The sequence below is a fragment of the Meles meles genome, chromosome 18, assembly GCF_922984935.1.
Source record: "Meles meles chromosome 18, mMelMel3.1 paternal haplotype, whole genome shotgun sequence".
Taxonomy (NCBI): Eukaryota; Metazoa; Chordata; class Mammalia; order Carnivora; family Mustelidae; genus Meles; species Meles meles.
The window spans coordinates 41158181-41280076 of NC_060083.1; the positions used below are offsets into that span (position 1 = coordinate 41158181).

The following is a 121896-nucleotide window of genomic DNA, read 5'->3' on the forward strand; positions in this document are numbered from 1 at the left end:
CTTGCCCTGCCTTTGAAAGAGCTTGGGGTGCCTGGGTGGCTCAGTCATTAAGCATCTGCCTTCAGTTCAGGTCATGATCCCAGTGTCTTGTCAAACCCTGGGTTGGGCTCCCTGCTCAGCAGGAAGCCTGCTTCTCCCTCTCCTTCTCCCTCTGCTTGTGTTCCCTCTCAGGCTGTCTCTCTGTCAAATAAATAAATAAATAAAGATAAACAAGCAAACAAATAAATAAAATAAAGAGCTTGGATGTGTTGCCCTCTGCCTCTGCGTGCTCTGGTGTTGGGGTGGTACCCGAGATGGTGGGGACTCACCAGGTGTGGACAGGGCTTCCCTCCCAGGCCAAGAAAGTAGCTGGACAGCAGAGGGCGCTGCAGAGCTACAGACCTTGCATTCACAGGCTAAATTAATCTGTTCTGGGGCCAAGGAGGTTTTCCAGAGACAGCCAGGGATCTTGAGCGGTGGTCTTAAGCCTCTGGTGTTCTGTGATCCTGTAGCAATTTCTCTTTTTCTCTCCAGAAATCTGAGTGACACCTGCCAGGGAGCTGAAGGAGAGTGGGTGGTTTTGAATTCCACTGTACCTTCTGGAATTGTGTGACCTTAGGTAAACAGCTCTCTGAGCTTCAGTTTCTTCATGGACAAGGAAAATGGTTTGTTGTGCAGAATTCAACATGAATTTGTATCAGGAGCCCCTTGTAAAGCATGAGGTTGAACAATCATCCCACGCTTCTAATTCAGTGGTCCACTCTGTGGCAGGAAGCGTCTGTGGCACAGGAAGGGTCGATAATGGGTGAAAAACAGATCTGGCTCCTTCCCTTGTGGAGTTTACAGCCCAGTAGGGAAGACAAGATTTTCATCAAATAACCCCATGGAGAGACGAAATATCACAGCTATGTCGGAAGTGTGACAAAGGAACGGTCTGGGAGCTGGGTGGGGAGGAAGTAAGGACCCAGGCAGGGAGAGTTCCCTGAGGTAGTGAAGGGTGAGTTCAACCTGGAGGTTTATAGGAGTTTACTAGGCTAAAAGAGAAGGGGAAAAAAACTTTCAAGAAAAGGGAATAGCTTATGTAATGGCCATATGTGTACAAGTCTCACACAGGGCTAGTGGAACTGCAGGGGAGAGAGAACAAACTGAAGGCTGGTGGGAGATGAGGCCAGACAGAAGCAGGGGTCAGATCACACAGGACTCCATAGGCCTCCTTAAGGAGTTTTCTCTTCAGCCAAAGAACAATGGGAAACTACGGAGGGATATAACCACGGGTTACAGACAAATTTCCATTTTATTTTTTAATGTTAATTTTAGTCTTAAGTAATCTCCACACACAAGGAAGGGCTTGAACTCATGACCCTGTGATCAAGAGTCACATGCTTTTTGGACTGAGCCAGACATGCGCCCTGAAAAATTTCTGTTTTAAAAAGCTCTGTCTGGGGGTGCCTGGGTGGCTCAGTCAGTTACGCTGCTGTTTTAGGCTCAGGTCATGATCCCAGGATCCTCGGATCGAGCCCCACATTAGGCTCCCTGCTCAGCAGAGCTCACTTCTCCCTCTCCCTCTGTCTGCTGCTCTGCCTACTTGTGCTCTCTTTCTCTGTCAAATAAATAAATAAAATCTTAAAACACACACACACAGGGCGCCTGGGTGGCTCAGTGGATTAAGCCGCTGCCTTCGGCTCAGGTCATGATCTCAGGGTCCTGGGATCGAGTCCCGCATCGGGCTCTCCGCTCCGCGGGGAGCCTGCTTCCTCCTCTCTCTCTGCCTGCCTCTCTGCCTGCCTCTCTGCCTACTTGTGATCTCTCTCTGTGTCAAATAAATAAATAAAATCTTTAAAAAAAAAAAAAAAACACACACACACACACACACACAAACTCTCTCTGGCTCCAGGATGCTTACCCTTTTCACTCCAATGCACCCTCAGGTACAAAGTTGCTAAGTTCTGCTGGCTTTTCCTTCCTCCTATCTGTTGCATCCCTTGACGTCTCTCAGGGGATAATTTCAATGGTTTCCTAACTGATCTCCCTGCCTGCTATCTCCAGTCCAGTCGTCTCCCTCCCCTCCAGTCTATGATCCTCTACACAGCAAGCTTTCTCTAATTTGAGCTTTACATCATGTCTGCAAGTAAGTGAAGAAGCCATCCTGATTCCTATTTTGCAGATGAGAAAACTGAGGTATGAAGGTGCCATGGAGCTGGTTCATACAGGACTGTGAAATCCAACTGTTAAAATTTCAGGAATTCTGCAAGCCAGTTGTGAAACAGCCACTATTCAAAATTAAATTATGTACACTTCTAATTAAATGATGTTTAAAACAAAGGTAATAAAATTTTCAAAACTCATCACTTTCTAATAATTTTACTATTACTATTTACCTATGTTCCTGGGGTTGTTATTCTATCTCCACGATGAAACTATTACATAAGGGAACCCTACTGTTCATCTCTTTCTAACTCTGTGTTCAGTAACTCTGTGTTCTGAAGATTGAAATCAGCCATGGTGGGAGTATTTACATGATGGATATCAGCAAATGCTACAAATCAGGGCCTTGATTTATTGTTTTGTTGATTATCTATATTTTAAAAAGTGATGAAGGAAAAATTAGTAATTCAGATTTAAATTTAATGTGTTATGCCTGTAGCCATTACAACATGAATAGTACAAAAATTAAGGAAACATTTTTTTTTTTTTAAGATTTTATTCATTTACTTGAGAGAGAGAGAGGGAGGGAGGGAGACAGAGCACAAAAGCAGGGCAGGGGGCAGGAGAGGGATAGGGAGAAACAGACTACCTGCCCAGCAAAGAGCCCCAAAGTGGGCTCCATCCCAGGACCTGGGGATCATGACCTGAGCCAAAGGCAGACGCTTAACCGACTGAGCCATCCAGGCGCCCCCCAAATTAAGGAAAATTTCTTTCAGCATTTGAAAACCGTTTTGATTCAGCAAGCAGGTCACTCCCATAATTGACAGTTAAGACTATTTTTTTCACTTTCCTCTTACACGGACATTGAGGAAAACATCAACCAACATTCAGGCTGCAATTCCTCGATTAATTGAAACCTTAGGTTGGCTACCCACACAAGATTTTGACCAAAACCAATGAAAGGATTCTTGAGAACCAATTGGTTATATAGAATTTGCAACTGTATACTATTGTTATCATTTGTAAATTGTGTGCTATACATCCTTTACATCAGTAAAATTCATGATAAACTTATGTACCCATATATATATGCATACAATGCCCCCTGCCCCCAGAGAGCCAGCTGTCCAACATTCATCAGCACACCGCTGCCTCTAGAACACACATTATTCATGTGTCATTCCACAGACATTTACTGGATGCCAGAGGGGATACGGTTAGTCGATGAAGAAATGACTTGGCCAAGGTCACACATCGAAGGCGGCACAGGCGGGACAACATCACAGATAACTCCCCCAAAGCCAGGTGCTCTCGGCCAGGACCAAACCAGGTTTTTCAGGGCCGCTCCCCACCACACCGGGGAGGGGCGGCTTCGGCCTCAGCGCCCGGGAAGTGAAAAGCGAGGGTCGGGGCAGGGGACCAACTGCCAGGCGAGAAGCAACCCACCGCCAATAGCCGCCCAGGCTGCAGTAGACGTCACGCTCCGCGGAGGACAGCGCGAGCACGCCTTGGGGAGGGGGCGTGGTTACGGCCTCCCGGAAGTGACGCAATCCGGGGGCGGTCCTCGGCGGCGGCGGCGGCGGCGGCGGCGGCGCGCGGCTTGGGCTCGCGCTGGGCTCCGCGCGCCCCCCGCCCCCCTCTATGAGGCAGAGGCCGCGGCGGCCGTTAGCGCTGTCGCTCCGGGGGCCGCGGCGGGCGGGGCTCCGGCGGGGCCCGGCCTAGTCCCCACCCCAGCCCGGCTCCCAGCCGCCCGCCCTCCCTCCCTCTCCCCGATGCAGGGGGCCGAGCTCCGGGACGGCGAGGCGGCGGCCGCCGCCGCTTCATACCGCGTCCTGAGCCGCCTGCTCGGCTATGGAGAGGCGGTCCCCGAGCCAGGCCCGCCGCCGCCGCCCCCGGGCCATGGTCCCCCGCCGCCACCCTTCCTCGCGCGGCCCGGCCCGCGGGGCTCCCGGCCGCCGCAGCTGATGGTGTTCCGCAACGTGGGTCGGCCGCCGGAGGAGGAGGACGCGGAGGCGGCCCCGGAGCCGGGACCCTCGGAACTGCTGTGTCCCCGGCACCGCTGTGCCCTGGACCCCAAGGCCCTGCCGCCGGGGTTGGCGCTCGAGCGGACCTGGGGCCCGGCGGCTGGACTGGAGGCGCAGTTGGCGGCTCTGGGGCTCGGGCAGCCGGCGGGGCCGGGGGTCAAGACGGTCGGTGGGGGTTGCTGCCCGTGCCCGTGCCCCCCGCAGCCGCCCCCTCCGCAGCCCCAGCCGCCTGCTGCCGCCCCGCAGGCCGGGGAGGACCCCACGGAAACGAGCGACGCGCTGTTGGTCCTGGAGGGCTTGGAGTCGGAGGCCGAGAGCCTGGAGACGAACAGCTGCTCGGAAGAGGAGCTCAGCAGCCCGGGCCGCGGAGGAGGAGGGGGCGGCCGGCTTCTGCTGCAGCCCCCGGGTCCCGAATTACCCCCGGTGCCCTTCCCGATGCAGGACTTGGTCCCCCCAGGGCGCTTGGGTAGGGGGGAGCCGCAGCAACCGCCCCCGCCCCCGCCTCCTCCCGGGCCCCTCCGGCCACTGGCGGGCCCTTCTCGGAAGGGCTCCCTCAAAATCCGCCTCAGTCGCCTCTTTCGCACGAAGAGCTGCAACGGCGGCTCTGGCGGCGGGGATGGGGCCGGCAAGAGGCCTTCTGGAGAGCTGGCTGCTTCTGCTGCGAGCCTGACAGACATGGGAGGCTCTGCGGGCCGGGAGCTGGACGCGGGGAGGTGAGACTGGCCGGGGGGCTGACTGACAAAACTTCCTTTTCTTCTTTCATGTCCCTTTTATTCTGCTGCGAACATGATTCTGACTGTTCTTAGGATGTGCTTTTCATAAGGATGCATGGAGACCTAGGCCTAAAGGTGGTGACTTCGCCCATTAGGTCAGAGCTATTTGGGGGAACAGTTTTCACTCTTAGTTGAGTCCCGTGACATTTCTCAGCTGGTTAGCAGCCCCCCAGTTGGGAGAGGATTTGAAACCATCCTCCCAACCCCACCCTGGTCTGGCTTTTATAAAGTTTTCACAGGTGTTGGTCTACCATTACTTCTGGTAAGGAGGTTGCTGGAAATGTTTGGTCTTAGGGGCAAAAAGTTGGTCCTGTAACCATTTTGCTTATTATTCTCTCCATGTTCCCCACCCCTTTCATGCTCATGCCTACAAATTATGTGACACACTTGTGCGGCTGTAGGCCAGCAATTGTTTGGGCATCTCTATTCAAAATGTTGATGTTTTCCTGGTTGGTTTCTTAGATAAACTTGGTACCTCAAGCCTGTGCTGACCACCGACTCTGAGAATAGAAAATAGTTCGCTCTCAAGCCGGTGTGAGTGTTCTAAGTGTGAGATATAGACATGGGTGCGTGGGTTCTAGGCCAGTTGATGAAAATTTCAAACTTAGAGGTCATTTTTTTTTCTCTGCGTTTCTGAAGGGTGGACGGCACTCTGGCATGCAGTGTTAGGTCTGTATACTAGTTTAAAAGCTGTCAAACTTTTGTGTCAAGAAGTGAGACTTCCCTTGTGGTAACTGCCTTGGTGGTTTGCACTGCCGAATGGGTTCTGGACAAAAATTGGAACTGGTTTTGGTGCAGCTCATACAGTGGATTCTTGAGACACACTGGCAACCACAACCCAAGGCTGAAGAATGGGTAGACCAATATATTTGAGAACTTTACTGTATACCAGAAGCACGTGGGGAGCTTCGGGAAGAGATCAGTGTGTCTGAGGGCCCAAGAGTTTGAATTTCTACAAAGCTTCCCACATGACCCTGAAGTGTGACCTCCACTGGGAACCACTCATCCTTGGACTTCTCCTTTCAGGGGGGTTTGTGTGCTCCCAAGAGGAAAGTATGGGGTCAGTTTTGACTTTGCTGCCCTTTCTGAACAGTTGGGCCAGAGCATCATCTTGGGGATCAGACCCAACCTAAATTCCCTGAAGAAATCACTAGGTTGCTGTGTGTTGCCCCCTCAGGTAGACCTGTGTTTCTGCCTTTGCTTCCCAAGTGAGCTTATGCTGGGAGCTCAGGTCTTAAAAACTGTGTGGCTTCCTTTTGTTGTAGGCTCTGTGTTCGATGCTCCACTTCCCAGCATAGAGGAAATGTTCATCAGAGGAGGGGGAGGGCAGGATTGAAGCTGTGGGTAATGACATAGGATAGACTGCTAATTTTCTTGTGGTCCGTCGTGCCTTTGTTCCATATTGACCAGGACTTGGTCTAAGATTCCAGAGACTCCAAATACGAGGTGTGGCGTGAAATTAGCTGCTATGTCTAATAGATTAGGAAGAGGAAAAGGCATATAACATTATACGGTTTTTTGCCTTTGGAAGCAGAATTTAATGGTCATTGGCGGCTCTGTTACCAACCCTCACACTAAGCACAATACAGATTTCTGCTGCAGAGCAAATTGGGATGTAGCTCTGCAAAGAAGCTTAGTTCAGGGCACTGGAGAATTACATTTTTTGGTCCAAGGGCTTTCTCTGATGAATTGGAGAAGAGCTAGGTATTTGTGTATGAACGTTTGGTTGACTGCTATTAGGAGGCAGCATGTTGCACAGAGAACGTGAACATCTAGGTTCTGCTTACAACTCCAGCGTCTGTGGAATGTAGGCCAATTTTGTCTTCATGCTTCCTCTTTTTTTTTCCATCTGTAAAATGGGAGTGATTCTCGTCTTGTTCCTGTCCTTGTAGAAATAGAGTGAAGACAAGAGAAATTGAGATGGAATATTTTGTGTTCTTGGAGAAGTAATAAGATTGAACTGGTATTTCTTTTTTAATGCTTAGGATTTGGTGCTGCTAGATTCGCTTGTTAGCTTTTCCACAGCTTACGATGTGCCAGTCTTGTTGGCAGCCTTGCAGCTGTGAGAAACTTGGTAAGTCTGGCCAGGGTAGTTGTGATTTCTATGGATCTGCACCTCCTAAGTGCACCCCGTTGGGAGGAAGGATGAGTTTGGAATTTTAGGTTGTCCTCTTGTTTTGATTGGTAGGGGCCTGGAAGCTGTGAGAAATGTCAGTCTTTTGCCAGAAGGTATATGGCCTCCCACTTTATTGTTGTTTGGAATTAATTACGGGTCTCTGCAGTCTTCGCTGTATAATTTGGGGCTTTTCAGTAACCTCTGGGTATGGTTCTCTCTGCCCTTCTCCACATCTACCTTTCCCACAGCTATCACTGGAAAGTACCTCCTGCCATCTTATAATAAGGCTTAATAGTTTCCATGTTTTAGCATGAAGCAAACCTTTACTTCCTTTCAGATGCTTTAGAGTCTGGGAAATGGACCTGCCTGGATATACCAAGTCTTAAGTCTTGTGTGTGATAGCTTAGAGAACCCTTTCCAAGTGATGGAGGAAGTGGGCCACCGACTAATCAGGTTTCTCTTCTGGAGAACTGGGCTAGGCCTTGTAACACACATATGTTGGAATTCAAAGAGCTGGGCTTGATGCCTGTGGGCCTCGGTGTGATATAGAATTGCTATTTCAGGAAAACCAGTGAAGTTCCCTTGTCTTTTTCACATATGTTGAGCTGATTGTCTTCCTTTGTATTTGCTGAGAAATGGCATTTGATCTAACCTTTTAAAATCATCGCATAATACACACATGGTCGGAAATGGGTACCTCGTTCATTTCTCAAGGTTTGTTTTTTCGGAGTTAACAGTTGAGATTATTCCTGGCAGTCTTCGTAATTGTGAGATGGGAAAATGGAGAATAATTCTGTAGTGGTTTCCTATCTATTTGTTTGAAAAAAAAAGATAGAATTCTGGAAAGAGAGGCAGGCTGCCTTGGCATTAGTCTGGGGCCCTGCTGTCATGGACAGACCCGGCAGACATGAGAGAGCCTTTTCTGTTTCCTCGGGTCTTTAGGTCTAAGGGAGTGTTTTTGAGAATAGTCTGACGTGGTGAGAGCAAGATGATTCTATGGTGTGTGTTGAGGAAGTTCTGACTTTGGGCTTGGGTTTTAGGTCCATACTCCATGGATCTTTTTAACTCTTAACAGCCACAAAGTGGTTGTGGTTGGCATCTTTTGGAGTGAGCAACCTAAGTTCAGAAATCTTTGTCCATTGAGCCTGTGTCTTTCACTCCTCCACATTTTTCCTGCTAAAATCATTCCAAGGTTTTAGACCTTGGACCACGTCTCTTGGCTTTTCCCCGGAAGTTCCCACCATAGGTTCTTCAGTTGATGTATGATGGAGTTTTGGATCTGACCTTGCTGCACAGATGTCTGTGTATTGGAACTACAAATGAACACATGGTTTTTGTGCCTGCAGCACATGAACAGACACTGGCTTATGACGTGTTGAAATGGCACGGGCTGGCTGACTTGGCACTGTGTGCTGTAGCAGGCGCAGAGGTGAATTGTGGCCATCAAACCTGGCATTTGGACATCCGAGTTTGGGAGTTACTGTAGAAAAGGACATGTTTAAGTCTTAGGACATCAGTAGATGGGGATTATGGACAAGGGAGAATGAGGACATCATTATTTCATGGTTTGTATTTTAGGTTTCAAGGAATTTGAAAAGTGGCCAATGATTTTATCAATGTGTTGACGGCCCGTCTAGTCTAATGCTTGTAACCCATTTTCTCCCACGGATCTGTTGCCGTCCAGTCGGTAATTTGCAGAGTGGAAGTGGACAGAGGCATTCTCTTTGTCATCGGTAGCACAAGCAGTGTGCAGCTGGCACAAAGGACTGCTAGCCCCAAAGAAGACCTTTGCCTCAGGTCTTCTGCTGCTCCTGTCCTTTTCTGCCACGTGAGATACAGCCCACCAGATCCTCCCCCATCCTCCACCACCCTCAAATCTTTCCACTACTAAGATGCAAGTGGCCTACTGGCAGAGTTAAAATGACTTAACTCTACACCCTAATGCTTGTCAGAGTGATGAGGGTGATCTGGGGAGGAATAAAATAACATGGGAATGTAGTATGGAAGGGTTAGTTAAAGATGTTACTGGAGCTGAATCATTCATGTTTCTTTCCCAAAATGGCACATCCAGCTTAGATGGGCTTTTATCATTTTAAATGCCTCAGATCTACAAAAGGAGATACATAAAATGTACGTACTGTAATAATAATGAATTGCATACTTGGGTACCCACCACTAAGCTTAGCAAATAGAATGTTATCAGTATCTTTGAAGACCCCTGTGTGTTGCTTCCTGATTACATCTCTTCCCTCCCCCATGTAACCACCATCCTCAATTTTATGTTAATCGTTCCCTTGCTTTGTTTTTTATAGTTGTCTGGATTGGTCTTTTCATGAATGACTGCCATTAGAATGCGCTCAGGATCCTTGAGACAGAAACTGCTTAGGATTTTTAGTTAGTGTCTACCCGAAGAGGGAAGGAAGTGCTTGTTTTTATTATTAGCCTATCAGCCCCCTAGACCTTCTACCTCTTCAGGCTTCCTGCCCCAAGGCCCCCTTATTTGCCAGGAAAAGCCATCCCAGGGCTCTCAAATGGCTCTGCCCATGTTCGGATTCTGATGTATTTCTTTCTCTAGATCCTAGAAACTATGATTTTCTTCTGCAAAATGCCGGGGGTGGGGGAGAAGATGAGCCACAGTGAGAAGGCCCCCGCAAGATGTGTGCATTTGGGTACTGCCGTTCTTCAGTGCTTGGCACTGAAGAGACTCGTCCCCAGCATGGGCAGATGGCAGAGTAATGCAGCTTCCTTTGAAAAGAGGCAAACGGCCAAGTGGCTGAGGTGTGAACCCTTTGAGAGGCCAGTGCTTTGGGTTTCTGCTTGCTGGGTTTCATGTTGTACCCACAAGCTATCAAATAAAAATCAGCTTGGAAGCCCTTCAGTCTTAAAGTTCATGTCCAGCAGAATTAACTTTCCATCCCAGCCCTCTGGAGCGTTGGAACTAAGCTGCAGACTGTCACGGGCAACTTACATAAACAGAGGACTCTGTGGTTGTGTCTTGTTTTGACACGGCCATGTCTCTCCTGTGCCCCTCGGGTGGGGCAGGCATAGGCGGCGCCATCGTTAGATAAGTCTGAGCGTGGAAGAAGTTGCCGAGGGAGCGTGAGGTAGGAATCCAGCACCTTGGCTGTTTCTGAGTAAGGTCTTCGCAATATGGTTTTGAAATTTTGTTTGAAGGGAGTCTTGAGAAGCGTAGACATCTGTGTTAAAACAAATGTGTAAAGATCTTCCAAAGTCAAATAATTTAAATAGGGTTTTATTTAGGATTTTCTATGCGGCTTCTCTGTCGGTGCATTTGAAGTTTTATTTGGTCCTTGGGTGAGAGTAATTTTGGAAGCTGAGCTGGGTGTAAGACCTAGAGTCAGGCACTCAATTCGTGTTTTGTTTTGTTTTTTTTTTTTTCTTTTTTGTAAGTCTGGTTTGTTGAGGCATAATTTATGACCATCTAAAATTCCCCCCCCCTTTTTTTTTAGGTGTCTAGCTCTATTAATTTTGGCAAGCCTATACAGTCATATAAGCTCTGCCATAGTCCAGATATAGCATATTTTTATCACTTCTGCAAATTCTTTACCTTGTAATCAATTCAGTCATCCAGAGGTAAGGTTTTTGAACTTAGCACATTTCTGGCCAGCAAGTCTTTGTCAGAGTCTTTGGGATTTCTTTCATTTCTCACTGAAAAGCCAGTTGCATTTGGTATAAAGTGAAGTTACCTGTGGTGTATCTTTTCACGGGAGATCTGGGTTTTCCAGCTGGCTCCCTGGCAGCATCAAGAAGGCATGAGGAGAGCTGTGTGACTGGCTGCTCACAGAGGGGAAGGGCCATTTTCTTTGGGAGCCAGGCAGAGCCCTTAACCTGAGGGAGTCCCCCATGTAAGCTGATAGCTTTGCCCTATGGCTCGGGGGCATTTGTATAGAAATCGGGGATCTTAGTGGTTTCACATTGCCTGTGCTTCTTGGGCCATTCTCAAGTGCAAATCTATTCCCTGGCTCCCTTTGGGGCCTTCTGCACCTTGGGGCAGGGCCGTAGGGAAAGTGTTTGCTCCAAAATGGCACCTGCTCAGGTCAAGAGCCATTGTCTTGGCTCCCTTATGAAAATCAGCCTTGCATCTGTCTACCTTCTTCTAGAAATGGACTTTCTGATTACCACTCAAGGTGTTTTACTCTTCTATTATGCTGGGTGTGGAGAGACCTAAAGGGATTTCTCATTGCTTTGTAGGCTGAACTTCAGAGCAAAATTTAAGAAATTGCCTGAATTATTTCATTCTCCCCTTTTATATTTTAGGCTTTATTACAGAAGTGTTGTTGACAGTGACTGGGATTTGTTTGGTTTTTCAGTGCATCTAGATTTGAGTGTCGTAGTGACTTAAACGCGAATGTGCTCATCCCCCCATCCTCCCTTACATTCTCTGTGTGCTCTCTCACCCCTTAGGAAACCCAGGTTGACAAGAACTCAAAGTGCCTTTTCTCCGGTCTCCTTCAGCCCCCTGTTCACAGGTAAGGGTGACAGCTCTCTTTTTCTTCTGACCTCTGAAAGCAGGAGTGTTCTAAGACCTGTCAGGGGGCGCTTACAGATGCCCCACAGAGCAAGCTTCCTGCGGGCCTGCAGTCACTTCCTTCATTCCATGTCCGCTGGGGTTGGGGAGAGGCTATTTTTATGGTGTGGAATGTGTTCTTGACTTTGGAGGCTTTATAGTTGGAGGTAGAGACTGCTTGCTGGTAATTAGGTGGCACTGGCAGGTGTGCGGTGCTCCGTTCAGGGTTTTCAATTTAAATTGAAATTTATTTCAAAGTAGGAAAAAGTAGGAATTACAAATTTATAGGCTAACAGTGCATAAAGAACTCTCTAGAAGTCATGTAGCTCCTGTTCCTGCTTCCAGGGGAGTTCGTGGATGATCTAATCAACATGATCCGCAATCATCTGGTCTATTTTTAAAGAGTCTGGGCAAAGGGTATTACGTGAACTCTTGGCTTACCCATTTGGGGGCCAGGAGTTCTTGCAGCTGTTGGAGTTCTTCGTTGTGTCTAATTTAAGTCTTTCCTCTTGCAGGAGGGAACACAGTTGCTCAAGTAGGGAAAGCGGTCGAATGTACTTTGGGTGACTGCCTTCTCCTTAATGGGGAGCTTGTTCAGATAGGGAGCCTTTTCCTTATGTCAGTCCTATATGGAGCTCCTGCTTGAGTAAGCGGCAGAGGAGGTCTTTAGCACACTGCCTCTGGTCTCAGGAACGGAGTACTCCTCATTGTTTGTGGCCCAGCCAAAAAATCCGAACTTCAAACTCCTTTGGAGATTGTGTCCCTCGAAAAGATGACTGGAAGGATTATGAGTTAGGAATGGACATGTCCAGAAGATGTTCAGTGGGCTTGTGGGACCCCCATTACCACATGGACTGCCATGAGGTGTCCGAACAACCGAGTTGGTGTCTGTCATAGGCACAGGTGGAGAGGGAGGCCTCTGTTCTTACCCAAAGTCCAGAATTAAAGAATCCTGTCCTGTGGCAGCATGTCTTTCTCGTTAATCATTGTTTCCTCTAAAGTAAGGAATGCTCACCCACATTTGTACTTTCGGGTTTGATGTTCCTGTTTCAGACAGCCTTAGCTCTTTTGAATTACATCTTTTTTTTTTTTTTTTGTAATTACATATTTTATTTGAGTGCTATACCTAGGGGTGCCTGGCTGGCTTAGTCGGTTAAGCTTCTGCCTTCAGTTCATGTCATGATCTCAGGGTCCTGAGTTCAAGCCCTACATTGAGCTCCCTGTGCAGCTGGGAGTCTGCTTCTCCTTCTCCCTCTGCCCCTACTCCCATTCATGCTTTCTCTTGCGAATAAATAAATAAAATCTTAAAAAATAAGTGCTATACCTATTGTCCAGACCTCTGACCCTTCAGGAAACGCACTTGTCTGGACTCATGGTGTAGCTCTGGGCTACTAGTCTCTCAGTTACTAAGCTATGTGATGGTCTGGGTCCAGCTTCCCAGAGCTGCTGATGAGTTTTAGCAGAGCTTTTTTTTTTTTTCCTTTTACTCTTTTGCTCCCTTCTTCCCTGCCTCCCTCTCCCCCTCTCTCTCTCTTTTGTTGTTTGTTTGTTTGTTTCTTTTTCTTTCAGTAGGCTCTATGCCCTATGGGGCTCGCATTCATGACCGTGAGATCAAGAGCCACATGCTCTACTGACTATGCCAGCCAGGGTGCCCCTTGCAGAACTTTAATGCTTACCTTAATTAGTGCTCCAGACCTTTGTAAAAAACTGTGTATTAGATTCTGAAAGCCCAACTCTTGGCCTTTTAGAGATATTGTTTACCTCATTTTCTTAACTGGGAAGTAATAAAATTCTAGCCGAGGGGCTAATTCAGCCTCCTGAATGAGAAAAAGTTGATGGAAATAACACCTTAAGGGCCAAATTAGAGAAATCTTGAGAGTCCTCTCCTTGTGGGTCAGACCTACCAAAACTTGTCTATCAACCTTTGTTATAAAATACCCTTTGTTATATTTTATAACAAAGGTAGATGGGCTTGGATGGCAAGATGGAGGGTATAAGGCAGAGAACAGAACTGCATGATAGGCCGTAAGTAGAAGAAATCATGTACCATCCCCCATCCGGCTCCTCTGGAACTTACCTGATTTGGCTGACTGTGGAAGTGGTTCATTAGTAGGATTATAAATGCACTTTTGGCCTTTGTAGCCTCAGCTCTTAGGAATTCGTTGATAGGTGAAATGGTTGCTTCTCTTGTGAGCAAATATTCTGGAAAATCTTAGATGTAGAAAGCCACTTGGGAAGAAGTTGAGGCTCACCTTGAGACCTTTATTTGCATTCGGGTTACTGTGCAGTTCTTAAATTTTTCTGGCAATTAACTTTCCATGTCCATTTGGACTTGCAAGCTGCTTACCTTCCTCCCTAAGGCAGAAATTGGTACACCCGTCTATAAACATAAATGGTGTGGGTTCCATTTGAATGAAGACCTCTTGTGAAGGTGACGTCGTGAGTGGCACAACCACAATTAGTTGGCCTTTCCCCTGTCAATCCTGTGTTTCTATCCTAAAGAATCTTTGACCTTTAGCAGGACCACGAAATGATAGAATTTAAAACTGACTTTCCCAGGTGTTTGGGGGTGACCCCAGCTCTGGGAAGCATTAGGTTTTGAGATTTTTGAGAGTCGGGGGACCTCTAGCCTCCCTTGCTTGCCCTTTGCTTTCCTTTGCTTTTGGCCTCCGCTGCGGGCAAGGTGCTTCTGTAACATGCTTGGTCCGTGAATCCCTCAGGTGAAACTGTGTCGCTTGTGGACGTGGACATCTCTCAGCGGGGCCTGACCTCTCCTCACCCTCCAACTCCCCCTCCTCCTCCGAGAAGAAGCCTCAGCCTCCTAGGTATAGTCTCTGCCCCTCTCTGCTGCCTTGCCCTAGTGGGAGGGGGTGAGCTATAGGGACCTGTTCTTCTTTTCCAGGAGCCAACAAGCTCCTGGGTTTCTAATAATGACCCAATTATTCCCTGTCCCTTTCTCAGCACCCTTGTCATCTCCCTAAGCAGTTAAATGGGTCTCTTACCTGCATGCTGTAACATTTACTGTCCATCTATTGATCAGCCCTGAATCCACAGCTAGTAGACTGCTTTCGGAACATCCTTACATTTCTGCTTTCAACAAAGGACACCAGATTAAGATGCTTGTTGCCCTCTGTGCAGAAAGACAGGGGGAAGGTCAGGCCATCTCGCTCCAGAGGGCAGCCTGATGATCCTTCTCCCTCGCCTCTGCTTCATTCACCTCACTCACCTGTGTTCATATTTCTGAACCTCTTGCTTCTGTTCTCTCTTCTAGATGATATCAGTGGGACGCTGCCTACATCTGTCCTTGTGGCTCCGATGGGGTCTTCCCTGCAGTCTTTCCCCCTACCTCCGCCTCCTCCACCCCATGCCCCAGGTTAGCTTAGTATAGAGGCAAGCCTTGTAAAAGTTGGGAGTACAAAGTGATAGACTGTTGATGGATGGGAGAGGTCTATTTATGGAAATAATCGGACTTATGAGAACACTTAACTCTTATCCCCTTGGCTGGGCCAGAACTCCTTGGAATTGAGGCCAAGAACTGGTTTTTCTAACCCATTTTCCCTGTGGAGGTGAATCTGACTTTTGTTAGGGATAAAAGACTATTGAACTTTTCACCTCTTTGCTGCTGAGACTGCTTTGCAATCTCTGAGTAGATACCATTTAGGAGACAGCCTTAATTTCCAAATGGTGAGAACGTTTAAAGTTTTCAAAGTTCTCTGGTGTTTCTTAGCTTTCCGTATTTACTGCAGCCTTGTAAATAAGTACCCAGCATTTAGTAGCCCACACCTGCTTTGCCAGCCTCCAGTACCCAAGGAGTAAAATGAATGAAATCGGCATTCTTTCCTACTTGCCTGGCAAAATCATTCCCCTTCCTGGGCAAGTAAGCGAGTCACTATTTCCAAGGCTGCTTTACCGGCGCTTCACCTCGAGGTGGGAGAAGCTGGAATCGCTCTAGGCTGGTGAAGCCCCTGAAGTAGTCACCTTAGTCAGGTTAGTGAGCAGCTCCCCCACCCCGCTCTTGGGGTCAGACGCCCCCACCCATCCTTCACAGCTTACACGAGCCCACACAGCTTTTTGTTACAGTCCATCCAGCTCCTTCCCACTGCTTTGGCTTCCACCCTTTCCAGCTTAGCTTCTGATGCCTTGCCCCTCTTCAGTTAGCATCTCTGTTTGGGGGGTAGGGAGGGTCTGCTCGTGGTTGGGAGCTGGGAGGGTGAAAAAGTGACTGCCCCCTCTCGCCCGGCAGATGCGTTTCCCCGGATGGCTCCCATCCGAGCAGCTGAATCCCTGCACAGCCAGCCCCCCCAGCATCTCCAATGTCCCCTCTACCGGCCCGACTCAAGCAGCTTTGCCGCCAGCCTTCGAGAGTTGGAGAAGGTAGGCGGTGCCTGGAGACTGGCGACTGGCCTCCTCTCCCACTCTCCTTCTTCTGTCCTGGGCTCTCCTTTTCTTATTTTTAGAGGAAGAGTAGTTCTCTTGCCTCTATATTTACAGTGCCAAAGCAGTATGCTGCGATGATCAGTTCCATAAGGACTCTGGAAAATCGAATCACGGAGAAAAACATTTGAATGTGGTGAAGAACGGTCGTGGAGAATTGTTTACATAGTGAAAGCTGACTTTGAAGGATTAACTGACCCAGTTCCCTCTTCTTTTCCTTGTAGGCCTTGGTAATGGGATTGTAGGCTTATTCTTCCGTTACTTTGGAGGGCTAAAAGGATGAGCCTGCTATTGGTGGCTAATGGTTAAGACACTGTTAGCAGCCCTTACCAAGTGAAATGTTTTGGAAGTGGTGGGAGGGTGGGGATTCTCCTGCAGTAAAATGGATTGTGCTGAAAACGTACCCGTTTCCCCCATGCTGTGAAGTACTTGACCACTTCTTGTCTTTGATAGTGTGGTTGGTACTGGGGACCAATGAATTGGGAAGATGCAGAGATGAAGCTGAAAGGGAAGCCAGACGGCTCTTTCCTGGTACGAGACAGCTCTGACCCTCGCTACATCCTGAGCCTCAGTTTCCGGTCACAGGGTATCACCCACCACACAAGAATGGAGCACTACAGAGGTGAGAGGTGCTGCTATTTGGGGAGAGCCTTCTTCTCCCTTTGCTGGTCACTACTCCTGCTGTCTGGCCTCTGTGTGGGAAGGTTTTATGGAAGTGGAACTACGGATTGGGAGGAAAATCTCATCATGCTCCATTGAATGCTATGGGTGCTGGTTTCAGCCCTGGAGGGAATGTTGGCAGGGGTAGGGAGGAAGGTGAGGGTTCTCTTGAAAAATACTCTCAGCATTTCTCTCCAAAAGAGGAGAGCCTGAACAAGATTGTCAAACAGAGCAAAACCCGTAGAACTCTCTTGATAGAAGGAAGAAATAACCTAGGACCATTCCACAAATTCTTCCAGCCTCTCTTCATAGTTAAACTTAACGAATGATGTCGCTTCAACTTTCACCTCTATGTAGGTAATTGCTGTAGCTGTAGCTAATAAAGAAAACATAATTAGACTTAACGTCGAGAGAGACTTCTGTTATAATCCTATACACAAAGAAGAGAATTTAATGTTTACCCTGTTTCCGTCCTGTAGTGAATTTCTTTGCCTGAGAGTCACATCAGCTCCTCCTCCCAGACGGCATGGTGATAATTTCTTCAGGTCACCTGTGTGGTCTCTTAGGAAATAGCCATCAAAACTCAGAGACTTTGTGGGATCAACATGCTTTAGACTATCTGCCTTCCTCCCTAGGGGTCTCTCCTCTGTGCTCAGCTGGTGCTGAATGTTGCGGTCACATCTAGAAGCTGATTTGTTCAACCCCGCTGTCTGGATTGACTTTACATCGTGGCATTCTGTGTTTGATGTGGGCCAGAAACTCATGCGGTCAGCAGTGGCCGGGCTGGTTCCTACATCCTTTGTCCGAATAACTCCCTGTGTCACAAACTTGAAAAGTGGAGAAAACTTAGGGGAGTTTCAGGAATCAGCCTCAAACGTCTTAGCCACTCCTGCAGGCTCTTCTCGGCCCCACTGTGTCTTTTCTGCTCTCGGCCGTGTTGTGCTGTATTTATTTGGTTTGCTTCTCATGTGAGGCAGGAAGTGGCGTGTTAGGCCAGCATAGCTCTGTCCATGGTTTCCTCCGTCCCCACCCCTGCCTTAAAGGTGCACGAAGAAAGAGGCCCTTCAGTCCACAGACCTGAGAATTAGTTAGATGGCTGTTGCCTGCTCTCCTGCTATTTCCAAAGGCCAAAATCACACCAGCAGAAAACACCCTCAAACTAAAGCATTTCAGAATGAAGTATTTTTATAAGTCTATGAAAATGACGAACGGCTTGGCCATGAGACAGGAAATGCCTGACCTCTAAGGTCCCCAATAGGCGAGAGGCCAGTAAGGAGAGAACCTTCACATGGTGCTCCAGTTACTTTTTGTTCAAAGGGGCTTTTCTTCCTTGAGTAAATGGAATTTTTAATGGAAGCCTTGTGGGTCTTTAAGTTGCCAGTTTGCAATGGAGCATTTATCTTCATCTTTTTAAGTGATACTGTAAGAGTAGCTAGAGAGACTCAGAACTGTAGTTCTCTTGGATTCTCTCCCTTTTGTGGATGATTCCTTTGCACTTAGTGCTTGAGTTTTTGGTTTGTTTTTAGGCACGGGAGTTCATATTCCCTTTTGCTTTTGGGTTTGGGGTGGGATCTTTGCAACATACCAGGGGCGGGGGTGGCTTTGGAAGTTGAAGAAAAGACTAGAATTTGGTGTTTTGTGCCTAACACATGAATGAGTGAGATTTGCAAAACTACTTACTCTTCCTTTCTTGGTTGACTATTCTATGAATGCTTGAGCACAGACCTTCCTGAGGGGATGGCATTTCAATCGGCTTTTTCTGTGGCAGTCTTTTTTAACGGTCTCTGATTTAAGGATTAGTGTTTATACTAATGTCTTATTAAAGAGGATTTCTTTCTTTCCATTCATTGTGGAGCAGAGGGGAACAGGCAGCTTCAGGGACCTCTGTCTGACTGCTTGCCCACAAATGACCCTTCCAGAATTGCAAATTGTTAAAATGTTCAAGTAAGCTTCCCAGATGCTTTAAAAGTAAGTTTTACATCTTTATCTCTCCCTGATTTTCTATGCAGGAACTTTCAGCCTGTGGTGTCACCCCAAGTTTGAGGATCGTTGTCAGTCGGTGGTGGAGTTCATCAAGAGAGCTATCATGCACTCCAAGAATGGGAAGTTCCTCTATTTCTTGAGATCCAGGGTTCCAGGTAAGGCTAGAGTTACATTACATAGCTTCCTTGGGTATGATGCAGTATAGTATCAACATGTGTCCCCCTGCCTCCCGGAAAGAGCCACACTTCCTCGAAGTCTTTTTTCCTGGCTCTTATGGCAGCCGCTCTTCCTGGGGTCCAGGAAGACTAGTCCCTGCTCCTGAGCATTAATCCTTCGACATACTGAGAAGGAATCTGCCTCTCAGACCACACGGATGAGAATATTTAACGTTGTGAATATTTAACATTCAGAGGTGTCCCCTGTCCCTGATTTAGGCATCTCACGCTTCCATGTGAAGCAGAGAGGCGAGAACTTGCTCGGGCTGTTTCTACGGGAACAGGGCAGGTAAAAGTATTCACTAGAAAGGCCACGATGAGTGGCAGGGAGGCTGAATTCAGTGGCCATCTGCTGGGGATTTTGTCTGTTCGTACGAAACTTGTTATTAAAGACTAGGTAGTTCTTGTATCTTTTATCTCTGCTAGCGGCAAATATAAAGACATCTCTCCATTTGGGAGCATTGGGCAGTTCTCATCCCCTGTCCCTACTGGTGTGGTTATATAGCCTTTCTGCCCACGAAGTAGGGAGCTGTCTGTATCATCTCTACAGAGGGGAAAGAAGGGGTGCTTTGGAGGAGTCTGTCTGCTTTTCTAAGGTTGGAGAAAAGCAAAATGACAAGCATATTAATTGAGGGATTTGTAAGATACAAACAGAACTTAAAATGAGAACTTCATGCATTCCCAGTGAATCAAATTAAGATTCTTAAAGAAACTGTGTGCCAAGAAATTGCTCTAAAAAGAAGTTCCAGGGGAGCCCCAGGCAGAACATCAGTAACAGAATTGAGCCAGGTTACAGGAATGCATTTTATAATCTTAGTGATTTAAATAAAGCATGACAGGGTGAGAACTGTATTAATTCTCACTTCATTTCGTATTTGCCTCAGCGCCATCAACATAGTTGGATCTCGTGCAGTTGACTTGGTTAAAGGGAAAAATTAGAATCCTTTCTTACAGGAACTGACTAGTAATTTTTAAATTTTTAAAATTTTTAAAATGTGTGGCTTTTGGAAGTTATTTATTTAACAAACATTTATTCTGTAACTCAGTGTCAAAAATAAGCCACATTGCTACCTTTGGAGATCTCATAGCCTCAAAGAGAGGACAGGTGGTGGTTGGTGGTGGATGATTGACAAGGGCTAGGGAAGCAGCTCTGTTTATGGGTGAACCAGGGAGATCATCTCAGAGGATTCTGGAATCTGGAGCATGTAACTACTGTAGAGTATTTAAGAGACTGCAGAGTCCTGGACTCTGCTGTAGCTCATTTCATTCTACAGATGTGCCCTGTTTGCAGAAATTTGAACCAAGATTCTTAACATTGGTAAGGGCTCGAAATTGTAGCGGTTGCTACTATTATTTGACTGTGTGTCCTGTGCCAGTTACTTTGTCAGTACTAACAGCTCGCATTTCTTACAACAACTCAAAGTTAGCTGATAGATTGGTCTGTTGATAGATAAGACCATTTTCATTTGCCAGTGAAGAAACTGAGACTGAGAGGCTCCAATGGGAGGTCACTTAGCCGATCAGGGCTCAAGTCAGAGTTCAAACCCAGGCTCAACTGACTCCAAAGCCTTTGCTTTATCTGCTGCCAGTCTCTTACTGGGGAAAACTAACAGCAAGCAAATTGAAACCTGAGTTCGCAGAGATTTGTGGAGACTGCATAAGGAAGTCAGCAGTGTGTTTATTAGTGGAGGATGTCTTTTGAGGACCTGTGAGGAATGCTCCAGAGAGGATATCTGTTTGCACTTAAAACTGTAATTAAGCTGAGAAGGCAAATCAGAGTTCGTATTTGCTCCCAGACCGTGAGTGACCTCTCTTTGAAGGACTGAGGCAAAAGCAAAGCCAGTATTCTCCTTTACCATTGTTTGCTGTCCTCCTTTGCTTGTCGTAAAAGTCTAGGCATTCTGGGAGGTTGATTCTGTGAGGGACTTGGCGTGAAGAAGAGATAGTGATTAGCATTTGGGTTGAGCGTTCTCAGCCTGCACCAGTCAGTAGATTCTAAAAGGAGCCTGTTTGTTGAGACTTTGGGATGATGATAACCAAATGCCTACAAGAGCAGGTGTTATTTCATTTAACCCTTACAAAATCCTTTAAAGGGATACTATAGTCTCTCTTCTTTTCTTTTCTTTCTTTCTTTCTTTTTTTTGATACAGATTAAGAAACTGAGGTACAGTGGGGCACCGGGGTGGCTTAGTCGGTTAAATGTCCTTCTCTTGATCTCAGCTCAGATCTTGATCTCAGGGTTGTGAGTTCAAGTCTCACATTGGGCTCCATGCTGGGCCTGAAATCTGCTTAAAACACACACACACCAACAATAGCAACAGCAACAACTGAGGTACAGTGAGTTGCAGAGCCAGGGTTCAAAGTCAGGTTTTCTTTCCAGCTCAGCACTAGGGCAGGGTGCACTAACAGGGCCTGCAGGCTGGTGTTAAAGAGATGCCAGGGATCATGGGAATCATAAAACTAGGACTAACAGAAAAGTTCTGGATGGTGGCAAATCAGAAGCAGAAGGAAGGAAATGAATTGAAATAAATGGAGGAAGTGGCATCAAGGGAGGGACCCTTAGTAAAAATAAAAATGATGGCACCTAATCTTGGTTTCCACTTTATCTCTCTCTTTTTTTTTTAACATTTTATTTATTTATTTGACGGAGAGAGCACAAGTAGGCAGAGAGGCAGGCAGAGAGAGAGAGGAGGAAGCAGGCTCCCTGCTGAGCAGAGAGCCAGATTTGGGGCTTGATCCCGGGACCCTGGGATCATGACCTGAGCCGAAGGCAGAGGCTTTAATCCACTGAGCCACCCAGGCGCCCTAAGATTTTATTTTTAAGTAAGCTCTACACCCAACATGGGGCTCAAACTCACAACCCTGAGATTAGGAGTTGCATGCTCTATCGACTGAGCCAGCCAGGCACCCTAATACCTTTTGTTTTTTTCATCGCACTTTGAATTGCACAACATTAAGGAAATTGGTCTCTCTCGTAACCATAATTAATCTTATAATTTTTTTTTCATTAATCTTATAATTATTTGTTCAGTAACAGGTTTTCCCTGTGTCCCAGGGTTTCTTAATTCTGCACTATTGACATTTTGGCCTGGAAAATTCTGGTCTTTAGGGAACAGTTTGGTTTGGCAGAATGACCTGAGGGTGGGAGTGCTCAGACTTGGGAAGAGATTAGTCACCCCTCACCTGGTGTTTGTACGGGGGAGAAAAAAACAGTGAAGTGGCCAGAAACTGGATTGGTGCCCAGGAACCCTGGTATGATGGACCAGAGGAAGGTTCCTGGTGGTCATGGTCCACCTCACCCTTTCCCTTTCTGCTGTCCTGGTGTGCGTCTCACATTTATTTTCATTTCTACCCTCTTCCGCCAACATGCTCTGGATGTGAGAGCTCCAGCTGTTTGCTGCGTTTGGGGCAAACAGTAAGTGGTCAGGCTGACCCCAGGGAATATCAGAGAATTAACAGGTTTCAAACTGCAATTTGTGAACCCAAGGCTAAAAATAACACAATTAAATAGGCAAGTATATATGGTCATTAAAATTCAAGTAGGCAAACTATCAGATAATTTTACGCTACTTATTATCCTGGTCTCTTTAAGCACAGGTCTGATAATACTGTGTCTTTGCGAAGAAATAATTAGATACATAAATTACCTTTGTTTTTGAAACATCGTGTTGAATTTAGCATTATTACAACCCGCTCCCCAAAAGCTTTCTGTTTGCCATAGTTTAATAACTCAAGTTTAATTTACTAAAGAATATTTTTTAAACATAGGAGAGAGAGTGTAAATTCAGAGGCCTTTGAACCCAATACCATTTTAAAACCACTTGAGTTTAAATATATTCAAGAGAGAAATCCATGTGTGATGTGTATGTGTGTGTGTGTATGTGAGCAGAGAGGACCATTCATGCGGGTGGAAGAGGGCTACAGTGCTTCAAAGGATAAGCCCCAGAATGGAAGGGATAGGAGCAAGGAGAGGCCTGAGAGAGGCTGGTCATGAATCAAAGTGCTGGGGCTGTCCTGGACAGCGCCCTCGTCAGGCAGCAGAGGGGCAGATGCTCTGGGGAGACGCCTGAAGAACCCTCCTTTGAGGTTCTGTGGGCCCAGCTCTTCCTCAGACAGAGCGGTTGCTCATGGCAGGCCGGCTTTGTGGGTTCTGGGCTGCGATCAAGTTCTTTGAGCCCAGTAGGCTTCAGTTTCTTCATATGTGAAATGGGAATAATTGTGATACCTGCCTCAAAGTATAATTCTGAAGACTGAATGACTTAAATGTGTTAAAGTCAATCCTACTTGCTTGCTTAGTAACAGTGTAATATGTATTTTGACTTTTTTCTTTTTTAGAAAGTCTGTTATCAGTGACCATGCAAAGGCTCTGGGAGACAGTCTGCAAGCTTTAATTTTCTTTCTTCTCACCCCTTCAAACAAAATTTTAAAATGTTTGAAATTAAACTCCTGAAACAGTAGATATGTTATTTTCCAACAAGTTGTGTCCACAGAATTTCTTTCGATAGGACAGCGGCCGAGAAGAGAATTCTTTCAGAGATTTTGCAGCTCAGATTCTTTCTGAGAGCAGTTTGCTTATTTACCTTCTGTAGCCCCTTTGTTTATTGAAACCAGAATATTCTTTGTTCCCCTGGACCAGTTTCAGTGTCCCTGCCATTGTGGATGTCTCCATTCTGTGGCGCTGACCCCTGGGTGGGGCTGGACTTTCGCAGCACCGAGCCTACTGATGCTGATGAAAGCAGGGGGTGGGGCTCCCGTCAGGCCTGGTTGGCATCAGGCAGCGGGCACTTTGGCACTGAGTGGTACTAATTCCAGCTTCCCCAAGCTACCATCATTGGTTTTCTTTTAAAAGCATCATCCTTTTTTTTTTTTTCCCCCTGTTCCTGGACCCAGCCTAAAATTTCAGGAGCACAAGGGGTGGGAGGAAGCGAATGGGGGGTTGAAGTAAATGGCAGGAGTGACGGGCTTGTATTGTAGCCTTGATCCCAGCCATTGGCTTCTGCTTACCAGCCTCTTAGTTGGAATTGGCTGGGGACCCCTCTGAGAAGCCTTTCTGAGTTCTCCCCTTCAGACTGCTGTTAGATGTGCCATCCAAGTATTCCCCCCTTCCTAGCAGGGGTGTGTTGATTCCTGCTCTTCACAGAGAGCCTCAGGCCTGGGATTGGCCACGTGGCTCCAAGTAAAGTCTTTAGCTTGGCGGTTTTCACTGGGCTGTTCTGAAGAGCGAGACTCTTCAGCTGTGAAGAGTGATGCTAGGGAGGCCCTTGGCAGAGGAGGATTGAGTCCCTTGAGTGAAATACAGTGGTAATGCTTCAGCAAATGGAAATCAGCTCTTTGTGGAAGAGAGCTTTTGCACCCTACAGAACGCACATGAGAACGATAAAGAAGCCCTATTTCCCTTCCCTGGATTCGCTTTAGAAGCGAATTGTAGTTAGCAGCATTGTTCCTTCTGAATATGTCTTGGTTTTCATTCTTGAAGGCCTGCCACCAACTCCAGTCCAGCTGCTCTACCCTGTGTCTAGATTCAGCAATGTCAAATCCCTCCAGCACCTTTGCAGATTCCGAATCCGACAGCTCGTCCGGATAGATCACATCCCGGATCTCCCACTGCCTAAGTACAGCGGGGTCTTGCGGGTCGGGGCAGGGATGGAGGTGTCGTTAGAAATGTGAGGGAGGCCTGCACGCTGATGGCATAGGCAGAGCCTGGTGCCCTTCACAGGCATCCTCCTTTCATTTCTCGCGTGTCTTAGCACCTAACTCTAGAAGCGTCACATGGCAGCTAGAAGGGAGGAAGGTGTGTGTGTGTGAGACTCCCTTCTGCAGTCTCTACGAAGAGTGGAATGGAGGTGGTAAGAGGGAGGGAGACAGAACTCTAACAACTGAGAAGGTGGCAAGTTTCTTAGGTCGGCCGAGGTTTTTTTTGTGTATTCCCAGCCATAAAAGGTTTGAAGAAGGAGGAGGGCTTGAACAAAGGGGGTCTTTTGCTTATGGTCTTTGCAAATGACACTTTATGTGTATTCCTCTTTTGTTTTTCATAGACCTCTGATCTCTTATATCCGAAAGTTCTACTACTATGATCCTCAGGAAGAGGTGTACCTGTCTCTAAAGGAAGCGCAGCTCATTTCCAAACAGAAGCAAGAGGTCGAACCCTCCACGTAGCGAGGGGCCCCCTGCTGATCGCCACCAAGGGTATGAGCTCACTGCCTCACTGTCCAGCCGAGTCTCTTCCCGGACACTTCCTGTCATGCGCTGGGCCTCACCTCCCTCCCCCACACCGCACGTGTATACTCCTGATCCAGGCATCTGCCCAGAGAGTCACGAAGTCTGATAATGAGGGTCCCGCAGGAGGCACATACGCCAAATGGGAGAAGAGCAGATACACACGAGGGGCTTAAAAAGTATTTGCCAAGCAACGTGCAAGCTAACCAGCAAATATAAACAAGGAGGAGGACACAGAAATGTAGCTAAGTGTGCAGCCCTCTCTCATAGTTTATCTGCCTGATGTTGCACAAATGACATGGAAAACAGGAAACCAAAGGGAAGGATAATGTCATCAAAGAGAACGCAAACGTGCCTTTCATCGCAACAGGCGTGCACTTCAGTGAGAACTCCCAGGTCCAGTGGTTTGGAATGTGAGGGTGAGGAAAACAGGCTCGCTCTTCTAGTGAGGGTTCCACCTGGACCACTGAAGAGTAAGCGATCAAAAAGAATAAGGGAATTAGCTACGGGATCTATTTATCTAAGAGGCTCTTCTCCCGTCACTACTTTAACTGAATTCTACTCATTAATTTCCCCATAAAATATCTTGGAATACTGGTTTGTGCAGATTGATTCTAATTAGTCTTTTAAACTGCCTTCGTGGAGGCATTGAAAGGTAGAGGTGAGTAGGGAACAAAATTGCCAGAGAGTCGTGAGTTTGATGCTGTGGGTTACCTGCGAGATCTCACATTCTCCTGACCCGCCAGGGGCGGTGACCCCATCTGCTCTCCGTGTAGGCCGTCCTCCTTGCGCACTGACTACGTATACTTCCTCTCCGACCTTCTCTGTTCCCCAGTGCTGTCTCCCACACGAGACAACCTAGGGGAGAAACCCACAGTGAGACAGTCTGAGGATGAACGGAGTCTTCATATCCCTACTCTCTCTGCCCTCTTCGTAACTGGAGAGCGTGATAACTGGCGTTTATGCCCCCACAGGTTTTCTTGGGCCGTGGCTAAGGCACACACCCAGCTGTGTGCCTCCCCTCTTAGCTCTGGAAGTCCCTGATCCTATTCTGTGGGGGGGGAGGCGCTCGAGCTGGGCTAACAAAGATTAACAAGGCAAGAAGGAATGAAAGAAGAGAGATCAAGAAATCCTAACTCTGGGACACTGCAGAGCTTTAACTTAAAGCATCCTGGACTGGGTGTATGTCTTGTCATATCTTCGATTACATGCACGTTGTATCCCCTCGGAAGCAACTCCTAAAACATCCAAATGTTCTGATGGCTGGGGGTTTTCTCTGTTTGGCAGCTTGGCTGCAGTTAGGATGGGAAGGTAGGAAGGAGCCAGGGAGGCATGCTGACACAAACACACCGTTGTGGAGGAATCAGGACCCACTAGTTAGAGCCCCTCTGTGGGTGCTGTACCTTAAGAGGACCCCTCCCCAGCAGCATAGTCAGAGGTGAGCTCGGCACGGGGGTTGGGGAACGGCACTCCCAGCTTCAGCAGGTGAGGAGTAAATGACTAACACGGAGCCGAGACGTTTCAGGGTGAGAGGGGCTTGCTAGCTGAAAGAAGTGTGAAGCGGGGGCGGTTAGACTTACTCTGTGTGTCTCCGGGGGTAGGACAAGGGCCATGATGGAGGTAAGGTGTAAGGAGTTCGACTTCAATCCCACTTCAGAAGAACTGTTTTACCAGACAGGTCCAAAAGTGGAGTGGGTTTCCACAGGCCTTAGTGAGCTCCCTACGGGGCTCTGCCTTCAGGTCTGTGTACTTGTTAAGTCCCCAGTGTGGACCGGGAAGAGCGTGCTGGGCGAGGTGGTCTGTGACCCTGACCTCGAGGAGCTGCCGTTCTCATGAGGAGAGACAGACAGGGAGCATGTGAAGAAGTGAATAGGCTAATTGCAGTTGACCATCTGTGTTACGAGGAATAAAACCTGGTGGAGTTTAGTGATTGGGGTGGAATAGTGGTACTCAAGTTTGGGTGATCAGGGTAGGCCCCTGTGAGGAGATGTCATTTCAGCTGAGATCTGAATATCAAGGCAGAGCGTTCTGGGCAAGGGGGTCCAGTGAGTATAAAGGCCCTGAGATGGGAAGGGACTTGATTCGATGAGGTATAGGCCAGGGGTAGCCAACCTCCATGAGTGTGGGGGAGGGGCGGTCATGTATTGGCAAAGGGTTGAATTGAATGAACTCCCAGGGTGTCTTTGGTGTGTGTGACACCAGGATTGTTGTCTATGGCAAAGAATAAGCATCTTGCTTGTCCTCACTCCTGGTTTAGACCTTAGGGCCCCTTGAAAAAAAGGGAAGTGACGCTCGTGAAGGGAGAATCTTTATGTTGTAGAATTTGGCCCTTATGACTTCCTGTCGGTCAGGCTGATGTTAATTTGGGAATTCTGAGTGGGCCACTTGGTCTGTGCGTGCTGTTACCTGGGAGTTTCATGCTGGAGTGCTTGGAGTCAGCAGACAGAGTGACAGGTGGGATGATGCCCTTCTTAAATCGGAAACCACATTGGCCTTTTTGACTATGTGTCAGTCCTCTTCAATAACCAGAAGCTGCAGAGACCTGTGGCTGTTCCCAGCTGGGCTCACCAGGGTTTACTCCAGTTTCGTTCAAGATTTTATTTAGGGGCGGCTTGGGGCCTCAGACAATTACGTATCTGCCTTCAGCTCAGGTCACAATCCCAGAGTCCTAGGATCAAGCCCTATCCCACATCAGGCTCCGTACTCAGCAGGAAGTCTGCTTCTCTCTTTCCTTCTACCCACCCCCCACTTGTGCTTCCTTTCTCTCAAATAAATAAAATCTTTTAAAAAAAGAAAAAGATTTTATTTAGAGTGAGAGTGAGCAGGGAGAAGGGGGGAGAGAGAGAGAGAATCTTAAGCTGCTCAGTTCAGTCTCTCGACCCTCAGACTATGATCTGAGCTCAAGTCAAGTCAGACGCTCGGGGCACCTGGGTGACTCAGCTGATTGGGTGTCTCCCTTCAGCTCAGTCATGATCCTGGAGTCCCAGGATCGAGCCCGTGTCTGGCTCCCTGCTCAGTGGGGAGGCTGCTGCCCTCCCACCCACTCCTTACCTCACTCACATGCTCTCTTTCTCTCTCGCTCTTGCTCTCTCTCAAATAAAACCTTTAAAAACAAAAAAAGAAAAGAAAAGAGATGCTCAACCAATTGAGCCCCTTTTTTTTTTCTTTCTTTTTTAGTCCCTGGAGCAGGTGAGCCTCAGGAAAAGAGTGAGGGGAGAAAGTGGGTGGAAAATTAAGGGGCAAGAGCAAGGGAAATAGAAGTGAGGCAATAGGACAGAATACATTATTTATTGTATTTATTATCAGTTATTTTAGGACCTTTTTTTGGCGTCCAAGTCATGGGCTGTCCAGGTCCCCCAGCAAGTGCTGTTGTTACATCCTGAGCCCTCCCCACGGTTTATGGAAGCCTTTGGCTATCCAGAGTTCTCCTTTGGGGCTGTACTTTTCCACTGCCAGAGGCTGGGCTCTTCTCCATTTGCTTCCACTCCATTGAGCCGCTCTCATTTTTTTCCTTTTTTCACCTAGGCATTTGGTTGCCAAGCTCCAGTTTTGAAGAACCAAATGAAGCTACTGTGGAAGGGGGAGTGAGGAGAAACGAGGGAGTTGGAAGGGCTGAGATCCTCCGTGCGAAGACTTTGGTCCCCCTCACAGCCCTGGGGCTTAGAAGAAGCACACGACCACACTCTGTGCGCGGGGCTCCACCTCGTCACGCCCAGCCCCTGCGCTACCCTGGAGCTGGACGAGCTCCTTGGAAAACTGGAAGAAGTCTGAACACTGTTCCTTTTTTTAGACGTTTTGTTTTGGATATTTGCATTTCTCGGTATGGAAAACTTCCTTTAAAGGCAGCTGGGGTCTGTGCGCATTGGACTGGAAGTGGTGCCAAGGGTGAGCCAGGTCCGAGGGAGGGGAGAGGGAGGGAGGGGATTGCCAGTGACGGTCATTCAGCTGGGGCCAAAGGCGGAGTGTGAGTGTTCACCGTTGACCTTGAAGAAGGGAAGAGAAGGAGTCAGAAGTGCAGATCGAGTTGGGAGTTTCTGAGGGATGAGGAGCCTCTTCTGTTTGAGCATGGGTAGCTTCAGTGGGAGCAGGGAAGAAGCGAGGGTGGGTAGTCTCGAATAGAAGATTGCTGAGCAAGGACTGGCAGAGGGCCTCTGGCGGGGAAAGCAGGGATGCCTCACATCCTTTTCCTTTAAAGTTTAGGAACCTGGTTTCAGAATCACCTCTCATAGAAGCTGTGTTCGTTTTGTCATACTGAATTCCTCAGTTTTGTGACCTCAAGTCAGTCCTGTTCTTCCTCCACCCTCCATCCCTCCCCTTGAGATAACTACATTTCACTCTGATCATGGTAGCATCATTCCTGTTGCTTCTGCCAGCTGCCAAGGCAATCGAGCAATCGACTTTCTCATCACCTGAGCGTTTGAGAGCCCTAATTGTGAGCTGCTACAGTTAATGGAGCATGCTTCCAGGTTCTTAATGGCAGACTGTACCCATGACTTAGGAGTCGGTGTTACTTACCTCCATATGTCTGGCAGCTAGTGAGAGGGAATACGGAGAACGGAGAGAAACGAAGCTCTCGTGCTAGCACTCTTCCGAGAAGCTCTCCAGTGTCTCAGCCTTAATGGAGTGTCTTTGGATCAGAGAGGAGGAGAGCACTGGATCTCATGTTTTTACATTTATCCCGGTTGTCCCACTTCTGGGATGGGAGGTAGCAAGGGCTTTTTTATTTTCCTGTGTTTTTCTAGCAACCCAAACGTTTTCCTGAGTCTGATCCTGTTTGTCCCCCACTTCATTGGGAAGTCTGTCTGGTGCTGATTTGGGAGTTGTCCACCTTCCAGACAGAAGTGGAAGAGTGGAGTGGGGGGGTGAAGCTCCGGTGTGTTTCAGTGGTCGTTGAGTTTTTCTGAAGTGGGCCGTTGTCAAATCATATGATATGAGTTTGCTTTTCTGTAGAGTTACTCTGGGGAGAGGTTTGCTGTTAAGATGTGAAGATAGAGCTGTTTGCGTGTTTATTGCTCTTTTTCGTAAATGTTCCATTAGCCTGCCTGGTTCCCCTGGGTTTATATCTGCTTCATCTCATGAGATAAATAATATCTTCAGGTTTGTGGTTTCCTGATGGTTTGGGGTAAGGCCCCAGTGTCTTGGTAATTTATAGGACTGCCTCATCTGGAAGCTCTGGCCTTCTGCCTTATGTCTTGCATGGAATGACCAGTCTTCCTCCTTATATGGAATAGGGAGGAAGCATGCATTGTTATCTGTCTGGAAAGAGGGGGTCACAAAATGAGCTTCGTGACATAAACATAGCCCATCTCTGATTTGTCATGAGGCACTTCTTTTCTCCTTGGATCCCGTGGGAGTGCTACCAACCAGTGAAGACAGTGGTCCCAGAAATTGGCTGAACCTGTGAGTCTTGCCTCTTGAGGGTGCAGGTGAACTTGCCGTCTTGCAGAAGGTGCCCCCCAGCTCGAGAGTCCGCAGTCTGCAATCCATCGGGATCCTTGAGTAGCTGACGTGCAGCTCTTTGGGTTTTTTGGACCTTTTTTCTTTTATACATTTCAGACACCCATACTTTTTAAAAAATTCTTTTTTTATAGTGTGTTTTAATGCATTTGCCTGGCTTGGGTAGATACTGTGGGAAACGCAAGAGGGAAAAGACACCATATCTGTCCTAAAGGAGCTTTTAAGTGACTGCCCCACGTGCAGCAGCTGCAGAATGACTCTGTGTGGCAGCAAGAACCAAGGGCTATCTTTAAAGAAATTCAGCTGGGTAAGATCAGGACAGACCAGATGGTCTGGGAGAGCTCTGTGGCAGTGAGGCCTTCGGGTCCTAGGCAAGGGTAAGACAGACAGGAAACACACAACAGAAACATGGAAACAGCAATCTGCAGGGTGTTCTGAACAGGACATGGCCCAAGGTTAGGCGACGGTGTCAGTCACTCCTTTTTCAGGGCCTGTGGTTTAGATGGAAACTTCTAGTCATCAGGCAAGTTTCAGTGCTGAGGGCTTGTGATGATGAAGTAGAATCCAAAGCCAGAAGTTGGCTGGTTCCTGCCCGTGGCCAGGGGCCTCACTGCTCTCAGCACAGTCCAGGGAGGGAGGCAGAGCCCTTGTACCCCTTGTGGTACCAGGGGTTTCCACTGGACAATTCCTGCAGTCAGGTCCAGAACCAAACCATCTGAGGAGGCATGATCCAAGCTCACCACCATCCTCCTTTCTCCTTCTGGGAGAGCGTAGTATGCACACATGTCCATGATCTGTCTGTGTGCTAGTCATGGCCCAGGCTATAGTGTAGACCTTCCTCAGTAGAGCGAGACAGTTACACAGGGAGAGACAGGCTCCATCGGGAGAGGAGGGGAGGAAGAGGCAGGAGCGGGGCAGCTGGCTGAGCGGCCTGCCTGGTCAGAGCAGGAACAGGAGTGGCTGGCCTGTTGCCAGCACTCACCTTCATCTTTCCAGGCTGGGCCCACTCCACCTTTGCCGGTTCTGTGTCGTGCTAATCGAAATGCAGCCCACAACTCGTTCCTTTTTGCTCGTTGTATTTTAAAGTCACAAACTGGAAAAGGTTCTCACCTCCCGGGACCCATCATCGATTTCACAACCCACAATTATGGGTCCTTGCCTGTGTGACGCTTACTTGTTCGTGATTGATCTACTGTAACCTTCCTCAGGACAGGTGTGAACCACTGTGAGCTAAGTGACAACTACTGCTACAATTTGCTGTTGCTTGAAATTCACGTGTTGTGGCAGGAGCGCAGAATAAGGAGGGTGGGGCTTTGCTCTGAGGACTAGGTAAGTGGGTAACGGCTGGGAGTTTGGGACCGTTGGCAAAGGCCTTGGCCCGGTGGCCAGTCTGTGCCTAGATTAGTGAATGTGAGCCACGACCTGCAGTGTGCAGGCTTCTGAGAGGAGAGGCTCGGTGGGGAGCTCGCCATTAGGGTTTCTACTCCTCCTCTCCTCCCTCTCCCTGGGGGCTGATGGTATCAGCTTTCCTAAGGTGGGGAGTGCCACGGAGAGCAGAGAGCGACTGCAAACCGCCTACAGTGCACTTCCAGGAAGAACTGGGGAGCGGGAGGGGGCTGAGTGCTCACACGTCCCGGTATGAGAGCCAAAAGTAGAGCTGGATGCCCCGAGGTGCCCGCCTTTTTGGCCCTCACCCTAGGCCCCCCAAAGGGCAAGACTGCTTGAAGCCCTCAGGTCCCAGCAGGAAACGGGGCTAGGCGAGACTTTTTCCTTAGGTTAGACCCTTTCCCTGCCCTGCTCCCTTTGCCTTGGCTTTGAGCCCTGGAGATGGAGGGCGAGGTACTGGGATCTGGCTCTCTGGCTGCAGGAAGGAGATCTGAAAGTCAGTGTGCGTGCATGTGTGCGTGCGTGTGTGTGTCCACATGCGTGTCTTCATTTGCAGGAGTCCTGCTACCAGTTGGGGTGTTGAAAGCATCTCCATTGTGGGGAGACCTGCCATTTGTTTTCCACTTTAAAGAGAATGACATGCCCCCTGTCCCTAAGGGAGGAGCTTTTGAGTTAGACATTTTCCCTATGGGAATCCTTGGTTTGGTTTGTTGTTGGGGGGTGGGGGGTGGATAACTGATTTTTAGCTCTAATTGTCAACACAGCTGTTCTTACACTGAATTTGTGCTATTGCATACATGTAGCCATCTTTCTTTTCACTGCAGCAGTGTTTATCAGTAGTTCAAAATGATTTATTTGCTCCTGGGGAGTAAAATCTTTTTTATTAAAAAAGAAAAAGAAAAAAAAAAAAGGGAGAAAGAAAGCAAAGTGTGGCTTCCTCCCCCCATGATAACTGGAGGATTAGTGAGCCTCAAAGCTCAAGAAGGCAAAGTTGAGTCTGCCAGTCCCTGTGACTTATCCTGTTTTGACATCGGAGCCTTCGTGCTCAGCACAAAAGGACAGGAGGCCTCGAGAAGATGGAGAGCAAAGCCTTGGAAGGAGTGAGGTGGGATTCGGACCCTAGAGATGGAGGCACTGGGGGACTCAGGTGCTGCAGTTAGAAAAACAGAGTAAAGAATCGTATTTAAAATACTGATTCTCTAATCTGCCAGGGAAAGACCTTTCTTTACATACAGATTCCATACTGTCATTGTCGTTTTCATCGCTTCTTGACCTTCCTGGTAGGTGCCAGCCCAGTTTCTTCCTGCTTCCCGTGCTGTCCTCTGTGCCCCTCTCCCATCCTTTCCCACTCCCATCTACCTCTCGGAAGCCAGTCCTGCACACTGAGTCTGTGACTTGCCTTCACGCTCATTTCATCTCAGTTAGAGGGTCCCTGGAACTGCTCCCCACCTCCCCCACTGCCGCCCGCCCCCGAAGTGCTAAAAGGTGCAAAGGGACAGGTAAAAAGCAGCCAGCCGTGGTGGGAGGAAGTGAGTGTCTGGTTGCAGCCGGACTGCAATCTTTGCTCCTGGAGAGAGGGTGTGAAGAGAACCGAGGACTCTGTTGATCAGAACCCAGGAGCTCGGACACTGCTCCGCCTGGCTCAGTGGGGCGGGCAGGCTGATCTCGCTCCTCTATCCCTGGTGCTCCCTTGAACGGGAACCTGCCCCCTCACCGTTCCACCCAGCACCTTTTCCAAGGGACAAGCATGATCCCGGCACCGCTCCGTGGGCAGGCCGGTCATTGGGGTGCCCAGACTGGTACTGCCGTGGCACGGGCACTGCTGTACATTTCTTGGTTGTTTTTAAGAAACTCTGTGAAGAGGGGTGTCGTTCTGGGCTCAGGGTGGCTGCCAGCCCTTCACCAGAAGGGGAGCCGCACCCCTGCAACCACTTCTGTCCTCATGTCGCCCCACCCCGCCCTCCTCCAAGCCAAAGTGTGGCCTGGCTTTTGTCTTCCCATTTCGTTTTCCTCCTCTCGTCCCCCTTTTTGTGCTTAATTTATTAAAATAGTTGCTGTATAATTTATTTTCATAAACTATAAAAAATTACTAAATGGTTAAAATAGACTTGCAGGCCAATCTTAAATGGGGTGGGAGGGTCTGCGGGTGGGGTGGGAGAAGGGAAAGATGTTTTGATATAAACAAAACAAATGCACTTTGGGTGTGTTTTGGTATTTTTCTGGGGATAGATGGGTGGGTGTTGGGCTGTCCCTGTAGATTAGTTCCAGAACCGGGCGTTTGTATATACTGTATTAATAGGCATGTGTGACTCTTACAAAGGGACATTAGTAGCTGCTGCAGGTCCTGTTTGGAAACCCCTTGTACAACTCCCAGTTTTTTGTAAGTGTCAGTGCGGGAGACATTGGACTCTTGTGTTTGTATCTCCTTTTTATGATTGCTGTACTGACCCATGTCTTTTTGGGGAGGGGTGAAAAGAGATTTGAAATAAAAATGTTTAGAAATTACTTCAGGTGGTTTGGGTTCGTGTTTGTCAGTCCTTCTCTCGTCTCCTGGACTCCTCACATCACCACCAGCCCCGTAGAGTCAGAGAACCCACCCCTGGTGACTGGGGCATCTCTGTGATGGGAGCCAAGCCGGATGCCTCCAGAACTGGTCTTGTCAGAGTTAGAGATGTTGGAAAGTTCCCTAGGCCCATGGCCTTTGCTCAATGCTGCTTTCTCTTTCCCCGGGAAGTGCAGGAGAATTCCAGTGCCCGTGGCATTTTTTGGGTTGGTGAGCCGTGGGGTGGGGCTGTGGCTAGGCAGAGTGCACTTGGCCCTGCAGCAGTCAGTCCCCACGTTTCCCCGGACTGGCAGGCGAGGTTTCTCATGAGTTTAACCTGCATCTCTCCTGTCTTGCTAAGCCCAGTCCCTCTTGAATCATGCTCTATGGAGAGAAAAGGAACAGAGTGTTTCTCTGACAACCGTGTGTACTCGGAGCCACTGGAAAGTCCCTTCTTCACTTCCCCACCTAACCCTTTCCAAGTCCCCTACTTAGGGGGCCACTGTACCACCTTGGCACATTGAGGGGCATTTCCTGCAATTTCTCTGCATCCTCAGAGCAACAAGCATGCTCCGTGAGCTAAAACCCAGTTTGGGGGAGTTGTATTTTCACAGGACTGGTGGAAGGAGCTGTCCCAGGGGAGTCTGGGAAGCCCCATTGCCTGAGTCACGAGTCCCCAGCCTGCGTTAGGGTGAGATGGTATGTCAGTTCTGTGACAGGGTGAATTTCTTTTTTTTTTAAAGATTTTGTTTATTTGACAGACAGAGATCACATGGAGGCAGAGAGGTAGACAGAGAGAGAGGAAGGGAAGCAGGCTTCCCGCTGAGCAGAGGGTCCGATGCGAGGCTCGATCCCAGAACCCTGGGATCATGACCTGAGCCGAAAGCAGAGGTTTTAACCCACGGGGCTACCCATGCGCCCCGACAGGGTGAATTTCTGATGGAAGCTTTCCTTCCCTTTTTGAAGGGAAGGTGCGCCAAGCTATGGAGGGTGAACGACACTACGAGGGAAAATGCTTAACCCAGAACCAGCAGTTCAAATGCCCTCATGGCCACTGTCTACACAGAGTTGTCAGTAAGGACCCTCGGCTCACACCATTATCGGTCAGGAGTGTTAGCGCGCATTCCTTCAAAGCAGAGGCGCAGATTTTCATAATTTCAGATGAGCATCGAGCATCATTCACAGTCAAGATGACTTAACTCGTTAGGAAAGACAGCTACGGGAGCCTCTGACTTGGGTGATCGAGCTCAGAGAAGGAGAGGCATTCTTTTGGTAACAGTAAACCACAAATAAGTAAATCAAACGGGCCCCTGCCCTCCTCTTCGGCCCCAACACCTGACACCACCTACGTCACCCCCTGTGTTCCTCGGCCATTCTCTTCAGCCAGTACTTTGATTCTGTTCCCAAGCCTGGTCCGTGTCACACAGCAGGTGGTGCCCCTCCCCCTTCCGTCCTGGCGTGTGTCCCCAAGGGTGAGGATAAGCGTGAGGGTGAGCAGGGAGAAGGGAGCTTTCAGTCTGTTTGGGTTCCCTCCCGCCTCGCCTCTACCGTGAGCGTCCTGTGTCTCATGGTTCGAGGGCCTGTTGGTGCCACTTGGATTCTTGAGAACAACACTTTCATCTGGCGCTCAGCCAAAGGCTCCGGCTTTGACTCCAGCGCTGAAGAGGCATGAGCTGAGTCACCGCTGGCCTCTCATGGAGCCCCGTACGAGAAATTTTTTCAGGAGGAATTTTGACCAGGCTAGTCCTATGCACTGATCCCTGTTCACGCTGCGACTTCATCTGGCCTCCGTTGCCATGTCCTAATTAAGACGTCCCCCTTTTCGCACCTGGGCAATTCCAGCAACTTCCCAGCTGGTCTTTCTGCATCTGGCCTCCTCTCTCCAGTCCTTCTAAAAAGTCCTTCCCGAGAAAAGACGTGCTCAAGTCCCTTCCTTAGTTGAAAACCCTTCCTTGGTTGATGACTCATCCTAGAGCAGAAAATCTTCCCTCCTCAACTTGGCACCCAACTGTTTCTCCTTCGCCTGCCACACAGACTGCACTCTGGTCGTGACACACGCAGTGTCCCCCGAGGACAGCATCCCTTCTCCTGCCCCTCCACCTTCCCTCATGCTGGGGGACCCTTACTTGTCCCTCTCTCCACTTGGAAACTCCCCCTTCAAGGGTTTGCTCCGGGACCACCTCTGGAATTGTCACCAGCCACTTGTGGCCCAAACCAATCCTCCTTCCTCTGCCATCTGTTCATGCATCTTCCGGCTTGCTCATCCCGACTTCTGGTCTGGGAGGGACGGAGCCCAGGTCCTGCTCAGTTCTCTCCCTGCCCCTGGGGCTGGCCCAGTTGAGTACACACACCAAGGTGGTGGTGGCTGAGGAACGGGGACATCAGCCACCTTCCCGGGAGTGCTGCTTGCTCTCCCAGCCCAGCCAGCCTTGAGCCTGGATTTTCACCTTTCACACAAGGCAGCTTCCGTACGGGGTTCTTAACTACTAAACGTCAGTTCTCTTCAGAATTTCTCAAGGAATTGGAGTTTGGGTGGTTGAAGTAAGAGTGTGAATGATATAACATGACTGTCACGCAAGGTAGCCCAAAGGTGGGGTGTAGACCGCTTCCCCCTGCAACTAACATGTCACAGCACCAGGGCTGTCCTCTGGTGGAACGTGTGCTCCCCACGTAGGGTCAGCAGGCTTCGTCCAGCCACCCGGAGTTACACGGAACCGCCTACCATCCCTGGTGAATTCTCCCCCAACAGAAAGTCTGCATTTAAAAAGCTCAGCTCCAGGGGCGCCTGGGTGGCTCCGTTGGTTAAGCCTCTGCCTTCAGCTCGGATCATGATCCCAGCGTCCTGGGATTGCCTACTTCTCCCTCTTACTCTGCCTCCTGCTCCCCCTGCTTGTGTTCTCTCTCTCTGTGTGGCAAATAAATAAAATCTTTAAAAAAGAAAGATAAAGACCTCAGCTCAGGCCCCCTTCTTCCCATCCTGGGCTTCGGGTCTCATCCCGTGTGGTGTCACAGCCTGGCTTCCCCCACCCACCCCGCCCACTTCTGAGAACTTGGTTTTGTTTCTGGGCCTTTATTCTGCAAATCCAGGGGTGATGAGACAGGTGGAGAACAGGCGAGCGAGGCTACCTAGCTTTATACGGGGAGGGAAAACTAAGTGTGGGCAGGTCACCGCTGAGCCTGGGTGCAGTTCGGAAGGTTTGAAATGGGACGGGACAGTCTGGCTGCAGCCATCCTGTGTGGGAGATTGGTAGTTAAAATTTCCTGAAGTTTCTCTGCACGTTGGGTGTCATCCCCTGGGGCTCCTTCCCTGCAGCGGCCACCCTCCCCCATGCCCTCGTGTCAGTGAAGAATAGCGCCATAAGGATCCATCTCCTTTTCTTCTGGATCGCGGGCTCTTTCCCTGAATGGACACCATATGCAGAAGGCAGTACAAGCCCAGCTTTAGACATGAGCTCTTATTGCTTGCGGACAGGGGGTTCTGTGTCTTGTTCATCTGCTCTGTCCCCCGCCCCCAACCCCCAGGACTGTGCCAGCCCACTGACAGGTGCCCCCTGGATGTTGGCAAAGGCAGCCAGGCCAGCCCTGGAGGCAGCCCTGGGGTTAGGTCCTCTGAGCTGGAATCACCTTCGCTGCTGAATGGGGGTGACCGGGGCTGGGGGGCGGACGCGACACCGGAATGGGGATTCACACGGGAAGCAATGTGGGCAGGGAGCGAACCCAGAATGCCTTGTTCAGTCTGTGGAAGAGGCGTCAGGGGAGCGTGCGGGGGCTCTCAGCCAGAGCAAGGGTTGGTGAGCCTGACTCACTCAAAGTGTTGGTGTTTTGTTTTTTTTTTTAAAGATTTATTTATTCATTTTAGAGGGAGGGAGAGAGAGCAGGAAGGAGGAGCAGAAGGAGAGGGAGAGAGAGACCCAAGCTAACTCCAAGCTAAGCTAAGCGCTCGATCTGATGACCCTGAGATCACAACTTGAGCAGAAACTAAAAGTAGGTCGCTTCACAGCCGGAGCCACCAGGGGTCCCAGGCAAACTTTTTTAAACTTCACACTCACCGTGAGACTAGAATCTCAAGGGGCTGGGTATGGGGGGTGGGGGGTGGTAAGAAGCGGGGATGGAAGGTCTCAAATACATCTGATGGGTCCTTTGTCCCCTCTCCATGCCGACACCCCCTCATTCCCATGCTCTGGGAGGATCCCGCCCAGCCTGTCGGAACACCGGCTCCACTTGCCAGTCGTGTGATCTTGGACCGTCTATTTATGCTTTCTTAGTCTGTCTCCTCTTGTGAAGAGGGAGAGTATTTTTACTTACCCCATGAGTGAGTAAATGAGGTAATGCATGTAAAATGCCTGGTACTTCTTCAGCACTCAATAAATAGCCACAGGCACTAATTATTATCATTATTAGTGGCATTTTGAAGAGAGGGACTGAGAGCTTTTTGCCTTCTCTAAAGCAGAAGGAAAAATGGAAAGATTTCAGGGCTGTCACCAGAGGCTGCAGCGAGGAGTGGGCTGGAGGGAGGAGGGGGGAAGGTTTCGGGAGGATAAGTCTGGGCAGGCAGGTCGGGGGGCGGTGGGTGATGGGAACAGGTGGCACCGGGTGAGTTCTTAGGCTTTTCCTGCCACCTAGCGGCGCCTCTGGGCTATGCCACCCAGCTGTCCCTTCGAGTCTGGCTGGGCGGCAGTGGGGCGAGGCTGGATTTAACATCCCAGAGCACAGAACCTCCAGTCCTCTTCTGCTGCCCCCATTTAGTGCCCTGTCCCCTCAGAGACCCTGGCCTGGGCACATCCTCCACATAGTCCTAGCATGTGGAACAAGACTCCTTTCTCCAAGTGCAGGGATGGGGGAAGGCTTTGTTCTCTTAGATCCCGGGCAGAATGAGGAGCTGGGGCAGACACCCCAGGAGCTGGCAGAGACCTCCCCCCAGGCCCCACCCTGTCCCCCGCTGGCTTGGTGGCCACCCCAGGGGAATGCCAGGCCTCCCCCAGGCACTGGGGCCCCAGACCCATCTTGGTGTCTGCGTTGGGTTTTATTGAATTCTCTAAAGATGTGCAACACTGAGCAGAGCCTGGGTCAGGGTTCTCCTGAGCTTTCCCATCCTGCCTTCTCCAGAGAATTTTGCCTTTGTCTCCGGGATGAGAGGAGGGGGACAGAGAGCGCAGCCTGAGCACCCCTTCACCCCCACGTGAAGGACGGGGGGGGGGGGGGGGCTCTGAGCCAGCTCCGCCTCTGGGGTTCGTCATCTCCCTCCCCTAGGGGAGGCGCCAGCCCCTCCAAGGAGGCTGCCTGGAGTGATATCCTCCTTGCATCATGTCTAGCTCCTGCTTCAAAGGCAGCTGTGCCTGTCTGGTGAGGGGTCTGACCTTGGGTGAGGGGTTTCAGGAGGAGCCTGGGAGCTACATGCTGGGCTGGGGATCTGGAGCCGCGCTTCCACAGCCCACCCCCCCGCATCATCTCCCCCCACACACACACCCTCGATGCCCACTTTTCCTCTCAGGTCCTGGTTAGAGCCTCAGCTGCAACAGGGCCAGAATTGCATCATTCTTGGCTTTGTTCACAGAGCAGCAGGTGGAGTAGTGGGCCCGCAGTCCATGCCCCCCCCGCCCCCCCCGCCCCCCCCCCCCCCCCCCCCCCGCTTCCTGCTCATCTCCTTCCACTCCCTCCTGGGTAACCCTCCTCCTCCCTCCCTCCTCAGACTCACGGCACCCCCACCCTAGGAGTAGCCTGCCTTAACCGTGGCTCTCAGATCCCTTCCCCCCCCCCCCCCCCCCCCCCCCCGCTTCTCCTGCTCCCCAGGGAGCCCTTGAGGCTCGAAGGGGAAGGGAAGAAGGCTGGGGAGGGGTGGCTGGGGGGGTAGGGGGAGGAGCAGAAATCAGCATCGCGGGGAAACTGCCCTCCTCATTTCTGTTCCCCACCCAGTGGGAGGCAGATGCCACCCCCAAAGAAACATCTGGTTGTAGCCAGGGTACAGTCTCCCAGAATTTGGGAACAAGGTTAAAATCTGTCACCTGATACATGAAAGGTAATAAATAATCAACATAAGGTGAATGAACTCAGCTCTTTGTAGAAAGCCCTCAACTTTCATTGATGGTTTATGTGTCTGTCAGCGGGCCCGAATGTTATACTCCCACTCCAACTTCCCACCAACCCTGTGAGGTGGTGCTGTTATCACTCTTGGCTTATGGATGAGGCAGCTCGGAGCTCAGACGTGAGTGCGACACACAGCTACGGAATGGCAGACACGGGACTTGAATCTTGGTCAGTCTCCCCCACAGTGGGGCTCAACGCTTCTCAAAGAGATGGTTGGAAAGTTTGGTGCTGACCAGGTTGGGACTTCCCCCCCTCCCCCACCCAAAAGGAGATTTTGCCCAAGACACTTTTTTTTTTTTAAGATTTTATTTATTTATTTGATAGAGACACAGAGAGGGAATACAAGCAGGGGGAGTGGGGGAGGGAGAAGCAGGCTTCCCACTGAGCAGGGAGCCCCATGCGGGCCTTGATCCCAGGACCCTCGGGTCATGACCTGAGCCAAAGGCAGATGCTTAACGAATGAGCCACCTGGACACCCCTGCCCAAGATACTTATTAAGAGACAGGACAAATGTCCTTTTAATCTTATGAAGGAGATTCAATAAGATATATTTCAAGTGACCTGGGCTGGGCCCTGCCCCCCCTCTACTGCTGCCCCTCTATGGTAAGGCTGTGGCTGAAGGTTCTGGGCCACGTGGGGAGGAGCAGTAAGAAATAAAGAGCCAGAGCCCGTCGAGGTTCTGGGCTGTCAGGGAGGAGGGAGGACTGGGAGGCGGCACACATGGATCTTGCAGTCCTCCCAGGGACCCTCTGCTTATGGGGCTTTCTGAATAGCTTCTGGGTTTAGCATTCTAGCCACTGTGACTTTGGCTAGTAGGAGTCTATTTGTTAGGGCCCGCTCAGCATCTTTGGGGACAGACAGTTCTCAGCCTTGCAAAGCCCAAGCCCAGACTTTAGGTCTAGCCAAGCAGCAGCTGTTCTAGAAGCCCATCGTGGGTGGCTGCTGCCGCCACAGCCACCTCCTCCTCCTTGTTTTCACTTCCCAGTGGCTGCTTCATTCCTGAAAGAGAATCAGTGGGAAACAACGAGGAAGAATGGAGCCTGCCTTCACAGCCCAGGACCCAGCTCCACCAGGACCTGGGAGAGGCAGGGTCAGGGTCTGGGGTACATGCGTGCTGGCCATTAGCACTCTTCCCAGTCTCCTGTCTCTTTGCCCAGGACAGGCTCCCTCTGAAGAGACAAAGGGCCCCATTGACCCCCTAGCCTTGTGACCCCACCCAACTCTGTCCCTCCCCTCCCCAGGCAGCCAGCAGGACACTCACTCACTTGGGTAGCAGACAGCGGCCACAAGGCCGCTGAGAGGGCATGGCAGGGAAGCCGAGAGAGGGGGCAGCCAGGAGGGTGGGGAGTCCCCGCCAGACCCCTGAAGAGATGGGCGGCCCAGGATGAGGGGTAGCCAGGACTCCTGGCTGTAGTTCCAGGAGCAAACAGTAAATACCCTACAGGGCCAAAGCATGGGAGGACCGGGGGAGTCCAACCTCAGCCCAAGCCAGGCTGCCCCTGAGCTCAGGGCCTCCCCGGCCTGCATTCCTGCCTCCCTCCCCCCAGTATGTCCCCCACACCCAGCCTATAAAGCCCCCTTTGTCTGGGCCTACTGAGGATCTTAACTCGCCCCATCTGAGCTTCCCGCCCTCTGCCCCCTCACCCTCTGGTGCCCAACAAAGAGTCGAGGGTGCAGTGGGAGGGGGTAAACCCCCCTTCATGCCAGCCTGGGCACTGGCCTTGGGGGGAGGGAGTTGAGGCAGCCAGCCCCTGCCCACCAACGCTCCCACCCTGCTTCCAGCCTCAGGGCAGGTTAGTTCCCAGCCCTGTCTGCTCTGGACTCCTCACTCCAGGGCAGCACGCCGGCCTCTCACATGCCTGCTCATGTGACATCACCCTCAGTACGGCCCTATCCAGTCAGGGGCAGGACAGAGGAGCAGTGGGCCATCAGAAGCCACCTCTGATGGCGAAGGTGTCAGTGGGGGAAGTGGTCTCTTCCGCACCTCTTTGGTCTTTCCCAGAGTGGGTGGCTGTCCTGCCACCAGTCAGGTGCCTGGCTGGCATTGGGGGCTTCAGATGACCCTTCTGTGGCAGTGGGCCCAAGTTCAGCCCCTCCTCCCGCTTGGCATATGCCTGGGGCAGGGCACCCGGTAGGCTACAGGAATCTCTGTCTCTACTCCCCACACCCAGTCAAGGACCTCAGAACACATTTGAATAGAGGCTGGATCCTGACAGGAGGGATGGCGCCTCCCCACCATCTCCTGTCCTCATAAGGTCACAGGATCCAGGCCCCTGCTCACGGGCAGTGGGGGGTGGGGGGAGTGGAGGGGACAGTGCCGTGTCTCCCTGTGTCCCAGGCTCTGTGGGTGTCTCTGACCTGCTCTCGGGCAATCCCGGAGGAGGGGCATCAGCCTGGGAGACAGTGGTCTGGGCCACCGGGTCAGCTCTGTCACCAGGCTGCCGGGTGACCTCCGGCAAACCCTTCTGTGGCCCCTGTAACATGAGGGGTGGGGCCCTTCTAAGTCCTGAATCTCGGAAGTGAAGCGAGGGGCTTCCCTGGGAGAGTGTCCTCTCTGGAAGAACGACGTCCCCAGGACAGAGAGAACCAAGTGTACTGGCGGGGATGAGCCCCTGAATGTGAGCGGGTGTACGTTCTGTGTGTGTGTGACCGAATGCGCGCGGGCGCGCGCGCGGGTGTGACCGCGGCGCCTCCACCCGCGGGTGGGAGGGGGCGGGGCGGGGCGGGGGCGGGGCCTGCGGAGCGGGGCGGGGGTCCGGGCGGCTGACAACCGGCGCTCCTCGCGCTGGGCGGTCGCTCGGCTGCAGCACAGACTGGGCGCATGGAGGGGCCGCCGCCCCCGGCGCCCCCCGGGGCTGACGCGGCGAGGACGGCGTAGCGGGCAGTAGCATGGAGCAGGTCGGCCGGCGCGGAGCGCGGGGGCGCGTCTGGGAGGGCCGGGCGGGGGCCGTAAGCACCGGGTGAGGGTCGGCGCGCCGCGAGGGAGGGGGGCTGGGGCACTAAGGCTCCGAGTCCGGCGGGAGCTTGGGGCGAGGGATGAGGCTGGTGTGACGCTGAGCTGGTGGGTACACACACACACACACACACACACACACACACGCACACACAGAGGGAGCCGCGCACAGAGGGCGCGCACGCTGCTTCTCTCCCCACCCAGGAGAGCACCCGCATTTAGAAGCCCCCCTCCGCACGCGGGAAGGTCTCAGCCCTTGCTAGGATCCTAGGCCTGAGGAATGAAGGAGTGACAGGAGATGGAGGGAGCTCTCCCACGCCAACTACCGCCGACCCCCTAGGGAGACCTCACAGCGACAGGACACAACCGTCTCCCTCCCCCACCTACACATGGAGGGTCTTCTCCCAGCCAGCCCTCCCCCCCCCCCGCCCCCGCCCACCCGGTTACAGCAGCTGCAACAGCTGCTGCCACCATTTCATGGCAGTGAAAAGATGGGGTGGGCTGGGCGGCTTCTCCATATGCCCCCCAAAGGCAGACCTGCAGCCCCAGCCAGGCCCTGGAGTCTTTCATTTAGACAATCGCCATCAGAAAGGGGCAGGGGTGAAGCCTCCCTAAGGCTAAAGCGCCTCACCCCCTCCAGGGTGTGCAGCAAATGGAGAAGGGGGGTCAGTCCCCTTAGGTGAGTGAGGGGGGCCTCTGTTTGGACTGGCAGTCAGTCTCCTGCTCTAACAGAGGCAGCGGCCTGGGCGGGAGTGAGGGCGCTGCTCTTGAGATTGTCTTACTCCCTTCATAATCCTGACTTGGTAGGAGGTCTTGGGGTGGGGTCTGGAGTGGTGGGATTTTCTGTTCTTGGGTGTGCCTTCAAGTGCTGGGCTTATCCGCACTCCTGGGCTCTTTGGGGCTGCTCCGCCTGAAGCAGTGGCCTGGGGCCCTGGGCTCTGAGACCTCTCTTCTTCAGACTGAGCGCAGACCCCTACCTTTGGCAGAGGGGTTCTTGGGTTCTCTGTGGTGGTGATGAGGAGGGGCGGGAGGCTGGGTAGGGGTAAGGAGTCAGGCGTGGGGGTGAGCCTAAGTTCTGGGGAGGCGAGAATGCTCTGGACATCTTCCCCTGGGGGCTGCGTGTGCTATGTGGGGAGGATCTGTGGGCTGGTCTAGTCTCTAGGCCTGTTTGGGATCTTCATTGTTAATTTAAATGGCCAGTGGCAGGACCAGGCCTGGCAGGGAGAAGGGACTCCATTCGTCATTATCGTCATTATCGGCTGTTGCTGTCCTCCACTCTGAGTACCAACAAGTGGGGGCTGGGGGAACAGTCCTAAATGCCACTGAATTGCTTACATTAAAATAGTGCATTTTATGTTATGTGAATTTCACCTCAATAAACAAAAAAAGGGGGGTTAGGGCTAGGGACCATTGCTACTTTCTGCCTAGAAAGTAGGTCACTGGGAGTGCAGCTCAGCCTGAATTGCTCCTAAAAGCTCTCAGTTGCCCCCCCCCATCAGCCTTCTAGACCTCTTCTGGGGGTCAGCTGTTCCCCCTTTCCCAGAGGACAGACTCTGACTCCCCTGTGCCCTGGCATTGCAGAGGGGAGGAGAGTAGGACATTGGGCTCCTGCCTGCCCCCATCAAAGGAACACTGGGAGGTCTTGGATATCTGTCCTCTCTCTGGGCTGCTACGAAATCCCTGCTAGTGGTGTTGAACGGTGGCTGTCGCGGTCCTTTCTAGGTGTCCCAGGACATCTCTGCCAAGCAGCACAGCAGTCAGCCTGTCCGCTGGGCTGTGAGTCACGCCCCCCACCCCCAGATGGGGATGCTGATGTTCCGCACAACCAGGGACGTGCCCAGGCCAATGTTATTGTCTGAAGGCAACCCCAGCCCTGCCGGCCCCGTGGGTGTCACCGGCTTTCTGGAGGAGCCGGAAGCATGGTGTGTACGGGGCGCTTCTGAAACCGGAGCTTCTTTCACCACACTAGGAGAAGCTCCTATTTTAAGTTTCCCATGTGCCGAGCCCTCTTGTAAAGCGAAGGAGCCTTTTATAGTGCGAGAACCGCCCCAATGTGTCTGTGTGGTATGCGTGGATTTTGGCATGTAGGGTCTCTTAAAAGGGAGCATGCCTGGAATCTCACAGGGGGGAGTGCCCAGATGGAGGGGCTTGCCCCCTGTGGTCAGTGCCCTGCCCCTCTTTTCTTCCCATCTAACTCCCCTCTCCCTCCCTGGCCTGGCTCAGAGCCAGACAGAGGAGAGGGAGCAGCTGCTGGGGATTTCCAGAGCTTCCAGGGGGAGGTGGGACCTACTCCTCCCCTTTCCCTCCCCTCTCCTCCCCTTCTCTTCCTTCCCTCCATGTTTCCCTCCTCTCTCTTTTCCTCCTCTCCCCTGCCCCTCCACCTCTCCTTGAAGGACACAATGGAGACAGGGAGGAGAGTGGGTCGTGGCCCCCCTGTGTGCAAGGCTTCCGTAGAGCTGGGCGGGCTCTGGGGGCCTGTGGCAAAAGCAGGACTGCAGGCCAGCTGCTGGAAGAATTTAAATGCCCTCGCATAGAACCTCAGAATTTAGCCTTCTGGATCTGGGAAGACACTACCGGGCCTAGCTACTCCTAGGGATCCTGCTTTATAGAGTGGAGGCTTGGCATCAGACTTGACCAAGTTACTGAAATTTTGGACCTTGTTTCCTCGTTTATACAGTGGGGCTAATAATAACACCTACCCTACAGGGTAGTCATTGGGTGTAGACAAAATCGTGTCTGTAAAAAGCCTGGCACACAGTAGGCACTCAGCTCATTTGAACACATCTTGGCGATGGGTCAGGTGACATCACGGTCCTTGGAAGTCATCTGCTAGCCTTGTACATACAGTCCAGGCCACGGGACTGGTGTCGCGCTGCAGTGTCACACAGCTGGGAGCCTGCAAGGGCGGGGACCCCAGCCCAAGGCCTCTTCCTTGTACCCGTATCACGACAAACACGGTTCCTCTGAGGGGTCGCTGGTGGAGAATGGCAGGACTGGGCATCTCTTACCCATTCCCTGCCCTGACACCAGGGTTTTACTGGGTGTGGCTTGTTTGCCCAGCTGCTAGCCGGGAGAACCACAGCCCCTTGCTCCCACCCCTGAACCAGCTGTCCAGAGGTTGCTGGCCTGGGTTCCCAGCTGTTTGGCCGGTTACCAATGGCCCTTAGTCCCAGCCAGGCTAGAGGCTCTGTAGCTTCCCTCCCTGAGCGGTGTTTGGGTGGGATTCCTGAGGGACCTGGTGGCAGGGAGGAGGGTGGGGACTGGCGTCTTCTTGAGTGGCCTGTTGCCCTACCCTTGTACCATTAAAGATGCTCAGCGAGTTCTGCTCTGTGGGATGCCCGGGGCTTCTGCCAGAACCTGGGCACCCCCCCACACCCCCTACCCCCCAGCTCTCAGCTTTGGGCCTCCCTCCTCTGCCACTTGCCCTGTGATGGCCTTCAAGGTCTTGGCCACACACCTAGCCTCCCAGGGCCCCTGGCTTCTGCCCTCATTATGGGAGGCCCCTCTTGTTTTCCTCAATGCGCTGCTTGTACCACACTGCAGCCCCGACCTAGCCATCCTCTGCTGTTTCTTGCTCTGCCTGGAATCTGAGCCCAAAGAGGGCAGGCACATTGACGGTCCCCACCACCGCATAGGGCAGTTTGCATGTAATCAGGGCTTAATAAATATCTTTTGCCTTGAATGAACTGGGCCCGCACTTGCTTTAGAGGTGAGCATTTAGGTGGGGGTTGGTTGCTTTCAGGGGACAAGCAGAGGACAAGCTGGGGGCCGGAAAGCCAGAGTCACGGGAACAAGCCTCTCCTCTGCGATCCCCTCTAGTCCTGCCCTCCCGCCCTTCTCCACCAGGGGATGCTCTTCCCCCTTCGGAGGAAGGACGGACGCTGTTGTCCAGGGTCACCACCCAGCCCGAAGTTCCAATAACCCCCTTTCACCCACTGTTTCTCCTTTTCAGCTCCCACGGTGCTTTGAATCCATGATCAAGTGTGAGCCCCCAGTGGGGAAGCAGGCAGAGAGGGTCATACTGTTCTCATATTACAGAGGATGAAACAGGAGCAGAGCATGTCCTTTTCTTCAAAGACATATAACGACTAGGTGGACAGGAGGAGAAACTGACCCCAGGCCTTTGGACTCTGGGGTCAGTGCTCCTTGAAGACACCATGCAACTCCTAGCTGGGTCCTGTGCCAGGCCTGATCCTGGCTGTGGACGGCTCTGGTCGGAGGACCCCCTCCCTGACTGCCCCCCCACTCTTGCCCTAGCTGGAGTTGGGGAACACAGAGCCTAGAGCTTTACCGCTTCTTCCTTCGCTCCACTCATCACCCCTCTGTCTCTCTCCTGCCCAAGTCTCTCCCAGGGCTCCCCTGTGCTGCTGACTTTCTTAACAGGCCTGCCTCCACTTCCTCATCCCCAACGATGCTCTTCCTCACTGTGAAATCTGGCCTCTGCCTCCACCGGTTCCCTCTTTGCCCAAGGTGCCCTCTCTGCCCAACACAGTGCCACTTCCTCGGTTCAGGAACGCACCTGGTCTACCTATGACTTCCAAAGCCGTGTCTCCAGTTTAGGCCTCTCTTCCGAGAGACGGACCCAGAGTTTAAGGTGCTGGTCACTCTTCCACTTGGCAACACATCCTGTGGGTTAAGTGTGTGGACTCCGGACCCAGATGCCCAGATTCAAATTCTGGGTGGACTTGGGTGAGGTACTCAAGTTCTCTGGGCCTCAGTTTCCTTATCCATAAAATGAGGATTATAATATCTATTTCAAAGCTCCTTTGTGAGACTGAATTGGAATAACACATACAAAGGACACACAGTGCCTGGCATGCCCCCTCTCCCTGAGAACACTCCAGATTTTTCCATCTCCTTCCCACAACACCCAGCTGGTCACCGAGTCGTGGGGGCCTCTGATGTTTCTTGCCCCTGTCCTCATTCAGGGTCTCCCCCCATCATCTCCCTGACAGCCGCATCTCCTTGCTGCCCCCACCCCCCGTCTCTCCTGCTATGTGGCCCATCTCCTCTTAAATCCCTGCCCCACCAGCCAGGCTGGAATCTAAGTGCCTCAGGCCCAGTCACTCCATCGGCATATCCCCCGCCCACGTTTCCTTCCTCATCCCTCCATGCTTCCTGCCCACATATGTACCCTCCTTACCCTCTTCTTGGCTCCAGCCACATCACTAGAATCTGTTTTCTCCTGCCTTTGCCTATGATAGTCCTTTTCCCTGGAGTGCTTTTAACCCACTGAGCATCCCAGGCACTCCCTCCCTGGAGTGCTTTTAATCCCCTTTCCTCACCCCACCCCTCACTCATGAAGCCCCCAAAAAGCTCAAGGCCCCCTCATCCTGGAAGCTTTCCTCTGCTCCTTTTCGGAGATCTCACCACAGAGTCAGGATTGGTAAGACTAGGACCCCCACAAAGGAAGGAGCTAGGTCTTATCTCCGTATCCCCAGGGGCAACCTCCAGTCCCCCACCCACTCATATATATTAAGATTCCCAATAAGCATTTGTGAACCGAGAGGAAGGTGACTGGGCTGGGGGAGGAGCTTAGAAAGAGGAGAAGTGGGGCACCTGGGTGGCTCAGTGGATTAAAGCCTCTGCCTTCGGCTCAGGTCGTGATCCCAGGGTTCTGGAATCGAGTTCCGCATTGGGCTCTCTGCTCAGCAGGGAGCCTGCTTCCTCCTCTCTCTGCCTGCCTCTCTGCCTACCTGTAATCTCTGTTAAATAAGTAAATAAAATATTAAAAAAAAAAAAGAAAGAGGAGAAGTATAAGGAGGGTCCTCAGTGAGGGACCCCCCCCTCTACCCATGCTGGGCTCTACTTCCAGGAACCCCAGAGAAAGTGTGTGCCAGGCATGGAGTGGATTTGGGGGTGGGTGGTGGGACCTGGGAGTGAGACCCAGTGAACCTGAGGGAAAGGACAGGAGGAAGGGGGGCTGGAGGAGATTGATGGGAGAGGGCCAGGACAGAATGGGGGTGCAGGTCAAGGTGCAGGAAGAGGTGGGAAGGGCAGCTGGGTGGGGGAAGAGCGCACTTTCTGGGAAGTGGGAGAGGGTGGGGGAGGTGAGCCCGGTGCATTGTGGAGGGAGGAATTCATCTGCTGGCGGGTGTGAGCTCATTTCCTCTCACTGCCTCCCGCTGTGTCTGAGGGCATCAGGCTCTGGAAAAAGTGAGCCAGGGGCACCCCAGCGGTCACCACCCTCCTCCCCTCCCCCCACAGCCGCAGTTCAGTCTGGACCCCAGGTGCCACTGCTTCCCCCTTACAGAGATAGCCCATTTGTTCTGAGAGGAGAGGACCCCTGAGCCAGCGTGGCAGCATCGGACCCCTGGAGCTACAGGACAGAGGGAGGGAGAAACAGGAACCCTCTTGAAAACCAAGCAAGACACTACAGGCAGTATGATGCGTTACAGTTAGATAGCAGGAAGGACTTCTCAGAAAGGCTGGGGGGGGGTGTGTGGGGTGGGGTGGACAATTCCACTTGCATGCGACCTTGATGAGGAGAGGTGGGGAAGGAAGAGGAGTCATGAAGGGCCCTTCCATCATTATGAGAGCATCCCCTTTCCAAGGACTGTGAGGGAACTGAGAAGAAATGAAATAAAACATAAGATTTAAAAACAAGTGGTATGTTCTTCCTCCGGCTCACAGGATTAGGGACGGCCTAGTGGGTGTCTGGGTCCCTCTTACCCGCTCCAAGACCTGAGTCCTGGCCCTGGGGAGACTTGGAGCCGGTGAGGTAGGCAGACTTTATGAGGTCTCCTTGCCCAGAGGATGTGGGTGATTCCGGTGGGCAGAATCAGCCTTCCACTTTTGTTGCCTGCTTTATCTCAATCCCATTTGTATCTATCCGTGGCCTCTGCCTTCTTTTCTTTATAATCTGAGTGAAGGAATATGGAAGACCTTTAAACCTGCAAGAAGGCATGGGAAAGAAGTAAGCCGAGGCTGTAGGAAATACAGGAAGTAAGAAGGATGTCAGTTAGACAGCAGAAGGGACTTTTCGGCAGAAATGAGGGACTGAGGGAACAACTCTTCCTGGAACATCAGGAAATGGCCTGGAGGGGTCCTGCTTAGGGGCAAGGAAATAAAGAACTGGCTCAGAACCCCAGGGGCTCTTGGGGCTCATCTTGGAATGAAGCCCCAAAGGAAGGTTGGGGGAGCTTGTGACTGGGCGGCCTGGGGCCATCTCTGCCCTCACTGTTGTCCACAGCAGAGCAGATCTATGGGCTGGTCCAGAGGCCTGAACCCCAGGCTGGCTGGCTGGGTGTCTGAAGGGCTGGGGGACTCACCAGCCTCTTTCTTCCAGTCTCCATTTCTCTGCCTCCTTGGGGTCCTGGACTGAGACTCTTGCCTGGGAAGAAGGCCCTAGATAGAGGGATTAGAGCCCCTGAAGCTCCCACCTGCCCCCACCCTTGTCTGTCCTTGTCTCCATGAGTCTCTGGACGGAAGTCTCCCTAAGCCTTTTTTCCATCTTTCCCTCTCTTCAATCCTGGGTCTCTATCTTTGTCTCTGACTTTCTTCTCCTGCACTCTGCACTGTCTCTATCTTATCTCTGTGTCTGTGATGCTTTCTGTGTCTCTCAGCCTTTGTTTCTGACCACTTCTGTCTGATTGTGTTTCTCTCTGCTTCCCTCTCCCTTCCTTCCTTCATCCCTCTCTCTCCCTGTGCTAGCTCTGGGTTGGGTGCCCTTGTCCTCTTTCCTCTCCCAGCCAGGATCACCATCCATTTGGACCGGTTCCCCGGAGGCCAGCCCAAATTGTCTCCCTGAGACCACCTTTCTTCCCCAGGCTGCACTGTCTTCTAGCTCCGCTGCCAGCGCAAAGCCCTGCCTGAGCCCCCTTTATCTGTCAGCTGCTCTGGGTAGAGGCGGCGGGTTCGCCCCGTCGGGAGCGCACGGGGCGGAGCGAAGGGGCTGGCCCCCAGGGCGGGGGGGGAACACTCCGCGCTCGGCCCCGCCCCCTCCGGCCCCGCCCCTCCCGGGTCCCGGCCCGCGCCCCCAGCAGTGCCCCGGCCGCAGAGCCGCAGCTGCCGCCCGATGAATGGAGTCGCCTTCTGCCTGGTCGGGATCCCGCCCCGCCCGGAGCCCCGGCCCCCTCAGGTGAGGTCGCTGGGCCAGGGGAAGGGGGAGGATCCAGGCGCTGCCGGGGAGCTGGCGCCGCAGGGCAGGGGTCGCGGCGCCCCCGCTCGGCGGGCACGGCCTGGGGCGCACGCCGCGGGCACCACGGGCACTGCTGCAGGGAACCTGGGCTGGTGGCGGGCCGTGGGAGGGGGCCGGAGCGAGAAGTGCCCTGGGCAGGGGTCGGGAAGGCGGAAGGCAGGCAGAGGACCGGGACGCGTACGGGGCTGCCAGGGCAGAGGGCACCGACCAGGGCGGCGGTGCCAGGCTCCCCGCGGCCGTGCAGCGGGGGTGGGAGGCCCGCGCCTTTTGTCCGGGTTTTTCAGGCGGGGCGTCTGCCGCCGTTTCCTCTGCCCGAGTTTTCGTTTTCCGTTGGCGAGGCCCCGGCACAGCTGGAGGGAGAGGGAGTGGGGGAGGGGGTTCCCGGAGCGGGATGTCCTTGGCCACTGCGGCCGGACACCCCCCTCCCCGCGCCACACTCGCCCCCTGCCGGGCCTGACGGCACGACGAGCTTCAGGGAGCGGGTCTGCCGCTCCACTGGCTCCTGGGAGAAGACAAACGGGCCCCGGGACCCCATGGTCCCGAAGGCTCAGCTGCGCTCCTCTCCGCCCCCTCGGACTGGCTGTGGGTGGGTCTGGGTGCGGGGTGCCAGGGGCATTACTCAGCGCTGGGCTGCTTTGCTTGGGTTCTTTCATCTGCCAGCTGTTGAAGCTGGGGAGGGGCCAGTAAGGACCTCAGGGCCCCTTTGGAGCCAGCCCCCTACCTCCAAGCCTGGTTGACCTGTGCTGGAGTACCCCAACACTGCACACCCTCCTTCCAAGTTCAAGGGTTGGACGCTGTCTGGCCAGTCCTTTCCCAGGTTGGAAAAGAAGTTGCCTCGGGGTCCAGGTTGTGGTCAAGGTCTGGGCTGAGGCCTCTACCTCTTCTGACAAGGCTGGAGGACTTAGTGATGCTCTTCCTCAGCTGCCTCCCCCTCTCCCCCATCCCATGCTGGAGCTGGGGTCTGGTGCTCTGCAAAGTCTTTGAGACTGGTGTGTTTCTCAGAAGCTGGACGTATGCTCAGTTCTCCCTCAGCCTGGAACATTCTCTCTTCCCAGACTCTCCCTGCGCCTTTCAGCCAAAGTGTTTCCTAATTACAAACTTGAAATTCAGGATGGACAGGGGGTGGGGGTGGAGGTCATTAAGCCTGAGTCCCATGGATTCATAACACCCCCTCAACCACACATACTTCATCTCCACCCCCCCACACCTTGTCCACCCCCACCCCAGGCCCAGCTGGGGGTGGATGGGGTTTGATTCCATGGGGTTCAACCGCCTCTGCCAGGTCAACAGCCTTATTCCCAAAAGTGGCTGCTCTCACGGAGATGTGCTCATTGGCCTGCGATTTGAATCTCCATTACATAACCAGTCATTTTGCCTCCAAACACAACCCAAAGGCCCCCAGCCCCAGCCTCGCCTACTTGCTCCCAAGGTGGTTGGGTCCACCCCTACATAGTTGGGAACTCCTGTTCCAGCATCTGAGGCCTTGCCTTCCCCTTGGGAATGATAAGAGCAATAAATCTCTTTTACCTTCAGTGCTGGATTTCAGGACCTCAAAAGCCCTGCGGGTGGGCAGGGAGGGTATTTGGGTCTGAGACCACACAGCAATAGTGCCAGGGATGGAACCTGGGTACCCTGATGAGATCTGGGCATAAGGCGAAGCTTTGGGGAAGGGGGTGCTGTTAGGAAGGTGGCTTTGGGACACCATGGGCAGTGGGGCAGGCTTTCAAGGATCCCAGCCCAAGCAGAGAAGGACTGGACCCAGGGAGCAGGCCTTGTGCTGGGCTGCCTGCATGGGGACCTCTCTGCCCTCTCATCAGACTTGCCCTGAGCCCGTGGGGAAGGGATGCAGGAGGCCCCTCTGGTCGCCCAGGGTGCAGCGGTTTGCTGGGGATGGGAGTGGGATGAAGGATGGTGCTGGTTGCAGAACAGGGCAGGAGTGGGCAGACGCACGTGTCCTTCATCCGTCATTGCAGGGATACTTAGAGGGGCTGCCTGGTATATAAGGTTAAAAGAGACTACAAAGCAGGAGAATGGACTATGTGATAGTAGGAGGGACTGTAGTTATCAGCAGGGAGAGGCTTTCAAGGGGCAGCATCCCAGCCTGGCCGGGAACATTCCACAAGGAAGTTTCCTCCAGGATAGTAGGGTAAGTAGATCCCTGTGACACTGGATTCCAAGCAGAGGAATCTGGAGAGATTCATAAGGGATGCAAATATATTCAAATAGACATATACATTAGTGCCTGGAAAAAAAAATATATGTGTTTTTAAGGAGGCGGGAATTGCTTTACTAATACACCTGATAGTTAAGATGTAGGTAGCAATGACTCTGGGCCAGGATTTATAAAAAATTACTTCCTTTAATCCTTACACCACCACTGTGATGTGGTACTGTTACTGTCCCCATGTAACAGTTGAGACCACCAAGGTGCAGAGAGCTAGTAGCTTGGCTGGAGTCATATCAGTAACAAGTGGCAGAATCTAGAAAGGAATGTGGCACGGGAGATTCCATGCTCTTATCCTACCATCCTGTTTTCTTGAGCTTTCCCTGGTCCCACTGTCACTCCCGTCTTGATCAGGGTCCATCTAGCAGCTACTGCTCAAGAGCAAGGTGAATCTCTTGCTGGTTTGGAGCCTGGTTGCTTGTCTGGAGCCTGTCTGCTTGTAGTCAGGCTGGGGCAGGGCCGAGGACTGGAGATCTCAGGCGGCCACAGTGTTGGTGGACCCAGCTCATTGACTCCCCCAGCATGCCCACCCCACCCCACCCCACCCCACCCCACCCCACCCCACCCCAGGCCAACCCATAGCCCTTGGACTGTGGCTCAGTTCATTGGTGTTTCCCTCCCAAAGGGGCATCAGCCCTGCTCTGTTGGCTGCAGGGGTTCAAAGGTGAGATATTGGCTTGGTCAGGGATTTGGACAAAGCCCGGTTTTAATGATCCTGCTCTCCCTCCCTCCCCAGAGACAACCATGAATAGGGCCTGTGGGAGCTGGCTCTGCCTTTCCCCAGCACCCCCACCCCCTTCAAACAACCCGCCTTTAGATCCAGGCCCCCCTATTTCATGCGATGTGCCAGCTCTTCAGCTGGGCTGTGCCGGTCAGTACCAGGAGAGTTATCTCTTCCCCCCTGCCTCAATGGGATAGCAGGCTGATATGCCCTAAGGACCGCACTTGGGGTGAGTTGGAAGCTTGGTGAGAGTGGGATTGTTACCCGTCAGAATGCGTCAGGACTGGAGGGGTCATCATGTTTAACTCCTTCATGCTATAATGGGGAAACTGAGGCCAGGCAGTACTTAAGGTCAGGTGGCCCATGAATGGAGGACATGAACCCAGGTGTCCTGATTTCCAGTCTCCCAGGTCTTGCTTTTCTCCACACGGTTCTGTGCATGGTGCGCCCCGCCCCCTGCAGCCACCACCACCCCGCCCCCCGACCAGTGCCGGGTTCTGGGACTGGGCCTTGGGACAGAGGGGAGGAGCAGGGATGAGAGGACAATGTGCCCCGTTCTTCTCTGTGTCCCCAGCGGCCAGCACAGCGCCTGGCACAGGGCGGTTCTCCATAAATGTTTGTGGAGGCCGGGGAGCAGCCCTGCCCCTGGCCTTCCAGGGTGCCCTGTGCCCGGCTCTCCCCCTGGCATTGTGACAGTTTGTCTGCACATTAGTCCCCTCCATCATTTTGGAGTTATTTGAGGATAAGGAAAGTAATAAAAGGAGCTACTTCCGTAGTGCTTCCCACTAGGTAGGAAACTACCATATCACGGACCCATTTCACTGATGAAGAAACTGACACAAAGAGATTCTGTGGCTTCCTAAGGTCACATAGCTAGTTGTAAGTGGCAGAGCTGAGGGGTGGGCTGGGCCCTTCACCTCATTCCCAGCAGTCCCAAAGGTGTGCTGTTTGTCTTGGTATCCACAAGGCCAGCCATACAGCTGGTACTCAGAGAACGTTTGTTGACTGACTGGTTGACAGACTATGGAGAAACCAGACTCCTGTAATCTAACCCTTTGGAAGTAGCTGGAGTCGGAGTCTTGGGAAGGCAGCCTAGAGGCACAGCATTTTGTTATCTGTTGTGGGAGTGCCTGATCTAAACCCAGACAGGAAAGGAAAGCTCACACACTCCTTCTTCCCCCAGAATTTTAAGGACATGGTGCTGAGCTATGGGCACATGGGAAAAAAACGACAGGCAGGATTAACGAGTCTTGTTACTTTTTCATCCCTCTGCCCCTGAGATCTTCAGCCCAGTGCATCACCTTGGTGGAAGAATCTGCCACCTTCAGCGGGAGGGTAGACAGTGTCTGGTTCAAGGCAGAGCTTGTCATGGCCACCCAGGCACCTTTCCTCCATGGGATGTTGTTGAATTTCCGGCCACCTCCAGACCTAAACCTTGGGCCCAGGGTCCTCTCCTCCACCCTCCTCCAACCCATGTGCCCCTGGGCAGGGGACCTGTTTCCCTCTGACTACCCCCTCTGCTCCCCACTTGCTGGTCTGAAATCACATCAGTTACCTGCCATAGCTAGACCACACGTCAGCTGCAGACAAAGGCTGGCGGGGAGCTCTCTAAGGAGAAAGAAGACTCAGTGTGGAGGAGTCCTTCTAAAATTCTTTTTTTTTTTTATATATATTTTATTTATTTCACAGACAGAGATCACAAGTAGGCAGAGAGGCAGGCAGAGAGAGAGGAGGAAGCAGGCTCCCTGTGGAGCAGAGAGCCCGATGCGGGACTCGATCCCAGGACCTGGGATCATGACCTGAGCTGAAGGCAGAGGCTTTAACCCACTGAGCCACCCAGGCGCCCCTGGAGGAGTCCTTCTAATACACAGGCGGGCGTCACGGGTGAGAGGCATGGGCCTGGCGTGGCCCGTTGGCAAGTTGGGGGGCAGGTTGGTTGGGCCCTTGCCTTTAGCCTGCTGCAGTCCACATTTCAGCTCCATGCCTTTCTCACCGTGTGATGTGGCCCTCCCGACCAAGTTCTTTGTTTTTAGCCTCCGTTTTCTTACCCCTGAAATAATCTCGTTGGGAGGATGAGACAAGGTAATAGAGGAAAAGTGGCTGACATCTGGTAATCTCCACTGTTAGCAACAATTGTTAAACAGATGAGAGTCAACGGATGGAAAAGAGAATGACCTTCTTAGGGCACAATAAGGAAAAGTCAGAGCCAATGAGCTGCTCCTGGAGATAATGAGGCTCCCATCAGTGGAGGTGAGCAGGCACCTCCACTGGGCTAGAAAGAATTCAGGCCTTGGGTGAAGGGTTGAAACAGAAACTTTAAGCGCCCTGCTTTGGGATCAGTACCCTATGGTAGGAAGTTAGGGGAGCAGGTGAGAGCTGGTTCTTGTTGCAGGGTACTGGGGAGTTGGGGGGCAGAGCCCCAGCCTCCTGGGAACGTGAGAGGTAGACTGCTGTGACTGGGGGCGCTGGGAGTCTCCTCTAAGGAGAGGGAGTCCAGGGAGGCTGCCTGGAGGAGGTGTGGAAGGGTAGCTGTGGTTCTGAAGGATGGGAGAAGAAGAAGGCCATTGTAGGCCTGGGCAGGCTTGGTGTTTGAGGGGAGGGAGGCCCCTGGGCCGCCAGTCCTGAAGTCAGCTCCAAAGCTCCTGGCTACCCAAAGGGGTATGGTGGTGGCGGAGGGGGACCTGCTGGCTCCCTGTCCTCCCACGCCTTAGCCTCTTCTTGAGGGGCCGGGCCTGCTCCCAGTGGCAAAGAGCTGTGGCTTGTAAAGAGCGGAACTGGGGAAAGAAAGACTTCTTATGTCCAGTGCCTTTGGGGGCGTCTGGGGGTCGAGGGAACAGTGGGGCCTTTGTGCCCAGCCTCCGGGAATCTGGCCGAGGAGGAGCCGTCCCTGGGTCTGGCTGGGCCCTCGGCAGGCAGGTCCTCTTTGAAGTGACCCTTTCAAAGCTCAGCCTGAATCCCTGGGAGGGGAGACCGCTCAGGGCGGGGCTTAGGGATGACCAAGACTGGCAAGCCAAGCATGGAAAGGACCCAATGCCAGCCTCTTTGCAAAGGCCGGCTGGCAGGAGGGGTGTGGGCTGGAGGAATGTGGCCAGGCTGCGGAGGGGCAGGGGGCATGTGGGAGCCATTTAGGAGGACAGCACTCCAGGGGTCTTGGCCCCCAAGTGTGGGTTAATATAGGGAAGGACAGAGTTCACGTTGGCCTTGTGCCTGGTTTCTATCAGTCCCCAGATTGATTACTGTGTGATTCTGGGCTCCTAAGTCCACAGCTGTGTCTTCCTTTTTAACTTCCTCAGGGAGCATGAGAGCACCCCTTGGAAAGAATCTGGTGCCAGCATGGGACTTAGAGCCCCTGGGAGGAGGGACAGGGGCAGTCTGGCCTATTGGAGATTTTCCTGCTCCTGAGAACCCCCCAGAAGGCTGGAGTGGAGACCCCCACCTTCTACCATAGTTTCCTTCATTCTCAGTGTGGAGGAAACTCTGTATTGTTCTCTAAGAGAAAGGGAGGGAGGGAGAGCGAAGCCAACCAGAGAGGAGACATCTTGGAAAATTTCAACTGGAGGTATCTTAAAGGCACCCCCTCCCCAACCTGGCCACCTGGCCCCCGCCTCCACATTTGACTCATGGCAGAGCTGAGGCCTAGAGAAAGGCCAAGGCCAAAGTGCGGAGGCAGAGGGGGAGGGAAAGTCTGAAGTGGGAGGAAGATGGAGGATGGAAGCCAGGTGGGAACAGGGTTCAGGCGTCTGAGTTGTATGTAATCCCAGGGTAGTGGAGAAGTTCCCAGAGTCTCTTCAGCTCGGCTCTGCTCTGATTCCATGAAAGAAGGCTATTGGTGAGATTTTGGGGGCTGAGCAGTGGACAGTGGCACCTTGACAGCCCAAAGTGAGAGCCCTACCCCACCCTGCAGCTCTTTTCTAGTTCATGGCCCCACGCCCTGCTCTCTGGGCATCATGGCACTCTCTGTACTCGGGAAGATTCTTCTAAATCTCCCTTTCCTCTTCTGAGGGTGTGGCCCCTGGTTCCTCCCCAAGAAAAGGGGGAGGAGGGAGCTGAGCACCCCAGGCCCTGATGGGGCGCTGTGGGCGGTTCTGGTGCTCTCCTGTATCTTGCACCGGCATCTGCAGAGCTGAGCCTTCATTAACTCTAATGAATCCTTGGCACCATGCCCTCCCTCTGGCCTGAAGCTTCTGGTAGGGGTGAGGGGACAGCTGGATTGAACCTAGAGCCCAGGAAGTGGAGGGGTGTCTGCGAGAGGGGACTGGGAGGCAGGAAATGGGAGCCAAGCAGCAAGGCTGAAACTGCTGTGGGGAAGAAAAACAGCCCCCTTCCTTCTCCACTGGGACCTTTTCCTCCCAGATGCTTAGGCCCCCACCGTGCTGGCTGAAGGGTTAGCTTCGGGACTGGGTGCCGCCTGGGACAGTGAGGATATTCCCAGGCTTGGCCTATACATAGAGTGTCTCTCCGCTCCCTAATGTCATGGGGGTGAGGGCAGGAGAAGGACCTGACTCCAGGAATTGGAAAATCAGGCAGTGGCCAGATCTTAATGCAAACCGACCTTCGTTCATCTGGTGACCATTTCCTATGTAGGGTCTGCGTTCGCAGCTCTCTCTGTGGGTCTTGGGATCTGGATGAGTATATGACACAGCCTTGCCCTCAAGGGGTTCATTGTCTGCTTTTCCTGCCACCCAAAAGTTTCACAAAGATTTCATAACCACGGATTCTGAGATTTGTCTCTATACTGTCTGCTAGTCCAGAACATTCTTTGCTGCCCCTCGCCCAAATTATTAACATAAACATGGCCTGGCCTAACTGGGGAGTCAGACAGAAGCAGGCACAGGGGAATGTCTTCACTGCGACATCATCTGAGTGTGAATGTGGTCACAAAGGTAGGAAGACGGGTTTCAGGATGAAAAGAGTGTTGGAGGGTAGAACTCCCACAGGGGTTTGTAAAAAAACAGTTGGTGATAAGATTAATCGCCTTTCTCTCGTCTCCTGTTTCCAAACCTATCGTTAAGTCGAAGATTCTTTAGGAAATTCCTTTTGATCGTTTTCAAGGGCCATCGCGCGGAGGTTGTATATTTACAGATCCTGGAGCTGAGACTCCAAGAAGGGTAGACAACTTCGATCTGCGTCTTTCTGAATCCTAAGCCCGGCTTGCGGCTTGAGATCCCTGCTACATTCCTCCACAAGAAAAAGCCTGGAGGACACCCATCCCACTCTGGGAAGGTGGACCCTTCCCCTTGCCCCGTCCTGAGACTTGAAATCCAAGGAGGGGTTGATAGGTATGGGTAAATCCCGCTGCCTCTTCTAAAGATGCTCCAGCTCTGAGGGAAGAAGGCTCCACTGAGGCTTGCCAAGTCTTGAAAGATGTCTGGGGGGTGCGGGTTGTGGAGGAGAGAGAGTGGCATTCCAGACAGAAAGATCCAGCATGAGTAAAGGCAAGAAGGTGTGAAATAGCCTAGCCTTTTTTGGCATCGATGAGTGCAAGACCAAGAGTAGAGATGAGATTATCAAGGCCAAGGAAGGGCAAATCCTACCCCTCCCTGCCACCATCATGGCAGACACCCTCATGCCATACGAAGGAGCTTGACGTGCTCCCATAAATACTTTGGAGTCGTGGAAGGGTGTCAGGCAGTGGAGGCAGCAGACCAAGTGAGAGATGATGAGGGCTGAAACTGAAGGCAGGGGGAGAGGACAAGGTAGGAGTGGGACTTATCACCTTCTTCCCCTTTCTAGAAACTTGACATACCATCTCTTCCCCTTGTCTGATAAACACTTCCTTGCCTTCTCTGTTTTTTAAACTCCTATTCATCCTTCAATGCCCAGTTCAGATATTCTTCTCTGTAAGCCCCCAGCCCTAACCCCATTTCCTCAAATATATGAGAACTTCCTCCTCTGGGCAGTGGATCTTAAGCCTCATGAGGGTGGAGACTTAGTGTTGTTCACTGCTTTATCTGCAGCTTCTAGACCAGGACTTGCTGATTGGATGTGCTGACTGATGAGCAAACATTCCCGTAGCCCTTGGTATGCATTGTGAGAACAACAACATAATAATAGGAAAATTGGTGACAACTAACAGTTATTTTTTTAAAGATTTTATTTGTTTATTTGAGAGAGAGAGAAAGAGAGAGCACGAGCAGGGGGAGGGAGAGGGAGAAGCAGACTTCCCACTGAGCAGGGAGCCCAACTCAGGGCTCCATCCCACGATGCCAGGATCATGACCTGAGCTGAAGACAGACACTTAACTTACTGAGCCACCCGGGGGTCCCACAACTAACATTTATTGAGCATTTTGGTGCCAGATATTGCTGTGCCAAGCATTTTGCATACACGATCTCTTTAATTTAGCACAACCCCATAGGAATAGATTATTTCTGTTTTATAACTGTAGAAACCTCAGGTTAGTAACTAGTCCAAGGACACACAGCTAAGAGACGGACAAGTTGGGGGTTCAAACCCAGATTCCTGGGGCTCCTGGATGGCTCAGTGGATTGAGCCACTGCCTTCAGCTCAGGTCGTGATCTCAGGGTCCTGGGATCAAGCCCCGCATTGGGTTCTCTGCTCAGTGGAGAGCCTGCTTCCCACCCCCTCTCTCTGCCTGCCTCTCTGGCTACTTGTGATCTGTCAAATAAATAAAAATTTTTAAATATTAAAAAAAAAATAAAAATCCAACCCAGATTCCTGTGAATCCTATTTGGGAATGTTTATTTATTTATTTTTAAAGATTTTATTTATTTATTTGAGAGAGAGCACAGAGCGGGAGTGCGAAGCTGATTCCCTGCTGAGCAGAGAGCCCATGGAGGGCTCTATCCCAGGACCCTGAGACCATAACCCGAGCAGAAGGCAGACGTCCAACCGCCTGAGCCACCCAGGTGCCCCTGTTTAGGAAGGTTTAGACACTACGCTTTACAGCCTCTTTGTTGCATGACTGTCTCTTCATAAAATCAGGGATTGATTCATTAATTTAAAACAATCCTTTGTGGACTACTGAGCTCAGATTTGCTCAGCAATTCAGACGTGTCAAGCACTCAACAAGTCCTCTCAGGGGCCCCACTGACAACTGAGAAGGCAGAGGCTTGGAGAGGGAAGCCACTTGACTGGGGTCACAGAGCTGGGAGCTGATCTGAGTTCTCTTTGACTTCTCACCCTCATGACACCTACTCAGTAGTCCCAGAATGGGACTGGGGGCTGGGCTCTGAGGTTGACTATCTCTTTCTGGGACACACAAGGGGCAGGACTAGGCCAGGGACCTAGTCTCCTGCCCGAAGGCCAGTGTGCTCCCTCACTGATGAGCAGAGGGAGTCCGGAGGCAGGCCTGAGGGCCCTCGTAGTAATTTCCCAAGTGCCAGCCATCTGTCAGACAGGTGAGCTCCAAGGGGGCGGAGCTGGCCTGGCGCTGGGGTGGGAGGGTCGGTATCTTAAGATGGCAGAGCCTTATAGGGCCTTGACGGAAGAGGATGAGAGGCCTCCACTGGGGGCACGGCGTCAGCGGGATATCAGTCATGGGGTGACCCTAAAGACCTGAGCCGCCGGGGAGGGAGTGGGTGTGAGCCGGTGCCGGGCTTCGGCGCTGGTTCCTAGACCTGCTGAGACCAGCCAATTGGATAAACGCGCTGCTCTCTGTTTGCATTGCTATTTGCATGACCACGCCCCCACGCCCCCGCCGCTCGGCTTTGACTCCCCTGCGCGCCTCCCAGGCTCGGGAGGTGTTTCTGGCCCCTGATGCAGGGCTAGCGTGGGCGGGCTGGGGTTGGGGCTGGGGGCTGCGGGGCTGGCTGGGCCGACCTGGGCTGTCAGCCTGGCCGCACTATTCATAGCTCCGGCTGGCGTAGTTCGCATACTTGGCGTTTCTCACGTCTGGCTGGCCTGAGGCTGCCGCCGCTCGGCGCTCCTCCCTCCCTGCTCTCCTCTCCTTACCTCCTCACCCCCTCCTTTCCCGGTCTCTTGCCCCGATCCTGCCCCTTCGACCTCTCTGCCAGTCTTCAGAAATCTAGAGGTGGCCAAGCCCACAGGAGGAAACTGAGGCCCAGAGAGTGGGCGTGTCTTTCGACCTGGCCTCCAGGGAGAAACTGGTAGTAATGAGGCGTGTAATGAGGTGGCTAAGAGCCTGGGCTCTGCCCGCAGACGGACCTGGGCTTGAGTCAGAGCTGCCACTAGCTGCAGGACCCTGGCAAGTTCTTGAGCTTATGGTCGGGGGAAGTTTTTCAGAAACAGTCAAGCTGAGATCTGGAGAAGGGACCTTGGGTTAAGAGACGATAGGGGTGGGGGAGAGGGATCTGTGGATGTGGAGGGCCAGCCCTGCCTGGGTGGACAAGGGCCTGGCCAGCTGGGCTGGAGGGACAGAGGACACTGAAAGAGGATTGGAGCAGCTTCCCTCTTCTCCCCACCTCTTACTCCCTTATTCCAGTGCCCCCACTTTCAGGATTCCGTTCCCACTGAGGAAGGTGTGGGGTACAAAAAGATGGCCAAAGATCTGAAGCAGCCCCTGCCCCAGATAGTATCCTCCTGGAGGCAGGGTTCTGGCCAATGTGGACTCTCTCTGAAGAGAGGCTCATTTATTCCTTCCCACTCAGAAATATTGCCACGCACAGTCATAAATATATACACACTAACTCAAGAGTGATACAGGGATCTGACCCAGTCTGGGGGTCCAGGGGAGGTGTCTCTGGAGAAGTGGCTTTTTTGCTGAGAACTACAAGGTGGATAGGGATTAATTAGGGTGTGGTTTGGTGAGGCAGGGAGGGAGCTGGGCAAGAGAGAACAGCATTCCTGAAAGAGCATGTGCAAAGGGCCTGAGGCTGGAACCTAAAGGCACTGGAAGTAGACCAGGGTAGCAGAATACAGAGGGAGGGGGTGTAGTGTACATGGAACCTGGAGGCCTGTCCCACAGGGCCTGGTGGTCACAACTTTAAAACAATGAGTCTGGACCAGAGGAATGGTGGCAGCTTGGAAGAGAGTGGTGAACATGGTTAACTGGTGAAGGAGGCATTTGAGAAGCAGGGTCCTGTGATGGGTTGGATGTGGGGCTTTCTAGGCCATAAAACCTCCCATTTGTTGATTCCCAGAATGCTTTCCCAGTAACTTTGTCAGGCCGGTATCCCTCCCTTCATTTTGTAGCTGAAGAAGTAAGAAAGCCTGAGGGACCTAGAGGCAGAAAAGGGCTAGGACCAGTACCAATGGCAAGTGCGATGTTCTCTCCATAGCATCCTTCATGCTGGGACAGTGATCTCTCTCTCACTAGCCCCATGTCTCCCATCGCTCAGTGCCCTGGCTCCAATCATTCCCTACCTATTACCAGATAGGACGGGGGCTCTGAGGGGCTGGGGTGGCAAGTGGGTGTGTGTCACACTTGTCCCAAGAGGCTGCTCTGCTGTTCAGTGAGGGAAGGCATGCGTAGAGTGCCTGGCCTATAGTAAGGGTTCGATCTTAATTACTGCTGTGACATTTACCATGTCCCAGATTCAGGGCCAGGCAAACTGGGGAGGGGTAGGATCTGGGGTTGGGGGACCAAAGCGATGCCATCTGTCTTCTGACCGTAGAGTCCAGCCCCAAAACCATCACGGCTGCCTCGTGGACAGGAGCCAAGCGAGGTGGTTTGTCCCTGCAGAGCCACCATCGTCTGCACCCTTCCAGCTGCCTCTGAGGCATCCTGGGCTGGATTAGGGAGAGGTTCAGCTCGAAGGCTGGGTGAAGGGATGACCTGGACGGGTTAGGCAGGGCCTGGGGTGAGGGGGTGGGTGGTTTCAGGGGTGGGGCTGAGAGCCTCTCCCTGCCAGGGAGCCCCAAGTACCCTGGGGGAGACTTTCGGAATCTGCCGAGACCTGCCGTGGGAGGGGATGTGGTCTCAGCTTGACTAGGACGAGCTCTCCCCTGAAAGAAACCAGTGGGTGCACCTGCTGTCTCTGCCTAGGTGCTCGGACAACGGGAAGAACTTCCGGAGAGGATTGTGTGGGGCCACAGGGAGAGTCAGTCCCAGGGCCCTCCTCCAGTGTGGTCCAGTGTGGAGGAGCGGAACGGATAGCATTTTGGACCCGAGTCTTTGCAAGTATTCTTCTGCCTTCAGGAATGACTGCCCTGAATATGACCTAGTCTGCAAAGGGGCTCTGGCCTCTCTCCAGTATCCCTTGACCAAAGGAAACCCTCCCTAAAGTCTCACGGTCACTCTGTCCTTCTGCAGGGAACCCTGCTCTTCTGTAGGAGGCGGGGAGGGGTGATCCTGGGGCGTGATAGGGGGCTGCGGGGCTTGGAGAAGGCAGTGGGGAGAGGTGGGTGGAGGGATGAGGGCACCCCGCACACTCGGGGCTGTGAAGGAAGATAAGCGTGCCGGACCTGGGCCAGCAGGGGGCTCTGCTGCACACGGGGGAACGGCTTGCATCGCTGACAAGAAGGCGCACCCTTCAGTGGGTAGGGATGTTTTTCTTGGAGTGTTTGCATGAGAAAGCATTTGAGAATTAGGGACTTGCTTTGGCGTTAGGCCCTTGCGCGCATGTGTTTGTGTGTGTATGTGTTACAGGTGGTGTGTAAGCATGTGTAAGCTGGGAACAGACGTGTGTGCTGAGGCGGGGAGGCCTCAGGGGGCGGGAACCCCACAGTCCCCACGGCTTTTGCTAGGGAAACTCTTCCAAGGTTGTGACGCCTTAGGATGGTGTGACATCCTGAGAGTTGGGGTATCCATGGGTCCATCCATGCCAAGGACTTACTGGGTGCAAGGGTAAGACTCCCCTGGCACCCCAAGAGCTCCTATTCGGGAACTACTAGGGCCCCAAAGGTGACAATAGGGACTCTGAGAAGGCCTAACGGAGAGGGGTGGGAGGGCAAGATCGTCCAGACAGGAGGTTGCCCAGCTATCCTGGGCAAACTCTGCGGGCAGGGCCTGCTCTTGGGCCCCCCGGGGAGACCGGTTCATTTGTCCCACCTTCTTTCAACAACGTCCTTCATTTGGGAGTTTCAATAGGACTTCGTCCTTTCTTTTTATTGTGGTAAAACACACGTACTATGCAATTGACCGTTTCCAATGGACGGTTCAGGGGCATTAAGCACATTCCCGTTGTTGCGCAACCCTCACCCTCACCGCCGTCCATCTCTCAGACTTTGCCATCCTCCGAAACCGAAACTCTGTGCCCGTTAAACAGTCCCTGACTTCTTCCCCCTTTCCCTTGGCAGCCACCATTCTGTCTTCTGTCTCCTGGCATCCAGGTAGCTCCTCTAAGCAGAATCATGTAACGTGTCTGTCCTCCTGTTCCCGCCTTATTTCACTAAGCATAACGTCTTCCAGGTTCCTCCATGTTGTGATTTCCTTCCTTTTTAGGACCAAATAAATTGTCTCGTATGGATTTACCGTGTCCTGTTTACCCGTTCACGCACCAGTGGGTGTTTGGATTGTTTCCACCTTTTGGCTGTTGCAAATATTGCCGTCATGGATGTGGGTGTACGCATACTGCTTTGAGTCCCTGTTCCCACTTCTTTTGGAGACATAGCCAGAATTGCTACGTCTATGGTAATTCTGTGTAATTTTAGGAGGACCAAGCCATACTGTTTTTCCACAGCAATGGCACCATTTTGCATTCCACCAGCAAAGCATATGCAGGTTCCAATTTCTCCACATCCTCCCCAGGAACAACTCATTTTTGAGAGCCTGCAGTGTACAAAGCATTCTAGTAGTACGAATCCACTTCTGAAAAGTTGTCCTTAGGAAGCTCTCAGGCTAATGAGGGAGACTCGGGACATACCCTTGAGCAGCCTCCAATCCGAGGGGAAAGACCCAGGCTGTGACCTCTGGGAGACCCTGGACAGATATGGGATGAAAACACAAAACACAACAATGAAACCCTATCTGTTCTCAGGGAGCTCCCAGTCTGATGGAGGAGGCATAGCTTCTTCCCTCTTGGGAGTCCCACGTGGGTCCAGACACTAGAATGGATACATGGAGGGCAAGCACTGAGACAGTCAAGGGCCGCTGAGTGGAGTAAATCAGGGGGTGGAGAGGGCTTGCGGTGGGCCCTGTCCCACGCCAGCCTGTGGTTGCCTAGGCAATGGCCCTCCTGTTTACTTTGTGGCTGGTTCCAGACTCAGCCTTTTCTGCAAGTGCTCATTTCCCACCAGAAGGAAAGATGCTCTTTAGTCTCCCCTCTCTCTGCTGTCCCTGAGGAGGGGACTGGCTCTCCTGCTGGGTGGAGGCCCTGCCAGCCTGGCACCTTGGCCGTGTCCCTTGCCTGCTGGGGTCTCACGTTGCCTCCTTCCCCACTCCCAAAGGGCCTTCTGCTGATGCCTCCCTGCCCAGGGGGCGCTAGAGCATGTGGGAGACTGTAGGGGGCTGGCAGTGGGAGGGAGAGGTGAAGCCCAGGTGAAGGGGTTCACCTGGGTCTGTGCAGACCTCCCTGAGTGTCTGCACATGTCGCTGGGCCCTTGTGTACACGTGGCTGGGTTGTCTGCCTGTCTGACTGTGAGTGTGGCTGGGTGCGAGAGAGTGTGAATATCCAAAAGGCAATCAAAACAGTTTGCGTTGGGGCGCCTGGGTGGCTCAGTGGGTTAAAGCCTCTGCCTTCGGCTCAGGTCATGATCCCAGGGTCCTAGGATTGGGTTCCACGATGGGATCCCTGCTCAGCGGGGAGTCTGCTTCTCCCTCTGCCCCTCTGCCTCCCGCCTTGCTCATGCTGCTGTCTCTCTCTCGAAAAAAAACAAATAAATAAAAATCTTAAAAAAAAAAGTACAAACTTCCAGTTATAAAATAAATAAGTCACGGGGATATAATATAGGGCACGATGACTCTAGTTAATAATGTGGAATTGCATATTTGAAAGTTGCTAAGAGAGTGAGATCTTAAAAGTTCTTAATCAACTGACCCACCAGGCGCCCCAAGATCTTAAAAGTTCTTATCACAAGAAAGAAACTTCTATTACTACGTGCGGTGATGGGTGTTAAGTAGACTTATTGTGGTGATCATTTCGCAATATATACAAATAGTGAATCGTTAGTTCGCACACCTGAAACTAATGTGTGTCTCAATTATACCTCAATAAAGAAAATGTTTAAGAGGAAAAAAAAAAAAACAGCCCAAACCAGCTTGCATTTCTTGAACTCCTACCATGTGCTCAGGACCCGTGCTAAGGACTTTCTTTACATTACTTTGTTTTCCCAACAGCCTATGAGGTTGGCAAGGAGTGTCATTCACATTGTACAGGTGAGGATCAGAGGCTCGAAGAAGTGAAATAACTTGCCCAAGGTCTCACAGCCAGGGAGCAGTAGAGATCGGACTCAGACCCAGAGGTCGAGGACTCCAGAAGACTCCAGAGCCTGTATGCTGGGCCCTGAGCCTCTGGAATAACTGGGGATTCTGGCTGCTGGGGTCGTGTCCATCCCTCCTTGAGATGGCAGTGGGACTCCTGGGAGGGCAAGTGCTTCCTCCTCTCTTTCCTCCTCCAGCCTTCCTCCACTCTGGCCGGGTTTGAGGGTAGGAGAGGAGCGTGTAACAAACACCCCAACTCAGGGCAAGCCTGGTTCTGGATGGGGAGAGCATGGGGTCTGGAGAGACCCTTTGGACCACCCTTTGCTCCACAGGCTGGACCGAGTGAGGTCCCCAGGCTCCCAGTGACGAAGGGTTATGGCACACCGAGCTTGCTGAAGACGCAGGCTTGCTGGGCCGGCTCATCAGCTTGGCCTGTTAGGGCATGCCAGGACTGTTCACAAGCTGTGCTGGGAACCAGGCCTCTGAATGGGGCAAAGGGGTGGAGGAGGACCGGGGGAGGCCGCCCTTGAGCAGGGAGACTGGGGCAGGGGTCAGAGGCCCAGGCGTGGGCTGGGCTGGCATGCCTTGGGTATCACATTGCCGGCATGCCTGGGATGGACGGGGACTGGCGATGGATTTGCTCTGTCTGTGTGTGAGATCGTGGGGTGGTTATAGAGGTGAATATATGGGACCTGTTAGAGAATCATAAATGGGGGAAATTCTCTCCAGGTAGGGGCACTGTTTGTCATGCATTTTGGGGATCTACATCCGAGAGGAGGCACTAATTAGGAGGCACTAATTAGGCGAGAAAGAAAAGCAGGCAAAGTGACCCTGAGCCCCTCTCTCACTTCCTGAACCACAGGCCTTCAGTGCTATGCTTCTCTCGCTTTTCTTTCTTTCTTTTTTTTTTTCACACCCAACGTAAAGCCTAACAAACCTACAACCTACAACCCTGAGATCAAGACCCGAGCTGAGATCAAGAGTCAGACACCTAACCAACTGAGCCACACAGGCACCCCTGTTTCTCCTTCTTACATGCCTTGACCCTTGGGCCCCAGAATGCTCTCCTCTTTCCCAGTTCCCGCTTGTCAGGCTGGCCCTACAGTCTTCTTTTGTAGCTCAGGCCACCCTCTTCTTGGTGGTCTAACCTGGAAGGTCCCTGACCTTGCCCTCAAGCAAACCGCCCCCTCATAGAGAGATGCAGCTCTGACACAGGGACTCCCTTGGTATGTGGGGGTCTCCCTTGGTGGGCTTGACGACAGCTGGCTTGGGCCCGGATCTGGAACTTGGAGACTCCTAAAGGTTTTAGGGGCTGGGATGCTAGTAGAACTATGAGCACCCTGTGGTCAAGGTGTGTCCCATCCCTTGGCCTGGCTCCTGGCCCACAGCAGGCACTCAAGACATGGTTGTTGAATGGATAAACAAGAGGGGGAATAGAAAGAGATTTTAGTAAAAGTGACATCTTGAGCCAGGCACTTGCCGTCTTTGAGCCTCAGTTTCTGCATCTGAAGAATGATGGGACACAATCCCTGAATAGCCAATTTAGGCTAAATGCTGCATGAAATCCAGTGAAAGTGACTTCAAACAGTAAAGAATGATGATCTCATTTGGAGAGAAGACTGGATGCCCTCCCCTTGGAGGCGCAGCCCCCAGCCCTATCCCAGGGACCCTCAGCAAGATGAAGTTGAATGGATTTTGCAAGCTGGTCAAACTAGAGGATGATGGGAGGGACTGCTCAGCGGGGTAATTCCTGATTTGGGGGGAGGAAGCTGGGGAGGGTGCAGGGGAGGAGGACTCACACCAGGCAGGAAGGCTTGGAATAGAATCTCAGCACCGCCTGGTATTTCCCAGCCCTGGGCCCCATCCCCCCTCTCTGGGACCCACCCCACATTCCTTTCCCAGAGGAAATGGGGGAGGGGGCTGAGAGGCTCCCCAGACCTGTAGAATCATCTATTCAAATGCTGTACAACCTTCCAGGCCCTACTGTGTGCCTGGAGGCAGCTGGGCAGAGGGCGTAGGGTGGGGAAAGGGCACGTTTGGGTTGGAAGAGACGGGGACACCCTTGCTGCCCAGCCAGGTGGGAGGGCAGGAAGTGGACATCATATATGGTTTATCATTTCCTAGGTCTCTGAACACAGGAACCCCGTGCTGCTTCTCTGCCTCGCCCCTCCCTGTAGCCCTCAGAAACCTCAGCAGTTTTGAGGGAAGTGGATTCCTGATAGACCCAAAGCAGCACCTGTTGGCCATGAGAGCCTCCATGCGGCACGAGGGGGGAGAGTAACCCCATTTCCTCAGAATCAGGGACTGGGCTTGCAGCAAGAAGAGAGGAAGTCAGGCAGCTGGAAGGACCTACTGGCTGCTTACTGGGAGAGCAGGCCGGACTCTGAAGGAGGACATCTCTGAGGCTCTTGCCCTCCATTGGGGCCACAGAGTGTGACAGGCTAAGGACAGTGTGTGGTGGGGCTCCCAGCTGGTCTCTGAAGGCCTGACCTTGGTGGGGGAGCAGACAGGGAGGCACAGGACTGGCAAGGGCAGGAGTGGTCCTGACCCAGAATCCTTGGTTTTCCAGTGATTGGGGGGGCGGGGAGGCTGCTAATGGAGATGCCAGGTCAATCCTCCCCCTGACTGCGGTTCTTTCCCACTCTGCCCCTAAGCCCTCCTGACTCAGCGCCTGCGGCAGCCTTGCTCTTCCTGTCCGGCTTCCGCCAGGGTGGGGGTGGGGGTCCAGCTCCTGCACTAGGGGGCCCAGCAAGCGGCAAACAGGAAACAGGAGAACAAAACCCACTCCCTGGCCCCCACTCGCCTGCCTCACCCTCACCCTTCCTCCTCCCTTCCTCCTCCCTCCCTCGCTCCTGCCCAGCCCAGTAGTCCTCTAGTTTGCCTCCCTCTGTCTGGCCCCGTTCCTCCCCTGCCTCTCCATCTCCCTCCCCTACCGCCTCCCACCCCATCCACCGTGATCCACCACCACCGTGACTGTTCTGCAGAGGACACAGGTGTTGGGATGGGGACCGGTAGGGGGAGGTACCCCTTCTGCAGGGCCCTCCCTTTGGTGGTTGCCGCTCAAGGGCCCAGCCCTATGGCTCTTCCTCCCAGAACTCCTAGATAAGGGAGGAGGGTTGGGCTGGAGGTGCTCCCCCACCACCACTGCCCTTCCAGGGCTGCCGGCTAGAATTTGGGTGTAGGATCCAAAGTTGGAGTGAAGGGCCCTGGGTTTGGAGTTCCTCGCTTGCCATAGCAAGCTAAGCGCTCTTGGGCCTCCATCGCTTTCCCAGAATACGGGGTCAGAGCCCAGGGCCTGGGCCACAGTGAGTGGCTATGGTGAAAAGCACCCTGGGAACCGTCCAATGAGACAGACATGGTGGCGAATATGCACCCACTAGCCAAGGCCTCTGCCGGCCCCACCCGGGAAGGGGCCTGGGGAGAGAGAGCCAGGAAGGGGAGGCAAGCAGGGTCTGCCATCAACATGGGCTTCCTGTCTGACTCACAAGCTGGGTGGAACTAGAGGGCAGGGGGTCCTGGGGAAGAGGGTTGCTCGCAATCCCCTACCAGCAGTGATGGGGAACCCACCCGCAGCTTTAGGGGCTATCCTAAGTCTGGAGTGGGGTGTTAGGAGAGTCTGTCTGCTCTCAGTGCTGGGCTGTGTGTGAGTGTGTGTGTGTGTGTGTGTGTGTACAGAGGGGTACAGCTTCTATGCATGGAATGTGTGTCTGGGTGATGTGTGCATGTCATCTAGCTGCTTCGTGGGGGTCTTGTGGGGTGTGTGGCGGGTGTATTCGTGGGTACGGGGGTGGGGCGGGGAAGCCTCCGGTGTGCTTTTAGGAACACAGTGGGTGTGCTTGCAAATGTGTCTGTGTGGGGTGTGGGGGGCATATTTGCATGGGAGGGTGTCCAAAGCATGTATGGAAAGGTGTCCCCCCACAACACATATGTGAGGGGAACAGTGCATTTATGTGGGGTCTGTGGACCGAGGGAGAGTGGGTGTGATTGTGTGTGTGGATGGGAGAGTAGCGGCTGTATAGGTGTGTGTGTGTGTGTGTGTTGTGTGGGTCTGTACAGGGTGGGTAGGTGTGCGTGTACATGTGTGCCCGAGTGAAGGTGTTTCTCGGGCACGTGAAGTTGGATGCGCCCGTGTCCTGTCGAGTACAACTCTGCGTGCGTGTGGGCCGGGGCACCGTGTGAGCTTCCGTCGTGAGCAGGAGGGTGAGGGTGTGTGTGTATGTGTGTACCCGTGGCCGGGTGTGCGGCTGCGCGGGGGCGCTGTGTACTGCCTCCCGCGTGTGTGTGGGTGTGTGTGAGTGTGTGGCATCGGGGCGGCCGCGCACAGGGGCCGCCCCGGAGGGGGAGGCGTCTGCCCGGCGCGACTCGCTGGCGTGTCCGGGCTCAGGCGCCTTCTGCGGCCCGGGAGGCGCGGGAGGAGTGGAGCTGTGCCGCCGTCCTGCCGCCCTCCGCGCGGGCCGTCCATCCCCTCGGGGCCCCTGGGTCCCGGACCCGCGGCTCCGGGGGGCGGGCGGGGACCCCCGGGGCCCGCCTGCCACTCGGGGGGCCGAGGACGCCGCCGGCCGGGCGCCGTGGAGCCCCCAGGGTCCCCCGCGCGGCGCGCCCCGCTCCGGAAGCCCGGCCTGCGACGCCGTGGGGCCGGGGCGGCGGCCGGGCCCTGGGGCCCCCGCCGGCTGCCGCGCTCGTGGGCAGCGCCGTGTGGCGCGTGGAGCGGGCGGGGGCCCGGGGCTGGCGCTGGGAGCGAGCCGTCGGCGTGGACTGCAGCGCCCCGGAGCCGCGCTGTCTCTGGCTGCCCTGCCTCGCCCACAGCGATCTCCGTGCGCTGGGGTCGCGCAGTGCCAGGGTGAGCGCCACGGGGCTGCGGGACGAGGGGGGCGGAGAGCGGGACTGGGGCCTCGTCGGGGTGGGTGGGGAGTGCAATCGGGCCACCAGCAACTTGGGCTCTTTGAGCTGAGTGCGACGACCTGCATTCTGGGACAGAGGCCCCAGAGTGGAGAGGGAGTGGGGAGCTGCAGAGATGTGGGCGAGAGTGGCAGGTTGTGACTGGGAGCTTCTCTGGGGGTGCTGGATGTGGACCTCCCAGTCTGAGGGGCGGCCTCCAGTGGGTCAAGCCTCTGGGTTTACACGCAGTGGAAGGATGGAAGGGACCAGGGTTGTTGGAAGAGATGCTGGGGCAGAGTCCCGAGGAGTTTGCTGGACAGGAACCCTGAGTCAGAGGCAGGCAAGGGTGTTAGTAAGTGGAGTGGAGGGCGTGTTCCGCCATCTCCCCGTTAGGGGCGGTGGGCACAGGGGCACAAGAGGGCTTCCTAGTGGGCAGAGGACTAATGAGTGATCTCAGGGAGAGGACTGACAGGCATGGAGATAGGGGGTGGGGACCGTGTGTCTGATGTCCGGGATCGACCAGGCTGGTAGGGCGTGAGTCACAGTGGGCATCGTGCCCAGCATGAAGGCTGTGCTCCCGCAATGACCTCTTTATGCTACTAGCGGGGAGGAGCAGGACTCCTAGGTTCTGGTTCCTGGTGTTGCTAACCTACCACGTGTCCTCTGTCTCACTTGTGGCCCTGGGGCCATCTGCCCTCTTCCCACCATCAGCTGGCATTTCTGGATGTCTCTATCTGGATCAGGAGAGTGGTAACCAGTGATGTCCCCGTGTCCCCCCGAGTCTCTCTCTCTCCATCCCCTTGTCTCTCTGTGCCCAGAAGAGGCAGAAGTAGGGATGTGTGTGAGCTGAACCCCTTCCCCATCTAGTTGCCTTTCTATTCCCAATGCTGACTCCTTCTCTATTTCTGTGTCTACCCCCTCGCTCCCTGTCAAGAAGAGAGCCAGACCTGGTGTTGTCCCAGGTCAGAGGGGAGGAGAGGAAATGTGTGCACCATAGCGTGAAGGATTGAGGTTAAATCCAAGGAAGAACTTCCCACAGGGGCACCACCAGATCTAGCTGTTGATGGGGGTTGTGTGCTCTTCAGGCAGGGGTGTAGTGGCTGTGATGGGGGGATTCCCACACGGACATTCTCAGGAGCTGGGTGAAAGGGATGGGGGAAGGGAGACTGGGAGGAAGGAAAAGAGGAAAGGGAGAGGCAGAGACAAGGGAGGGGGTGCCAGTGGGGCTTGGGCCAAGAAGGGACCTGAGAGGAGGAGGCCTGCCCCCCTGCCCTGGGTTACAGCCAGGTCCCCAGAGAGGGGCACCCCCAGGCCGCTGGCAGCTCAGGGCAGGATGTGTGCTGGAGGAGGGGTGGGGGGCGTGCGGGGACCTGTCCCAGCCACTTCTCCTCACTGGGGCAGCTGGTGGCTTAAACCTTAATCCAGGACACCGGCAAAACAATGGGCCCTGCAAACAGCCTCAGCTCTGAGCCTGGGGGGAGAGGTGTGCGGGGGGGGGGGGGGGAGGGGGGGCAGCTAACACTGGGGAGGAGCAGGAGCTTCTGGTAGGAGCAGGCAGGGAGGGTCCCCCAGGCCCTCTTCTCTCCCCCATCAGTTCCTTGCCAGGTCAGCAGAGATAGGAAATCCTGGGGATTTCAGACCTCAGCAGAATTCCCAGAGAATTTTCTCTTCTGGACTCTTCAGACCCCCCCCCCCCCCCATGGAGGGTGTGGGGCTCGGTGGAACTGGGCGGGGGGGCGGGGCTCTAGCTACAAGTGGAAGGAGCCAAGGGTCCATCTCCAGGCCTCCTGCCCCATGCCGGAATCCATGGAATGCCACGGCTGCCCGGACTGGGGAGCACCGCCCGGACTGGGGAGTTCTTTTGCTTGGACCTCTCAGGGGAATGAGCGCTCACAACCTCATCTGACAAGCTTTCTAAATGGATATGACTGGAATGATTGCCCTGGCCTGGAGCCTCGCTCAGGCCCCCGTACCTTCCACCTGGCAGCGTTCGCTGGGACTACGTGAAGCAAGCCTCCCACCTCTGTCATGTTTTTCTTTCATCTTCTGAGACCTGACAATCCACCCGCTCTCCCAAGCCTGTATAACTGCGGTCCCACTTTCCACCTCGCACAGAAGTCCCTAGCGAGGGCACCTGAGTCGCTCAGTCAGTTAAGCGTCTGCCTTCCACTCTGGTTGTGATCCCAGAGTCTTGGGATCGAGTCCCACATTGGGAGAGCCTGGTTCTCTGTCTCCCATTCCCCATTCTCATACTCTCTCTCTCTCTCAAACGAACAAACTCTGAAAGAAAAAAAGAAAGAAAGAAGGAAAGAAGGAAAAAAGAAATCCCTAGCAAAAAGTCTGGGCCCAGGTCTGCCTTCCACCAGAAGTGTGAAGGGGGGGGGGCAGGCTACATTGAAGGAGTGTCTTAGTATCCGTTCATTGGAGTGGCAAATTTGAACTTTCTCTAGCTGTTAGACTGGGGTGGGGGGTGGAGAAAGGGACTTACTGGGGGGCGGGGGAGGGAAGTTCTCACCCCCGGAGCACATGGGCTTTTTCCCTCTCCACCCAGTTGTCTTTGCTCCCCTGAGGACTCCTGCCTGGTGCTGGGGCTGGGAGGAGCTGGGGGTTGAGGACTGCTGAGGGTGGGGATAAAAGGGTTTCTTGCCCCCTGAGGTTTGGATGAGGGCCCTCAGATAGGTTAGGATGCCTGCAGTTGGGGATTAAAAGACCCAGGGGAGGCATCCTGGTTTTTCACCGTCTTCTCCAACTTGCCGTTCACCGCCCTGGTCACGCGTCTGTCTGACACCCTTCTGTCACCCACCTTCCCTCTCTGCCTCTGAGCAGGGAACCTGAAGAGAGAGCCCTCTCTCAGGGGATGTCTGTGCTCTTGTCCCTCCTGCCCCAGAAGCAGACCTGTGTGCCCCCACACCCTGGTGTTCAGATACCCTCTGCCAGGTCATCTTGGGGAATCCCAAGGATTGCATCTGGTCAGCCAGAGGGCAGTGGAGGGCCTCCCCCACCCCCCACCCTGTTCCCCTCTTCGATCCCACGAATAGCCAGGCCTCTGGCTGGGCTCCAGAGCCTCAGGAAGCCCCTTTGGTTGTCTGGGGGTCTGGGCTGCTCCCTCGTGGCTCTAGTCCCCCACCTGCTGTCACTGCTGCTCCTGAAGGATGCATGTTTGCGCTCCCGTCTGTCGGCACACTTGCGTGTCTGTGTGTCTGCAGCATATGCCGGGGGCCTGTGTCTGTATGTATGTGCTGTGCAAGACCCTGATTGTGTGCGACTGGGTGTGCATGTCTGTCTAATGTAAGTGTGTGTGTGTCTGCTCCTCTGTGTGTCCATCCTTGTGCACCTTTGCCCAAGAGTGTGCTTCTCTGGGTGTGTGCTGTTCTCACTGCAGGAGTGCGTGCTGATGTGTGTGTGTGTGTGTGTGTGTGTGATGGTGCAGCAGGCAGCAGTGAGCGTGGATGGCAGTAGGCACTTCCCCAGCAAGCAGTCTGTGTGTGCAGTTCCTGGAGCATAGTAGGTGCTCAGTGAACGTTTGCCAAACTGACCTGAATGAGTATGTGGTTGGCTGGGGAGACTTGTTTCCCTGGAGGCAAAGCTGACCTGTGGGGATGGAGGGGAGAGAAAGAAAGAAGCAGCTTTGGGCTGGGGAAGGTGGGAGAGGAAAGAAGGGGGTAAGGAGGAGGGGGAGGTGGAGAGCAGGGGAGGGGGCCTGGAACCCCCCAGGGCCCACGCCCCCCCACCAGCTGTCTCCCATCCCTCCTCCTGGCTGCAGGAGGCAGTGTGCAGACTCAGGGGCGTGGGCCACATGGCCACTCAACCCTGTCTCCCTGTGTTCCCACAGCTGCCACTGGGCCCGAGAGATGGGTGCTCCCCGGGGCGCCCCCTCCCCTGGCAGGGGCCGCGGACACTGCTGCTGCACAAAAGTCTCCAGGACGGCTTTGGCTTCACCCTCCGCCACTTCATCGTGTACCCACCCGAGTCAGCCGTGCACTGCAGCCTGAAGGTACCCCCACCTGGTCCCTCTGCCCTGGCCCCACCTGAGGAAGCCTTAATGGGGGGAGGGGAGATCCCTTTGCCCCGCCCGCTCCATAGCCCTTCTTCTGTGGCCTGGAGAGAAGGAGGGTCCTAGAGAGGCAGGGACAGCCCTGGCTGGGTCATTTGCATTGTGTGAGTGTGGACTAGCTCCCTAACTGCTCTGGGTTTGGTCTTCCCAGGAGAAGGGGCGGGTGGATGGTTCTGGGCGAGCCAGGATGCTCATGCCCGTGACCAGACTCTTGGCCCTTGGAAGGTGAACAACCTGTCTTCTCTGAACGATGGAGTTCCAGGGACTCTGTGTTCTTTTTGGCTGCTTCTGAGCTGGGTTCGTGGTCCCCCTCCCTGGCCCAAGCTCTTGGGGAGTCTGTCTCCATACACCTCTGGCACTCCTGGAGTGTCCCAGTCTGCTCTGGCCTGGGCTCTGTGCTCTGGAGAGCAGCGGGCTGGGCTGCTTGGAGGATGCCCTGGCTTCTAAACCCGCTGCAGCTCCTACCTCACTGTTGACTTTGAGAGGGTCTTACTCTCCTCCGGGCTCCATATCTCCTCCCACTTGACCCCCAAGAGCCCTTCTGGCCCTCATCTAAACGTCAGGTTCTCTGAGTCCAGGAACTGGGGTTACAGCATGGGCTGAGCAGGGGAGGGCCTCCCTGCCTGGGAAGAAGGCGCTCAGGGAGAGGCAGGCGAGGGGACCCCAGGCAGGAGCCAGGGCTCCCCAGGAGGGCCCTGCTCCCTCCCCCACCTGTCTCCCAGCAGGGGAGGAAACAGATTTATTTTGGAGTCAGTGAACCCAATTCTCCCCTTCCCTCTGGGCTGGGACCAGCTGTCGGGGGCTGTCCTCCCTTGGGGAGCTCAGTCCCACCTGCCAGAGAGCCAAGGCCTTGCCTGTGTCTATGAACTTGTATGACTCGGTGTGTGCAGCCGGGTGCGCATCTATTGGTCGTGCGCATGCGTGTTTGTCCGTCTGTATCCACGGATACCTCGTGTACACGGCCCCGTGCGCCCTCATGCGTGTGTAAATCTGGGAGCCCCTGCATAAAGGATTCCCACTGGCTGCAACTGTGCTTAAGAGTGTGAGCCGAGGGTAATGGTATATAAGAGGGAGGAGCACAGGCCCTCCTTGATGCCCAAGAGCCTCAGCCTCCTAGGTCCCTGGGACCTCCAGTCCTTCCTTTCCTTCTTCCCTAGAATGTCCCCCGCCACCTTCTCTTGGGGGACCCTGCTGAGGGGTGAGTGGGACAGATGCAGCCTGAGTGGTTGAGGCTGGGTGGTAGGCCTGTCTCAGAGAGACCTCGCGCATGTGGGGTGCTGGAAGACCACAGGCAGGGCCAGCCAGGGACAGGCTCCATCCCATTTCCAGATCCTGCCCAGGGCTGGGAGCCCTCAGGGAGCTCAGCGGTCTAAAGGCCTCTGTCTGCCCCTGCCACCAGCTCACTGTGCCGTCAGCTCACATCAGCAGGCAGGCACGCTCCATGTGGGGAGGGGCAGGGCCCAGTCACCTTCGTGTCTCAGCTGGGGTGCCGGAGGGTCCTGGTTTCAGCCCTGCTTCTGCTACTGCCTCTGAGTGACCCTGGACAACTCATGCCCTGTCATCTGCATGGATGGATGGATGGTCTGTGAGAGTGGTAGATCGGATGATGCCCAGCATCTCATCCAGCTCTAGTGTGTCGTCCGGTGGCCCTGTCCTGTCTCCCTGACCTTCTCTCCTCCCTCATTTCTGTTTCCTCCCCAAATCCATTCTCTCTCTCTCACTACTAGGCTGATCCCAGGGGCCTCCCTCGTGGGTCTCCTGGACTCCATTTCTTAGCCCCGCTAGATGCTAGAATCCTCTTCCCTAACTGGTATTTCACATCCACTCTCTCCCACCCAGGAACCTTCACTGGCTCCCTCTTTCTCTCCTTTCAACCCCGAACGCTTTCGTCTGACTTCTGGCTCTTGCTGGTGTCACTTTCTTCCTCCCTTGGCTTAGCTGATCCAGTCCCACAAATGCTTGCTTCTTTCTGCGGCCCAGCGCCTGCCTGCATGGGCCCCTCCGCTCCCCCACAGCGCTCTCCCCGCTCCCTCCTCAGACTTGCCTTAAAATCCCTTCCCCCAGAGGGCTGCTAATCAGGCCTTCCCTTCCATTCTCTAAGAGCTGATAGCCACCGTTTGCACTTGTCCTCCCTGCTTATCTGTGTGGGCCTGGATCCTCTCCGTGGGTTAGCCTGTTTGGAACTGCCTCCATTGGGATTTGAGCTCCCCAGGGGTAGGGGTCATGGGTCCCCCATTGGATTGGGGGTTTTCAGATGACTGAGATACAAGGCTGTGGGATCAGCAGTCACGAGAGAGGGTTTGTGTTCCTGGGGAACATTCCCTGGGACTTGATGTTCCCACTGACAACCCCCACTCCCAGGGGTGCTGGGCTAGTTGCGGGAAGATAAGAGGGAGGCTGCGGGTGGGGGAGCTTGAGGGTCCCGCCCAGGCGGAGCTGCTGAGGGCTGGATGGAGGGCCCACACCCACCTCTCTGTCCCCTGCAGGAGGAAGAGAATGGAGGAAGAGGAGGAGGAGGAGGAGGAGGAGGAGGTAAGGAGTGGTGGGGGCAAGTCCTAGGTCTGGGGCTGGGGCCTGTCCTCCAGCTTCTGTTTCTCCCCTCTCTACCCAAAGTCAGCCAGAATTTTGCTGTCCACCTCCCCCGCCCCAACTGTTGTTCCAGTCTTTGCTCTTCCTTATGTCCACTCTGGATATCTTCTCTCTCTTCTCTCTTCTCTCTCTCTCTCTCTCTCTCTCTCTCTCTCTCTCTCGATCCTTCTTTTCTTTTTTCAATTTCTCTCCCTCTGGGCCTGAATTCCACACTGGGAGTTGGGAGTACTCTGGGGAGCCAGTGGCTTTCTAAGACCTGGCTCCTGGCCGCTGGGAGTTACTCCCAGGCTAGAATGAGGCACAGACAAGGGCTGCAGAGCCCGGGGGCCAGCGGTAGGGTTCAGCTGACCAATGGCTGTCCTCAGGGGTAAAGATACTGGGCTTCTGTTGGGTGTAAGGGGATCCCTTTATCTTTTCCGATGAGGGCCTGACTCCTCTGGCTGTCACCCTTGCTAGCCCCAAGGGCCCCGTTCCGCCACCCAAGGTATTCAAGACAGGCATCCTTCTTTCTCTGCCGCTGGGGCTTCTGCGGGGTAGCCGTGGTGTCAAAGTCTCCCCGAGTCCCCATCGCGGAGGCCCGTAGGGATGAGGGCAAGAGCCAGCTGACCTAGAACAGAGCCATTCCTCTGATGGAGACAGCAGCAGAGGATAATTGCTGGGTTGTAAAGTGATGTCCAGAGGGGGTGAGCGTCCATCTTGGGAGCTGGAGGGCTCTGCTTAGAGCGCCGCCCTGGGGAAGGGGTACAAGGGAGGTGTGGGCATTGCGCGTCTGAGCTGCAGGGCTGTTCTGCGGCTGTCCACGGGTCTGTGAGTGTGGATGTTCTGCCCCGCTGGCCAGGAAGCTCCAGGAGGGCAAGGCCCACGTCTGTCTGTCCATCTGTCCGTCCTTATTAGTCTGCTTTCTGGCACAGTGCTGGGGTGTGAGGAGCATTTAAGAAGTGACCCTGTGTGTCCGTGTAGGTTTTCCTCCATGTGGGTTTTTGTTCTCCCAGCGGTGTGTCCTCTGGTCTCCCCCCACCACCCACCCGTGCATCCCCATCTCTGTGAACATACAGGTCCACATCTGTGTCGGTGTGGGTGTGATCCTTCTGAGTGTGTGTCCTCTGTGTGTGTAGCTGCGCATGGGTGTGACCTTCAGCAGCTCCCCCCCCAGCTAACCTGGCTGATGCCCACCAGGACCCTCCCCCCGGCACCACCGCCTGGAGCCCATGGATACCATATTTGTCAAGAATGTGAAGGATGACGGCCCTGCCCACAGAGCGGGCCTGCGCACAGGTGAGCTGTCTGGATTTCCCAGTTTCTTATACTTCCTTGGGTCTCTTCTCCCTACCCTCCAGTCAGGATGGGATTCTCCGATTCCTCCCACCCCTTGGCCTGCTCACACTGCGACCCTGCCCCTTTTCTCCAGGAGACCGGCTGGTGAAGGTGAACGGGGAGAGCGTCGTTGGGAAGACCTACTCCCAGGTCATAGCTCTGATCCAGAATAGGTGAGCGCCCCCTGCCTCCCTTCTCCTGTAATAGCTCCCAGCCCGCTACGGGAGTCCCTGCATCCCACCGCCCTGACCCCCCCAGGGGGTGGGGAGGGTGTCCTGGCGACCAGGATCCCTGTTCTCCCAGACCCTGTTGCCTCCGCCTGGCCTGACCCCCTGCCCTGTCTCTGTAGCGATGATACTCTGGAGCTCTCCATCATGCCCAAGGATGAGGACATCCTCCAGCTGGTGAGTCCAGTCCTGCTGTCTGAGGTGGAGGGCCCCCGGGGCCTGGGGGCACAATACGTCCCTTCTCCTCAGGCCTCCCTTGTGCATTGGACCTTTTGGGAGGCAGATTAGAGTTTCGGGGGCAGCCCCAGCCTGGCATTGCCCAATCGGGACTGCCAGGCCCATCCCGGGGCTGGGGTTGGTTGTTGCTTCATTCAGGGCTGCTCTGTGTGCTGGGGGAGGCAGGCCGGATTCCTGCCAGGGTATCTGAAAGGAGGGTGGCCCAGCGGGCCCTGCCAGACTGGCACGTTCTCCTCGGCTCCCAGGAGCCTGTTCTCCACACCCCTTCCCTGCCTGGCCCCGTGTGAACTCGTCTCCTGTAGCAGTGTCCCCACACACGCGCACACACACACCACCTCCCCTTCAAGTGCTGGTGTTCGCATAACACGCCACGCACCACTCACCGCACGCACACAACACAAACACCACGGTGCCCACCCTTCATCCCGCTCCCCGTGCGCGGTCACACACCGCCCCAGGCCCGTGTGGCGCCACACACACGGCCACAACCCCACACTTCCTCAAGCCTCCCGGGACACAAATGTCACCCCAGCACAACGCACTTCGGGGTGTCACAGCACGTGTACCCCAACTTACCACCACATGCACACTCCCTGACATCACAGAGGCTCGCCATGGTCACAGTACGTGTGCCCACGGACACCATGGCGTGCTCCGGCCTGGTTTGCCAGACCCGTCACCCAAACTGACACTCTCAGGGTGCACAGGCCAAGCACCCCTCCCCCTGAGGGCACTTCAGCAACACCCAGAGCCCGGCCCTGGGCCACCACAAACAGAGTAGGCGCCCAGACTGCACGCAGCGTGCCCTGCACTAACATGTGTCCCTGTCTGCACACACACACACACACTTACACACACACACACACATGCATGCTTACACACATACACACACACACAGGCCGTCTCTCTGGGCACCCTGACCCCAGTCCTGGCCCAGAGCCCAGGCCAGTCCTCTCTGCCCAGTGTCCAGTTTCCTGATTTCATGGGCCTAAGTCAGATGCCAGCTTGCTTGCCCCCAAGGTCACTGCCCCCTGGGGGAAGGCCGAGGGCCAAACCCAGAAGGCCCTGGGAGCTGCCGGGCTGGCCTCGGCCCTGGATGTGCTCGCATAATCCCTGTAATCACAGTGCCATGCTTGGCACCATGCCCCTCTGGGAACCTCCACCCTCTGACCTGGATTGTCCCCTGTCCTTCCTGGGGAGGGGGAGCTAAGTCTGGAAGTCCAGAGAGGTGGATGGCTCCTCACAAGTCTCAAAGGCCCTGTGGGTACACTTGCCCCAGGCTGAGCCCTGCGGGAGTGACAGGGCAGGATCTAGGGCTCCCCAGGATCTCTCCCTGCCAGGGCAGAGGAGGGCTGGGGTGGGGAGAGGGGCTGCCTTGAGCTGTGTTAGCAAGAGGTTCAAGTTCAGGCGGGCAGGCAGCCCCAGATGTCAGCATCTGGGGCCCTCTGCCGGCCCCCCACCCCATCCTAGGCCAGCCAGAGGGTGGGGCTCAGGCATTCCTGTGGTTGGGAGCCAAGGCTGGAGGCCAATAGGGCCGCGGCAGCTGCTGACGCCACCGCCGACGCAGCGAGGCCCCTCCACACCCATCTTCCCCTCCCTCCTCCTCCTCCCGCCGGCCGGAGAGGGAGAGAGAGAGAGAGAGAGAGAGAGAACGCTGGTGGGGGCCGCAGGAAGGGCAGACTGGGGGTGGGGGGGAACGGAGGCTGGGCTGACGCCGAGGTCCGAGGTCCGTGGGGGTTAGCCCCGAGCAGGGGGGAGGGCGGAGGCAGGCGGAGATGCTGCCGCCACCGCCCTGATGCGGGGAGCCGGGGGAGCCGGCAGGATGGCAGGAGGGAGAGGTACGTGAGTGTCCCCGGCTGGGTGTGTGGGTCCGAAGGGGGCTGAGTGTGTGTGTGGGGGTGTGGTCTAACTTGTCCTCATCACATGATGTGTGTGCCTGGGACCGGAGATAGAGTTATTTGTTGTGTCTGTGTCTCATTGTGTTTCGCTCTGTGTGTGTGTCTTTGGGTGTGTATTTTCCAGTATCTCCTTGTGGTGTGGCACACGCACGCGGGCACCCGCGTGTGTGTCTGTGTGTTTCACCCTCCCAGTCTTTGATACTTCGCCTCGTGATAGCCCCCTCCGCAGCCCCCCCCCACCCCCGCCCCCGGCACCCATCAAGGGCCAGGCTAGGCCAGGGCCACAAGGCCACTGTCCCTGAGGGCTGCCTCCTTTTTTGGCTGGGCCTGGGCGCGGGCCCTGTCCCTCCTCAGCAATGCAGCGTCAGCCTCAGCTCCCAGTGCCAGATTCCAGGCCTGGGGTGGCAGAAGGTGGCCCAAAACCCCTTGGCAGTCTGGCCCCTCCCCCAAGCGTGGCCCAGAGTGAGCAAGAGGTGGGCAAGTTTCTCCTCACTCCGCTGGCCCGGGAGCCAGGCCCCAGCTCCCTGTCCAGGGGATGGAGGGACAGTGGGCTTTCCCAGCCCCCGCCCATCCCCAGCCCACCCCACTGTGGACACACCCCTTCGTTGGTTTCCCTCTTGTCTCCGGCCACCTTGGCTGGTCTCTGATGGGGTTTTCCAGCTCTGCCACAGAGGGACCGTGGGCACTGTTGGATGTAAGGAAGCAGGGAGGCGGCTGAGGCCAGCATGGGGGGAGGACCCCAGAAAACAGATGTTGGAATGTTTGTGGCTAAAGGCAGTCCTTGTCATAAGTCTTAGAGAAATCCTGGCTATTTCTCCAGTGAGAGAGAGAGAGAGAGAGAGAGAGACTGTGTGTGTGTGTATGTGTGTGTGAGACTCTCAAAGGCCTCTAATTTCTTTGTTCTCTCCCTCCCTTCCCCCGACTCTCTTTGGAGCATGCCCTCCCTCTCCCACCCACTCAGGGCTTGGTCCTTTCCCTCAGTCCCCTTCTCTGGGGTCCTGACGTCCCAGGGCTACTATAGTTCTGCCCTGTGGGACTCGTCCCACCCTGTTCACCTGCCTCTGTGTCCCCTGCCAGGCCTACTCCCAGGATGCCTACCTGAAGGGGAACGAGCCGTATTCCGGAGAGGCCCGGAGCATCCCAGAGCCGCCCCCGATCTGCTACCATCGCAAGACTTACGCCCCGCCAGCCCGGGTCTCCGCCTGGGCCACTATGGTGCCTGAGCCCCTCTCAGCGCCGCCCAGTGACCCCCGGAGTCCTGCTGCCTGGAGCGACCCGGGGCCCCGTGTCCCTCCCGCCACCCGCACCCATCCGGACAACCCTTCCTTGGGGATGAGCCAGCCCCGCCCCAGCCCTGGTGCCTTCCCCCGCCTCCCCTCGGAGCCCCGGACGCCCCGTGCCTTCCCCGAGCCTGGCGGCCGGGTGCCCCCCAGCAGACTGGAATGCCAGCAGGCCTTGTCACACTGGCTGTCAAACCAGGTACCCCGCAGGGCGGGGGAGAGACGGTGCCCTGCCATGCCCCCCCGGGCCCGCAGTGCCTCCCAGGACCGGTTGGAGGACGTGACTGCCCACCGCCCATGGCCCTGCTCCACCTCCCAGGGTGCCTTGAGCCAGCTGGGTCAGGAAGGCTGGCACCGGGCTCGCTCTGATGACTACCTGAGCCGGGCTACCCGCTCCGCCGAGGCACTGGGGCCGGGAGCACTGGTGTCACCCCGTTTTGAGCGCTGTGGCTGGGCGTCCCAGCGTCCGTCGGCCCGCACCTCTGCCTGCTCCTCCAGGGACCTTCCCGCGCCCCAGGCCCAGCCCCCGCCTGGCCTCCAAGGCCTGGACGACATCGGGTACATTGGATACCGGAGCTACAGTCCATCATTCCAGCGCCGGACTGGCCTCCTGCACGCACTGTCTTTCCGGGACTCACCCTTTGGGGGGCTGCCCACCTTCAGCTTGGCTCAGTCCCCGGCATCGTTCCCACCGGAGGCCTCCGAACCGCCCAGGGTTGTCCGCCCAGAACCCAGCACCCGGGCCCTGGAGCCTCCCACCGAGGATCATCGCGACGAGGTGATCCTGAGGCAGAAGCCTCCCACAGGCCGCAAGGTCCAGCTGCCCCCTGCAAGACAGATGAACCTTGGGTTTGGTGAAGAGTCCCCAGAGCCAGAGACCAGTGGGCGAGTAGAACGCCTGGGCAGGAAGGTGGCCCCTTTGGCCACCACTGAAGATTCTCTGGCTTCCATTCCCTTCATTGGTGAGTGATGGTGCAGGTGGCTGTCTTGGGAGACTTGGTTGTCTGTGCCCAGCTCTACCCGCCCATCTGTCACCATGGGCGGAACTTTGGGTTGAGTGCTGATGGGACCAGTCTGTTTCTCTGTCCATCCATCCATCCATCCATCCATCCATCCATCCATCCATCCATCCTTCTGTGCTCTCTTGAATCCTTCTGTCATCCTTTCTTCTGTTCATTTGTCCCCCAGCCATCTTTCCTCCCTCCCTCCCATTCTTCCTTCTCCCCCCTTCTCTTCAGCTATTTTTACTTCCTCCTGTCTTTCCTTCCTTCTCTCTTTCCCTCCCTTTTGTCTGCCATCCACCCACCCACCAGCTCGCCCACCCATTCATCAGTTTGCTTCTTTCCTGCTCCCTTTCTCCTCCCTCCCTTTGTTTGTTCATTTATTTCTCCCTTCCATCCCTCCATCCTTTCTTTATTCTACCCTTCCTTTGTTCCTGTCACTCTTCGTTCCTTCCATCCACCCTCCATCCAACAAATACTTCTGCCAGGCACCGTGCGAGGCTCCGTGCTCTCCTGGAGTGTGTGGTCCCACGGCAGGGACAGGTGATCAGATGATGGGACAAGAACAACCCCATGGTGTGTGTGTGTGTGTGTGTGATGGGAGTATAGTGAGCTCTAGGAGACAGAGAAGAGAGACATGGCCTAGATTGGGGCGTGGTCGCCAAGGAGAGAATCTTGGAGAAAGGAGATTAGGGCTGAGACTTGAAGGATGAGAAGGAGTGAGTCAGGGGGGGACGTTCTGGGCGAGAATAGACTGTGCCAAGACCCTGAAATGAGAGAGGCCGGGTGCCCTTCCAGGTCATCAGAATGGGGCCAGAAGGGCCATGTCAGTCCCTGGGGAATTTGGACTTTATCCTTAGAGCAGAGGGGACGCCGAAGGTTTACTGCCTAGGGAACAGATGTTGGATAGGGGAGAGACAAGAGTGGAGAGGCCAGCTGATTCCCAGGTTTCTGGCCTCGCTAGAGGGTTGTGCCTCACCTCGATATCAGGAATGAAAGTGGGGCTGGAACCTCTCTATTGTCCATGAGGGTGCAGGGTGGGCTGGATCTAGGGGCTTGAGAGAAAGACCAGATGCAAGATCATGAGACTGGGAGCCAGGAGCCGAGAGATGGTCCCTGGAGCTGAGTGTGCCGAGCTCACCCTGTGGGCTCACGGGAATGAGGGAGAAGAGGCCAGACCAGGGAGAAGAGACCTAGCCCTGGCCTTCCCTGGCTGGCCTTTGGTCTGAGCAGGCAGACACAGCCTTAGTAAAATTCCTGGTCTGGGGCAAGAGGTAAAGCCTTTATTTTCAAACTATTCCCAGTCTGAGGGAGAAACATAGCACCTGTCTTCAAGGAGCCTCCTTAAGAGACTCCTAGTCTAGGAGCCCAATCTAGGGAGGGTGGTTCAGTCTCCGGCCTGGGTCACACCTCAGTGTAAAGAACCACCCCACCTGGGAGGCAGGGGCTGAGCTCACAGTCTGGGGGTGTGGGGGGAGCCCTTGGCCACGGGCATATTGCTAGCAGGGCCTTGGAGGACTTGAGCGCTGGGGATGTGGGCTGGGCCTGGAGGTGAGGCTGGGGATGGGGCGGGCAGGTTCAGCTTTGAGCCACATTTACCCCCCACTCCCTCTGCTTGCAGATGAACCCACCAGCCCCAGCATTGACCTCCAAGCCAAGCATGTCCCCGCCTCCGCCGTGGTCTCCAGCGCCATGAATTCAGCCCCTGTCCTGGGCACCAGCCCCTCCTCCCCAACCTTCACCTTTGCCCTTGGCCGCCATTACTCCCAGGACTGCAGTGAGTGCTCCCTGAACCCCAGCCCCGTCCTCTCCCTCACTGTCTGGTCCTCGGGGGGTCTCTGCTGTGCTACCACTGCCTCATGTCTGGCATCTTCCTTCTGGCTTCTGCTACCCCCGGGGTCCCCTGGGCAGAGTCACCTCCTGGCCCAGCCCAGATGGGAGGGCTACGGGACCCCCCACCCCACCGCCCTGCTGATCCTGTGGCCCACCGTGGGCGGCTTTGCAGGCAGCATCAAGGCCGGCCGCCGCTCCTCCTACCTGCTCGCCATCACCACAGAGCGCTCCAAGTCCTGCGACGACGGGCTGAACACCTTCCGGGAGGAGAGCAGGGCTCTGAGGTGAGGACGGGCCGCGGCCATCCCACCTAGGGGTCAGCACCGCCACCTGGGGGTCCCCTACACACCAGGGTGATGAGCTCCCTCCCTGGAAGGCTCTGGAGCCTTGGGATTTAGGGGGGAAAGTCCTAGCTGTGCCCCCCACATCCCTCACACTCTGTTCTTGCACCCAGGCGCCTGCCAAACCGAGTCCCCAGCCTGCGGATGCTGCGAAGCTTCTTCACTGACGGGGTGAGTGGTGAGGCACATGCGGGCGACAGTGCCGGGGGGCTGGGGAGTGACTGCTGCCTCCGACGCGGAGCCCAGTGACCGGATATGGTCTCTTCCAGCTCCCGTCTCCCCTTCCCCATCTGGGCCCGATGCCCCTAGTGTGGCATCCGTCGACACTTAGAGACACCCACGCCCTCCCACGTGAGGCCCTGGCCCTTGCCGTTCCCCCATCTGGAACACCCTTTCCACACACTCCTCTCCATAGCCCCGTGACTCACTTGGTTACTTTCTTCAGGTTTTTCCGAGCTTTTCTGAGGTTCCCCGTCATGCCATGCCTCCCTCCAGCTCCTAGGTTTTTCTCCTCAGCGGTCCTTCCTTGACACGGTTTATGCATCCGTCCGCTTTCTTGCCTGGGTTCCAGCTAGAATGTAAGCTCCGTGAGGACAGGGATCTCACTTGGCCTCTTTGCTCCCTGTGGGGACCTAAAGCTGCCCTCACCGGGTGGCATCGGACATTATGTGTGCGGCATCTTCACGGGACAGGGGACATGGGCAAGGAGGGGGACCCAGGATTGAGAGCAAAGGACAGGCTGGAGTTCCCAGGCTCCGCACCTGGGTCAAGCGGGGGCTCAGTTCTGAGATGGCCCTCTCTCTTTTTTCTTTTTTTTTTTTTAAAGATTTTATTTTTATTTATTTGTCAGAGAGAGAGCACACAGGCAGGCAGAGTGGCAGGCAGAGGCAGAGGGAGAAGCAGGCTCCCCACTGTGCAGGGAGTCCGATGTGGGACTCGATTCCAGAACACTGGGATCATGACCTGAGCCGAAGGCAGCCGCTTAACCGACTGAGCCACCCAGGCGTCCCTGGCCCTCCCTCTTTGTGACTAGGGGCAGACCGGAAGAGCCATTTGATTTCAGACCCTCGGGATGTGGGATCATCGGTTCATTTGACACCTTGAGGCCATTGTCACCTGGTTTGCTCCTTATCACTTCCTCTGCTTACTTAACTCTCCCTTGACCTGTCACTTCTGTTGCTGGAGTCTTGTTGACACTATCACTTCCTCTGTTTAACTCCTTGTGGACATGACTACCTGCTCCGTGAACTCAGCCTCTGTTGATGTTTCTACTTCCTGTTTATTTAACTCCATGTCGACACAATCACTTCCTCTGTTTCCTTAGTTTCTTCGAGTCTATAAAATGACGGGAGGCTCCAGATTGGCTTTTCTAGCGTGGGGAGGCATGGGGTCGGCAGGTCATGGCCTTTCCTCCTTTCTGGCTTCCTCAGCGCATGCGTCCCGTGACCTCAGTGCAGTGGACCAGAGAGGGCAAGCAGGGCCACTGAGGCCACACAGCACGGCAGCCTGCGGGGCTATGCCAGGCCCATGGGGCTCCTGGCATGCTGGCACCGTGGGAGCCCCCCTAAGTTGCCCTCCGTTGTCTCGCTGCAGTCCTTGGATAGCTGGGGCACTTCCGAAGACGCAGATGCTCCTTCCAAGCACCACTCGACCTCTGACCTCTCGGACGCCACCTTCAGCGACATCAGGAGAGAAGGCTGGTTGTATTATAAGCAGGTCCTCACCAAGAAGGGGAAGGTAAGGTGCTTGCTGGGATGAGATGGAGGTGGACGAAAACTGTCTCCGGCAGAACTCTCCAGCTTCTGCACCCCCCCCCCCCACAGCCTCTGGAGCCAGAGAGGGCCAGCCAAGGCTGTAGAGTGAGGGATGGAGATTAGAGGTCAGGACGAACTTCCTGGGGGACCCAAAGAACTTATGAAAAGGAGGTTAATCAGAGAGATGGGTTCTGTGGTGCAAGGGGTCTGGTCAGCGTGCCTGAAATTCGGACAGAACCATCCCACAGTGAGCCTTGGTTAGCAGATCACCCCAAAGATGGACACGGAGGCTCAGGGGAAGGAAGGAAGCAAGGCCAGGGCGATTCTCTTAGGGGAGCTGAAGCCCCAAAAGAAGGCAGAAGTCAACCTTTTCAGAGGTCTTGCAGGACAAGGAGCAATTTTAGTCTAAAATAGAGACTAAATAGAGACTAAAATCTCTATCCTGAGGGCCACTGAAAGCCCCGGGGCCTCTTTGATTTGGCTTCCTGGGGAATGGATTAGAGAGGGGCTGAGCCGAGGCGAGAAGACCAGGTAAGAGCCACTGCAGCAGTCCAGGTGAGCGATGAAAATGGCTGGGCCCAAGGGTGGCAGGGGGAGACAAACAGGATGCTGACATGAGAGGGTGGGGTGGGAAGGCCATTCCAGGCCGGCTTGTGGCCCAGGAGGAAGGAGGAGACGCAGCCCAGGCAGAAGTGAGCAGAGTGGTTAGCATAAAGCTGGGCTAGGCCCTTGACAGCATCATGCCTTGCTGGGGGCAGCTTGGATGACTCAGCTGTCTATAACTCAGTTTCCTCGTCTGTAAACAGAGCTAACAACAACCCCTAGCACACACATCCCCATTGCTGAGGGTTAAACGAGTTAACCTGAGCAAAAGTGTACCCAGGGCCTGGCCCAGGGAGCTCGTCTTCTGCTGTGGTTGGAATTTTCCATCCTGCCGTCTAGGGGTCTTGTACCTGGGGAAGTCATACAGACTTGGAGTTCCTGCCCAGCCACTCATGGCCAGCATCAGGCTTTGGGCAGCCCCTATCACCTCTGTGCCTCATTTTTCCGATCTGTAAGATAGGGACACGGTTATTTTGCACCCTGGGCTGGTGTGAGGGGAAGTGAGCCGGGTAGGCCAGGCGGGGCAGGCATTCATCACTGCCCTTGTCCAGTCCATGGTAATGACGGAGTTCGCGGTAAGCTCCTGATTTGCAGTCAAGGTTCTGGGTATTTCATGGAGAGGGGGCCAGGCCAGTACTACCCTCCTGGGGCAGAGGATGAGCCGAGAAAGCACGTGGTGCATAATGGTTGCCAGCGTGTGACTGTTAAAGGGGAGGAGTGGAGCGGAGTGGTGTGTAGTAGATGACCCCAGTCTCGGAGGGCTGCAGGAAGGTGTCCAGGAGGCTGTGACATGAAGGGTATGTGCGGTCAGACAGTGGAGACAATCTCCTGGATGGTTGGCGGGGGGGATAGAGGGTGTGCTAGGTGACTGCGAGCCAGGCCAAGGGGGGGAAGTCGAGGTGGGGAGCCTGGCGCATGCTCTCAAGACCTCACTCCCGCCATGGCAAGCCTTTGGAGGGGTTCCAATGGGGGTGGGAGGTATGTGAGCCTAGGAGGCAAGGGTCATGCCCGTGACAGGAGAAGACAATGGCTTTGCTGTTGTCCAGGTGAGCGAGAGTGGGGTCCCTGACCAAGGTCCTGGCATGGGGCCGACGGGGAGGGACAATTTGGAGAGGTTGCAGAAGGGATGGCCTGGGCTTGCTGATGGCCAAGAGGTGAGAGAGGATAGAGGAGGCAGCTAATGGCTATGGGACTGATGGGGCCTTCCCCTGAGCCCCAGGGCCCTAGAGGGGCAGGTTTGGTGAGGGGTCGCCTAGGAGGGAAGCAGGGACCAGCTAGCTGTGTGGGCTGACAAAGGGGAGCCAGGGTGGACAAACCCTTCCAGCCCAAAGTTGGAGAACCTTGGAGGGCCTGGGGAGAACAACTGACTTCTGGCTGCCAGGTAGCCTGGCCCCCAGCTCTGGATGGCCCCGGGCAGGCCCAGCACAGTGTCTCCCAGGCGGGGAGAGGAGCTGGCTCCTTCCTGCTCACTGATCAGTTCTAGAGGACAGGACCTTCCACTCCTGGCTCGGCCAGGACTGTTTCCCTTGTCCCCTTGCTGCTGTGACCTGGGAGTTAAGGGAGGGGTCTTCAAGTCTGCCGCAGGCCATTTGTCTGGGGAACTGATGGCCAGCCGGCTGTTGTCTCATCTAGCAAATCCAACGTCTCTTGGGTGACCTCCATCCAGCCCCCAGCCTCTTTCAGAGGCCATTCTGTCAGGCAAGGGGGAACAGGTGTCACAGGTCCCTGCAGTCACAGACCTAGTGCATGAGCTGGACATAACCTTGGAGACCCGCTAGTACACTTTTCATTTTACCAATAGGGAACACTGATGCCAAGAGAGGGGACTTGACTTATCCAAGGTCACCCAGCTAGTTTGGTCTCAAAGGAGCCCCTTGCCACCACCTCACGCTGATAATTAAAAAAAAAAAAAAAAAATCCCCTGGAGGGCCATGCCATCTCCTGCGCTGACCATCCTGTCTGGGACCAGCAGTTCTGTGGTGGTAGGCAGGGCTCGTGGCCAGATGAGGCTGTGTTACTGCCGTGGAAACTCCTCACCTGGTTTGTCTGGAGGGCAGAGGCCCGTGGTGGGTGAAGAGGAGTGGGTAGACCAGCAGCCCAAGGAAGGGAGGAGCCCTCCGTCCCATGGGGGAGATGGAGCCCCTGCCTTCAGCGTGCTCCGAGGACGATTAATTCGTTTATTCAGTGAATTTTGAGGAGCTCTTACCCTGCGCCTGTGGGCGCTCTAGGCTCTTGGATGTGGACGGGAGAGGAGAGACAAGCTCCCCGTGCCCAGGAGCTTAGCTTATTGGAGAGATCCACATCCGGCGTAATGGGAAGTTGCAGTAAACACCCTGGGAAAATGAACTGGGTGATGTGATGGCCTTTATGTCTGCAGGTAACGGGGAGCAGCCTTTAGAAAAACAGGGTCTGTGAAGGCCTCACCGAGGAGGTGATCTGCGTGATGTTTGAGTTCAGACCTAATGGGCAGGAGGGAGGCCACACAGAGAAGCTAGAAAAGGGGCTTCGGGCAGAAGGAACAGCATGATCAAGGGCCCCAAGAAAGGAAACGTTTGGCTTGTTCACTAGAGAAGGCCTCTGCGTCCTGACACAGTGAGAAAGAAGCCCGTGGAGAAGTCGAGTTCGGAGAGGGAGGGACACATCACGCAAGTTCTTAGATTTGATTGCAGTGGGCGGCAGGAGCCCAGGATAGAGTGCTGAGCAGGGGAGAGGCGGGATCTCATTCGCAGTTACGAATGGTGGCTGCAGGGACACCTAGGGGCCTCCTTTGGTTAAGCATCTGCCTTTGGCTCAGGTCATGATCTTGGGGTCCTGGGATGGAACCCATGTCGGGCTCCCTGCTCAGTGGGGAGTCTGCTTCTCCTTCCAACCCTCCCCCCTCTCATGTTCTCTCACTCTCTCTCTCTCAAATAAGTAAATAAAATCTTAAAAAGAAGAAAAGATGTCTTAAAAAAAAAAAAAGACATCTGCAGGGGCGACTGTCTGGCTCAGGCGGTCAAGTGTGTAACTCTTGGTCTGAGGGTCATGAGTTCAAGCCCCACGTTGGTTGGAGAGAGGATTATGGGAGGCGAGGGTGGGGACTAGGAAGGTTTGTGTAGTTGTGCAGGTAAGAGGGGCTGGTGGTGTGGACAAGGTGGTGTAGGTAGCAGGAAAGATGGAGACAGGTGGTATTTTGGAAGCAGAGCAGCTGTGCCCTTCTGATGGACTGGATGTCAAGGGTGAGGAAAAGGGAGGGGTCAAGAGCAACTCCCAGGTTTCTGGGCATCTGGGTGGATTTACTGAGCTGGAGAAGTTGGGGGAGGGGTGCTGTGGAGAGTAAGTTTGATGACAAAAAGCAAGTGGCCCATGGGGAGCAGGTAGTATGCAGAGCACCTAGGGGACAGCAAGTGGAGACACTGAGCAGGGAGGTGCAAGGCTGTGGCGGGGGGGAGGAGGAATGCCAGACCAGGGATACATTTGGGAATTTGGGAATCACCGTCAGCAGACAGACAGGATTTAAAGCACAGGCATGGATGACATCATGGGAAAGGCGTGCAGGGACAGGGGAACCCAGGAGAAAGTTCCGGAGCCCCCCTCTTTAGGGCAGGTTCTCAGCCTCAACTCTGGTGCCATGGGGGTCGGATGATTCTTAGTTGTGGGGGGCTATCTTGGATATCGGGGGGGTGATCAGCAGCGTCCTTGGCCTCTCCCCACTGGATGCCATAGGACTTCCCCAGATGTGACAACTGAAAATGTCTCCAGACAGATGTCCCCTGGGCACCATTCGCCCCTGTCAAGAACCGTTGGTGAGAGGATGTTGGGGGGAAGGAAACCAGTGGAGGAGACTGAGAAGGAGACATTGGAGTTGGGAGGCAACACTGGGAGCCTGGGCAAAGCAGAGGCAGGGGCGGGGATGAGACCTGAGCTGGCTGGCAGTGGGCGCTGATGGGGTCCCGGATGACAAAAGAGGGTTTAGAGAAGGAAGGAGCGGCAGGCCAGGCCACATGTCTCAGAGGGGTTAAGGAAAGGGCCGGGGAGGACAGAGAAGCTGCCACTGGCTTCAGCAACATGGGGGGCCCAGGCGGCCAGGCTACTGAGTAGAGCCTTGACCCAGAGGTGGAAGAGCAGGGAGAGCAGGTGCGGGCGGATAACTCGACCCGTTGGCTGTGCAGGGGCTGTGTGTGGACTAGGAAAGGTTTACAAGGATTTTACGTAAGGTGGGCCCCGCTGGGCGGCCGGCTTCTGTGGGTCACTGTGGGGGGCCGGTGCCCCTGATGCTACTGTTGAAAGATGCTAGTATTGAAAGGAAGGTTGGGGACCCTCTAGAGGTGGGGGTTGCACCAAAAATAATGGGTGGGGCTGTCCAGGCAGGGAAGGGGCTGGGCAGGAGGCGGGTGTGCCGGGGCCGGGACACCACCTCTGTGGCTGCCGGCAACTCTCCTCTGGACCACCCCCTTCCTGGCCCCTCTTCCTCGGGCTGTGGGGGCGGGGCGGGCTGGCTGGGCCTCTCACACCCTCCCCCCTCCCGTCTCTCCCCCTCCCCCTCTCCCTGTCTCTCCCTGCAGAAAGCGGGCGGCGGCCTGCGCCAGTGGAAGCGGGTGTACGCCGCGCTGCGGGCGCGCTCCCTCTCGCTGAGCAAGGAGCGGCGGGAGCCCGGGCCGGCGGCGGCGGGGGCGGCGGCGGCCGTCGCAGGTGAGGACGAGGCGGCGCCCGTCTGCATCGGCTCCTGCCTGGTGGACATCTCCTACAGCGAGACCAAGAGGAGGCACGTGTTCCGGCTGACCACCGCTGACTTCTGTGAATATCTCTTTCAGGCTGAGGACCGGGATGACATGCTGGGCTGGATCAGAGCGATCCGAGAGAACAGCAGGGCCGAGGGCGAGGTGAGGGCCGGGCTGCCCATCCTAGGCCAGGGGGGGCAAGAAGGTGGTGGTGGTGGGCGGTGCCCAGGGCCGCCCCTTGCCTGCCAGTGGACCTCCTTAAGCTCTCTGAGCCTCAGTTCCCTTGTCCATGAAGTGGGCTAACAGGAGCACACCTTGCAGCTCCACCCCCCTGGGCTTTGGTGTGAACAGAACATGCAGACAGCGGCTCCCAGAGCACCTGGCATCCTCCGGGTTCCCTGGCTGGCAGGAACCATAATAACTGGAGGAATGACACTAATTATTATTATTATTATTATTATTATTATTATTATTATCATTATTAATTATTATTACCGCCTTGGGCGGGCTCTGGCACAGAGAGGTCAGCTCCAGGCCAACCTCTGGTGGGGGCTCAGGAGGCAGGGGTTTCTTCTGGAGGATATTATAGAAGGAGGTGCGCCTGGGCCAGCGGCTGGCACTGCTCACAGGGCTAGCCTGTCAGCAGGGCATGAACACATTGACCTTGGGAGGAGGCCAAGGGGATTGGCCTTTGGCAGCAGGCTGCACTGGTTGAGCCAAAGGGCTTTGGCCTGCATTTCAGGGTAATTTTAAAATGGCACCCCCTCCTGGGCAGCTGCGGCCACACACCAGGAGCCTGGGCCCGGGTGTCGGGGCCCCCTCGCTCCCTTGGCCAGGTGCCCCCAGCCCGGTGCCCCAGCACACTGGCACAAAGTGACATGGGGGACCTGAGCTCGGGCTTGCTCATTGCCTGAGGATGGAGAGCCTGGGCCCTGGGCCATGTGTGCTCCTGCTCGGGCCATGGGGAGAGAGGCCCTAGTACAGAGCCCCTGGGCCACAGACCCGCGCTCCCTGAGGGGAGACCCGTCTTCTTGCTGAACCAGGCTCTGCTCTCCTCAGAACATTACCTTTCCTCACTGCAGGGAGGCACGTCCTTGGAACTTATGGCCCCTGCTCTGGGGGAGCCTGGCCGGGCTGTCCCCCAGCAGGGCCTAGTCAAGGGGTCCCAAGTGACCTTCCTTATTGCAGTAGCTGCTGTCATGGGGCACCGTCTCTGTGCCTTGCCAGGAATGCTCTCAGCGCCACCTGCATCACTCTGTACCCCAGCCCTGAGGTTGCCCTATTATCTCCTCTGCTGCTATGGAAGAGACTGAGGCTCAGAGAGGCTAGTGGGTTACTCTAGGTCACACAGCTGGTGAGGGGGTGCTTGGGAGTCCAGCCCCGCTCTTTCTCGCTCTAGGGTATGAGCCCTCCAGCTGGCAGGTGGAGGAGAGAGGGGAGGCGAAGTGGAGGCAGGGGCCAGGGATGAGACCGGAGTCAGCTGGCTGTGGACACTGATGAGATCTACTTTTTCTTTGCTCTCCTCCAGGACCCCGGCTGTGCCAACCAAGCTCTGATCAGCAAGAAGCTTAATGATTATCGCAAAGTAAGGTGAGGCCCGGCTCTCCTAGACAGTCCTGGCTGGGGGCAAGGGCACTCGGGACAGAGGCCATCCTCCTGGCCTACCGCTAGACCCGAGGGCAGCCCTCGAGTCACCCTTTGCTGGGGGCAGGCAAGATGGAGGGGGCCTTGAGGCCGTTGCTTCAAGGCTGGGGAGGAGGTCTGGAGCAGCAGGAGGCCAGGGCACGTGGCATGTCAGGGCACCCCAGATGAAGACTTCTCCTCTCCCCCTTTTCCTACACAGCCATAGCTCTGGGCCCAAAGCTGATTCCTCCCCCAAAATCTCTCGTGGCCTGGGGGGCCTCAAGTCTGAGTTCCTCAAGCAGAGCACTGCACGCGGCCTCAGGACTCAGGACCAGCCCGCAGGGAGCAAGGGTAGGAAGGTGGCTGCTGAGGGCGTGATATGTGTGCGTGCGTGCACGTGGGATGGTGGGGGTCAGCCCTGTGTGTGCATGGGAGCTGTGGGCTTGTGTGTGTGTGTGTGTGCGCGCGCGCATTGGGCTATGTGCCTGCCTGTGGGTATGTGCCTGCCTGTGGGTATGCGCCTGGGAGGGTCTGGGGGCTTTCAGAGTCTCAGGGCTGGAAGGACCTGGAACCTGATTCTCTTCCATGACATTCCAGCTGGGTAGCCTCCAAGTGTCTGCTTGTGTCCCTTCAGGAGCAGGAGGCCCATCTTCTCTGGAGGCAGCCTTTTCTATCTTTATACACTTTAGGCTGTGAGGAAGTTCTTTCTTTGGCTGTAGCAGAATCTATAGCTCCCATCTTGTTGTTTTAACCCTCGAGACCACTAGAAATCCTTACAGTACTCTGAGGCCTGTGTCCTCAGGAACACACACCCTCATCGCTTAGGCTTTCTCTCAGGATATAATTTCCCATCAGCCCTCAGCATTCCAGTTGCTTCTCTGATGGAGCCCCCCTATGTCCAAACATGGGTGAGTGTGTGTGACCGTGTGTGGTTTCTGCCCCTCCCCAGGCCCCCCAGCTCACCCTGGCTTTGTCTGCCTTCCCCCACCCCAGATGACAGTGCCGCCCCTCCCAAAACCCCCTGGGGCATCAACATCATCAAGAAGAACAAGAAGGCAGCCCCTAGGGCATTTGGGGTCCGGCTAGAGGAGTGCCAGCCGGCCATAGAGAACCAGGTGAGTCCCCACCGCACTCTAGAGTGAGCAGCGAATGGGGGAACCCAGGGTACCTAGGGCCAGAGCTGAAGGAGTTGCGAACCAGCTCTCCATCTCGCAGACACAGCGGTTGGAGGGCTGGGGAGGCGCCCAGGGAGGAGACAGCAGAGCTGAGGGAGAGCCCAGAATCCCCAGGCCCGCAGCTGGTGCTCCTCGGCACATCTCGGCAAGGCTCTGGTGTTCTGTTTAGCCCCCAGACTGGAGGGGACTGGAGGCTGGGAGGGCCTATGTCCCCCCACTCCCCTACCCTGCATAGGGCTCCCAGCAGCAGCTCTGGTCTTGCTCTGCTCCCGCCTTGGCCTTCCCACCTCTTCCAGCCCACTGGTGGGGAGTCCTGCCCTTGGCCTTCTTAACATGCTTGCCCTGCCTGTGTCTCCAGCGGGTCCCCCTGATCGTGGCCGCATGCTGTCGCATTGTGGAGGCACGGGGGCTGGAGTCCACAGGCATTTACCGGGTGCCAGGCAACAATGCAGTGGTGTCCAGCTTGCAGGAGCAGCTCAACCGTGGGCCCGGCGACATCAACCTGCAGGACGAGGTGGGTGCCGCGGAGGAGGGGGGCAAGGCGGTGTGTGTGTGTATCTCTCTGGTGTTTGTCGGACCTTGCAATGTGCCTGGCAGTAGGCCAGGGCCCCGAGACAGGCGAGGCAGAACCTGCCCTGGCAAGCTAGTCCTGGGGATGGGCATCACCCTGGCCAAAGCTGGATAGATAGACCCAGTCACGGACAGGAAGCCCTTGACGGCGATCCTTTCTGGGACTTTGAGGATGAATAGCTTTCACTAAATGCCAGTGAAAGCCGGGTAGGGCCATCCCAGGCTGGGGGAATGGCTGGGGCAAAGGCGTGGGCTCTGAGGGGTCGCCAGCAGCCAACTCACCTTCTCTGCAAAGGGCCAGGTGGCAAACGCTCTAGGTGTTGGTTACCACTCGGTCTCTTCCTCCTCCTCTTTCTTCACAGCCCTTTAAACATGGAAAAGCCCTTCTTAGCTTCAGGGCCATACAAACCAGGCCGCGGGCTGGACTGGAGCCCTGGGCTGCAGTTTGCAGACCCCTGGCAGAGAGGGGGAGCATGTGGTATTTTCTGGAGCAGCCAGCACTTCAGGGAGGTGGAGGGCTGGTCAGGGGAGACAGAGGCAGCAGGGAAGGAATCTTACAGCCTGACTTAAGGGCTCCCTGTAAGTTACATGTCAGTTACAGCTCAGTGAAGCTGGAAAAAAGCCAGAAATGTATTTCAGTGTGAACAAGAAAAATAACAAAAGTGTTTGCAGCAGGACCAGTGTTTCTCAAACTGTGTTCCCCAGAGGAGCTGTGGGGGGCAGGGAGCAGGTCAGGAGCCCCCATCCTGGCTTGAACTAGAGTAATCTGCTTTGTTCTGTTTTTTAATGTCCGTTATTTTCATATTGGGTTTTCATGTTTGACAAAAGGGGCTCTGCTGAGATAGATGTTTGGGAAGACCACGAATCTGGGCAGTGAAGTCCCATGAGTCCCATATCGTGACTTTTTTTGTGATACGGGACAGTCTTCCTGCCCTTGGGGAGGAAATGGGGAGACATGCCATGTGGGATAGGAGGCAAGAGAAAAGGCTGATCTCACCAGGGACCAGATTGTGTGATGAGGAAGGAGAAGACACTGAGGGCTGGAGCAGGCAGGAAACTTGAGTGTTAGAATCTTTAAAGGGTGAATGAGAAGGGAGCAGGTGGACCAGAAGGCCATCCCGGCTGGGAAGGATGACATTTTCCAAAACCCCAGAGAAGGGACCCACCTCCTTCCTCCTTCCTGGACTTGGCAGTGGGTAGGGTGAGGGGCAGGGCAGGAGGCAGAGGGCTTTCGATGGCTCCAGTGAATCCTTTGACCTTGATTCAGTGGACAATAAGGAGCCAAAAGTGGGGTCTGCTCTAGCTTATGCCTGATGGATATGAATGAGGGAGGCCCAGAGCAGGGCATCTACAGGAGAAATTGCTGATATGTGCAAAGTGCCAGGGGCCAAGAGGACACAGTGGTCCCAAGGGAATAGGGAGGATGGGAGCAGCTCTAGGAGTTGGCCACATGGGAGGGAGGAAGGGGGCACAGGGAAGAGCCAACACTCGAGCTGGGGGCTGATGGTTTGTCTCTGGCAGAAACTGGGGAGTAGGGCCGGAGAAGGAGGATGAGTCAAGGTGGGGCCCCCCAGATTTGGGGTGATGGCGAAGAGTTGGCTGGAGAATGGGTGTAGTTGGGGCACAGAGCCGGACGATGGAGGGAGCTGCTGGATGGGCAGAGGTGGGCGGTAGGAGGGAAGGGCTCGGCTCCACATAGTTCAGAGGAGAGGGTGCTAGTGAGGCCGGGACTGAGGGGCAGATACATGCACGTGGGAGGGGTCCGTGGGTTTGGCAGCTGGGAGATGAGAAGAGCCCTGCATCAGGGCCAGAAGGTGACAGGGCAGGTGGGCAGAAGCCGCACTGGGTAGGGGCGGGTATGCACCGAAGCACATTCAATGGGCCTTAACCGGGGAGAGGCATGGCCGGAGCTGGGGGGCAGCCGGCCCAAGTCAGGGCCCAGAGTGTGTTGGGTGGGTGGTTTTGTCTCAGACATCGGTCTTGTCCTTTGTTGTCGGACTGCTGCAAGTTACGTGTTTGATTTTGTTTTTCGTTTTTTAAATTTTTTAAAAAGACCTTATTTATTTATTAGAGAGAGAGAGAGAGAGAAAGAGAAAGCATGAACAGAGGAGAAGGGTTGAGGGAGAAACAGACTTCCTGCTGAGCAAGGAGCCCGATGTGGGGCTCAATCCTAGGACCCTGGAGGTGAAGTGTTGTGGTCAGCGTACCTGTAACTCCTGAGCCTGAGGGGAGGTACTGTTTGTGGGATGGTGTGGCATTAAGCTGTGGACCCATTGTACAGAGCGTGCATATTGTGGATTGGGGTGTCCTTGTGGAGAGCCTTACCTTGTTTCCTGGGCCCGAGTTACTCTGAGCAGTTCCTGGCAAGGCTGGTACCCTTGACTTACGCAGGGCGGTGGTGCCCCCTGGTGGTCAAAGGCCCAAAGACCCAGCCATGCTTCTTTCATTCTTGCATTTGACAACCTATTTCTTTAGAACAGGGTTTCTCAATCTTGACACTTCCGGCAGAATAGTTCTTGGTCACGGGACGCTGTCGTGGGCATCACAGAAAGTTTAAGAGCACCCCGGACTCTATCCGCTGGATACCAGTGGCAACCCCCCTCCCCCACTCGCGGAAACCAAAGTGATTCTAGAGTATCACCAAATGTCCCTGGGGGCGTGATTTCTGCTGCTGGGGAGAACTACTGTCTTAGACCATTGAAGTGCTGGGCTGATCGAGCTCACCGCGTGGCAGGAACACAGTGGGGGACGGGACAGACAGGACCCTTGCTCCTCATGACGCTGCAGTCCCACCAGGCAGATAGGCAGGGACAAAGAGACGAATGCATACAGCAGTGACAAAGTGTGGCAAGTGCCATGGAGCAAACAAAGGGCTGCTGCACAGGTGACAGGCTGGTGGCAGCGGTGGCTGTGCTCGCTGGCACTGTCAGGGAAGGCCTTCCAGAGGCGGTGACATTTGGGCAGGGTGAGGAGCCAGGCCTGTGAAGGCAGGGGAGGAAAGTTCTAGTGGAGGGAATCGTCAAGTACAAAAGGCCTGAGACAGGAAGGTGCCAGGCGAGAGCAACTGCTGTGTCATGGATAAGGGGGTGGGGTGTCCAAAGATGACTTTCTGCTAAATGGGGAGCCCCGGGAGGCAGGAGGGTATGCTGGTAGGCCCAAACAGTTCCAATCACCAAGGAGGTTTTGCTCACTTCTGTCCCGCAGTGGTGGCACCAAAGAAGGTAGCTGGTACTTTCTACGGGTAGGCAAATGTTGGAGCCTGCTGGGCTTGCTGGAGCAGGGAGGGGCTGGGCCGGTCGGTCAAGGGGCCAGGACCCAGCTGGGGACTGTTCTGCCACCCCCTGATGAGTCTTCTTAGCCCGAGATCTCTGGTCTGGGCAGAGCTGCAATTGTACCCCAGGGATGGCCTGGGCTGGGCTGGGCTGGGCTGGACTAGCATGGAGGCATGGGTACCCCACTGGGCCTGCCTGGGGCCTGATGTCTTTGCCCTCTCCCCAGCGCTGGCAAGACCTCAATGTGATCAGCAGCCTGCTCAAGTCCTTCTTCCGGAAGCTACCCGAGCCTCTTTTCACCGACGGTGAGTAGCAGGTGGGGGTGGAGGATGGAAGGAGGAGGGACACCTCTCCGTGCTGCACTCCAGTCACTTTTTCAGTTGGATTTGTTGGTTTCACTCTTTGGGTTTTTGTTTTCATGCAAGAGAAACACATGCCTGTCACAGTCTTGGTATAGATACAAGTAAAGAAAGCGCCAAGGTCCCTGTCCCCAGAGGTTATCCTAGCACTTTCTGAGGACTGGCTGCATGCCAAGCCCAGCTCCGTCCAACAACTCCACCAGGTACCATTATCTCCACTGGACAGATGAGGAAACAAAGGGGAAGAGATTTGCCCAAGATCACACACGTGGTCCATGTCAGAGCCAGCATCCGGCCCCAGGCACACTCCAGAGCCCAGGCTCTCGACTGTTTGCTGAATCTGTCGGGTCTGTCGTGTTTCCTCCCGGACTGTCTTACACACACGACAGAGACATACAATCAGCGATAGGGTTAGGAGCTGGGTGAGTTCACTGGTGCATTGACAAATATGGAACACCTGGCTCTCTGGGGAAAAAAGCCTTGATTCTTAGTGTTTTTCCAGTCACCATAGAACAAATCTTCCCACCGTGGCTTATTTTAAGTTCCTGATAGAGGCTGCTGTCCTTAACAAAAAAAGGCTTCAGAGGCACCTGAGTGGCTCAATGGGTTAAACCTCTGCCTTCGGCTCAGGTCATGATCTCAGGGTCCTGGGATCAAGCCCCACATCAGGCTCTCTGCTCGGCAGGCAGCCTGCTTCCCTCTCTCTCTCTGCCTGCCTCTCTGCCTACTTGTGATCTCTCTGTCAAATAAATAAATAAAATCTTTAAAAAAAAAAATACCAAAACAAAAGGAGGCTTCTAATTTTGCGATTCATTCGTGTCTGTACAAAGACCTCTACCTCATTCTTCTTTTAAACCAACCACATAGTTGTTCATAGTCTGACTAGATTATAATTTGCCTAATCACTCCCCTAGGGATGGATATTTAGGTTGCGTTCAGATTTTTGCTCTTACAAAAATGGTTGCAAAGACTTTCCTGAAATGTGTCCCTGCAAGCCTGGATCGGTGTCCCCGACGTAGATTCCTAGACGTAGGATTTCTAGGTCGAAGTCCTGGTTGGCATTTTTGGAACCTAATGTCAATTTGCCCTCTGAGAAGAAAGCCCTGCTTCACACTCTTGCCAACAGCTTAGGAGAGAATTTGCCTCCATGCACCCCCATCAACCCTGGATGTTATCAATATTTTACATTTTTGTTAATTGGAAGAGAAATGTCTTCTCATTACTGTTTTCATTTTTGTTTCTTTCATTACTAGGGAAATCCACTATCTTTTCATTAGTTTATTGGGCTTTTCTGTTTCTTCTCATTTCCTGTTCAGACTGTGTGCCCATTTTCCTGTTGGGTTGTCTTTTCCTGGAACTGATTTGTAGGACACAAGCTCTGTATTAACCCTTTGTTAGGCTTTGCAGATGTTTGCTCCTGGTCTGCCATTTGCCTATTAAGTTTGCATTGTAAGGAATTGGAAACAATTAGTTTAAGTGTAGTCAAAGCTGTTGGTCTTTAACAGATTCTACATCTCATGTTTAGGAAGGCTTCACAATTGTGGAGACAATTGTCTCCACTTTCGTGTTTTTTCTCATTATTTTAATGACTTTTACATTTGCCTCTGAATGCAGTTAAATTTGTTTGCATACTATGTGAGCTGGAAGTTGATTTTTGTTCCCCCAACAAGATAACTCATTGTCCTAGGGACGTTTATCGATACCTCCATTCTTCCCCCACTGATTTGAAATACTGCTTTTGTCACATAGTAAACATCCACGAGACCTCTTCTCCTCCTCCCTGTGTCCTCATCCTTGGTCAGCTCTCCCTGTGAGTCCCACACGGCTCTGGCAGTGCTGGGTTTTAAGTACGTTTCAGTATCTCAGAGGGCACGTCCCCCCTCGTCATTTTTCCTTTACAAGATATCCTCAGCTATCCTTATGCACTTACTCATCAGATGGATTTTAGAATAAACTTACCGTGTTCCATTTTTTTAAAGCTCCCCCTGGGCTTCTTTGGGGGACATCTTGACCCAGGTGGGGTGGGCATCTGGAGGCTGAAAGGGCCCTCCCTCTTTCTAGATAACCTTCTCTTCTGACCTTGTGATGTCCTTGTCCCAGACGCTGGGGCAAGGACCCCTCTTCCAGTATCAACATGCAGCTTGGGTCTTATTTCTTCCCAAACGCACACACCTGGGCTAGCCCAGGTCAGATGCACGCCTGAGTGTCGCTGTCGTGGATTTGGTCACATGGACACGAGGCCACAGAGCTCCCCCCGAACTGAAACAGTCTGGGCCTCCTCAGCTTGGAAGCAGCACCCCCTGAGAGTGGGAAAAGGGACTGCCTCCTGTCTCTCTAAAGAGTCTTCACTGTGTTCTAGACAAATACAACGACTTCATCGAGGCCAATCGCATCGAAGACTCAAGGGAGCGGCTGAAGAGGCTCCGGAAGCTGGTAAGGGGGCGGGGACACCCTTAGGCAAAGGGCAGAGTAGGCTGGGGGGGCACCACTGCCCTGGGAGGCCCGGTGTCCAGTGCTGCCAGTTCCTTCGGTGACCTTGGAGAGGCCCTTCTCCCCTCTGGGCCTCAGTTTCTCCATCTCTCCAACAGGCGTGGTTAGAGGGTGGTTTCCAGACCCCCGAGATACGGCAGTGGGAACCCCTGTGGGGTGTGATGGGAAGGTGGGGAGGCCCTCACGGCCCCGTGCCCCTTCTTGCTCCCATCCAGATCCGGGATCTCCCAGGACACTACTATGAAACACTCAAATTCCTCGTGGGGCATCTGAAGACCATTGCTGACCACTCGGAGAAAAACAAGGTGGGGGGACGCTGGCGTGAAATGTGGGGGAAGGAAGCATAGAGGGTCCTCTCAGCATACTCTAAGCTCCTCTGGGTCAGATAATCCCAAAGCCCTCTAGGCATGTCCTCCTCCTTAAAGGTCATTTTGTCTCCAGCCCACCCCTCTGGGGTTCTCCCCGGGAGAGCCATCTCCTGAGTTTCTGAGGGTCTCCCAGAGGCAGAGAGCCACAGTCCCGCTGTGTCTGATGGAAATCAATCCTCGGATCTAGCTCGAATCCCTTGCACTGCATTTTCCTTTTCTTTTCAAGACTTTATTTTAGGTAATCTCTACACCCAGCTTGGGGTTCGAGCTCACAACCCTGGGATCATGAGTCACACGCTCTACAGACTGAGCCAGCCAGACGCCCCGCATTGCATCTTTGTGATCGAGCCTCTATATCTTCTGGTTCTGCAGCAGGGAGAATGAATGGAGCTATAGGAACTCTCCCAGTTTTAAAATACCCTTAGAACCTCCAGCAGGTCCCTTTTCCAGGATCTCTCACTGTTAGCACAGTGTGGGTGAACAGGTTGGGCACTACCCTTGGCTGCCAGGCCTAGGGATGAGTAAGGCTGAAATCTGGCCTGTGCTCTACTTACCAGGCATCTCCATGCCCAACAAGGAGGAGTCTATCCCCTAAGCCAGGCATAGCCCAGGATGTGTTTGGGCCTTGGGAGTGAGGGGCCCACAGTGAGGGATGCCTGTGGGACTTGGAGGTCAGAGCTCAGGGGGTGTGAACGCAGACCTGCTCTCCTCCCCTGCCCAGATGGAGCCCAGGAATCTGGCCCTGGTCTTCGGGCCAACGCTGGTGAGGACGTCTGAGGACAACATGGCGGACATGGTGACCCACATGCCGGACCGCTATAAGATCGTGGAGACGCTGATCCAGCACGTAAGCAGCCATCTCGCTCCCTCGCGCCTTGGGGGAAGGACGGGCAGCATAAGCAAGTGCTCCTGGGATGGCAAATGCCCTTCAGAAGTGATGGGCTGCATCTCCAGACCAAACAGGAATGGAGCCTAGAATCCTCCTTTCAAGGATGTTTCGTCCCTGAGCTTCCAAGATAATGTGTGAGGGTCAGAGGGCAGAGGAAGGTCAGGGAAGATGCTACTGGGTTGGAGAGCCACGGGGTGAGTGAGTGCAGCGGTCCCTTCGGAAGGTGGCTTCCAGGAGAATTGTCCTGGCAGAAGCAGGCAGACAGGTGGACAGGCGTAGGGGGTGGGGGCAGAGCTCCGCTTTGCAGGCCCCACTGGGGCTTCGGGGAGCAAAGGGTGATGCCCAGCGGAAGGGAGGGGAATGGGGCAGGGCAGAGCAAGGGCTGAGGCCAGATCCTGCACTTGTGCTCCCCTATGTTTTGGGCTGGTCCTCTCCTTTCTCATGGCTGCCTGGAGGCACCACCTGCCCCCTGTCTTTAAGGATTCTGGTTATGGTCTATGATGGGATGAGAACCTAGAGCAGCCAGCAGGGGGCGCAGGAGGCCTGGTCCTCCAGAGCCAAACCCAGAACAGCACCGCCCCCTTCTGGGGCGTTCAGGGATGTTTTTATCAATTACAGATTCTGCATTTCTAAATTTCCCTACTGTGGGTAAAAGGAACAGACCCCCTCCTGCCAGGAGAAATAAGATTGGCAGCTGGCCAGGGTAACGGGGTCCTTGGCCTCTGCAATGTCACAGATGCTTTAGGGAAGGGAAACCAGGTCATGCTACTTCCATCTTACAGATGAGTTAGTTGGTGCTCAGAGAGGCAAAGTGACTTGCTCAAAGCCGCACAGCTAATAAAGGACCGCCCCAGGACTGGAGGCCAGCTTTGTCTGACCAAGCTTTGTGCTTCCCTCTGCCCCTACTAGGGGGTCAGACTCCTGGGTCCATCCTAGAGCTGACTTGGCTGGCCAAGTGAGGCGGGTCCTGCTGACTGGCCCCGCTTGCTTATTTCCTTCCTTTACTGGGTCGTCAGGGCTCTGAGCCTCAGCAGGGAACACGGAAGCCTGTTCTCAGGCTAACCCCGGGACACCAGCCCGGGAGGCCGCTCCAGAGCTGTGAGGGAAGCCAGGGCTGAGGGGCGGGGGCAGGGATCCTCTTGTGGCCTGGGTCTGGGGCAGCTTATCTCCCTTGGAAAAGTTCAGCTCCCCAGCCCAACAGGTAGCCCCTGGAGCCCCCATGAGTGTGTGCTTTGGGCCAGGGCCAGTGCGGAAGAGAGGGAGACTGGCCCCACGGTTCCTAGGGAAACCTCCGGAAGCCCAAGGCCTGTGGTCAGCTGGGGTGCCAGGAATAGCACTCTCTGGGAGAAGGGAGGCCCAAAGTGTGTCCATTTACCTCCCCTACACCCCCAAGAGGGGGTCCCCCAGCCAATGGCAACTCCTCCTTTGGGTGGGGTGGCGGGAGAGGGAACACATCTATCTCCTTCGCAGGAGTCTTCCCAGTGTCCAGCCTCATGCCTGGCAACATAGTAAACACTCAGGGTTTGCTGAGCGAATGAATGAATGGGTTGCTTTTGAGGTCCTACCCTTTTGGGCTTTCGCACTCAGGGATTCGTTCCCGGGCCCTCCTGGAACTGGGGCCTCTCCGTTCTCTGCCTCCTTGGCACTTGGACGTAATCAGCCTGGACAGTTGTCAAGGGAGTGAGCCCCCCTCCCCCACCCCGAGTCCCCTGGAGTCCACCCAGCCAAGTTTGCCGGTGTCTCTCTGGTCCAGAGCCAGCGTCGTCATGAGTGCAGGCCGGATGGGACTTCGGCAGGGAGCACTCCAGCTCTGGCCCTGAGCCTGTGGCCAGTCAGTGGGTGGTTGAACATTGCGGGAGACATGACCTCCTGCTGGGTTTCCGGCCGCAGCCGTCACCTGGCCTCCCTACCGGGGGCTCCTGTCGCCCATGAAATTCTTGGACAGCAGCACTGGAAGGGGCCGGAAGGCACCGAGCCCCATCCTTGTGTGGCACGGCGGGCAGAAACGGGTGTGGAGAGAGGCACTGACATGCCCTGGGTCACACAGCACGATCGTGGCACAGTGGAGGTGCGCAGACCCGGGGGTCCCCCTCCCAGTGGCAAGTCACCAGCCAGCCCATGGCCATGTTCACTAAGCCACCTGAAACCCAAACAAAGACAGCATCGAGGCATTTGTTCCTTGAGTCACCCGACAAATGTGATGATCCCTCCTGCACGCTAGCTCCCCACCTCAGCACTAGTGACCTTGGGGGCCAGATCATTCTTTGTGGGGGCTCTCCTGTGCATTGGAGGATGATTAGCAACATCTCTGGCTAGATGCCTGGAGCACCCCTCTGGTTGTGACATATTCAAATGTCTGTGTTTGCCAGATGTCCCCTGGGGGACCGGGGGCCCAACTCACCCTGGCTGAGAGGCAGGGCTGGAGGGCTCTGGTTCTGGGGACCAGCTGGCCGAGTTCACCTCTGCCTCTGCTCCTTGCCTGTTGTGCGACCTCGAACGAGTGACTGACTCTCTCGTCTGCAGAACAGAGAGAGCGGTCATGCTTACCTCACGAAGTAGGCGGGAGGCTTCCATGAGTTAACTGTAAAGCCCCCCAGACACTGCTTAGCAGCTAGGACGCGGTGTGCGGGTTCGAGATCGCCATGCTTGACCTCACGGGCATTACTCCACACCAGAGCCCGGCGCACCTGCTGGGCCCAAGGGGGTGGAAGCCAGGCCCTGTTCCAAAGTAGCGTTGCCCAGGGAAGATGTCATTCGTTTTCTGGGCTACGGCCAGGGAAGCCCCATGGGAGGACCCGATCCTGCCCCAGGTGTGGGGTAGAGACCATGGCTGGGGACTCCATGCAGTGTCTTCAATGGCCTCAAGGAATTTAGCCAGGCAGGGGCAGGAGAATGCATGGCAGGCAGAGGGAACTGGGTGTGCACCAGCTGGCGGGCATTCTTCCAGAGAACTCTGGGCTGCCTGGAAGCTTCCTTCATACCTCTGGGTTCCCACAGCACTTTCAGGCACCCACAAACGCTGGCTTCTCAGGGCTTTCTCTACTCAGCCCGTCCCTGGGGACTGCACCTTTTTGTAATTTCAGCTAATGTCTATTATACACTAATAGTGTGTTGTACTGAGCGCTTTATGTACAGTGTTTCATTATTTTTAAAAAAATTTGAATGGGGGGCCGCCTGGGTGGCTCAGTCAGTTAAGCGTCTGCCTTCCGCTCAGGTCACGATCTCAGCGAGGAGTCTGTTTCTCCCTCTTTTGTGCCTCTCCCCCTGCTTGTGCTCTTTCTCTCTGTCAAATTCTTAAAAAAATAATTTAAATGGACGGGGTTGCTTGGGTGAATGTCCGACTCTTGATTTCGGCTCAGGTCATGATCTCAGGGTCGTGATGGAGCGCGGTGTTGGGCTGCACACTGGGTGCGGAATCTGCTTGACATTCTCTCCCTCCCTGTCCCTCTGCCCGGCCCCTCTCCTGCTCACAACCCGTGTGCACGCATGCTCTCTCTCTCTCTCTCAAGACATTTATTTTTAATGAAATGTGAGATTATATTAGCTTCAGGCGTACAACATAATGATTTGACATTTGTATATATTGTGAAATGATCAGCACTGTTAAGTCTAGTTACCACCCATCGCTATGCATAGTCAAGTTGTTTTTCTTGTGATGAGAAAAATTTTTTAAGATTTATTTATTTATTTTAGAGGGAGAAAGTGAGAGAGAGCGGGGAGGGGGGACAGACGGAGAGGAAGAGAATCTCAAGCAGACTCCCCGCTGAGCACAGGGCCTGACGTGGGGCTCGATCCCAGGACACCGGGCTCATGACCTGAGCAGAAATCAAGAGTCAGGCACTTCACAGACTGAGCCACCCAGGTGTCCCTTGTGATGAGAACGTCTAGGATTTAGATTTATTCTCTTAATAACTTCCAAATAGACAAGACGGTGATATCAACTATAGTCATCACGCTCTATATTACATCCCCATGACTTACCTGTTTTGTAATTGGAAGTTTGTACCTTTTGACCCCCTTCACCTCCTTGGTCTTCCCCCTGCCCCAACTCCTGGCAACCACCAACCTGTTCTCTCCGCCTCTGAGCTTGGATTTTGTGTGTCTGTTTGTTTTAGATTCCACGTATAAGTGAGAGCATATGGTGTTTGACTTTCTCGGTCTTACTTCATTTAGCGTAGTGCCCTTGAGGTCTGCCCCTGTGGTCACAAAGGGCAAGATTTCCTTCTTTTTATGGCTGAGGAGTATTCCATTTTATAGACATACCACATCTTCTTTATCCATTCTTCCACTGATAGACACTTAGGTCACGTCCATATCTTGGCTATTGTAATAATGAGCTGCAGCAAACGTCAGGGTGCAGATATCTTTTCTTGCTGGTGTTTTGTTTTTTTTTTCCCCTTCAGATAAATACCCAGAAGTAGAATTCCTGGATCATAGGGCAGTTCTATTTTTAACTTTTTGAGGAACCTCCATACTGGTTTCCAGGGTGGCTGCACCATTTTACATTCCCACCAAGAGAGTGTGAGGGTTCCCTCTCCCCCCACATCCTTGCCAACAGTTGGTATTTCTAGTCTTTTTTTTTATAATAACCATATGGGATTTCATGTTAATTCTTACCACAACTGTAGAAATGGATAGTCCTATTATGCCCATTTTACAGATAAGTAAATAGACTCAGAGAGGTCATTTACCTGAGGTGAACTTGAGCCTGAGACAACTGATTTTAGATTTTGTGTTATTCTTTTTAAAGATTTAATTTATTGATTTGAGAGACAGAGAATGCACACATGTGTGCACATGTGAGGGAAGGGGCAGAGGGAGAGAGGGAAGCAGACTCCCCGTTGAGCAGGGAGCCCAATGCAGGGCTTGATCCCAGGACCTGAGCTGAAGGCAGGTTAATGCTTAACAGACTGAGCTACCCACACTCCCCTAGATCTTGCCTGATTTCTTATTTTCTCTTCTCTTTCTTATTTTTCTTCTGTGCCACTTATTTGGGTTAATAATGTGCCTGATTTCGATGAATAACTGAGGTCCATGGCACACGGTCATTATCAACCTGCAAGTCTCCTTGTTCTCCCCTTCATTCCTACCCGCTCTGCTGCTCCATAGTGACCCACTCTAATAGGTTAATATGTGTCCTTCCAAACCACTTCTTTATGCTTATTTATTTTTAAACAAACAGTATTTTTTAAAAGACTTTATTTATTTGACAGCAAAAGAGACAGTGAAAGAAGGAATACAAGTGGGGGTAGTGGGAGAGGGAGAAGCAGGCTTCTTGCTGAGCAGGGAGCCTGATGCAGGGCTCGATCCCAGGACCCTGAGATCATGACCTGAGCCCAAGGCAGAGGCTTAACCTACTGAGTCACTCCGACTCCCTAAACAGTATTTTTTTTTTTTTAAGTAATCTCTCTGCCCAACATGGGGCTTGAACTCACAACCCCAAGATCAAGAGCTGCACGCTCTGCCAACTGAGCCAACCAGGAACCCCAAATATTCTGCGTGTTTTAATTTCCAACCAGTGAGTTTAGCTCCTTTGCTTGATTCTAATTTCTGTTACTGTTAGGACTTAGGTCAGCTATCTAAGTGTCATTTTCTGTTTACCCCATTTTCATTTTATTTCTCTTCAGTCTGTCGTACCTTGCTTTGGATGAATTGATTTTTGTTTTCCTGATGGGAAAATTATGCAATTTATAAAGGCTGTCCTCTATTTGATCACACAATTATAACAGCCCAGACTTATGTTTCCTTTTCACTGACAATTTCTAAAGCTCATCAATATCCATTGTCTTCCTTCCACCACATCTAAAAGCCAAGTACCTTTGTGTACTCTCCCCTGTCACTGGTTTCTCCCTCTATGTCCAAAATCCATCACATCCTGGAGATACTTTGTTTGTATATGTGCAAGAGTGTCCTTTCTTAGATCGACAATGGGTTTTTCTACGCCACTATCCATCCTTCTCAGAGCTTGTTACTCCAACCCGGCATCATTTTTTTATGTGCTCATGTACACAATTAAGAGAGTCTTTGTGTGGTAAGCATTTTGATGTCTTAGAATAGCTGTAGTTCATGCTCAAAGTGAGAGCTTAGCAGGGTATAAAAATCTAGGTTCCAAATTCCTACACTCATAGTCCAGCGATACAGCGAAAATATTGTCTTCTTGGGTCCGCTGCCGTTCTAGTTTACAGCTGACACTTACTCATTTGCAAGCAGTCTGTTTTTGTTTTTCAGAAAACTTTTAAGATTTCATCTTCAAGATTCCTAAATTTCACAAAATATATATTTAAGAGTGGGATTTTTAGTTTATTGTCTATGCTGTTTGGCATTTATGCGAAAACACTTGCCTGCCTGTCCCTCCTGGAACCTCCTAACACGTCCCTCCAGACACTTCTCTTTCCTGGCCGGAGGAAGCGATGCCCCTCCGCCCCCCCCCCCCCCCCCCCCCCCCCCCCCCCCCCCCCGCAGTGTGTTGCCCAGGACTGGCAGCCAGGACTGGCCTTCTCCCTGCAGTGACCCCCAGCCGGCACTAGATGGCGCTGCTGCCCCCCACACTTGGGAGCCAGCCGCAGTGATGTGCCCTGGACAGTGTCTAGTGACAGAGGGCCCCAAATCTCTCCCTGAGGTGGCCCTCTATCAATCTCAGCCCCCTTCCAGTCCAGGCTGCGTTTCCCTCCCACACTGGGGTCCAGCCTTTTCTCTCCCCCAGGGCTTCTCATAGTCTGTGGAGTTGGGTCCTGGGGTTCATCACCCTCCCTTGAGGACTTCTAGTAACCAGGCAAGAATGAGGTTTGAAAAGAGGAGGGACCCTCACCTTGGTGCCCTCTTGTGCCCCGCTCCATCTGACATCTGAGTGGGGTCCTCTGGATTGTGCAGTTTGGGGGCCCATGTCTCTGTCTTCCCTCAGCCCCTTTCCACACTGAGTTCACTTCCTTTTGTCTCTGCAGTCAGACTGGTTCTTCAGCGATGATGAGGACAAGGGAGAGAGAGTAAGTGATGCGGGGGGAGGGGTGGGTCTGGTCTGAGGTGGGCCGTCATCCCAGGCTGGGGGCCAGGAGGGGGCAGACAGCAAGACTCAAGCAGGGCAAGGTCCCTGTCCTTGGGGCTTCCAAGTCTGGTGGAGGAAACATCGACGCTCTCTTCAGAAGCTTCTAATCTAATGGGAGACACAGCCCTTGCCTTTATGAGCCCCAGGTCTGAGGGGGGAGATATAAGCCTTACCCTAAGGAAACTGAGTCCAATAGCAAAGGTAAACCCTACCTTCCCATCTTACGTGGAAGATACAGGTCTTAGGAAGGTCCAGTCTGCTGGGGGAGACACAGCTCCTTCCTTCAGCTGAGAGAGCAGCTCCCACTTTTGGGGGTTCAATCAAGGTGTTGGTGAGGGCACAAAATAGCCTAGTGGGGGACATGTAGGACCTGCCCTCAAGAGTGCCTGACAGATGAGAGAGAGACCCGCTGCCCTGGTGTGCCCCGGTCTGATGGAGGAGTCACTAGCTCTGCCTTCAAGTTACCCCAGGTTGCGGGACCACGGTCCAGCCATCTGAGGGCATGCTGGCTGACCCTCCCCCTGTTTGCAGACTCCCGTGGATGACAAGGAGCCTCAGTCAGTGCCCAACATTGAGTACCTCCTGCCTAACATTGGCAGGACAGTGCCCCCTGGGGACCCAGGTTCAGGTGAGTGCAGGGGCTCGGGGAGGAGGGGCGGGGGTGGACTCTGCATTCTCCAGGGTCCCAGATGCCTGGCCAGATGCCCAGCTTCCCTACTGTGCCCCAGCAGGGCCTTTGCCTGTCCCTCCCCCGCCAAGACTGGGCTGTGGCAGGGCCATCTCCGCTTCAGGGAGGTCCGGTTGCCCATGCGCCCGCCTCCGTGTCTGCTCAGCTGCCCCCGGGGCTGGGTAGGGGCTTTGTTCGCCCTCCTTCACTGGTTTCCTTCCTGAGCTTTTTTATTTCTCTGGGGCTGTGTCCTTCCGGGCATGTCCTCTTTTTAATTTTTCTTCCTTTTCTCCTTGCACCCCTCCACCCTCCTCTCTCTTCCTGTGCTCTCTTCCCGCCCCTGGACCCTGCCCCCCTCTTCTCTCCTTCCCCTCCTCCAGCGGACCTGTTGGAGATTTAACGGGTACAGTGTGGCATTGCGGCCTCGGTCACTAACAGTGGCGGGTGATTATAAGAAGGCTGGGCAGGCCCGAGGGGCAGGCAGAAAGGTCCCGGACTGTGAGCACCTCGACGTGACATACCAGCTCCCCACGCTTAACAGCTTACCCCCGCCCTAACCCTCCCGGCTGAAGACCCCTTCTCAGGAGGAAGGAGGCATTTGTTGGACGCAGATCCTACCCCCTTGCCGGGAAGTCTGAGCGCTGCAGGTTGCCCCCCACAGTCCCCAGACTCTGGCCTTCTCTCTGTGCCGAGCCTGGTTACTTTGGGTTGTCCAGAGGGGGAGGCTTAGCTGGAAAGGGGACCCAGCCTGTCTAGACACAGGGCTGTCACCCCCCCGGAAGCCCCTTTATAGCCACAGCTCCTGCCTCAGTTGCCTCCGAGGTCTGGCTCTTCTTGTGTCTAAAACCAGAACCCCTGGTCACTAAGCCCCTATGTCCTGTTTCTGGGCGCTGAGCCTCGTAGCAGAGCAGCCCCCAAGCAGTGCCTCCTTGGCTCAAGGCACTAACTTGTCCCGCCCCATGGGTGAGTCCCCCTTCGTATTTTGACGGCTCCTGTCTCTGACAGAGACATTCCACAGCACCCCTAGTTCCCAGAGGCAGGCCGAGGAGGGAGCCAGAGGACAAGGTGGGTGGGGGTGGCAGAGAGGAGCCCCCCGTTTCTTCTAATCACCTGCTGCCGCACCCCTGCCCCGTGTGTCTCACTGTGTGGTCGGCCGTCTGCTCTTCTCACTGTGTGCAGGGGAGGGCTGGGGAGGAGGGCTCACTTGCTTGCCAGAGAGTGTGGATTAACCGTGCCTGCCCACTGTCCCATCAGACCCCGGGAGGTCCTTAGATCAGCCTGGAGAAGACCCTGCCAGGACTGGTTTCTGGTTCCTTCTCCACCCCAGTGATGTTAAGGGAGGGGGACCCCAGTCCCATGGATATAACAGTTTCACTCTTCTTCATAGCTCTAATAATTAACAGGGGCCTTGCCCCATCAGAGCAGACTGAGCTGGAGTCTGGAGCTGGAACCTAGCAAGGCCCTAAGCACCAGCCCCTCTAGCTCCTGTGTCTCGCCCCCCTGCTGTCTGCCCCTGTACCCCATCCTACACGGGGTCTACCGTCTTTCTCCTGTCCTGGAGTCGGGGTGGGTGGAGGCAGATGTAGGTCCCACCTGTCTGTGCACTGTGTGGTCTCCATTTCTCCAGAGCATCTGTGACTTGCCGTGTTTCATTGTGGTTTCTGTGGATTGCGTCTGGTATTTGGTATTTTCTCTCCAATGCTTCAGAGTAACAGGGACAGGAGGGGCAGGGAGAGGAACTAGGCTCAAAGAAAAGTCCCCCCTCCCACCCCTTGCCCCTGACCCTGGCCAGTGAGAGTCTAGGGACTGGCAGCCTGATGTCACTTCCTGCCTCAAAGGGAAGTGGTGATTGACATCATTAGCCGCTCCACCCCTGTCCCCACAGGAAATGACATCAGAAGCCCATCACACTCCCAGGACCCGGGAGATCTCAGGTGTCTGAACTCCCCGGTTTCTGAAGCCTCCGAGGAGAGGGAGTTGTGTTCACGAGACAGCCTCCTCCTGCCCCAATTTAACTTTTGTTTTTCTTTCTCGCTCTCCCCAACAGATTCCACCCCCTGCAGTTCAGCCAAGTCCAAGGTGAGTGCCAAAGCCATTCCGAAGGCTCTATCCCTGTCCAGGCCAGCCCGCTCTTTGCTTTTGGTTGAGGGAAGGGGGGGAAGTGCTTGTGGCCCCTGAGGAAGGTTGCTGGTCCCTGGGAAGGCAGGTAGGAAGGACTGTGTGTATGTACGAGGTCAGTGGAGAAGCTGCAGGAGGCGTCTGGGGGAAGAGAAGGCTCTGGCTTGGGAGGTAGGCGGCCGGGGGTGGGGCTGGGGTGGGCAGTGTGCCCAGTGGTCAGAAGCACAGAAGTCCTGGGTCTGAGTCCTGGCTCCAGCTCTCCGTAGCTTCGGGACATCAGGCAAATTGCTTAACTTCTTTGTGACCCTCAGCTTCCTCACCTGTAAGTGAGGCCTGGTATTTATCCCCATCTATGGGAATATGGGAACCAGCAGATATGTCTGCTGCAGTAACTAGGCTTTTTGGAGAGCCCAAAGCAAGCAGAAGGAAGGAAATAATAAAGACAAGAGCATCGATCAATGAAATTGGAAACAGTTTTGAAAAATCGTTGAAACCAAAGCTGGTTCTCTGAACCAGCCCTCACAGTCAGCTAGTCCTGCCTGGTCCAGAGCCCGGCCTCTGACACAGAGCCCGTGAGGCCAGCACGGCTGTCCAGCTGTTAGAGTAGAGCTGGATGGCCAAGGGGGTTGTCTTAGTCAGCGTGGGCTGCCGTGACAAAATGCCACATATGGGGTGGCTTACAAAACAGACATCTCTTTCGTCACAGTTCTTAAGGCTAGATTTCTAAGATCAAGGTGTCAGCATGGTCAGTTTCTGCTGCGAGCTCTCTTCCTGTCTTGTGGATGGCCGCCTTCTCCCTGTGTCCTCACAGAGCAGAGAGAAAGCAATCACGCATGCTCCCTGGCGTCTCTTTGTGTCACAGCACTAATGCCGCCATCAGGGCCTGACTGCCTTCCCTCCCAAAGGCCCTGTCTCCAAATACACTAGGGGTCGGGGCTTGCTTCGGCAGATGGATTCAGGGAGGGGGACACAATTCTGTCTGCAGTAGTGGGTGAAATCACCAAACTTTGGTGATCGAACCAGACTCATTTTGGTCTGGGTCTCTAAGCACTGGCCAGGTCTCAGTGAGCCCGGTGTGCCGGACACCAAGCAGGTGCTCATTACGTATCAGATGAATGTACTAGGTGGGGGGGGGGACGCCTGGGGAGCCCAGTTGGTTAAGCATCCAACTCTTGATTTCGGCTCAGGAAAATTCTTGATTTCGTGATCTCGGGGTTGTAAGATAGAGCCACATGGTGGGCTCTGCGCTGGGCACGGAACCTGCTTGGGGGTCTCTCTCTCCCTCTGCCCTGCTTGCATGCTCTCTGCTCTCTCAAACTAACAAACAAACAAGAAAGAAAGAAAAAGAAGAATGTCCTGGACAGAAAGAAAGAAGGCTGCTTTAGTCTGGGACAGAGGTCCATGCAGCCTCTCCACAGAACTTCTGACTGCACAGCTGTGGGGCGCTCACCCCATTAGAAGACTGTGTAACGGGGAGCAAGTTCATTACGGTGACCCGAACCCAGCTCCATGTTTCTTCCACCCATTTGCTCCCGCTCACCTCCTGGCTTCCCAGGGCTGACCTCTTGACCTTTCTGTACTTGTCCTGACCTCTGCCTTCCTGGAAGGGGCCATCGTGACCTCACTGCTTCTGCAGCTGCCAGGGAGGAGAGGGTATTTGATCGGGTGGTCCTAGTGCCCTCTCATGTCTCTCCGAGAGCATCAGCCAGTCGAAGCGGCACTGACCACCCTGTGCCTCGGGGCGATCACATCGTGCTGCCCCATGGTCCAGCTCCAGGGATTGCCTTCGGGAGCCCTGTTGACGGCCACGGCCAGGGAGCCCCGTGCCTCTGAATCCTGACTGCCTGGCACGTGTTGGCTTTCTCAGAACCAGCTGATGTGAGAGAGAGCACATAGGTTGCGGGAGACCACGCGAGGCATCTCTGGGTCTCCATTCAGTATTACGCTGTGGCTGAAGCGGGCGGTGGCTTTGGAGGAGGGGGTCACAGGGCAGGCCATTCTAGCCCAGCAGAGGGAGCAGTTCCAGCCTGTGTCCGCAAGGCCTCCTGTGTCAAAGGGACTGCATTCATCCTCTTGTCTGTTCATTTGACATTTACTGAACCCCTGTTACGTGCCAGGCACGGTGCTAGGGGTCATGGATGCAAACAGAAATAAGCCACAGACCTTGCTCTCAAGGAACTCAAGAGTTTGATGCAGATGATGTGGGAACAGACCCATCCTGATGGGAGAAGAGCAGGTGCAGCTGTGTTTTCAAAGGACAAGGCGAGGGCTGCGAGGTGGCCGCATGGAGGACTTAAGCGCTCACCCAGCAAGTAGGGTGGGCTGGGGGGGAGGGGCAGCGGCTAAGGGCTGCCAGTGTTAAAATGCAGGGGGGTCTGGCAGGTGGGCATCGCCCAAGTGAAGGCTGTGTTGGGGTTGGGGTTGGGTTAGGGAAGGCCCTAGGCTGGGAAAGTTGGGACCAGATTGTGAAGGCCCTGTGTCTGGGCTTCATTCTGGTGGGGATGAAGGGGCCCTGCTGAGTGTGGAGGTGATCAGACTCCCACCTAGTCTTAGAAGGGCTGATTGCTCTAGAGGAGGTGGGACTGGGGTAAGGGAAGGGTGGAGGCAGGGAGTCCTATCAGGACAGGGCAGAAAGGTCCAGAGAAGGCAGAGTGAGGGCCTGGAAAGAGGATGGTGAGGATGGGCTGGCTTTGGGAGTCACTTGGGGAGAATCGAGAAGAAGCAGGGGAGAGGCAGGAGGCAGAGAATCCCCTCAAGGTGGGGAACATGAACGCAGGTGGCTTGGGGCCAGGGAGGGGTAGGGAGCATAGTTCAGTTGAAGAGAGGTGAGTCTCAGGAGCCTGCAGACACTTTGATGGAGACGGATTTGCCGTTGGAAGAAGAGTTCTGGAGTTCAAGGGATAGTTTGGTGTTGGCCAGTGATGGGCAGCATGGGCTCTGCTAGGGCATCACGGAAGGCTAGGACCAGAAAATACCCACAGGACTTAGCATCGAGAATGGGCAGGAAGTTGCCCAGTGAGGGGTTGGGAATCACTGTTTTGGAGCAAATTCGTATGGCCACTCCTGGCGGCAGAGCTGGTGTTTGATGTGGGGCTGCGGGTTGTGGGTGGCACGCTGATGGACTGGCTGAAATGCCAGCCCGTGGGCTGCGGTGGGAAAGGGAAGTGAACTTGGGTGGATTGCCCTGGGAAGGCCCATACATACGGAGTAGGTGCAAAGGCAGGTTTCCCAAGTGGGAGTGAGTGGAGATGGAGCGGGTAGAAGCCGTGGTTGGAGGGAGGTGCCCGCCAGGGTCTGGGGATTATCACCCAGGACAGTCTCTGTGAAATGGGTTCAAACTGTCAAGTGTATTCCCTCTCGAGAGGCTATTATCACCAGAGCCGCGTCCACAAGGGTTTCTCTAGCGCTGGGCATGGGGAACAGAGTGGAAGGTGGGCGGAGGTGAGGGACCGGCTCCCAGCTCACAGGAAAGAGCGGAGAGTCCGGACTGAAGCCAGAGCGGGTGCCGAGGGTTGGCCAGCTCCCGAGTGGGTAGTGACGCTGCTGCCCGCACAGCCGTCTGGGGAAAACGGTCCTGAAGCCGCCGAGGGAGGGGGCGCGGGGCCGGACCCCGGTGCGAGGGCGCCTCCTGCATTCTGGCCTGTCTCCCGCGCAGGGCTCGTGGGCCCCCAAGAAGGAGCCGTACGCCCGGGAGATGCTGGCGATCTCCTTCATCTCGGCGGTCAACCGCAAGCGGAAGAAGCGGCGGGAAGCGCGGGGTCTGGGCAGCAGCACCGACGACGACTCGGAGCAGGAGGCGCACAAGCCCGAGGCAGCGGCGCCGGCGCCGGGGGCGCGGGACCAGCCGGAGGGGCCGCTGCCGGGCGCCGCCGACGCCGCCGCCGCCCCCGAGGCCCCCGGCCGCCTCAGCCCCCCGGCGGCGCCGGACGAGCGGCCGGCCGCGGACACGCGCTCCATCGTCTCGGGCTACTCCACCCTGTCCACCATGGACCGCAGCGTGTGCTCGGGCGCCGGGGGCCGGCGACCGGGCACGGGGGACGAGGCGGACGATGAGCGCAGCGAGCTGAGCCACGTGGAGACGGACACGGAGGCCGGCGCGGGGTCCGGGGGGCGCCCGGCGCGCCGGCCGTCCTTCAGCTCGCACCGCCTCATGCCCTGCGACACGCTGGCGCGCCGCCGCCTGGCCCGAGGCCGCCCGGATGGCGAGGGCGCGGGCGGGGACACGAGCGCGAGCTCGGGGCGCGGCGGAGTGCGCGCCGCGGAGCCGCCGGGCTCGGCCTCGTCCAGCAGCCAGGAGTCGCTGCGCCCCCCGGCGGCCGCGGCGGTGGCGGCGCTGGGCTCGCGGCCGTCGCGTATCGAGGCGCTGCGGCTGCGCCTCCGCGGCACTGCCGACGACATGCTGGCTGTGCGGTTGCGGCGACCACTGTCGCCCGAGACGCGGCGGCGCCGGAGCAGCTGGCGGCGCCACACGGTGGTGGTGCAGAGCCCGCTGACCGACCTCAACTTCAACGAGTGGAAGGAACTGGGCGGCGGCGGCGGCGGCCCCCCGGAGCCCGCGGGCCCTCGGGCGCACAGCGACAACAAGGACTCAGGCCTCAGCAGCCTGGAGTCCACCAAGGCGCGGGCCCCGTCGTCCGCGGCCTCGCTGCCGCCGGGGGACCCGGGGGCCCTGCAGAGCCAGTCCTCGCGCCGCTCGGCCGCCTCGCGCCTCCATCAGTGTCTGTGACCAGCCCCCCTGCCCCCGCCCGGTTCCCCTCCCCCAGTCTTCTCTGGCTTGCACCTCTTCTTCTCTCGCACCCCCCCCCCCCCCCCCGTTGCGTCTGGTGCTGCAGGCCGCGTCTGTCTAGTTTGTGTGCGGGGATCGGTAGGAGGTGGGCCGGCTAGAAGGCCTGGCTGAGCGAGGCGAGGGTGGAAGGGGACCCCGGAGGTAAGGGGAGGGGGACACTGGAGGGGACAGGCTGCTGGGGGCTCGGTGACAGAGTGGGCCCCTCTGGGCCCTTCTGTGCACATAGAGACCCTTGTTGGCCATGGGATGCGGATAGGGAACCGCCAAGTCTCAGACTAAAGGAAAGACGCGGGGTGTTGCTGGCTCTCGGCTCCTTTCCTTTGCCCCTGTCTTAGCTCCTAGCTCCTCGCTGAGGGAAGGGAGTGTATATCTGTCCGGGGAGAGGAGATGGAGGGTGTCCATGGGGCAGGGAGAGCCTGTGTGCCAGTGTGCTAGTCACCATCAGAAGGTGTTTTGGTAGCAACTTCTGCCACTCCTGCCCCCTTCTTTCCCCCACCGGCCACACACAGCGCACATCACAGCGGGGCTCCCTGCCTTTGCTGCCTCGGGGATCCTGCCCCCTGCTGTTTGTCAGAGCCACTCCACCGAGGCCGGACTGAGACTCTTACCAGGCTTACTCCCCTCACCAACTTTTTGCCAACCTGGAAACCACCCTAAGTGTGTTGACCATGGGGAGCTAGCTGCCGGTGTGCCCCCCCCCCCACCTCCCTTGCCTGCCTTGCCCTTCCAGCTGGGCCTGCTTCTTCCACAACTCAGGCACACAGACCCCCACCTTCTTCCCTGGAGGGGGCGTAGGAAACATCCCTGGTGTCTCACTCCCTCTCTTTCTCTCTCATTCTCCCTCCCTCCCTCTTCTCACACACCATACACACATACACACCACACACACACACACACACTGATTTATGGGATCTGAGCTGGGCTGTTCCTTCAGGATGGGCGGGACCCAGCCCCCTCTTCTCCCCACACTCTGTAAATAGACTTCAGACCACCAGGCCTCCCCACACACGCCCTCACTTATTCCAGGGAAGCCCGGGCGGGGTTGTGAACCCCGTTGCCACGTCTGTCGGTCCTCTTGTTTTATGCAAAGATTTGCTGTAAAGTAGATTTCTCTCTCCTCCCTCCCTCATCCTTTTATTGTAAATATTGTCTCTAAATGTGTAACATATTATAAAGAATTTATAAGGATTTTTAAAGATGTTTTGCTCATTTAAAAAAGTGTTGTAACAGTGTTGGATAAGCCTCTGGCCCCACGTTCGCATGTCTCCTTTCACTGTGTCCTTGACACACCTCTCTAGGCGACAACTAAGATTTCCTGCTTCTGAAAAGTCCTGTCTTAAAAGTATAGTCTCTATCTTGGAAATAAATGGCCTTCTTCGAGGCACGAATCAGCTGTGTGGCTTGTTTCGGAAGGAGGGAAGAGGGAAGGGGGGAAGGGCAGGAGTGGGGCTGGGGTGGGGAAGGGGGATGGGACTGGACTGGGGGCACCTGCCTCCTGCTGGCTCTGTGGGTATCCTTGGGGACTCGTATGAGCAATGACATGGGAGCAAAATACAAGCCCGAAGGGTGGCTGACGGTCATTGCTGCAAGAGGTTTCCATGTGCTTTCTGGATTCCTCCAGAGGCCGGGTAGCTGCACAGCATCCTCCTTCTCAAGCCTGTCTGGGCCTTCAGAATGGTCCAGGGCTGCTGCCTAGCAGACAGGAAGCTTGGGCAAGACCCAGGCCACTGATAGGCCCATCCTGCCCCTGGGCATCACTCCAGGCCCAGGCAGTATCCAAAGAGAACAAGAGTGGGTTTTGCCCATTGCCTTACCGCACACGTGTAAGTTTACAGCATGGGATGGGCTTCCTTCAATGTTGTGGTGCTAGAGGTGCCTCTGCCGGCTTCCAGGCTGCCTCTGATGAGCCTAGTGTCCTGTAGGAAGAGCGGGTGACTTTCATCCAGGAGAACCTAGGGGAGAGCCCTGAAGCTGGGTAGAGCTCAGGCACTGAATCCTCCTTTCTTTCTCCACCCCACTCCACCCC

At 54.6% G+C, this 121896-nt stretch overlaps 2 protein-coding genes across 9 annotated transcripts; both read left to right on the top strand.

Moving 5' to 3' along the window:
• Nucleotides 1-3686: 3686 nt before the first annotated feature.
• Nucleotides 3687-34421, top strand: SOCS7 (suppressor of cytokine signaling 7). Of its 3 annotated transcripts, XM_045985014.1 has the most exons (10): nt 3687-4861; nt 11463-11527; nt 14286-14390; nt 14837-14938; nt 15809-15939; nt 16453-16621; nt 18669-18797; nt 24334-24469; nt 24893-25043; nt 28599-34421. In XM_045985014.1, exons 1-9 carry the CDS (start codon nt 3897-3899, stop codon nt 25011-25013), a joined length of 1923 nt encoding a protein of 640 aa, XP_045840970.1. In that variant the 5' UTR covers nt 3687-3896; the 3' UTR covers nt 25014-25043; nt 28599-34421. The 3 variants fall into 3 exon arrangements, with proteins under 3 accessions (XP_045840970.1, XP_045840972.1, XP_045840971.1); XM_045985015.1 differs by lacking the exon at nt 14837-14938 and having other exon boundaries at nt 3689-4861; XM_045985016.1 differs by lacking the exons at nt 14286-14390; nt 14837-14938.
• Nucleotides 34422-43320: 8899 nt separating this feature from the next.
• On the top strand, nt 43321-121258 carry ARHGAP23 (Rho GTPase activating protein 23). 6 transcript variants are annotated; one of them, XM_045985133.1, is made up of 24 exons: nt 43321-43440; nt 76513-76674; nt 79221-79266; nt 80500-80598; nt 80732-80810; nt 80987-81041; nt 84077-85241; nt 86902-87057; nt 87286-87397; nt 87568-87625; nt 89048-89191; nt 94356-94673; nt 96040-96101; nt 96355-96485; nt 97128-97249; nt 97668-97823; nt 101378-101456; nt 103870-103943; nt 104216-104305; nt 105090-105215; nt 112199-112240; nt 112831-112927; nt 115014-115045; nt 118740-121258. In XM_045985133.1, the coding sequence occupies exons 1-24, from the start codon at nt 43432-43434 to the stop codon at nt 119808-119810; spliced, it is 4485 nt and encodes a 1494-aa protein (XP_045841089.1). In that variant the 5' UTR covers nt 43321-43431; the 3' UTR covers nt 119811-121258. The 6 variants fall into 6 exon arrangements, with proteins under 6 accessions (XP_045841089.1, XP_045841087.1, XP_045841090.1 ...); XM_045985131.1 differs by lacking the exon at nt 43321-43440 and adding an exon at nt 51488-51575; XM_045985134.1 differs by lacking the exon at nt 43321-43440 and adding an exon at nt 51488-51575 and having other exon boundaries at nt 94605-94673.
• Nucleotides 121259-121896: the final 638 nt, after the last annotated feature.

Coding starts and splice junctions, on each gene's coding strand:
- ARHGAP23 (XM_045985131.1), top strand. CDS start 51,513: ATGAATGGAGTCGCCTTCTGCCTGGTCGGGATCCCGCCCCGCCCGGAG. Junction 51,576..76,512: donor CGGAGCCCCGGCCCCCTCAG/GTGAGGTCGCTG, acceptor GTGTTCCCACAG/CTGCCACTGGGCCCGAGAGA. Junction 76,675..79,220: donor CCGTGCACTGCAGCCTGAAG/GTACCCCCACCT, acceptor TGTCCCCTGCAG/GAGGAAGAGAATGGAGGAAG.
- SOCS7 (XM_045985014.1), top strand. CDS start 3,897: ATGCAGGGGGCCGAGCTCCGGGACGGCGAGGCGGCGGCCGCCGCCGCT. Junction 14,391..14,836: donor AAGAAGCCTCAGCCTCCTAG/GTATAGTCTCTG, acceptor TCTCTCTTCTAG/ATGATATCAGTGGGACGCTG. Junction 24,470..24,892: donor CCGGATCTCCCACTGCCTAA/GTACAGCGGGGT, acceptor TGTTTTTCATAG/ACCTCTGATCTCTTATATCC.